Source organism: Mobula birostris, chromosome X (assembly GCF_030028105.1).
Source record: "Mobula birostris isolate sMobBir1 chromosome X, sMobBir1.hap1, whole genome shotgun sequence".
Classification (NCBI taxonomy): Eukaryota; Metazoa; Chordata; class Chondrichthyes; order Myliobatiformes; family Myliobatidae; genus Mobula; species Mobula birostris.
The window spans coordinates 59,276,883-59,383,647 of record NC_092402.1 but is presented as its reverse complement, the minus strand read 5'-3'; the positions used below and the strand labels follow the sequence as shown (position 1 = coordinate 59,383,647).

General features: G+C 40.2%; 1 protein-coding gene and 1 non-coding gene across 3 annotated transcripts; one reads left to right on the top strand and one right to left on the bottom strand.

The window, feature by feature from the left end:
• Positions 1-7,911: 7,911 nt before the first annotated feature.
• On the bottom strand, positions 7,912-101,410 carry col2a1a (collagen, type II, alpha 1a). Of its 2 annotated transcripts, none has more exons than XM_072248820.1 (54): positions 101,168-101,410; positions 97,940-98,152; positions 96,564-96,580; positions 94,139-94,171; positions 93,713-93,745; positions 93,556-93,609; positions 93,169-93,270; positions 90,854-90,931; positions 85,371-85,415; positions 85,171-85,224; positions 84,655-84,708; positions 84,501-84,554; positions 83,302-83,355; positions 83,050-83,103; positions 79,560-79,604; positions 79,281-79,334; positions 78,721-78,765; positions 77,782-77,835; positions 73,711-73,809; positions 72,852-72,896; positions 71,765-71,863; positions 70,269-70,322; positions 69,512-69,619; positions 65,326-65,379; positions 63,681-63,779; positions 62,370-62,423; positions 60,778-60,876; positions 60,550-60,603; positions 58,672-58,725; positions 57,684-57,737; positions 57,006-57,059; positions 53,076-53,120; positions 47,011-47,109; positions 46,810-46,917; positions 46,091-46,144; positions 44,078-44,131; positions 43,830-43,883; positions 40,470-40,523; positions 36,122-36,229; positions 35,984-36,037; positions 33,942-33,995; positions 32,894-33,055; positions 32,441-32,548; positions 24,911-25,018; positions 24,773-24,826; positions 21,506-21,613; positions 21,224-21,277; positions 20,508-20,615; positions 15,076-15,129; positions 11,814-11,921; positions 11,332-11,620; positions 10,806-10,993; positions 9,711-9,953; positions 7,912-9,284 (listed from the first exon to the last, which is right to left on the bottom strand). In XM_072248820.1, the coding sequence occupies exons 1-54, from the start codon at positions 101,259-101,261 to the stop codon at positions 9,138-9,140; spliced, it is 4,479 nt and encodes a 1,492-aa protein (XP_072104921.1). In that variant the 5' UTR covers positions 101,262-101,410; the 3' UTR covers positions 7,912-9,137. The 2 variants fall into 2 exon arrangements, with proteins under 2 accessions (XP_072104921.1, XP_072104922.1); XM_072248821.1 differs by having other exon boundaries at positions 97,940-98,149.
• trnas-cga (transfer RNA serine (anticodon CGA)) lies at positions 82,567-82,648 on the top strand. Its single transcript has one exon. It is a non-coding gene; the product is annotated as a tRNA-Ser (tRNA).
• Positions 101,411-106,765: the final 5,355 nt, after the last annotated feature.

The following is a 106,765-nucleotide window of genomic DNA, read 5'->3' as shown; positions in this document are numbered from 1 at the left end:
ATTATTAGATAACTCACTGGGACTGGATGAGATATACTGCAGACCACTGTGGGAAGCGAGGGAGGAGATTGCTGAGCCTCTTGCAATAATCTTTACATCATCAATAGGGACAGGAGAGGTTGTGGAGGATTGGAGCATTGCAAATGTTCCCTTATTCAAGAAAGGAAGTAGAGATAACCCAGGAAATGATAGACCTGCGAATCTGACTTCAGTGGTGGGCAAGTTGTTGAAGATCCTGTGAGGCAGGATTTATGAGCATTTGGAGGGACATAAACTGATTAGGGATAGTCAGCATGGCACCAGAGACAGAAGCTGGAGCTCTGCTCCAGATTGACAAATACAGTACTGTGCAAATGTGTCTCTCTGTCTCTCGCACAGTGCTATGTCAGTCAGGATGTGAAACTTTCACCCCAATAAATTTTCTGTTTTGTATTGAACATAGTTGTTCAAAAATTTGATGAAGCATGCTGACTACCTGGTCTCTGGTTAAGTTCAGGCATAGAGCTTGTTCACTTAATTGTAGTTCTACTCACATTAGTTCCTGAACCTTAAACTGCTTTGACTGATCTCTCATCTATTTTTGAACTCTGCATTTTTAATCCCATTGAATACAACAATAAAATTCTTTTTCAAAAGTGGGTACTTGTCTGCTGCAACTTTGTTAAATAATAGTTATGCACGTATGGCGCAAAATGCATTTTATTCTTCTAAGTAAGCACAAGGGGGCCTGCTGTTGTCCCCACATTTGACCAGTCTATCACTCATGCAGAATATTTTCATTTCTGAGCAAATTGGCAAATCAGCTATTAAATACCTGTTATGCTGCCAGTACCATAATGTAGCTGGCTGTTTCTGGTTTTGACACTAGGCACTGATTCTCGTGAATAATGCTGGATGTAATACAATGCAAGGAAAGTGTAGCTTGAATGTCTGTATACCCATGACTGTATTGCCACCCACAGCTCCAATCTGCTAATTTAATTTGCTGATGATACTACATTGATTGGCCTTAGCTCAATGAAGCAGCTGACATAAGAAGTCATCACCCTGACAGTGGTGTCAAGAAAACAGCCTCTCCCTCGGTGTCAAGAAAACAGCCTCTCCCTCAGTGTCACAAAGACAAAGGAGCTGGTTGTGGACTACAGGAGGAATGGAGATTGGCTAACCCCTATTGACAGCAATGGATCTGGGGTTGAGAGAGTGAACAGCTTTAAGTTCCTCAGCATCCACATCACTGAGGACCTCACGTGGTCTGTAAGCACCAGCTGTGTGGTGAAAAAGGAACAACATCACCTCTTTCACCTCACAGTTCAGGAAGTTTGGTATGGGCCCCCAAATCCTAAGAACTTTCTACAGGGGCACAATTGAGAGCATCCTGACTGGCTACATCACTGCCTGGTATGGGAACTGTACCTCCCTCAATCGCAGGACTCTGCAGAGAGTGGCGCAGACAACCCAGCGCATCTGTAGATGTGAACTTTCCACTCTTCAGGACATTTACAAAGACAGGTGTGTAAAAAGGGCCCGAAGGATCATTGGGAACCCAAGTCACCCCAACCACAAACTGCTTCATTTGCTACCATCCAGGAAACAGTACCGCCCTATAAAAGCCAGAACCAACAGGATCCGGGACAGCTTCTTCCACCAGGCCATCAGACTGATTAATTCATGCTGATACAACTGTATCTATATGTTATATTGACTGTCCTGTTGTACATACTATTTATCATAAATTACTATAAATTGCACATTGCAGATTTAGGTGGAGAATGTAACAAAGATTTTTACTCATGTATATGAAGGATGGAAGTAATAAAGTCAATTCAATAATGTGTAATACTTGGGGCCATTATTCATATAGGCTTAAGGTTCACCTTGCATCTCATTCACATCTGGAGAGCATAGTTGGCTGCTCATAAGGCAGTATTCTGCTTAAACTTTTCTTCCCCCTGATTACCAGAATTGACATTTTGTTCTTATCCCAGACTGTAATAGTCTAGATTTCTAATATTCAAACTTGACTATTGCAAACAGGTAGTTCTGTGCCTGTAAATGATCCCCCTGCCCCAGTCAAACCTCTTTCAGATAAGTGTGTTACACTTTAATATCACTCTTAATTTGAACTTGCACCTGTGTTGATCTTCAGCAAGGAGGAAATGGTATTGCTGATCTGCACTATAGTCTCCCACTGAGGAAGTCAAGGATCCAGTTGCAGTTTAGTCTTGATATGTTAATGCAAGTGAATCTATGGGATATGAGAGGATAGTCATGACGAGGCTGAACTAACTCACCAAGGATCTGAACCCATTGCAATTTGCCTGTCGCCACAATAGGTCAACGGCAGATGCAATCTCAATGGTTCTCCACATGGCTTTAGACCACCTGGACAACACAAACACCTACATCAGGATGCTGTTCATCGACTACAGCTCAGCATTTAATACCATCATTCCCACAATCCTGATTGAGAAGTTACAGAACCTGGGTCTCTGTACTTCCCTCTGCAATTGGATCCTTGACTTCCTAACCAGAAGACCACAATCTGTGCAGATTGGTGATAACATCTCCTCCTCACTAATGAGTGACACTGGTGTACCTCAGGGGTGTGTGCTTAGCCCACTGCCCTACTCTCTCTATACCCATGACTGTGTGGCTAGGCATAGCTCAGATGCCATCTATAAATTTGCTGATAATACAACTATTCTTGGTAGAATCTCAGATGGAGACGAGAGGGCATACAGGAGTGAGGTATGCCAACCAGTGGAGTGGTGTCGCAGCAACAACCTAGCACTCAGCATCAGTAAGAGGAAAGAGCTGACTGTGGACTTCAGGAAGGGGAAGATGAAGAAACACATACCAATCCTCATAGAGGAATCAGAAGTGGAGAGAGTGAGCAGTTTCAAGTTCCTGGGCGACAAGATCGCTGAGGATCTAACCCGGTCCCAACATATCGATGTAGTCATAAAGAAGCCAAGACAGTGGCTATACTTCATTAGGAGTTTGAAGAGATCTGGTATGTCAACAATTGCACTCAAAAACTTTTATAGATGTACTGTGGAGAGCATTCTGACAGGCTGCATTAATGTCTGGTATGGAGGGGGTGGGCTACTACACAGGACTGAATGAAGCTGCAGAGGGTTGTAAATTTAGTTGGCTCCATCTTGGGTACTAACCTACAAAGTACCCAGGATATCTTCAGGGAGCGGTGTCTCAGAAAGGCAGCGTCCATTATCAAGGACCCCCAGCACCCAGGGCATGCCCTTTTCTCATTGTTACCATCAGGTAGGAGGTACAGAAGCCTGAAGACACACACTCAGCAATTCAGGAACAGCTTCTTCCTCTCTGCCATCTGATTCCTATACGGTCATTGAACCTGTGAACACTACCTCTCTTTAAGTATACATGAGTTATGTTTTTTGCATGATTTTTAATCTACTCAATATACATATACTGTAATTGATTTACTTATTTATTATTAGAAACACAGAAAACCTGCAGCATAATACAGGCCCATCGGCTCATGATGCCATGCTGAACATGTACTTATTTTAGAAATTACTTGGGGTTACACATAGCCCTCTATTTTTCTAAGCTCCATTTACCTGTCCAGGAGTCTCTTAAAAGACCCTATTGTATCTTCCTCCACCACCGTCGCCGGCAGTCCATTCCACGCACTCACCACTCTCTGTGTATGTAAAAAAAAACTTACCCCTAACATCTCCTCTGTACCTACTTCCAAGCACCTTAAAACTGTACCCTCTCATGTTAGCCATTTCAGCCCTGGGAAAAAGCCTCTGACTATCCACATGATCAATGCCTCTCATCATCTTATACACCTCTATCAGGTCACCTCTCATCCTCCGCCGCTCCAGGGAGAAAAAGCCGAGTTCACTCAACCTATTCTCGTAGGGCATGCTCCCCAATCCAGGCAACATCCTATACTGGTGATAATAAATCTGATTATGGTTGAATAGTGATAAGCAACAAATATTCCAGTAAATTCTGGACTATTGATATAGAGAACGACTTTAAATCTCACCAAGGCAGCTGAGTCATGAATTGAAATCAAGATCTTTTTTTCAACTTTAAAAAGTTTGCTTTCAGTAAATGTAACCATGAGACTGGATTATTGTAAAAACCCATCTGGTTCTTCAGGAAACCTGCGATACTTAAGGAATCTGCCCTCTGTAATTCCAGACCACTGGCTCCCTAGATATGGCACAATTGGGAATAGCCAATGAATGTCAGGGTTTTCTGAGGTTCATTTTCCATGAACCAATAAGTAATACAATTTGTGCAAAGAGTTTGAGTTGAGTTAGAATGATCCAACTTGAAATTATGTAAAATTGAAACTAAATGTAATAAATACCATTACATAAATTTATTCTGTATTTTTAAAATCTCCGGACTTGATTGCAGAGAACAATAATATCATCAATTTCAAGCTTCCACAATATCCTTTTGTTACAGTTGTTTTTGCTCTCCGTGAGAGGCTGGGTTTTTGCCTATTTGAATGGCCTGGCTCCGAAGGCCAACAATGAATACCTTGTTTCTCTTTGCCCTTATAACTCTTGTTTATGAATAAATTCAGTATGCCATAATTTAAGCAATCATCTCTGCTGCAAATCTTTTGTTCAAGTTTCGAGTGATTTATTTCCTATCCATCTTCAGAGTGGTTGGCTTATATATGAGGTTGTTTAGGTGTAAGCTGCTTATGCTTGCATGAAGAATTTCTCTCCATGCCAAACTTACTTGAGTATTGTATGTAAATGTTATCCATAAATCTGTCCAGAGGTGGTACAATCACTGTCCTGCTCAGAGTGAAATGCACCAAAGATATAGTTGAAATTCTCAGTGTGGACCTTGGCCTCTTTATTCTGTATTGTCATCCAGCTTTTACCTGCTGATCACAGCAGAGTTCAGTGTCTATAAGGTGCTTTGCAAAGTAAATTAAGCACTGAATGTATATCAAAACCATGTACTGTATCTACGTGATCTTTCTGCAGCTATGGCACAATTAGAAGTTTATTTGCTTGAAATTTACATCAGGCATTTGGAGCCTTTAATTTTGGATTAATACTGCAATTCAGGACTAAAGTTATGTACTCTGAAGCCATTTTTAAGACATCAAAGATGTTGCCTTCTCAAAGATGGATATGCCACTTTTGAACAACAGGGTAATGTCAGAAACCTAATTTGGTCATTAACTGTAGCTGTCTGGGAGTGTGTGCATGGACTGTCTTCTGTTTTCCTAAGACTTGCTCCAAAGTTCTTAAATTGTGCAAATCTCATGTTCTTCAAAATGTCCAAATCTGGTCATACTCCAGTTATGCAGACAGCTTAATTTGTGGTTAAACTATATTTCAAGCTGCTTTCATGCAGTGATATAGAATAGGCTTTGCAAATTGAAGGATGAGCTCATTGTCACAACCATTTTAGGCTGTATGAAAACTGCACCTCTGTACATCAACTCTCCAAAAGGCAAGAAGTTCCCCAAAAGCTTTTACTCTGCATTGTTCCCCCTGGCTAATAGATTAAAAGTCCATTATGCTTGTTTTAAAAATGCTTGAAACAGTTGCCTGTGTGGAAGTTGCTAAGTATTGTTACCCTAACTTTCCTTGGGTCTCTCACTACTTTGAGAATCCAATTGTAAACATGGGTGTTTTAGAGAGCTTTTACCCTGTTCACTTATCTGCTAAGCATTCCAGTTTTTCTGGAGAGAGTATCTTGGCTGGTAAGGTTGCCTTCCTTTCCCCCATTACATGCATCATGTCTAGCCGATTAGGGCCTGAAAGTGGCAGAAAGTAAGGCACTGTGTTCCTCCTTTGAACTGCAAGTCATCTTAGTTTGTGATAAACAGTTGATCACACAGCCATATGTTGTTCTTGCTGAGGATAAATAACCTGATACTTAAAAAAAAACTGAACAGATGTGAATTTCTCAGATTGAATAGCAATTAATTCAGACAGAAGTATTTTTAATCCTACTCTGCCACTCTTTATTAATCCTACCCAATATCTTGGGTTCAACACTAAACATAGCAGTCTATGCTTTGTTAAAAAAAACTTAATCTAATTTTGTAGAATTCTTTCATGTCTTTAAGTATGACTTCTGTAAGTGGGGCATACATTTTGTAAACAATGATAGAGTCATGCTCACATATTTGTCAAATGACTGACCATTTAACTTCCACGAGTTCAGGAATTGCTAATCAATTGAGTACGTACTGATTAAAATCCATAAGTATTAAGAGATAAACAGGGGCAGCACCATAATTGGCGATAAGATGTGATCTTAGGCTACTTTGAGATGAGGGAGAATAAAATAGGCCAGAGATAAGTAAAGGTCATTCAGTACCTACCTCTTGTAAACTTATTCTTAAGCAAGGAGTCAGAGTAAGAAACTAAAAGCCAGAAAGCCAATTGCAGGATTGGCTACTATTATTATTAAGTAGTTTGCCTGGAAAATACATAACCTATTTTGGCTACTATTAACTACTATTTTGGCTACTATTAACTACTATTAACTAATAATAACTACTATTATTAAGTAGTTTGCCTGGAAAATACATAACCTATTTTGGCAAATAATTATACCAGATCATCTCTGGTACAATATTTGCAAATGTCATTATACCAGTCATACCATGTTGTTATTCAAATGATCATTTTGTATCCCTTGGTGTTCATTGTGCCCCAGGTGAAGAGGACGGTGAAATTACCTACCATATAACTGGTCAGCACCGGGTTCCTAACACTCTCCAGTTTGCCCATGCCCTTCCCTTCTATGGGAACAATGGCTCTACTCAAATAGGCCAGTCAAGATTGAAGCATTAAGAAAGTAAAATTTGAGCCATGGTGTTACAGTATAGTACAATGCAGGATCTGAAATCTTTTGACCATTACACTTTTATTATGAGATTCATTAAGAGTTGAAATGGTGGACTTTCACTATTTGCAACCAGAAGGTTACACCAATATTTTTCCTTTTCTGTATGTGATTTTCATCCTTCTGAAGAATTTGTGTGCAGGAGTTACTGTAATTCCCTAATATCCTTATTGGGTTTTAAGCGTATTCCCAAAATCCACTTTCAGTTCATGTGGGATTTATATGGTCACTCTATAACATAATGAAACTTTGAAGGGAGTTTTAATGGAATTCATTGACTGGGAATCCCTTGGAGTTGAGGAGAGTGTTGCCTCAGTGAAGAGTAAAAAATGAATAGGGTGTTAAATTAACATTGCACTTGATTTTGTCCAGCTGCTGGGCAGGCAGGTTAAATTGCAATTGAATCCTGTTTCTGTATCAAACTCCACCCTTGATGATTAAATCTTGTTGAATTTGGTGTGGAACTCCTCCAACACCAGGTGGTTGGTGATGGTCATACCCATCAAAGTTTCCTCCTGGTTTCTGCTAATGTGGCTGATATTTTCTTACAGGACACTTGGGGTACTGCAATTGTTTCAGTAGGATAATCAGTCAGTGTACAACAATTTGCTATTGCATCTCCAGTGAGGGAAAAGACAGCCAGTGGGTTGACAAATGGAGATCCTCCCTCAGGGAAGGAGAGGCTGCTGACACCCAATGAGCATTGGGTGGTGGAATTTAAAAAAGAAAAGTAGAGGGAAAATTTGGTTGGGATCTAAAAGGACCATGTCTCTTTTGGTCTGTCCTGGTAACAGCCCTGTTTGTAGGTCATGGTGAGTAACCTCTGATCAAAAAACAGCTGAAACCATGGTGGGTACTTTTTTAAATTAAGTTTTATTTGTGTTGTTTCGTTTTTCTGTCATGAAATATCCCAGAATAGATAAACATTTTCAACAAAGATACATCATAGGATGGACGTAATACAAATAAAAAAAATCAAAACAAATGTGTTTTTAATAGAAAAGCTTTCTATCTTTATTGCTGTTGAGGGGTAGTGGGTTGAGAAAAAAAAGTACAAAGTGACAGAAGCTTTTCACAAGAAACAAGATCATTAGTGTTGTGATGGGAATGTTCTAATCTACCATGCTTCAAACCAGTATTGCAAAATATTTAAAAACATTTGAACTATTTTACATATACAAAATAGTACATATCCTTGGTTTGTTTTGCCCCCCAAAAAGCCTACCTCTTTTTTTTCCCCCTCTAGTTACAAGAAAAATTGCACAGAAGCTAGAGATGCGTGGAGTTAGGGAGAAAATAAGTCATAGGAGGAAAAAAGGTTTAATTTTATCCACATGCCTAACTTTGGAAAACATAGGGGAAAAATTCTGTGGTTTTTTACAAGATTTGGTTAGAGATGAGATCACACATCATACATTTTAGAATTTTTTGCTGCAATACTGATTGTTACTTAGTAAAATGACTGGATGTTAAATAGGTGTTACAAATTTTAACAGCAAATGGCAGCTTCAGAATTATTTTATTCAGCACCATCAAATCTTGACTGGATCTCTAGTTCACTAAACTGTCCCAGGAGGAGGAACAAGAAGCTAAAAAAAAAGTACCCTTTTTCTGAATTAAACTGGATATGGGAGAGTAATTTGGATTTGTCTTTATCTCCGCACCAGCTTCTGTTCCTACTACTGTGTGTTTAGTCCCTTCAAGATCATTAGTGTGAGGTAGCTTAAACTGGGGAAGTTCTAGGTTGTGTTCCAAACTTCCTTCATCTTGATAGAAAAAGAGGGCAGGCAAAGTTAGATACTGGAGTACTTAGAATCTCTTAAAAGTCTGCAAAAAAAAAAAAAAAAAAAGAAATCCACAAAAAAACGCCCAGATCAACTTGTACTTTCCACATTTTTTATATCAATTGTTCTCCATGTTACAGACTGGTTTTACAACATAGCACCATTTTTATATTTTACACAGTCTCCTGCTAGTAACCTTTTTACAGACTGGTACGGCATGAATATTAGTAATACCTGTGCTGGTACAATCCAAGGGAGGGCCTTCAACAGATATCAGTAAACACTTTCGCCTGACCTGAAGATCTTACAGGAAAACAATAAATAAATTAACCGTTTTCACCGTCTGTCCAGCTAGGCCATGAAGTCCAAAATGTAAGCGTGTGGATGAATGGAGTGATGGATTGGATCAGCCATTCAGTGCAGAAGTCCTAGAAGTGATTGGAAAGTACTGAGGTCCTTATTATTTTACAAGAAGCAGACTGCGCCAATGTCAACACCAAATTCCTGATCTGAACCACCAATATCCAAAGGTGCGACATCCACAATAGGCAGACGGGTTGTTTTCTGTGATCTGTATTCAATGACTGTCTTGCCCCACTTCCCAGTATGTTTCTGAAAGAAAATACATATTTTTAGTTGTAATCTACTTTTCTTTTTCAAACATAACTTAACAATTATTCTCTCCTTCATGTTCACTCTGGTTTATCTTTGTCAGTGTTTCTCCATCTGCCAAAGTGGGAGGAGATTCAGAGTGTTGGTCATCATTGCTTTATAGTAGTTAATATCCATGAACTTTGCAAATTAGCAGAATACCTAACTAATTTCTCCCACATTATATCACTTTCAATTACTATTGTAATTATTTGCCATCATGAAACAATTCATCTTACAACCTGTCCGAAATGATGCGTGATTTCCCCAGTATGGTGAGTGATTACATAGACTACATTCAGATGTAGTTCCCCTTCCCTAGGGTGAAAGCAATTGATGTAATATCTAATATTCTTTCTTTAATTAGATAAAATTCCAAAAACGTACCGTGCAGCCATCCTCCAGGACAGTGTATGTGAACCTGCTGTTTCCTTCAGCTCTGATTTCAATGTCATTGGAGCCTTGCAATAAGAGGGCCTTTTTCAGGTTGCCTGTAGCTCTGTCCATGTAAGCAATGCTGTTCTTGCAGTGATAGGTGATATTCTGGGAAGCCTCGGTGGACAGCAGACGCAAGAAGGTCATCTGGATGGCAGCAGTATTGGCTGTTAGACTGCCATCACCATAGCTGAACTATAAGAGAAGGGAAAAGAAGGCTCAATACACTGGAAAAATTACAGAAATGTTCATAAGAATGCTATATTAGCTCAAAATACACAGATTGGGAAGGATCTAGATTAAGTTTACTGTCTTAGTTGCTGGCGGTCTCAGACAGAAGTATTGAAGGCACTACAGCCGATTCCAGTACCACCTGTATTCAAAAAGGGAGAAACTCCCTTTCTAGAAAGGGAGAAAAAGTGGATTTTCTCCCTGTGTATTTATTGTATTATAGAAACGTGTTTGAAAATCTGTAGCTGCTAAAAGAGGAATTGAGTATCCTGAGAAAGCTTAGACCAGAGCTTTGGACAAACCTCCAAGTAACTGAATGGAGTTCAGCAAAGAACGTTGGAGAGAAGAGCATCTGAACATCAGGCTATCAGGAGTTGAAGTTGTGAGACAGATCTGAATAAAATGAACTCCAGCCACTTTGTCCCACCCTGATCAAAGGATAATAGGATACCCCAGTGCTGAAACTAGTGCTCATACTGAAATCGGGTAAGTCAGCACAGACTTTGTTGGCTGTATCTGTGGCTTATTGGTTGACATTGCTAAACCACTCACCCAGTACATTAACTAAACCATTCAGTGACTTTAGCAGAGAATTAAGAATTAAGAAAGAGGTAGCGAGAGTTGAGGCAGCCAAAGTGGGACAATTGGCTTACTGTAGCTAAGTGGTTTAATGGTACCCTATTGTTGTACACATACTGAAATTGGTCAGCTGGTGTACAAGATCCTCTTTCAGTACAAGGGAAAGATGCAAAATCTTTTGGTGATCTATATTCTTAATCTCTCATGTTTTTAGTTATTGATTATGAAGGAACTTACATGGAAACCACCGTTCATTGTCTCACCGAACCATACATGCTTCTTGTCTTTGCCCTTGCTTGTCCACCAGTTCTTGCGTGGAATACTTGCAGGGTTGGGATAGACGCAGGTCTCACCAGTTTCCATGTTGCAGAAGACTTTGATGGCATCAAGTGTGCAGCCCTGGTTAGGATCAATCCAGTAATCACCTGTGATAAAAATCAGAGCAGACTTGCATGATCTACAGAACTCTGAAACATTGAAATTCCCACTTCTATTAAATAATGCTATTTTAGAAGGAGACATCAGAAAATAAAGCTAAACAAATGTTCCAAAGAAACTGATGAATCAAAAATATACATAGAATGACAATAGAAAAACACCAATGTAATGGTACACTCATTTGTTAAAATATAGTAAGTTGATGAATTCAGCAAAGATTGAGCTGAAACAGAATTTTGGGTCTGTCAGACAGGAATGAATCTTCTTTTACCATGATACCGTAGGCCGACATTCTAATGTCATCCTAATATTCATGTCTACCTACCACTCTTCCAGTCTGCATGACAAAGTTTCAGGTCTCGGCAAGTACGAGCTGGATTCTTCTTGCTTCCTTCCGGGCTACGAATGTTTTCAATTTGGTTGTTGAGGGATTTCAGAGTGGCATCAACCTCTGCATCATGTTGACGAAGGAATGGAGCAGCCTGGTCAGCCCGGAAGTACCGGAGTGGATCAGGAGCTTTCTCGGGTTGTGACAGGCCAGCGAATGCAGACATATCAATGCCAGGGCCTGGTGGGCCAGGAGGACCAGGTGGACCAGCATTACCAGGAGGACCCTGTTGAGGAACATCCAGTGCAGCATTAAATTGTGTTACAGGTACTTGGGGAGAGAATCTAGAGGACCTAGAGAAAGAATGTCTTGATTTTAACAGCAAGGAGAAGGATGAGTGTTGACTTGGTTAAATTTAGTACTAATTCCTTTGCTACCTTCTAATGTGGATAGTGGGTAGAAGATGGCATGATACTCACAGCTGGGCCGGTTTCACCAGTGCGACCACGTGGACCAGGTGGGCCAATGGGACCAGGTAGACCATTAGAACCATCCTTACCAGCTGGCCCAACGGGACCAGGGGGACCCTGAAATGGGAAGCAGCAAACACAGTTACAAACTAGCTCAAACTTTTATTTCTTTAAATCAAAACAAAATCATTAATAGATAAGCAACAAGTACTTGCAGTGAGAGAAGGATGTAGCAGGAGGGGGGAGAATCCATTTGTTGTGACCCAACATGGTGCCAATGGCAAAGGTAAATCTGCAAGTTTGAGGAGCTGGGATCAAAACTGAAACCCACAGGACCACGTTGGTGGTGATCTTTGGATTACTTCCTTTGCCAGCTATAAAACTGGTGAAGAGTCAAAGTGTTGACTGTGAGGCTTAAACAATGGTGTGGAAGACAAAGGTTCTTAGTCATTAGCATTGTACCAGCAGTAAAGCAGAGAGCTATTCCGTACAGAGCCACTCTCTTAAACTGGGATGGCAGTTGGCTCTTGGCCAAGCAGAAAGCTAGGTTTTAAATTTTAAAAAGTGTGTGTGTCGGGGGGTGCTCAGTGTTGGTGGGGTTGGTGTGATGTAATATTAGGTTCAGGGGGTCAGAAACTTATAAATTTAAATAGGTCAAGAATAGTGAACAAAATAGCAATCTGGGTCATAGTAAGGGGGAAGGTAGAGAATTTAAAAATCAATGTTTTGATAAATGAGGTTAAATCAAGGAAATGTGTATGGTGACTAAAATGTTAGAACTAACTTCCAAGATCCTTGACAATTAGAAAGGGCAAACAAAGTGGACAAGCAGGGAAGTTGCTAGCACTGAAGAATGACCTAACATAAGTAATAGAGAATGATCTTGCATTGGTAGTACAATCAATATGTGAAGAATTCGACACAAGAAGTGACAAGAAGCTGTTTAGAAACTGACTTCCAAGGTAGCCAATATCAACTGCACAGTTAGAGAGACTATTAATCAAGAAGTAACTGGCGTCTTCAATAAAAGGTAATACAATAGTGAATGTATCATTAATTTTCATAAAATGGACAAAAGTAATGTGGAAGAATAGTTTACAGAATCTATTCAGGAGCTTCTGGAGGCAAAATATCATGGAACCAGTTATGAAACAGGTCATTTTAGATCTTGTCTTGTGAAATTGTCTTGGATATTTCTTTGTGACTGCAAGACCCTGTTGGACATTGATAATGTAAAATACTGCCAGTCTGGTTCACTGGTTTCTTGCCAAGACCAATGGTGGGGGAGTGTGTGGCCTCAGTTGTAGCGAGGACTAGGCCTTATGGCATGGGCTTGCCTGCTGTAGCAGTCCAGGAGGGGAGATGCCAGAGGCAGTGTGGCATGGTGTCCATGCTGACTGCTAAGAACTGTTTGTTCTTAATGACAACGCCCATGCACTAATTTACAGGACAAATCGCTCAGGGTCTTGGGCTATATTTTTTTTCCTGTGACTGTATGTTTATTGCTATGTTGTACTATAAGTGCCTTGTTTGGCTGTGTTCATGGGTATTCATGTATGGTTGACTGATAATCAAACTTCAACTTGAAATGAGAGGGGTTAATCAGTAATCTCATAGTATGGGGATCTCTAGAGAAAGGGGAAACAAAATTATAATAGGGAATAAGAAAATGGTTGAGATTTTAAACTAATATTTCACCTTTGTCTTCACATTAGAAGGAATAAATAATATACTAGAACGCCTGGGTAACAAGGATCTAATGACAGCAAATAACTTAATGTTAGTGAAAGGGAAAGTATTGGAGAAATTAAAGGGACTAAAAACCAACTAATCTCCTGGACTAGATGGACTGCATGTTAGAGTTGAAAGAAAAATTGCTGTAGTGATAACAGATGCATTATTGGTAATCTTCCAAAATTCCCTGGAATCTGGAATAAAGTGAAACAACTATTGTGAAAGGAGGAAGTGAGAAAATTGAGAACTTAAGGACAGTCAATTCATCAGTTGTCAGGAAAATTCTAGAATTTGTCATTAAGAGATGGAAATAGGTCGTTAGTAAATTGATTATTATTGTGCAGCATTAACTTGGTTTTATGAAAGGGAAATCAACTTGTATTAATGGCTGAAATGAAAGGATTAAATCCTTTCAAGCTCTCTGGTGATACAAAACTATGTATGATAGTAAACTGTGAGGAGAATAGAAGGCCTAGGCTGGAGAGTCTAGTTCTATTGGTTAATGTCTAACGATATAATGATACTGTTTGGGACTCAGGTCAGGACAAGTTTCTTGGGGGCAAACTTTTGGAATTCTGAACATCAGGCAGCTGTGGATGGTGAATGGTTAAGTAAACTGAAGGCAAGGTTGGATCAATAGATCTTTGAGTACTAGGCAAATTATAGGGATATGGGAATTGGATGAGAATGTAAACCTGAGGTAGAAATGTCCCAAAAGACTTAATAGAAATATTATCCAGCCTAAAATTTAATAGAAGACCACAGATACCAAGACAAAGGGATGCCAAAAATGAACATTTAAATGGCTGAGATGGTAAGAAAGTAGTAAAGTTGAGTTTTAGAGAGAATTCTGGAGTTTAGAGAACACAAATACCAGACTCAAAGGAGCAAAAGAATTGAGAGGTTGAAGTCATATGTAACATATCATATCTAATTATAGTATATAGTACAATATAATGCAGATTGACCATCTTCAATATTTCTTTGGGGTGAAAACCTAAACAATGGATTATTGTTTTTAAGGTTTCGTTTGTATTGTTCTCATGTATGTGATACTGGTAAGACTGCCTTGCTCATCCCTAGTTGTCAATACTGATGACTTTTATAGTTGAGCCACTTCAAAGAACCTGAAGTGTACTGTGATACTAGAGTCACATATAGTTTCATCAGACCAAGTAGATGTGTTATAATCCCAGCCCCAAATGATCCAATTATGATGTTGCAACAATTAGGCAGCTGTCATGGTGAATTTTCTTGATACCTGGTCACAAATGACCAGATCTTAGTGCCTGTCTTTGTGTACTTCATCTTTTAACTTGGCACTCTCATATTGTTTTACCAGGACCATAATCGCTAAGCTACCATATCCACTGAACAGTACAAGTTTAAAATACTATCAATTTTTAATCTGAAATGAGCTGAATTTGGAGAGTATTATTCATGTGGTGGTATACTATCCATAATTTCTACTCTGGAGATTTTTTGCATTATGTTTTGCTTAATTAGAATTTAATACAAAATTGAGGTTAATACTCACCCTAGGACCAGAAGGACCAGCAGCACCGACAGCACCTTGATCACCAGCAGGGCCCTGGAAAAGAAAGAAAGAGCATAAATGTCACGTATTCACAATAAAGATATAAAAAATAGAATGAACTTCACAAATTGGTGAATACAGGTAAATAGCGAAACAGTTCTGAAATTCCTACATCTAAGAGGTTCAAATCTGCATAATCCAGCTGGGCAGTGGGATAGAGTTTGGATAGGATTCAATTCATTGTCTGCTGTTGAAATTGATATGTTTTGGAGGAAGGATGAGAATGTGGATAGGTGTTGTTGGTAGGGTTGATGTACTAAATAAGAGGTTGGTTTTATGATATTAAAATTGTTCCCTTTTTTAAGAGTTCTTTTAAAATGAGAGATGAAATCATAAAAAAATTCAAAATATCCTGGAAAAAAAACTTGCATCCAAGATTAGATATTTGTAGATTTACAATCCACAGTAAGAGGAAGGCACAATGTTTAGTTTGTCATCCATTCACATGGTATCACCGTGAAGACTAGGATTTAATGCAATCCCTCCCTAACTACCCTTGAACTAAGTGGCCAGCTAAGCTATTTTGGAGGACTGCTCAGAATCAATTACATTGCTGTGGGTGTTGGTCCACTGTGTAAGGACAGATCTTCCTCCCTAAAGGTCTTCAGTGAACCAGAATGTTTTTAAGACAATCTGGTACTTTCATAGTCAACATGACACTAGGTTTGAAATTGGGTCCACCAACTATACTGATGAGTTGGAGTAGAATGCCATCAATTCATTCCGCCAAGCAAACTAATCCTGTGTTCCTAATAACTTTGGAGAAGATGAGGATAGATACAGGTGATCACTGCCGTACATGGAGGCGGAGGCCATTTCAAGAGAATGGAATGCACCAGTAAGCTATGCTAAATGAAGCATTGAAAATTCCTTTACCTCCACAGATGCTGCTCGACCCGCTAGTTTCTTTCAGCAGTTTGTGTTTTGCTCTAGATTCCAGCAGCTGCAGTCTCTTGTGCCTCGACACTAAGCATATGCCCAACTTCAGGTATTATATATATTCTTAACAACAGTAATAATCAATGTCTTAATATTTTAATTTTCCTCTTCCACCCCTTTGTTACAATAGACAATAGGTGCAGGAGTAGGCCATTCAGCTCTTCGAGCCAGCACCGCCATTAACTGTGATCATGGCTGATCATTCACAATCAGTACCCCGTTCCTGCCTTCTCCCCATATCCCTTGACTCTGCTATCTTTAAGAGCTCTATCTAACTCTTTCTTGAAAGCATCCAGAGAATTGGCCTCCACTGCCTTCTGAGGCAGAGCATTCCACAGATCCACAACCCTCTGTGCGAAAAAGTTTTCCCTCAACTCCATTCTAAATGACACTTAAAGGATTGACGGTGGATATGCAATGGCAAGCATTTAAAGGTTGCATGGATGAACTACAACAATTGTTCATCCCAGTTTGGCAAAAGAATAAATCAAGGAAGGTAGTGCACCCGTGGCTGACAAGAGAAATTAGGGATAGTATCAATTCCAAAGAAGAAGCATACAAATTAGCCAGAGAAAGTGGATCACCTGAGGACTGGGAGAAATTCAGAGTTCAGCAGAGGAGGACAAAGGGCTTAATTAGGAAGGAAAAAAAGATTATGAGAGAAAACTGGCAGGAAACATAAAAATGGACTGTAAAAGCTTTCATAGATATGTGAAAAGGAAAAGACTGGTAAAGACAAATGTAGGTCCCCTGCAGACAGAAACAGGTGAATTGATTATGGGGAGCAAGGACATGGCAGACCAATTGAATAATTACTTTGGTTCTGTCTTCACTAAGGAGGACATAAATAATCTTCCAGAAATAGTAGGGGACAGAGGGTCCAGTGAGATGGAGGAACTGAGCGAAATACATGTTATTAGGGAAGTGGTGTTAGGTAAATTGAAGGGATTGAAGGCAGATAAATCCCCAGGGCCAGATGGTCTGCATCCCAGGGTACTTAAGGAAGTAGCCCAAGAAATAGTGGATGCATTAGTGATAATTTTTCAAAACTCGTTAGATTCTGGACTAGTTCCTGAGGATTGGAGGGTGGCTAATGTAACTCCACTTTTTAAAAAAGGAGGGAGAGAGAAACCGGGGAATTATAGACCGGTTAGCCTAACGTCGGTGGTGGGGGAAACTGCTGGAGTCAGTTATCAAGGATGTGATAACAGCACATTTGGAAAGCGGTGAAATGATCGGACAAAGTCAGCATGGATTTGTGAAAGGAAAATCATGTCTGACGAATCTCATAGAATTTTTTGAGAATGTAAATAGTAGAGTGGATAGGGGAGAACCAGTGGATGTGGTATATTTGGATTTTCAAAAGGCTTTTGACAAGGTCCCACACGGGAGATTAGTGTGCAAACTTAAAGCACACGGTATTGCGGGTAAGGTATTGGTGTGGGTGGAGAGTTGGTTAGCAGACAGGAAGCAAAGAGTGGGAATAAACGGGACCTTTTCAGAATGGCAGGCGGTGACTAGTGGGGTACCGCAAGGCTCAGTGCTGGGACCTCAGTTGTTTACAATATATATTAATGACTTGGATGAGGGAATTAAATGCAGCATCTCCAAGTTTGCGGATGACACGAAGCTGGGTGGCAGTGTTAGCTGTGAGGAGGATGCTAAGAGGATGCAGGGTGACTTGGATAGGTTGGGTGAGTGGGCAAATTCATGGCAGATGCAATTTAATGTGGATAAATGTGAAGTTATCCACTTTGGTGGCAAAAATAGGAAAGCAGATTATTATCTGAATGGTGGCCGATTAGGAAAAGGGGAGGTGCAACGAGACCTGGGTGTCATTATACACCAGTCATTGAAAGTGGGCATGCAGGTACAGCAGGCGGTGAAAAAGGCGAATGGTATGCTGGCATTTATAGCGAGAGGATTCGAGTACAGGAGCAGGGAGGTACTACTGCAGTTGTACAAGGCCTTGGTGAGACCACACCTGGAGTATTGTGTGCAGTTTTGGTCCCCTAGTCTGAGGTAAGACATCCTTGCCATAGAGGGAGTACAAAGAAGGTTCACCAGATTGATTCCTGGGATGGCAGGACTTTCATATGAAGAAAGACTGGATGAACTAGGCTTGTACTCATTGGAATTTAGAATATTGAGGGGGGATCTGATTGAAACGTATAAAATCCTAAAGGGATTGGACAGGCTAGATGCAGGAAGATTGTTCCCGATGTTGGGGAAGTCCAGAACGAGGGGCCACAGTTTGAGGATAGAGGGGAAGCCTTTTAGGACCGAGATTAGGAAAAACTTCTTCACACAGAGAGTGGTGAATCTGTGGAATTCTCTGCCACAGGAAACAGTTGAGGCCAGTTCATTAGCTATATTTAAGAGGGAGTTAGATATGGCCCTTGTGGCTACGGGGGTCAGGGGGTATGGAGGGAAGGCTGGGGCGGTGTTCTGAGTTGGATGATCAGCCATGATCATAATAAATGGCGGTGCAGGCTCGAAGGGCCGAATGGCCTACTCCTGCACCTATTTTCTATGATTCTATGTTTCTATGTATGTTTCTATGTAAATGGTCTACTCCTTATTCTTAAACTGTGGCCTCTGGTTCTGGACTCTCCCAACATCGGGAACATGGTTCCTGCCTCTAGCGTGCCCAATCACTTAATAATCTTATACGTTTCAATCAGATCCCTTCTCATCCTTCTAAATTCCAGTGTATACAGGCCCAGTCGCTCCAATCTTTCAACATATGACATTCCCGCTATATGATTACAATATGATTCTGTGGGTGAAGGATACCTCTGAACTTCTCAACCAGATACCCATCCTTGAAGCAGTAAAGTGAACATGGAGGGGTGAGGATGGGGTTAGGGGGACTCTCCATCAAACTCAATCCTGTCTATTACTCACATCCACACTTGAACTTGACTGTGTGGGATCACAGGATGACATACAGGAGCTGGAATTTTAAATAGTTCCCCCCCACCTAAGGGACTAGATCCAACTGTTGGGCCCCAGTTTCCACCACTGCCATTTCACTGAACTTCTATGCTGAAGGGTTATGAAACTGGGTCTTCTGGTTTGGTTCTGTTACACACTGCCTTTACTAACTGTCAGGTGGATTTCAACTCCTTTTATCAGTTGGGTATAAAAATGGTGTTCTCACAGCTAAGTTGGTGTTTCTGCCACATTAAAATCAAAGCCATGCACGCCTCTTCAGGATAGTACTAATCCTGTAGCACTATTGAAAGGTAATCGAGAATTCTCCTGGTGTTCTAACGAATACCTCCAAAAACAGGTTTTTTATGGCTATAATTTTCATCAAATGTTGGTGGGATTTTGCTGAGTGCATTTTGGTTGTCTAACTTAAGTCACTTACTTTGTTCACTACAGTTCAAAATAATTCACCGAATGCGAAGTGTTTTAAAGTGTTTCCAGTGTATGATGAGATGCAATATGGATGCAAATATGCATACAGATACAGTGATACATTAGATAATATAAAGGACCCTCCACAAAACGAAAGTGATTTGCTTCCAATAGGTTTACAGTATGAACTGTACAGCCTGAACTGGGTTAAAAATTTTTGAATTGGGGCGGAGGTCAGGAGGAAGATGGCACCTAACGGCAACTCCTTTGCTTGCATCTTCGGAAACAGCTCTAATTCTATCTTTGATATCTCTTTTTTTTCCCTTTTCAGGGTTCTTTTGAGGACCCTGACCTGGAGTTACACTCTGACTCCAGTTCTTTGTGGAAATGGGACCCACTCTCGGTGTCTCATGACCAGCCGCTTTTCGATTTGCTAAGTACGCAGCCTGGAAGACTAGCGCGCCTTCAGGTTGCCAGATTTTCGTGGCGCTGGAGACGGGCTGATTCAAGGCCGGTGCCGCCGCCTGGTGTGTCGTGGAAGTACACAGAAGGTCGTAAGCAGTGAGCTGGCTGCTGGCTGTGTGCCCAGAGACCCAAGATCTTTGGGCACAGAGCTCAGTAAAAGCGTCGCAATAGACTTTTAACACCATAAATCAGCGAGCTGTTTTGTTATGTCTCTCCTCTCGCTGTGAGACGGGACACCTCTTTTTCCCTTATTAGGGAGAGAGAGTGGGAGCCTGTGGTATGTTGAATACTGGGTGAACGAGTAGTCTTTGGGGTACTGCAAGTCTGTGTCTTTATTGATGCTTTGCTGCACGCTTGAGTGCTCATTGGGGGTGCACCGATGCCTTTTTGCTGGTGGGGGAAGGGGGGTCATCATTGCTTTCCTGCTGCTTATGCGTGGGAGGGGGGAGTTGGTGGGGGCTTTGGGATTCTAACATTTAACTGTCATTCATTCTTTGGGGCACTCCTCTGCTTTCATAGATATTTGTGGGGAAGAAAAAGAATTTCAGGATGTATATTGTATACACTTCTCTGACATTAAATGTACCTATTGAAATACTCACAGGAGGTCCAGGTAGACCTTGCAGACCAGTGAAGCCTCTGTGACCTTTCTGTCCTCTTTCGCCTGTTTCACCTGCTTCACCCTTATCACCACGAGGACCTTGAGGACCCTGAAGAGGAGATTACGTTCAGGAGGTTAAGACAGGCTTGTCATCAAGTGTCACTGCTGGAATTCTCATTTTTGAACTAAAACTATCAAAAATAAACAGTGTCATGTTGTCATTTCAGGAATATATGACAATGTGAGCTTCACATGTTTTTGTGAAACTGAATTGGGCATTATTTTAATCAAGGCATAAAAATAAGATATTATACTTGAATGTTACTCCAAGCACATATATATTTTTAACAGCTTTGTGCGCATATACTATCTAAACTTTGGTAAAGACTGTCTGGATATTAGGTAAAGGTAAGTAAAGTACCTACACCATTGGAGGACTGGTGCTTTCCTTTGGATGATGAAAAGATATATTCCATCTTCCCAAAATGTCTGTCTTTGAGACAACTCTGTGCTGCTACTAAATCAGGAATCTCTGAAATGCGACCTCATTTCTTCAGTAACTAGCATTACCTCAGCATGGTGCAACTCCTGATGCAATAAGTTCGCTCTCTCATTAACACTAAATCTGAATTTTTAACCTAAGCTTTTACCAAATTCAACCTAATTGAACAAACCCACCAGATTTGTACAAAACATTAAATTACAAAGATTACTCACAGGCATACCACGAGCGCCAGCAGGGCCAGCAGGACCCATTGGACCTTGAGCACCCTAAATCAAAGGAAAATAATGTTATTAGTTTATTAATAAAATAAAGCCAGGATAAATGGTCAATGTAAAGATTGCCAGTGATCAAAGTTACTTGCATAGCAAAAATATAGCAAAGTGTAAAAAAAAATCAGTATTTAATATCTGTGATCTGTGCAGCCATTTTTACATATTATTGAACAGCTGCTGTAAATTAAATAGTATAGATGTTCTGAAGCCACTGCTACTTACAGTTTCACCTCGGTTTCCTTGTTTGCCAGTTGGGCCAACAGGACCTGGAGCGCCAGGGGCACCAGGAGCACCAGGGGCACCAGCAGGACCAGTCTGACCTCGCTCACCCTGTTGGGAAGAAACACAAAGTCATCATGAACCAATCAATGGAGGAAAGCTTGAAACAAATCTTTTTTAGTATGAGCTTTCACTTCCTCATGTCTGTTGGAATATGAAATGCTTTACCCTAATGAATAGTTGAAGGGAGACTACTTTTAAAGGACAAGTGGATAAATATTTGAAGCAGAGAAGGATCCAGGGAAGATGGGAGAAAGAAGGGAAGCGGAATTATTTATAGATGGTTACAGCAGGCAAAGACACAATAGTCCACATGGCCTTTCAATGCTTTATCCTACATGGCTCTAACATTCGATGCCACACAAAGATCCAATAAACATGTTTAAAATCTTGAATATTATGGGTAAATACTGTAACTGTTAATGACCATTTGGCCCATCGAGCGTGTTCTGATTTTCCATCATGGCTGATTTATTATCCCTCTCAGCCCCATTCTCCTGTCTTCTCCCTGTAATCTTTGATGCTCTGATTAATGAAGAACCTATCAACCTCCATTGTAAATATACCACATGACTTGGCCTGCACAGCCATCTGTGGCAGTGAATGCCACAGATTCACCTCTCTCTGGCTAAAGAAATTCCTCTGCATCTCTGTTCTAAATGGATGTCCTTCTGTTCTGAGGCTGTGCCCTCTGGTCTTAGACTCAGCCACTACAGGACATATCCTCTCCCCATCCACTCTGTCTAGGCTTTTCAATATTCGATATGTTTCAATGAGATCCTTCCTCATTCTAAACTCCGAGTACAGGCCCGGAGCCATCAGACACTCCTTGTATGTTAAACTTTTCATTCCTGAAATCATTCTTGTGAACTTCCTCTGGGCCCTCTCCAATGCCAGCACATCCTTTATTAGATAAGAGGCCCAAAACTGCTCTCAGTAGTCCAAGAGTGGTCTGACCAATGTCTTATAAAGCGAATGCTAACATTGCATTTGCCTTCCTTACCACCAACTCAATCTGCAAGTTGACTTTTAGGGAATTCGGCACGAGGACTGCCAAGTCCCTATTGCACCTCTGATATTTGATTTTCTCCCCATTCTGAAAATAGTCTACACCTTTATACCTTCTTCCAAAGGGCATGACCATACACTTCCCTAGAGTGCATTCAATCTGCCACTTCTTTGCGGATTTCCCCAATCTGTTTAAGTCTTTCTGCAGACACCCTGTTTCCTCAACACTACCTGCTCCTTCACCTATCTTAGTATCATCCACAAACTTGACCACAAAGCCATCAATTCCATCACCTAAATCATTGACATATAATGTTAAAAGAAATGGTTCCAACACTGACCCCTGTGGAATAGCACTAGTCACTGGCAACCAACCAGAAAAGGCCCCCTTTATTCCCACTCTTTACCTCTTTAACTTGGGGTCTATGTCTAAGCCTCTGTGACTGTTAATAACTAGATACATTAACATTTGCCAAAAAGTGCTATAATAACATGGACTTGCGCCAATCCTCTGTGACTGGTAGTAAGTACTTGGTGCATGTCCATCCTCCAGTGCTAGGTAATAACAGGGTACATGCAATTCTCATTATAACTCATAACAAGTAGTTCATACCAAACTTCTTTTTTGAATGGTGACATCCGATACACACCCATCTCTTTCTGTGACTGGTAATAATTGGGAATATGCCCATTCTCACTATGACTAATAATAACTTAGTTTCCACAAATCTTAGTTTAATTAGAAATAACTGGTACATGAGTCATTGGTGATAACTATACATGCCCATCTTTTCCAGACTGGTAATAACTGAGTACACGCCCATTCCTTTCTGTCTTTGGTAATAACTGGGTAAACACCAATCCCTCTATGACTGATACTAATTGGGTAATCATAAGTCCTTTTTTTTTCACTGGTTAAAAACTGGCAATTATCCATCCCTTTGTAACTGATAATAACAGTATATAGGCCCACCCCTCTCTGTGACCGGCAGTAACTTGTAATAAGACCATCCCACTCAATGGTAATAACTGGTACATCCCCAACTCTCTTTGTGACTTGTAATAACTGGTAGACACACATGACCGGTAACAACTGTGTGTATGTCCATATCCATTTCCCTGTATCTCAGCACAAATATGCAGTCTGAGAACTATTTCTCTGCTTTGACATTAGCATTACCTATACATATTTATTAAAGTGAATTCAACAGATATCACACTTAAATTCAATAGAGTGAAGCAAAAGAATTTGAATATGTAAGAAATTCAGAAAATGTTAACAATGTTTATAGAAGATTTAATTTATTAATGAATAAACCACTTATTTATCTAGATCTTTTAATCTACTGTTTTATTATTTCACTTAATTGTTTATTGTAGGTTACCGGTTATTTTCTTAACTTCTCTTAATTTTTCTCTTATTTTATTGACTTTGTTAGCAGTGCCTAACTTCAAAGATTTTCATATTTTATTATATTTTCACACAGCATCAGGAGTTCTGTGGGTAATTGCAGTCCTTGGGTTGGAAAGGAACAAGGATGCAATATTGTTTGTGTACATTCAATATTTAGGTGTTTGAGCATTTGAATTGAGGACATGATTGGCACAATATGTTAGTTTTTTTCAAAATCTTCATTCTTGGAGATTCAGGTTTTCACCACAGTGAGGACATGAAAATGCTTCACCTTTTGTGGAACGTTAGGGACCTCTATAATATAATTTATAGATACACTCAGAATTATGTGGATTTATTTAGAAACAGCAGCATGAAAACAGGTTGCTTGGTCTAACCAATCCATCTTGGTCTTCAGCCTTCACGATTAGTAATTTTAATCTCATATGCCTTTACTTTCTCCACAATATCCTACCCTTCAATTACCTGGTGAGTTAAGTCTTAACTGTCGAGAGGCTCTCGCTATAATTACCAAGGGTGACACAGACCAATGAAATACTGTTCTATTTAGATTCTATGTGACATTTGGCCCTAACCTCACCCAGCTCCATAGGAAGCTGCATTTCTGAAATTAGAATCCAGAAAGATCTTACTTTCTGGAATTAGGATTTGGACAAAGGGAGCTCTATTTTGTAAACAATGTTATTCCTGATCTTCAGTGAAGTGTTATATTGAGCACTTACAGTTTTGAATTTATTTATCAGTAATTTACTAATCCTCGGTGTTAATGTACAAATTATTCACCATACCTTCACGCCAGTTGCACCATCTCGGCCAGGAGGACCATCAGCACCAGGGTTGCCCTGTTAAGAGAACACAAAGCAGTCAGGACTGCTAAAGAACACACAAAAATATAATTATCGGTGTAGTATGAAAGATTTACAAACCTCACGTCCAGGTTCACCAGAAGGACCAGTAAGACCAGGTGGACCAACTGGGCCAGGGGGTCCTCTGTCACCAGCAGAACCAGGAGCTCCTTGCTTCCCAGGCTCACCCTAGAAGGAAAAGAAAAATGGAGATTACAAATCAATGTCCTTGATGCACTATATTTTTCATTTACATAAGTCTGGAAATGACTGATGGTATCATTGTTACCATTCTACTCCTGGTGATAATTTCTGGACTGTGATGATACAACACACAGCCAGTCTTTGCAGGTGGGCTGAGATGGCTACTCAGTGTTACAGCTCTGAATGCATGAGTAAACCTGGTTAAACTCAACAAAGTTTTGTTTTACATACCACTTGTTGAGACAACCATTTCACATATAAGGTATCTTCCCACCACTATTTCATTTTACTAAGTTGCTACAGAACAGAGGTACAACTGCAGCTGTTTAGGTCAGCATGTATTGGAATCAGTGCAGTACCCAAACTTAATGAGCTGAGGAGACGCAGTCTGGGATGCAACATCGCCTACAGAAAGAAAATCATTCTGGGTTATCAACCATGGCAAAATATTACCCAGAAACAATTGAACAGTGGCAATGTTGTCTGAGGGCTAAGACACAGCCAGCAGCTTCTCCTCAATGAGGACTTCTGGAATCAGACAACTATCCATGTTATATTGTTAACTACCATAAAATTATCCAAGGCCATCAAACTTTACACATTTTGTTCTTTCTAGTCAAGGATTAGGTATATCTGAAGGGCAAGCATATTTGCTGATGTGGCTCTCGCACATCAACAAATACACACACATAATACTTAACAGAGTTGGCCACTTCATTACATTGGTTATGATTAACACCAGCGATGCAACAAACCATCAGAGTTCTTTATATCTGCTGGATTTCCAGGAACTCAGGAGGCAGTGATTGCACCTGTGTTTGGGCCCATGAAAACAAAGTTGTGTACTATGATAAATGGGAGGGTATTTTATTCTAATAAGAGGTCAGCTGGTGTGCAGCTCCAGCACCAAGTGATGCAGGTGAATTCTTGCTTCCTCAGCATCTTTCAAGACATCTTCACTTTAAGGCAATCTCTTGTGCCATCTTTATCTGAAGTGGATGAGGGAATAACAGGAAGACCAAGGCCCATGACATCCATGTACTAATATATACAACAGTTGAGTCACAGGCCTTGTTACAAGCCAGGAATCTTACAGAAAATACTATTTTAAGTTATCTTAAAATAGCGTTTCAAATGTCTTAACTGATCAAGTGATAGCTCATAATATTTTATGAATAACCAAAGAATACGACATGACTTTGCTCTGGCAGCTTGGCTCAGATGATAGCATTCTGTTTCCTGAATCAGAAAAGCATGTCTATAAACACTAAATGTTTATAGCCTAATTTGCTAGTGATTATTCTGGTGGATGCAAAGAATCCATTCAATGAAAAGCACGGAGATCCCCTGGTTTCTTAGCCAATATTAATTCCAAGCAACCAGAGCAATAGCAGATTAGGTGGTCATAATTCTCATTTGCCGCTTGTGCGATCGTGCTGTACGCAAAATTGCCTGCCGCATTTGGTTATAAAACAACAGCGAGTCCATCTTAGAAATAATTTATTAGCAGTGAAGCAATTGGGGATATGGAAGAGGACAGCATAAATGCAAGTTTCTTTTTCCTGCTCTGCAAGGAAGAACAGAATGTCAAAGCCATGGTAATATATCAATCTGAGATGCAGCCACAGAACTAGCTAGGCAGCAAGCAAGCCTGATGTATAAACATGAATTCAAGGTGCTGGCTGGTGTTGCTCCATATAATAAAATTGCCATCCACATAAATTAGTGAGGCATCGCTAAACCAACTGCAGTTGTACTCTCTCGTACTCAGATGTAATCTCTTCCCAACCAGAATCCTGGACCATGTTTAACTTTAACTACAGACAAATAAACACACAGCAGAATGTGCAAATTAATTCCATTGATTTTATTCCAATCATTGTATAAATAGTGAAAATTGTACTTTGTGTCTATTTGTTGGGGTAGAACACCTGGCCTACCTCATCTCCTCCTTGTTGATTCCCTCTCAAAAGGAGTAATTGTACAGTCTGGCGGTGAGTTCCATAGTTAGGCTTCTGGAATTGTAGTGGCATGAGACCATGTCTGTGGAATGGACTCCAGGAGCTTGGCCTCCATCTCAGTCATGTTCACCACTGCTTCTTATATACATTCTGGCATACCTACTGTTACTGACGTAGGGAATCTTCTGTTACTCATGTAGAGAATCTTGATAGTTTGGCTCAATATGACCCAGTCATCTCTTTAATGGCTACTTACCAATGCGCATTCTCTCAATGCCCACTAATGTGAGAGTAGAATTCAGGCATCTATAACATCTGTAAATCCTTTAAGGTTGTCTGTATCCAATTTCCACATTAACTGAGCCTTAGCTCTCTATAGTGGTAGTATGAACATTCATGAGAAATGTCCCAAGTGTGCCAATGATCTGCGCCCTGGGGCTACCACACACTCTATGTAGAACTCCAGCGCAACCACCCGTTCCTCCATAACAGCACAGATCCAGGTCGTGTACGCCTCCACAATCCTTTCACGATTTTGCAGAGAACATTTCACGTACATAAATGATCCCGGTGAACGGTTTGCTCAGACAGGTCGTTAAGCAGATCCTTTGGGTTCCATATCCTCGTGTTGCATTAGTGCCGGTAACCACACTGGGCTTTTGTTCAGTAATGGGCCCTCTTCCTTCTCCTCATCCGTGAACTGCGACTTACCCTGAAGTTCCTCCTAAACCTCACTATCTATGTTCTCTGAAGTGTGTAGCTGTACTTGGTGTTTGACATAGTGATTGTGATACAAAGTGTCGTGATTGTGGCCTTCCTTGCTGTTTTTTCATTTCTGTGAAAAGAGAAGATAATGTGTCATTCCATGGTATTACCTGCACGGTAACTTAGGTTAGCATGTGCCTGAATGACAGTTATTTAACAGATCAAAATGATACAACAAAAATATTATAATACTAGCCATGAACTTGTTGGAAGCTTCCAGCTTTGTCGTCCCCCACTCCCTCTATACTCTCCCTGTACATTATTTCCAAAGTGTCGTTCTCGAATAGGGTAGGGGGCTCGAATTGGCTGGGTCCAATGCAGCACTGTTCTCGCTGATTGAAGGCCATCTTGTCCTGCAAGCAGAAGAACAGTATTGATAATGTTGAATGCACCCAGAGCACGGACAGTTGTACATGCAGTTGCACAGTTCCTGTGGTGTACTAGATGTTTTCATTAAATGGGTATTACCCTGCTAGATTCACTTCATTGTTTACATCCCGCATCAGCAATTCATAGCTTATATATAAGTATCCCCATTCATGCTATCCATTCATTGCCCTTGTATGTCATGGCAGTGCTAGGCAAATGAACTTCCAAATGCCAGTTTTCAGAGAAAAGCAGGAAAAAATGAGAAGTTTGCCAGGTTGACTTTTTTTGCATGCCCATTTATGGCAGGTGCATATGAATATTATTGACTTACCTTAGCTGATTTCTTGAGATCTCTCATCTTCTTCCTAACATCTTGTCAGGTTCGGCGAGTTCTGGAAGCAGCATTTATATGCTCCACGATTTCTTTTCATACCCGCTGAACCAGGTTTCTCTGAGGAGGAGCAGCCCTCCATGCTGTGTATGCTCGCTCACTTCTTTTAATTAAAGCCTTTAGCGCCTTGTGGTCAAAATGGTACTTGCTGTATCTGGTACACACCATTATCCGAGGAAAATTGCTGTGGAAATAGCTGCACTGGGCTGACAATGCGCAAGATCAATGCCTTAAGCAGTTGCTTAGCGCTCAGCCTACACCATCAAAAACAGGTTATCATTTGCAGTTTGCAGACTTGCTGCCGCATTTTGCAACATAACAACAATCACATCAGTTCAGAAATAATCCGTTGCCTCTTTGCGCTTTTGAAATATTTCTGCATGACATGGTAAAGCACTATACAAACCTTTCTTTAAGCAATGTGCTGTCATCACGCTCAATGCTGCACTTTCATTGGATGCCGCATTTTGCGATCGTTGTAGCGCATTGTAAAAAAATTCAGCCAGATTGTGCACTACAACCCTAATAACTCTTATGCAATCATCCGCAATTTGCAATTAAACTTTATGTGTGCAAAAATAATTGCTTGCCTTTAAAATGCAACTCTGAATGACAAATAGGTACAGCCCTTGACCAGTTTCTGATACACATGGTACAGAGCTGCACCCTACTATTTGTACACATGACAGGATTCGTTCAAATTTTATGAAAAGTTACTTACACATTTTAGCAGAATATATATCACGTTTAACAGAACATCATAAATATCACAACAGTTTCCAAAATTTGTCCTGGATCAGTATCTTGAAAATGTTCAAAGCACCCCAGATTGTAATCCAGTAACTACTCTGACAAAACGCTCAATAATGTGATTCAGTGCCCAATGGGCTCCAATGACACAGTAAATGTGTGATCCAGTATACAATAATATAGTAGTACAATTCAGTCCAGTTCATAATATAGTTCAGAGCAAGGTAAGATTAGGTGCACAATGTGATCCAGTGCACAGTGCAATCAAATACACTATGTGAATCAGTACATCTCAGTTTTCTGAACTAGACATATTGTGACCTACGATGGCACTGTTCTGAATACTGTATACAGTATATTATAGGCTTGATCCCATCTTTCTTTTGGATACTTCAGGATTAGATTAGATTCTATACATGGTACAGAGCAGCCCCTCCTTTTTGTACACACTACAGAGATGGTCGTAAATATATAATTCTACATTGTATACAGCACTGGACTTCTTTTACTGAGTACACTGAAGGACTAGTCCCTATACTACATGTGTACATTTTGTTCCCTATACATTTTATTAAGTCATTTGCAATATATAGGTTCCACAGGAAATTCATCTATGTCCATTTTATAGGATAAATATACAGTCCATTCTATAGGACATGTGTACAGTGAAGATTTATGTAGATACTGTACATCCTACAGGGCTGATTCTCAAACAGTACATTCTGGAGGGCTCTTCTAAAATAATAAACATCCTAGAGTCTGGTACTATACAGGCTTGACTTCTTTATATACTGTGCATTATATGAGATTGCCGCCCATTCAGTCCATTCCATTTGGGTGCCCTCTACACTGTCCAATCTACAGGACTGGCCTCTATACAAGGGTGTACATAGGTTAAATAAGTGAGCAAAGATTTTGTAAATGGAGTATCACATGGGAAATGTGAGATTATCCGTTTTGACAGGTAAAATAAGAAAAACAACATAAATAAATAGGGAACAATTGCAGAGGGATCAGGTGTCCTACTGTATGATTCACAAAAGGCTAGTATGGAGGTAGAGCAAGTAATTCGGAAAGATTATTTATTGCAGGGGAACTGAATGCAAAATTAGGGAAGGTATACTTAATATGCATTATTGAGACCACATCTGATGGATTGCATATGGTGGATTCCTTATTTAAGGAATGACCTAATGTATTGGAAGATGTTCAGAGGAAGTTACAGGATGTGTTATATAGTGCAGCTTCAAAAGATAGGTCTACACTGTACATTTCACAGGTATGATGCCCCTCCTATAATACTGCATACTGCAGGACTGATTGCTTTATTATGTATAATAAGATCTGATCTCTGAACAATCAATCTTGACGATTGGTCTCTTAACTACACTTTGTGTGCTGGTCTCTGTATTGCACTTATTCAGTCCTGATCCTCCACGATATATTAAATCAGGCTGGTCCCTATACAGTACATAGTGTGGGACTAATCCCTCTGCTGGTCATTGTGCCTGGCTGGTCCCTTCACTGTACCTCATAAAGGTTTGAAGAAGTTAGTCCCTATACTGCAGTTACAATAATTCTATACTGCATCTTCTGTGGGGGTCACCTCTATAGGGTACTCACTACAAACCTGGTTCCTATGTTGTACATTCTACAAGGCTGGTTTCTATGCTACCTACTGCAAGACTTGCCCCTATGATACACATTTTACATGGCCAGTCCCTGGACTATACATTATAAAGATGCTGTCTAAGTACAATATATTCTTAGGCATTAGTCTCTATAATGAACAGACAAGCCTATTCACTATATTGTATATTTTACAGTGTAGGTTTCTGTACTGTGCTTACTATAGGACTGTTCTCCATCCAGAATATTTTATGGGACTCACTTCTGGTTCCTAGTTGGTACTTGTACAGAACATATTTCAGGATCAATCCCTATAATGTACTTATACAACATGGTTGGTCCCTCTAATGTACTTTCTGCACACTATATACTGTACTTACTCCAATTAAAGTTAAAGTCTGTCCCGAGCCTTGTGGCCCATTAGGCCAGGGGTTATGCCGGTTACTGAGAGTACGAGACTCCCCCGGCCCCCCCGGATAGGACGCCAGTCTATCGCGAGGTTAACTCCCAGCATTTGCCGGTACCCATTCTCAGCTGGGTGGACTGGAGCAGTGTGTGGTTAAGTGCCTTGCTCAAAGACACAACACGCTGACTTGGTCGAGGCTCGAACCCACGACCTTCAGATCGTGAGCCTAAAGCCCTAACCACTTGGCCACATGCCACACTTACTCCAGTAGTCGTCCCTATACTATACTTACTCCAGTACTGGTCCCTATACTAAACGTGTAATAGTGCTAATCCCTACACTGTACAACTTATAAGGCACTACTGTAAATTTTACAGGACTGGAGTCTGTACTATGCATCCTATAGGCCTGGTCTGTATACTTTAATTTTGACAGGCTTCATCATCATACTTCCTACAGTTCTGGTCTACAAACAGTTCGTTCAGCAGAAATGATCCATTTCTGTACATTCTACTAGGCTGCTTTTTATACTGTACATACAACATATGATTCTGTATGACGTATGCGTTACAATTCTACTTCCTTTACTGTACCTCTTATAGGTCTGCATATATATGTAAGAAACCCTATTGTACTGACATTGTCTCTATTCTGTACAAACTACAGGACTGATCTGTTGGAGTGGTCTTGATACCTTACATTCTACAGGAATAGTCTCTGTACTGAAAATGGTACAGGATAGGCTCCTATATACTCTACAGAACAGAGTCTTACAAGATGTACTACAGAACTGCTCCCTATGCTAGGTTTCCTATGGCCCTGTGTTCTCTATATCACGTGGATTGTCTCTCCTTTTTACTATTACTGAATGTCTTGGCATTTTGTAGTATATATTCGTTCATGCTCCATTTTCTTTTATTATTAATGCGTTTTTGCTAATATTACTGACTAGTGAATTGAGCCAAAGACCTTCTGGATCTTTCGAGTGTGAATATTGTTGAATTTGATTAGATTTGACTATTACTGAGAGCATAACATAACCCAACATTAAGTGAACCATTTTCCTCCATTAAGTTGGGACTAACTGTACAGAAGGTAAAGGGAGACAGTTTTATGTAATCTTGTGCTATACTTACAGCAGGACCAGGGAGACCTGGGAAACCTCTTTCTCCACGCTGACCAGGAAGACCTACAATACCACGCAGACCAGACAAACCCTGTGGACCTGAAGGACCATCAGGACCCTACCAGAGAATAAAAGAACAACAACATTTAATATACATGACTTACTCCATGTTTCCTTATGACAGAGAACTCCCCCAGATTCCAAAACCACGCTAGGGGCAATTTACAGCATCCAATTAACCAACCCACAGCAGCGCACCCAGAAGAAACCCACTCAGTCACGGGCAGAACATACAAATTCCATGAAGGCAGCAACAGAGGTTGAGATTGAACCTGGGTCTCTTTGAGCTGTGAGCCAGCAGCTCTGTTAGTTGCACCAATCAATAAAAAGCAAAACATTGACTATAAATACAAAATAAAGCAGGCAGTTGTCAGTGCTTTATTTGCTCTAACATTATACTTACAGGAGGACCATCTTCACCAGGTTCTCCTTTCTCACCAGGAGGACCAGCAGGGCCTTGAAGACCAGGGTCACCAGCACGGCCAGCTTGGCCAGGATCACCACGCAGACCTTTAGGGCCATCTTTACCAGGAGCACCAGGAGGACCCACTGGACCAGGGTTGCCCTACATTAACAAAAGAAATTTAAAATCAAGAATGATGAGAATAGAGTAAAAGATTCTCAGCTGAGACTTTAATTAATGTTGCAAAGTGACTGATTTCTTGAATTGCTGCGTAACATAATTGACTTAAAATGGGTTCTTTTATGTACTTAAATTCATAGCCATTTTTCTGAATTTATACTATGATGAGAATAGGAATTCTATATTTGTGTTCCAATTAAACTACCCCCAGCTAATGTTCTGGTTTATCTAAATACTTGCAAGACAAAACAATATGTGATACACTGGGTGGGCCTATCACCGATCTATTCTCATCTAGCCTCAAAGCCCAAACAGTGTTACAATTAATTTTTGATATCTAAATTGTACATGTATCCAATCTTCTGTCAAAGTCAGTACTACTTTATATAGCCAATCAAATATAGCAGATTTTCGATTGTTTGCCAAGTTCCATTATCTGCTAGGGATGGGATTGTTAGTTGTAACCTGCATTTTGCTGACAACTACATTCAATTGTATAGTAGAATAATCTTTTTCTGAATCAGAATATTGATTATTGTTCCATTGTACATATATAGAAGCTCCCCATCTTTATTTAGGATCATTGGCAGTTAGTCTGGGCTAGTAACCTTAGAAAGTATCACAGCCAAGCTTGATGCTGGTCTTATTTCGTATCCTTCCACCCACAAGGGTGAGCAGAGAAAATTCCTGACTAATTATCACCATCTTCCACAACAGCCCCAAGCAGTGAGCCCAATTGTTGTGCCCCTATTGCCATTGCAGTCTTCTTAAAAAAAAAATCAGTGCTTCTTTTGTTTTATCACTTACTTCCCAAGAATAATTTGTATCCATATATTCAAAAGAAAAGCCAATCTTGAGTTTTACTTACATTAGGACCAGGAGGACCAACTCTGCCAGCAGCACCAGGGAAACCAGTTGCACCCTAAGAAAGGAAAAAAAAATCTGAAAGTGATACATCATTTTAATTTACACTAATGCTGAGTTAGCATACACTTTATGCATTGTGGCTTTAGTACCTGACTTATCTCTCTCTATATAATGAATAATACTACCTTCACTGCTCCTATGTGCTTGTAATGCTTCACTAAGAGTAATAGACCACTCCAGCACAAAAACAGGTCCCTCAGCCTATCTAGTCCACGCCAAATGGTTGTACCATTGACCCGCACCCAAATCTATACCCCTCCATGCCCCTCCCATCCATGTACCTTTCCAAACTTCTCTCAAATGTTGCATCTGAACCCACATCTACCACTTCTGCTGGCATCTCATTTCACACTCATGCCATCCTGAGTGAAGAAGATCCCCCCTAGGCCATCCTTAAATATTTCACTTTTACCCTTAACCTATGACCTCTAGTTCTAGTCTCACCCGACCTCAGTGGAAACAGCCTGCTTGCATTTACCCTATCTATACCTTTATAATTTTGTATACAAAATTCCATTAGCACTTTCCTCCATAAGAGGTTACTGTACTTGAAATAGAACATCTGGCCTTGGAACATGCATGGTCATCACTAGAATGGGTGTAAACTAAGATGATTAAATAAACCAGAAGACACGATGCATCTCAGTTACAGGGGTCAGGAGAGGCTAAAACTTGGGCAGTCATTAAATGGGTGGAAATTGGGTAGCATGTGCGTAGACTGTGAAAAGGGATCAAATGGATGTCCACCGTCCACAATAGATTACAAAGTAAGTGTGGTGTAGATGAAGATTAAGTGGGCAGATTGACCTATAATATGGCAGACCATATGAATGTTGTGAAAGGAATTAAAATGGCAGATATGAAAGACAGTGCAATGGATGTTAAGAGAATTAAGGGCATTGATTTTCTGGTGGCGAGGGAGGTAGAGGGTGGGAGGAGTGCATCTGAAAAGATTCTGAAGAAGTTGTGGAATTAACTGAAAGGGGAAACCACCTGAGTCAGGATCCCAGCCCCAGCCTGGTATGTGTTGTGGAAGACTGCCTTAAATCATGCGGAAGCTGCATCCTCAGGCACATTGTAAGCATGCAGGCAATGGACAATGTGGGCATCTTAGATGTCACAGGTAATCCTGGAATGGTGTTGAACATGTGAACACCAAACTACACAATGAATGTCCTCATTTCCATTAACATTTGAAGAAATTGAATCAGGCACATGAAAATGGAATGCTGTGTGATTCAATTTCTCAACATGTATGGAGCAAATATCATGTTCCTGCTTCCACATTTCAACATATTTAAGTTACACAGCTATGCAGGATAACGTAGCCATGCCTGATCTGTTGGAACCTACAGTTTAGAATAATAATCCAATTCAAGAGGCCAAGCAAACGGTAAGTCTCAAAAGTTTTTATAAGTTTAAGTGCCAGTTGTTTGCTTCTGGCTCCTGGAAATTTCTAGTATCTTCCTGTCTGGAACTGGTCTTGTTACCTATTGGTTCCCAGTAGTGCCTTAGGTTCAGTCTCCAGCAGTTAGCTGCTGGCTCCCGGCAAATTTTAGCTGATTCCAAATTTTAGCTCTCATTTCTTGGGATCAGAGTCCCAAATCTTAACTGTCAGGTGCTCATGTTTGGCTGAATGCTTCTAGCTACTGGCCCTAAGAAGCATTCTCCCTATTCTAGGCTCCCATCTTCTGGCTTTAGCCTCCAAGGTGGGGGTTTCCAGATTATGGGTACCTTTAACCTCAGAATTACACCTCACATGAGCACCTAGTAACCTGTTCTTAATTTCTAACACATGGTTTCCTGGATTCCAGTTCCAGAAACCACCTGGAGCTTGTCTTCCACACAGGCAAATTGGGGTTCAACATGACTTCAACAGTTTCAGACTATTGATCTCATTGCAACATTGTACTAGTCTTTTATTGAGAGGAATTCTTATTTTCATTTTATTTTAAAGCTCAAATTGAATAAAACCATACTCACAGGAGGCCCTTGGGCACCACGAGCACCTTTAGGTCCAGTTACACCTGTTGGACCCTAAGATAAAGAAGAAAGTAATTTCAATGGGATCATCTGTGAAAGTTGAATCTCTGCTAATTTATAATATATTTCTTGTCTTACCTGTGGACCAGGAGCACCCGATGGACCCTGAGGACCGGGAGCGCCAGCATCACCTTTTTGTCCAGTTTCTCCAGGTTCACCCTTGGGACCAGCCTGACCATCTGAACCCTGTTGGCAAAGAAATGTGGGAGTGTAAAAAATAGCCTCGAATAATTTTGAAATTGTGATCTCAGCTAACTCAGGAAAGTCCTTAACAAGATCCCACTTTTCTCAGCTAAGGCAAGGGTATGCATTCGACCTGACTTCCACTGACCAGTAGGGGCATTAATACTCATTGCAGCTCCAATTAGGGCATACAGGACATAATGTTTGCAACAGATGCAATAACTGTTGAAGTGACATATGACCAAGTCAGTGGCTGTCCATGTGAATTAAATAACAATTGAATCATGTGAACTAACTAAATAAATAGCAAACAATAGGAACAATTCCATTCCTTCGTTAGCTCAGGCCAGATCTGCCAGCAGTTGGTCCAACTTTCATGAGCCAATAGGGATTGTTTACTAGAAATGGGATTCAAAATTGATTGGTAGATAACAAAATGCAATTACAATGTTTTATGTCACGTTTAACTCAGCACTGGAAATGCGGCTGCATTGTGCCAATCTTGATATTGGTTAACTTCAAATATATCATTTCATGGAGAATGACAGAATCATATGGCATAGAAATGGGCCTGCATTAGGCCCGTATCCTCCTCCACCTTACCAGCAAAGCTTCTGTCCAATGCTTTTTAAATATTGTTATTGTATCTGCATCCACTAACTCCTTTGGTAACTTGTTCAAGGTATTCACCACCCTTTGTGTGAAAAACTTGAAATTTCTCCCTTCTCATGTTAAACCAATGCCCTCTAGTTTTAGACTCCCTTACCTTAAGGGAAAAACACAACTGACTATGCCTCTAATTTTATAAGTCTTTGTAAGGTCACCCCTCGTCTCCTGTGCTCAGTGAGAAAAATCGGCGGGAGGAGAAGATGGCAGCGCGCTGCGCCTGCGCAGCTCTCCGGTGAAAAATGATGTCGTATCTGTTAAATAGGGGCCGTGGACAATTCTGATTTGATGGAGAATGGACGTGTAAGTATAGAGGAACATCTGGAGAAATTTCTGAAACGCCCGTCCGCTGCTGTTGTTACTGTGTGGTCGGGAATCTTTTGGAGGGTAGGCCTCAAAATTCCCGGCCTTGCCTGCTTTTGGCGATCGAGAAGGAGGTCGAATCGTTCGGCAGAGATGCCGCTCAGTACTCGGTGTCGGAGAGCTGATTCGCAGGCTCGAAGTTTTCGGATGACTCAGAGTCAGATTGTGGTCGGCATAGCAGGGAGAGTTTTTCTTCCTTCTCCCGTCTGCGTGAGATGTGGGACATTTGAGAAACTTTGAACTTTACTGTGCTCACGGACTTTCTTCATCAAGTTATGGTATAGTTACACTGTTTGTAACTATATGTATAATTATGTGGTTTTGTCAGTTTTATCAGTCTTGGTTTGTCCCGTGTTTTGTGATATCACACCGGAGGAAATCACAAGATCACAAGACAAAGGAGCAGAAGTAGGCCATTCGGCCCATCGGGTCTGCTCCGCAGCTCCCCCATGAGCTAAACTATTCACCCATCTAGTTCCAATTTCCAGCTTTTTCCCCATATCCCTTGATACCCTGACTAATTAGATACCTGTCAATCTCCACCTTAAACACCCTCAATGATTGGGCCTCCACAGCTGTATGTGGCAACGAATTCCACAAATCCATGACCCTCTGGCTAAAAAAATTTCTCCTCATCTCTGTTTTAACTGGGTACCCTCTAATTCTAAGACTATGGCCTCTTGTCCTGGACTCACCCACCAAGGGAAACAACCTTTCCACATCTACTCTGTCCAACCCTTTCAACATTCGAAACGTTTCTATGAGATCCCCTCTCATTCTTCTATACTCCGAATACAATCCAAGAGCCGACAAACACTCCTCATATGTTAGCCCCTGCATTCCAGGAATCATCCTCGTAAATCTTCTCTGAACTCTCTCCAACATCAGTATATCCTTTCTAAGATAGGGGGCCCAAAACTGCACACAGTATTCCAAATGAGGTAATGTATCATTTCTTAATGCATGCATTACTAAATGACAATAAAAGGGGACTACGTGTCTTCATAACCTATCTAAATCCCAGCCTATCAAATCTCTCCTTGTAACTCCAGTCCTCCATTCCAAGTTCCTGGTGTCATGGATTATTGATTACCTGACTGGCAGACCACAGTACGTGTGCTTGCAACACTGTGTGTCAGACAGAGTGGTCAGTAGCACTGGGGCTCCACAGGGGACTGTCTTGTCTCCCTTTCTCTTCACCATTTACACCTCAGACTTCAATTACTGCACAGAGTCTTGCCATCTTCAGAAGTTTTCTGATGACTCTGCCATAGTTCGATCCATCAGCAGGGGAGATGATGTTGAGTACAGGGCTACGGTAGGAAACTTTGTCACATGGTGTGAGCAGAATTATCTGTAGCTTAATGTGAAAAAGACTAATGAGCTGGTGGTAGACCTGAGGAGGGCTAAGGCACTGCTGACCCCTGTTTCCATCCAGGGGGTCAGTGTGGACATGGTGGAGGATTACAAATACCTGGGAATACGAATTGACAATAAACTGAACTGGTCAAAGAACACTGAGGCTGTCTACAAGAAGGGTCCAAGCCGTCTCTATTTCCTGAGGAGACTGAGGTCCTTTAACATCTGTCGGACGATGCTGAGGATGTTCCACGAGCCTGTGGTGGCCAGTGCTATCATGTTTGCTGTTGTGTGCTGGGGCAGCAGGCTGAGGGTAGCAGACACCAACAGAATCAACAAACTCATTCGTAAGGCCAGTGATGTTGTGGGGATGGAACTGGACTCTCTGACGGTGGTGTCTGAAAAGAGGATGCTGTCCAAGTTGCATGCCACCTTGGACAATGTCTCCCATCCACTACATAATGTACTGGGTGGGCACAGGAGTACATTCAGCCGGAGACTCATTCCACCGAGATGCAACACAGAGCGTCATAGGAAGTCATTCCTGCCTGTGGCCATCAAACTTTACAACTCCTCCCTTGGAGGGTCAGACACCCTGAGCCAATAGGCTGGCCCTGGACTTATTTCCATCTGGCATAATTTACATATTATTTAATTATTTATGGTTTTATATTGCTATATTTATACTCTGTTCTTGGTTGGTGCAACTGTAATGTAACCCAATTTCCCTCGGGATCAATAAAATATGCTTATTTATCTATCTATCTATCAAGTGAATATGCATTTTCAGCAGGAAATTCAATCCTGGGGCAAAGGTTAGTTGATGATAGGTGGCCATACTCTGAATAGCTGTATTTTATTCATATAATACTGGAAAGGACTCCCATACATGACCAGTACAGGCATCCAGGTATAACCTTGCATGGAACCACCCACCCAGCCATCAAGCCTTGCTTCAGTCCCCTGGGCCTTCAGTCAGCATTTAGCCCCCACCCCCACTTTTCCCAGTTGCTTTCATGGCTACTCAGCTTGATGGTTTTAGGCTGAGCACCTCTCACCCTCTGATAATTGTAGCAAGCAGCACATCTTCATTTCTGAAAATGAACAATGCCTGTTGGGTCACCATGAAGTTCCAAGACCTTCAGTATCATCCATATTATGAGGATGGATCTACAACCATCTAAATGATTGTAGCCCCACTGTATTACTCTGCATGCTGCTATAAAAGCATTCTCTAATACCTAGGTCACGCTTTCTTGCTCAGATCAGAAACTCTGAGAGTACTTTCAACCTCCACTATCTAGGAAGAGATATCATTCTTCATCGTCCATGATAGATTTTGGTCTCCATCAGATGAACACAATTGTACCTTCACCACCCCGAGATTCTGGAGGGAGGATCTTAGCGTAATCATCCAGAGTGAGTTGTACCTGATCACATGGGGCAAATGATTCTGCCCTTCAGCTGCTGGTTGAAATAGCAATAATACTACTGAATTAGGGGATATTGATGCCACTAGTCTTAATAGAGCCACTGATTTTGCAGAGGACATAATGGCTGTTGAGGACAGTTTACTAGCCTGTGCATCTGAAGCAATAAATGCTCATATTAAATTGCATGGAAAAAACATTAAACTGAATACTATAAAGTAACAATAGAAATATAATACATATAATTAAACAACACAAAGAAATAAATTGGAGCCAAATGGGTTTACATGTACCCACTCTATGTTCGCTATTTAATAGAAGATGCCTGCATGTTTTTATCCTATATGAAATTGATCACTGTGTAGTGTGCTAATATGCATCTATAACTTATTCAATTATTTGAATCTTTCTGTATCAATACTTACAGGGGGACCAGCAAAGCCAGCAGGACCAGGAGGACCTGTCTCACCACGTTCACCCTGAAATACAAAGATAGTAGGTTATGCATAAAGGTGACCTTAAGTTGTCCAGTGTTATGAAGGGCACTGACCAATGAAGAATGTCGTCCAAAGGATTGTTGTTTATATTCAGCTTATTCATGAATAACTTATTATTTCACATCAACAAAAATTGAAAGTTCACACTGAACATTAAGATAAATTTGGGCTGAAAGGACCGAGCTTTTAACATTATGTATCTAGAACTAAACAAAATATATAAAATAGTTGTTTCCCTTTCGCAGGTCCTCATCATCAGGCCCTGTTCTCATTTGAGGATGATTCAATTTGGTCCCCACTTTAAGCTTAAAAAACATGCAATTTCTTAAAGCTATTCTGTACTTAAAGGAGTTAATTCACACAATCTGTCATTATTTTGTATTTTCTTTGTACAAATCAATGCTGCAATTAGCTTGGATTTTGGAATTTTAGCATGGATATAATTCATAAGCTATTATAAAAGATACTGCTTTTGAATATTTTTGAATGACAAAATAATAAATAATATGGCAGTTATTACTAAGCATACATAATATCCAAAGGAGATGAAACTGGTTAAGTGATGTTGCAATAATAGTTGCAGCAGCATTGAATGCACAGCCCATATTAAAGGAACAAATTTTGATCCCAAAGGCCAAGAGGCGTAAGAAATAACCCTTTCAGGTCTCCCAACCCTAGAGCATTTCCTTCACATCCCAGTCTCACACTGACCAGCCCTTAAGTGATAAGGAACCATGCATCATATCTGGTGAGTGCAAATCAAAATTGATAACTTCAAATTGATCCATTCCAGGTTGACATTGACCTTGTACCTTTTTGCTCATGCACGTCTTTATTTTCTCTAAACTTGACTATTCCATACCACTCCTTGTTACCAAAAACCTACCTATGGTTATGCACTCTGCTCAGCTCTTTCTCTGAAACTTACAGGTTACGGCCTTTCAAATGCTTAGTTAGATGCCTTTCAAGTGCGGCAAACGTTCCTGCTGCACTATCTTTTCTGGATGCAGGTTCCTGACCCCACCACCCTTTAGGTGAAAAATCATTTCCTCCAATTCCCCTCTGATCTTTCTACCAATTACTTAATCTATATTCCGTAGTTATTAACTGCACTGCCACGGGAAAGACATCATTTCTGCTCACCTGGACCATACTTCTCAGAATTTAACACACTAAATCTCTGCTTATCTTCCTTTGTTCTAAGACTACTCAGTCGCTGTTCATAACTATAAATTTCTAAACCTGGTGATGCCCTTGTCAATCTCTACACCCCATTTAGTGGAAACCCGTCTCTCCAGCACTGTGCTGATCAGAACTGTACATATTACACTGGCTGTGGTCTAATCAGTCAAGTAAGCCTAATGCTTTTCCTGAACATATTAAATGTGGTACCCTCAGTGCCCTTCCTCAAGATCTTCAATCAGATTACTGACATTCCTTGATTAATCCTTGCCACTCTAAGTACTGATTTATGTTGCCCCTCATAATTACATCCAACGGTTTGCCCACTGTCAATGTGAGGCTGATCTCACAGTCCATTCCCTTCTCTTTTATTGGATAACAGTTCCTCATTAGTTGTTTTCCAACCCTGCTGCAGTATGCCTATAGCCAAAAGGAACTGGAATAGTCAGGGCCTGTACTATTTCTTCCTTGCTTCTTTTAAAAGCTTTGTATATATTTCATCCATGCTTGGCAATTGGTGCACTTTTAAAGATGCTATAACTCTTAATATATACACTCTTTGTTTAATTCCAATATTTTATTATACTTCCAGCCTCATGGTGTGTATGTACTATCCACCCCTTCAGTGAAATCAGATACAGGTTATTCATTTAGAACTATATGCGTTTTCTGCCTTCACACACACGGTTTTGGTATCTAATTGAACCTACACTTTCCTAATTACATCCTTTTCCTTCACATGAAAATGTTACTCCTTTTTTCATTGTCATTTTCAATAACTGTGTTAATTCTAACATATTATGATCACTGCCTCCAAAATGTTCTCCCCAGCCAGGTGAAATATCCACCCCTGCATCTAACCCACTAAGCCCTATATATTGTAAGTTTAGATCTCTCTTTTTTCTAAACTCTGGAGAATACAGGCTTGTCAACTCAATCCTTCCTTGAACGGCAAACCTGCCATCCCTTGACCCAGTCCAGTGAATCCTTATCTCTCTTTGGCAAGTAAATCTTTATTTAAGGTAAAGAGATCAACATTGTGCACAAAACTCCCAAATGTGATCTCACCTAAGTCCTAAATAAATAAATGCAGCAATACATCTTTGCTCCTGGCTTCAAACTTTCTTGCAATAAAGGCTAAAATATCATTTGCTTTTCTACTCATCTGCCTCACTTACATGCTGAGTTTCAGTAACATGTCCAAGTGCTTAAACATGAATTTGAAAATCTACAGTACATTCAATGACTTTGCAGACGAAAGGGAGATTGAAGAATGGATGGTATTTTGGAAAGACAAAGGAATGAAGGGCTTTGGGAAATGTGATGTAGCACATATGAAGGGGAAATAGTTAGTACCCGAGAGACAGAACCATTAAAAATATCAGTCAATAGGAAGCTAGGATTGATGCCAGTTTAATGGGATTAAGAGGTAGGTTTGATGGGCAAGATGAGTTTGGAGAGGGCATAGGTGAAGGTAAGAAAGAAACTACAGTAAGATATGACTGGAACTACAGCTAGAGACAACTTTATAAATTTTGAGCCATAAATCATGAGCATTAGTTACAGGTTGAAACTCTCTTGTCCAACAATCTGTGATCTGGCATGAATTGAATTGATAGTACAGATCTGTACTAATAAAGTCATTCTAATTAAGATCTAACAAAGATCCAAAATTAACTAAGGTCTGTACTAATCTGCATCTATTTAACCTATCAGTGCAACTTTAGCGATCTCAGTTGACACATTTCCCAATTTAGGGAAATATCAGGTTATGGACTGTCGTTAGAAACTTATGTAATGCAGGAAGCATCTATACTTAAAATGAAGAGTTCTCCTGCTCAGGGAAAGATGACTGGGGGCAATTTCTGTGGTCCAGATTTTCTGTGGTCTGGTCAAGTGCAACGAAAGAGTTTCAACCCGTATTAAGTCTGCAGGATGGAATTCTAGTATCTGCGTAATTAGGCACTGAACAAGGTATGTTATCTTAACTCCCAAATTGGGTTTTTAAATTCAGTATAAATCCCAGAGTTCATGTGGGATCTAAAAAAATCTCATCAGCTATGCTATATTATTTTTGAAGTAAAGAAGAACATCTTTCACACTTACAGGAGCACCACGAGTACCAGCAGCGCCTGTTGGACCACGAGGACCTGCCTCACCCTAAAGAAGACAGAAAAATAAGTGTTATTAAGAAGTAGGGGGCAGCCAAAGTAATAAAAAGGAAAACATTGAAGCATTTCAATATATATATTTTGTTTATTTAAGGTGAGAAGCAACATATAAGTAACCTCTGCAAATATGATTTAAGGTGGTTTGTTAGCATTTTGTACAAAAATAAAATTCAGTATTTTTACCTTCTCTCCGTTGGGACCAGACGGGCCAGGTGGACCAATGGGACCAGTTAAACCCTAGAATAAGAAAGAGAATTAACAATCACACTAGATTTCAAAGTGAAGTTATAACACATGGAGCTTGCCATTACATGAACTGTTGTTGATAACACATTCATTACAGTCAGTAATACTGTATACTTGAAAGCAGAAGGAATGAATTGAACTGACAGTGGAATTTCCAGGTGACAGTCACCTGCAAGTTGGATTGCATAGAGCCAAATTTTTAGGTGCTATATGATTCTGTTTCAAGAATAAAAAAACCATAAAGGAATATTGCATTCTCAGTGTGATCTTCATAGCCTGCATGCTTCAGTTGGGCCTATACACAGAGGAGCCCTGCCATGGGCAATGGCATCCAATGGTGACGGAAGTACACTTGGACGATTCTTCTGGGATTTTCGTGCCAAAATAGGCATTCACAGAGTTTGTGGAGTCTTGTGCTAAGAACTTGTCTAAGGAGCGAGCACCAATGCCTTTGAGTGGAAAGTCCCCCAAACCTCAGTGAATATATTTAAGACAAGGTTGGATAGATTTTTGCATAGTAGGGGAATGAAGGGTTATGGTGAAAAGGCAGGTAGGTGGAGATGAGTCCATGGTCAGATCAGCCATGATCTTATTGAATGGCGGAACAGGCCCGATGGGCCAGATGGCCTACTATTTCTTATGTTCTAAAAGGTGGTGGATTCAGCCCAGGACATCATGGGTAAAGCCTTCCCAACCATTGAGCACATCTACATAAGACATTGTCATAGAGAAGCACCATCCATCATCAAAGATCCTCACCACCCAGGCCTGCTCTTTTCTTGCTGCTGCCATCAGGTAGAAGGTACAGATGCCCCAGGCCTTACACCACCAGGCTCAAGAACAGTTACTACCCCTCAGCCATCAGACTCTTGAACAAAAGAGGATAACTACACTCATTATATTTCTGGCGTTTCCCCAACTGGTGGTCTCACTTTAAGGACTTTTTATCTTGGTATTTTATGCCCTTGTTATTTATTGCTATTTACTTATATTTGCATTTGTACACTTTGTTGTTCATTGATCCTGTTTACAGTTACTGTTCTATAGATTTGCTAAGTATGCCTGCAGGAAAAAAAAGTCTCAGGGTTGTATGTGGTGCCATGTATGTACACTGATAATAAATTTTATCTTGAACTTTTGAGCTTTGAACTTTAGGCAAAATACTTATATATGGCTCCCCTTTGGACATCCCATACACGTTCTTTCTGTTTGTTGTGACAACTTCCACCACCCATTCTTCCCTGCCACCAGCAAGCTCAGATCAACAGCTCAGTGATCCTGCCTCCTCAGTATCTCTTTGCCATCTCCCCACCCCCACAGACTACTGACCTACCAACTATTATTCCCCCCACTTGACCCAAGCTGCTGACCATTGCCTCATCAAAACACCCTCTGGCAGCTTATACCACTCTATCAATCTCCCACCGTAAGCTTCTCTCTACTCTCTCCTCTCTACTAACTTACTGATCCTGCATACTGATTCAGGAAACTGACTCTTGCACCAACCTCCCCAATGACCTTCTTATGATCTCCATCTCAACATCCTGTCTCAACTCACCTTTCAAACCATGTCCACCTATACCCACTTCCTATCTCAGACCCCTGGGCCTCTTTCCTTATTGACCCCACCCCAATCCATAGACCCAGACCTGGATTTACCCAATTTGCTTTGGACAGTCCATCATTATAAAGCTAAAGTGCTTCCCATTGTACAGACTATTCGACAGAGGGCAATATCTGTAGTAGGTCCTCGAATTTTGCAGTTGCCGAAGATTGCACGAGGTTGGGTAACCATATCAAGTATGGGGTGTCAATACAGGCCGAAATCTCCTATGTTCACAGTGTATGTGGCGCAATCCAGAATGCCCATCTTTTTTGAAGCAACACATTAATGAACACATATAAATTGAAAACAATGTTGAAAATGTGATTGTGGAGTGTTTAACTTACTCGTCCGCCATCTTTGCCAGGTGCGCCCTCAGGACCTTTCTCACCACTGTCACCCTGAGAAACAAATGAGGCGGAGAGGTAAATGAGTTCTGTGCTAGTATAACAATGAAATTTTACTTACTTTACTTCCTGATCCCATAAACATCGTTCCCCCCCCATCATCAAATTTTATGTAAAATAGAAGAATTTTTGTTCATTACAAATATGGCACTACTAGCGCTCAAAGAACTAAACCAGGTCTCAACAGCATGAACATTTGAGAATGTGAGAAACTTAAACACACTATTAGGCCCCAAAAGACTGCACTTTTTGATTGATCAACCCCAGTCTGCTTGCTGCCTTCTTAATTTTTTTTCTGGCTAGGTGAATATCCAGTGGCTCACTGACTCTGCTGATGTTGTCTGCTTCGATTGCCTTTCTGGTAACTTGTTCCACCCCATATTGTCCTTTGTGCAAATATTTTGTGTAACTCATAATCTCATCATTTTTGTGCCTGTTCCTAAGAAGTTCATATGATCAGCTTTGTCAATTCCTGTCTTCATCTTGAAACCCTCACCCAGCTTGTGAAAAAGTCTCTTTTCTAAGGAAAAGATTTAGGAACTCAGGCTAGAGTAAGAATAGCATAGCAATGCCAACAAACGAGAATGACTTGCAGAAAGTGTGATCTATTAGTGTCACACATTTAATTAGGGTAGGAAGGACTAAGATAGGAAACTTACTCTGTCGCCTTTTGGGCCAGGAATTCCAGCAGTACCCCTTTCACCTGGCATACCCTGGAGACCTGGAGGACCTTGAGCACCATTGGGACCAGAAGGACCAGCTGCACCCTGTGAAATGAAACAAGAGCCTAGTTAGAGAAAGGTCTTCATAAATGCTTAAATAAAATGGTAGTTTTCATACGAATAAAGGTAGAATCCTACCTTAGGACCATCAGAACCAGGAGTACCTGGAAGACCACGGGGACCCTGCAGACCCTGAGAACCTGGAGATCCACGTTCACCTGGGAAACCACGTTCGCCCTGAGGACAAGGACAGGCATGTCACTTGATAGGGATTTGACCAAAGGTAAAGCCAAAGCACAACTTGGATAAGCTTAGAAAGAACAAGAAAATGAATATAATAGGGTATGTTACATGATATGAAATTATACCATAAATAGAATACATAATGCAGGGTAGGGTGTATGCTAGACTCAGAGTGTTTAACCACAATGGGACGTGGTGATTAGTGCCAGGAATATACAAGTGTACTGGGTATGTAACAACATTTTAAAATACAATTTATTCAGTTGTTGGGATCTGAGCGTCACTGGCACTCAGTGATACCACTGAGCCTGCTGTCCTTGTCCTTCTCTGTAGCAGAGGCAATGGAGCATCCTGAGTGTGTAAGTGCAGTGTATATTGTAGATAGTACTCACTGCAGCCACTGTGCACTGATGGTGGAGGGAATGCATATTAGAGTGTTGGATGGTGTGTCAATCAGGTAGGCTGTGTTGTTTTGGATGGTATTGGGCTTCCTGAGAGCTATTGGAATTGGGTAAGTGGAGAGCATGCCATCACACTCCTGACGTGCCTTGTGGATGGTGGAAAGTGTATGGGGTGTCAGGAGGTGAACCAGCACCCCCAGCCTCCCCCCTGCACTTGTAGCCACAGCAATTCTGGGGCCGGTCCATTTAAGTTTCGAGTCAATGGTAACCCCCAGGACATTGATGCTTGAATCAGTAAAAGTATAGGGATATATTACATGAGAGGAACGTGAAGCAGGATAGGATCATATAGCAGGATATAGATATGTAACAAGATATGGATATAAAACCGTAGAGTATGTAATAGCAGAGAAGAATGTACAAAAACACAGTGATCTGTAAAGCTATAGGTGGCTGTAAAAGTACAGGCGTGCCCATGTTAGGGAGGAGTTGCATTGCAAAAAAATGTCCATACTGCGGTTTACTGCGACATCAACTGTGCATGTCAAGAAACACAAGCTGAACGAAAAAAAGAGTTTAATTCTAAACTTTTTTCATGAATTCCATGTTAGCGCATTTTATTCTGTATCTCAAATTTTCGGGTTGAGTTTTGTGAATTCTGAAAGGGCAAATTTCTGTAACCCGAACAGCTATAAATTCGAGCGCCATCTATATAGGAGGTCTGTGTCAGTGTGGAGTCTATAACATGATATATAGTAGATGTATAACTGTATAGAGATGTGTAATAGTGCAGGTGTCTGCACCATTAAGGGGATGTGTGTGGCACAATAGATTTTGGACAACATGGGTATTGTAGCACTGTGAGGATATAACTGCCTAAGGAAATCTAGCCTTTCACAGATCTGCAAAAGAATGTGCAAAGTGATCTGTAATACTACTTGGATATGTAAAATTAAAAGGTTGTGTAACAGTATGGTAGGTTCTGTATCAACATGTGTATTTGTAACACTGGATTTTGTATCAATATGGGATGGACTGGGATGTCATAAGGTTTAGCACCATAGGGGCCTGTAACAGTATGGGTGTAGTTCTGTAAAAGTACAGTGTTATTTAATGGCAAATGGCTATATTACACAACGGCAGCCAATATCAGTGTTATTGGGGGTATGAATCAACAATGCAGGAGGATAGTAATAGTACAGATACATGTAGCACTACATGTTTTTGTAGGAGCAGAGAAATCTGTAACAGGCCACGAAGTACTGTATATAACATTATATAGAGAGATTTGTAACAATATAGACATATGTAACTCTATAGGGATCTGCAATATCATGGGGGTCAATAACTTTTTAACATTATAGCTATGAGTAATACAATCAGATGTATGCAAAAGTAGAAGAACTTGTAACCCTATTCACCAGGGGAAGGGAAGAATTTGTAAAAGTATAATGGTTTGTAACACCAACAAAGTCGTAACAGAGTAGGAGCATCTGTAACAGTTTTGAGTGGGTAGGGAGCTAGTCTGTAACATATAGTAGCATTGTAAATGCAAAACACTTTTAAACCGCATAGGGAAAGTTATTGTATCGGGACATATAATATTAGAAGAGTCTGCAGGATGAAAAGAGGTCTACAACTATGCAAGAATACATAACACAACAGGGGACTAACAGTTTAGGGATATGAAACATTACAGAGATTAGCAAAGGTATGGGAGAACTGAAACAGTATGGGGAAGGATCTGTAACAGTAATGGAATCTAAGATAGTACAGGGCTTTGAATATAGCAGTAGAAAGTAGATAGATATGTAACACCATACATGCCTAAAACAGTACAGGGGTGTCTAACTGTATGGGGATTTCAGTAACTCATAGGGATATGGAGTACTATAGGAGCAGGAGTATAACTGGATAACGTGAAATCATGGGCATCAGTAACAGTAAATAAAATGTCTGTAACATTACTGGGATCTTTAACACTGCAAAAGTCTGTAACTGTATAGTGGTAAGAAACAGTATAATAGCCAGTAATGTTACTGGGATGTAAAGTACCATCTGTGCTTGTAACAAATCCAACTGTACATAAAGGGAATCTAACAAAACAGGTCTGTAACAGAAAAAGGCCATGTGACAACAGGGGACTGGGGTAGTGGTATACAAATATATAACAGTACAGGTATTCCTGAACTTCTGATTTATGAAGTTTTTTGCTATGACATCATTGACTCTTTGACATATGTCTTCAATTTATGAAGCCACTTTTTCCTATTAACAAATAGCGCCTACTACCTGTGAATAGAGTGCACTGAATAAAATTTCTCATAATGCAATTTCCATTCTGTTTTCAATTCATCAAATTTTGTTTAGTGAAATGTTTCCCAGGAATGCAACACTCACATAAATTGAGGAAAGGCTATACAGAGATCAATAACGGTATAGGGGGAGTGTCTGTAACATTATGTGGATAAATAACACGGTTGGTATATGTAACAGTGTAAGAGTCATAAACAACAATGGGGGCTTGTTACACAGTAGGGATGTGTAATATTATAGCAATCTTTGACACTATAGGGCAGAGTATTATCGGAATATATAACAATATAAGTGCCCGTAACTGTGTGTTTGTAACTATGGAGATGGAATGGGGCTGTAATGACAATGGCATAGTTTTCATAGAAGGCAACATAATATCATTGGCGTCTGAAATGTGTAAACCAGTGTACAGACATGTAATACTGCAGGAGCCTGTAGCACTTCAGGAATCTGTACTTTGACAGTGATGCGTATGTAAAGGGGCTAGGTTTGCAATGATATATGGATGTATAACATTGCAAGGGTCCGCAACATTATGAAAAACAAGAGGTGGCAGTCTGTGCAGTGAGAGCTTAGCCTGTATCTTTGTAGGTATATGTAAAACTTAGGGGTCTGCAACAGGGTCTGAAGAAGTCCAGGGAATGTAACAGTACAGAGTATCACCACCAGGGTGTGTAACAGTATTAGGGAAATAGAATGCCACAAAAGTGTGTAACAGTAAAGGGTTCTAAGAAAGTAGAGGGATCTGAAAAGTATGGGGATTTGCAACAGAAGTGGATGATACAGTATGAAGGTGGGCTATTACAGCATAGTGTAAAATTGCAGAGATCTGTATGCAACAGCATGCAGATGGGTCATTATAGCACAGTGGTATGCTGCAGTGGTCTGCATGTATAAGGGCCTGTAACAGAACGAGATCTGTAACTGTACACGAGTATCTGCAATAGCATAAGGTGGTTGGGGGGTGTGGGGGATGGAGTATTCACATAGGCATATGTAAAATTTAGAGAAAATTATAACATTGTGAGGTGAGGGAACTCTGTAAGATTACAGGGGTGTTCAGTAATTGATTGAGAATGCTAACTGCATGGGAATGCATGTGTAATAGTCCAGGGATAGATAAAACCACAGGGATCTATAGCAGCATATGGGGTCTGAGAAAGTAATGAAGTCTGTAACATTATATGGATGTTTAATACTATGGAGACTGTTAAAAAGATATGGGTGTCTAACAGTGCAGGGGAACTTTTTAAAAAGGAATACTCAACACTAAAGGGGTCTGTAACAACACTAATGTCTTAATTATACAGGTAACAACAGTTCAGGGCCTGAAACATTGCAGGAATTTGAAGCACTACAGGCATTTAGAACAGTATAGGGGAGGCCAGTGAGAGTCTATTAGATTATAAAAATATAGGCATCTGTAACAGTAAATATAACACTGCATGAATGTGTAACCCTGCAAAGTTAGAGAAGTCTACATATCAAAAGGGACGTATAGCAATATAGAGAACTGTAACATTATAGGGATTAGTACCTATAGTGGGTTTGTAACATGGTTGGGATGTGTAAGTGTATAGCAATTTCTAACAGTACAAGGGCTCTGAAATACTGTAGGAATATGCATCAATATTGGGCTATATAATACTTTAGTGAGCTATAGTGATATGTAATACCGCAGGAGACTAAAACTACATTCTGTGGTTAAGAAGGCATACGGTGCATTGGCCTTCATCAATCATGGGATTGAGTTTAGGAGCCGAGAGGTAATGTTGCAGCTATATAGGACCCTGGTCAGACCCCATTTGGAGTACTGTGCTCTGTTTTGGTTGCCTCACTGCAGGAAGGATGTGGAAACCATAGAAAGGGTGCAGAGGAGATTTACAAGGATGTTCCCTGGATTGGGGAGCAAGCCTTATGAGAATAGGCTGAGTGAACTTGGCCTTTTCTTCTTGGAGCAACGGAGGGTGAGTGGTGACCGGATAGAGGTGTATAAGATGATGAGAGGCATTGATCGTGTGGATAGCCAGAGGCTTTTTCCCAGGGCTGAGATGGCTAACACGATAGGGGAATAGTTTTAAGATGCTTGGAAGTAGGTACAGAGGAGACATCAGGGGTAAGTTTTTTACGCAGAGAGTGGTGAGTGCGTGGAATGGGCTGCCGGCTACAGTGGTGGAGGCAGATACGATAGGGTCTTTTATGAGACTCCTGGATAGGTACATGCAGCTTAGAAAAATAGAAGGCTATGGGTAACCCTAGGTAATTTCTAAGGTAAGGACATGTTCGGCACAGCTTTGTGGGCCGAAGGACCTGTATTGTGCTGTAGGTTTTCTATGTTTCTACACGGACCTTTACCTGTAGAGTGGTCTGTAACATTACAAGGAACTGTAACAGGACTGATATAGGGCAACACAGCTAGTAGAGCCATTGCCTCATAGTGCCAGAAATCCAGGTTCATTCTTGGCTGTGGGTTTGTGTGGAGTCTGCAAGTTCTCCCCGTGACTATGTGGGTTTCATCTGGGTGCTCCAGCTTCCTTCCACATCCCTAAGGTGTGCAGGTTGGTAGGTTAATCGGCTGCTGTAATTTGCTGCCGGTGTGTAGATGGGGGAAGGGTAGAATCGGTGGTGGGGGGGGGGAGTTGATGGGACTGTGAGGAGAATAATAAAAATTTGGATTGGTGTAGGATCAGTGTAAATGGATGATTGATGGTCGGCACAGACTCAGTCGGCTGAAAGGCCTCTTTCCATGTTGTATCTCTCTCTAACCCCAAGATATGTAATTGTGCAGAGGTCTCTGAGTATTTATAACACAGACAGGGGATCTGTAACAGTATGGGGAGAGAATCTAACAGCAATTCTACAGAGGCACCTGGCGATATAGGTATTTAGCAGCACTGCAAAGGGTCTGTAAAAGTAAAGGTGGATTGGTTACAGAGAGCTTGTAATGTTAAAGGGAGGTGGAACACTGTAAGTGTTTCTAACATTGAAAGGATATGTAACACATGATTTGTAAAATTGCAATGGCTCTGTAATATTGTGTGATATGAAGCAGCTTAAGAATCTGTAACACTGTAGGGATTTGTAATAGTTTAGGCAAATGCAACCTAGCAGATCATGGTAGCACTTTGTGATATTATAGAACTGTCTAAGAGTTGACAGTGAAGGTTGGCACACTAAGGTGGGTAACTTGGTGATTGATGTATCGAGTATATATTTATATTTAAGAAAGAATGTGATACTTACTCTTGTACCAGTCGGACCTGCTGCACCAGCCTCACCTGGGACACCCTGTTCAAGAAAGAGAAAGCACAGGTAAGTGATGACAGACAGTAACCATTGCACCCTTTGCCATTATACATAGGAGCATAACAGTTGAGTCATTTCAGTCACTCCATGGGGTCATGGGGGTCTGCATCTCACTGTCCGAGAGGGCGCCTTTCCACATTTAAATAGCTCTTCTATGTAAAGGGCACTGAACTGCAGTGCTGGAAAGTGGGGAGTGCTTTTACAAATAGGACAGACAAAATAGCCTGCAAGGCCTCATTCTGTGACATGAATTTTCTATCATTCGATGATTTCAAACCTGTATGAAAGCGGCCTGTTTGAAGCATGGCCAATACTAATTCTGCAACGTTTTATTTGGGTCTTCTTTACAAAATTAATTTACCAGCTGGACAGTTAGTCTCAATGTAGCAAAGATCAATACTATTACCACCTCAGAGAGGCCTGGTCACAATTAATTTCTCTCTCACTTCGGTTTCCAAATATCATTTGTTATTGGAAATTTTTCTGCCTCTATTTTATTCAGACTACTCAGCAATTGTGCTCAGAATATTTTCTCCTTGCTCCTCCTAAAATAAATTACCCTTCGTCCTCTTCTTCATTCCCAAATCCTGATTCCATTGTAATCAAGATAAATCCATATTATTTAGAATATTTTAATCAATCAATAAACAAGCAACAAAAATAAAACAATAGCTCATTTTAGATGTTGGTTGGTTTATTTTTTGATTCATTTTAATGAAACAAAACCAGAAGTGTAAACAACAAGAATTCTGCAGATGCTGGAAATTCAAGCAACACACATCAAAGTTGCTGGTGAACGCAGCAGGCCAGGCAGCATCTCTAGGAAGAGGTACAGTCGACGTTTCAGGCCGAGACCCTTCGTCAGGACTAACTGAAGGAAGAGTGAGTAAGGGATTTGAAAGTTGGAGGGGGAGGGGGAGATCCAAAATGATAGGAGAAGACAGGAGGGGGAGGGATGGAGCCAAGAGCTGGACAGGTGATAGGCAAAAGGGGATACAAGAGGATCATGGGACAGGAGGTCCGGGAAGAAAGACAAGGGGGGGGGGACCCAGAGGATGGCAAGAGGTATATTCAGAGGGACAGAGGGAGAAAAAGGAGAGTGAGAGAAAGAATGTGTGCATAAAAATAAGTAACAGATGGGGTACGAGGGGGAGGTGGGGCCTAGCGGAAGTTAGAGAAGTCGATGTTCATGCCATCAGGTTGGAGGCTACCCAGACGGAATATAAGGTGTTGTTCCTCCAACCTGAGTGTGGCTTCATCTTTACAGTAGAGGAGGCCGTGGATAGACATGTCAGAATGGGAATGGGATGTGGAATTAAAATGTGTGGCCACTGGGAGATCCTGCTTTCTCTGGCGGACAGAGCGTAGATGTTCAGCAAAGCGGTCTCCCAGTCTGCGTCGGGTCTCGCCAATATATAAAAGGCCACATCGGGAGCACCGGACGCAGTATATCACCCCCGTCGACTCACAGGTGAAGCGTTGCCTCACCTGGAAGGAATGTTTGGGGCCCTGAGTGGTGGTAAGGGAGGAAGTGTAAGGGCATGTGTAGCACTTGTTCCGCTTACACGGATAAGTGCCAGGAGGGACATCAGTGGGGAGGGATGGGGGGGACGAATGGACAAGGGAGTTGTGTAGGGAGCGATCCCTGCGGAATGCAGAGAGAGGGGGGGAGGGAAAGATGTGCTTAGTGGTGGGATCCCGTTGGAGGTGGCGGAAGTTACGGAGAATAATATGTTGGACCCGGAGGCTGGTGGGGTGGTAGGTGAGGACCAGGGGAACCCTATTCCTAGTGGGGTGGCGGGAGGATGGAGTGAGAGCAGATGTACGTGAAATGGGGGAGATGCGTTTAAGAGCAGAGTTGATAGTGGAGGAAGGGAAGCCCCTTTCTTTAAAAAATGAAGACATCCCCCTCGTCCTAGAATGAAAAGCCTCATCCTGAGAGCAGATGCGGCGGAGACGGAGGAATTGCGAGAAGGGGATGGCGTTTTTGCAAGAGACAGGGTGAGAAGAGGAATAGTCCAGATAGCTGTGAGAGTCAGTAGGCTTATAGTAGACATCAGTGAATAAGCTGTCTCCAGAGACAGAGACAGAAAGATCTAGAAAGGGGAGGGAGGTGTCAGAAATGGACCAGGTAAACTTGAGGGCAGGGTGAAAGTTGGAGGCAAAGTTAATAAAGTCAACGAGTTCTGCATGCGTGCAGGAAGCAGCGCCAATGCAGTCGTCGATGTAGCAAAGGAAAAGTGGGGGACAGATACCAGAATAGGCACGGAACATAGATTGTTCCACAAACCCAACAAAAAGGCAGGCATAGCTAGGACCCATACGGGTGCCCATAGCTACACCTTTAGTTTGGAGGAAGTGGGAGGAGCCAAAGGAGAAATTATTAAGAGTAAGGACTAATTCCGCTAGACGGAGCAGAGTGGTGGTAGAGGGGAACTGATTAGGTCTGGAATCCAAAAAGAAGCGTAGAGCTTTGAGACCTTCCTGATGGGGGATGGAAGTATATAGGGACTGGACATCCATGGTGAAAATAAAGCAGTGGGGGTCAGGAAACTTAAAATCATCGAAAAGTTTAAGAGCGTGAGAAGTGTCATGAACAGAGGTCGGAAGGGATTGAACAAGGGGGGATAAAACAGTGTCGAGGTATGCAGAAATGAGTTCAGTGGGGCAGGAGCAAGCTGAGACAATAGGTCGGCCAGGACAGGCAGGTTTGTGGATCTTGGGTAGGAGGTAGAAACGGGAAGTGCGGGGTGTGGGAACTATAAGGTTGGTAGCAGTGGATGGGAGATCCCCTGAGCGGATAAAGTCGGTGATGGTGTGGAAGACAATGGCCTGGTGCTCCTTAGTGGGGTCACGATCGAGGGGTAAATAAGAGGAGGTATCCGCAAGTTGTCGCTGTGCCTCGGCAAGGTAGAGGTCAGTACGCCAGACTACAACAGCACCCCCCTTATCGGCGGGTTTAATAATAAGGTTAGGATTAGTGCAGAGGGAGTGGAGAGCAGAGCGTTCCAAAGGAGTGAGGTTGGAATGGGGACAAGGTGCGGTGAAGTCGAGACGGTTGATGTCCCGTCGGCAATTAGCGATAAAGAGATCCAGAGCAGGCAGAAGACCAGAGCGGGGTGTCCATGAAGAAGAGGAGGGTTGAAGACGGGAGAAGGGGTCATCGGTGGGGGTGGAAGGGTCCTTGCCGAAGAAGTAGGCTCGGAGACGGAGACGGCGGAAGAAAAGTTCCGCATCGTGGCGAACACGGAAATTCGCTGAAGTGTAAAACCACCTTCTGATTTGCCCACCAGAATCTAAGTTAATTCCTTTATTTCTTGAGACCCGAGATAATGTCTATCCAGTGCTTCTTCACTAATATAATCTTACAAAGGCCAAATGTAGTGCCAGGTAACAGTAGCAGGTAGCACAGCTAGTTGAGTGGCTGCCTCACAGTTCTAGAGACACATGTTCAATCCCGACATCCTCCCTTTTTCCATGTGGGCTTCCTCCAGCTGCTCCAGTCTCCTTCCACGTCCCAAAGACGTGGGTTGGTGGATTAATTGGCCACTGTAAGTTATTCCCTCGTGTATAGGGGGAGTTGATGGAAAGAATAAAACTGGGATTATTGTGAATGGTTGCTTGAAGGGCTGGTTTCTGTGCTGCATGAGTCATAGGTTCACTGATCATTAATAACCTACTGTATGAAACACAATGATGTGTTTTGACAAGCTATACATTGCAACTGCTGATTTCTACCTATCTACCCCATCCTACTAGCACTGTCTTTAACATTGGCCTAATAAATAAATATGAAGGGCTAAAATCTGAACAGATGAACGTTAAACTATTAAAGGAAGCATTGCCTGTGATCAGTGGATTACATACCTGGTCACCTGGCTTGCCACCTTCACCAGGAGGACCTGGGGGACCTGGCAGACCCTGGAGTAAGAGTAAAACAGATTGATTAGTTTTAGATTTTCCTGTACTAAAGATTCGATATACTTAACAATAAACGGAAACAGAAGAAGTAGATTTACTGTTCCTGTTCAATAAATATAACATAGTCATATGTATAAAAATGTAACTTTAGACTGCAATAGATTTAGAATCTTAAATTATTTAGAATTCAAAACAGTGTGCTAATTCTATATCACAAATTTAAAGCAGCTCTGGTTTAACTGGCTTCTGTAAAACGTTGTCCCTTGTGTCACAAACAAGAGAAAACCTGCAGATGCTGGAAATCCAAGCAACACACACAAAATGCTGGCGGAACTCAAGCTCATTGTCCCTTGTGTGTTGGTGAGGAAGTAAAATCTGGTGGGAGGAGGAAATTGATGCTGAGATGGATGGAATAAAGTGGAACTAGGGTTAGTATAAACGTGCTTGATGGTTGGCGTAGACTCAGTGGGCTGAAGCGTCTGTGTCTGTGCTCGATAGCTAACTGTGAGTATGATTTAAATAAGAGTTTCAGATACAAGAGGCAGCAGATGCTTGATCTGCTGATTACCCTCAGCTCCTTAGCATGATGCTTAAATGATATTAAGCAGATTTTATCTTAAATACCTGGAAGCCAGGCGGACCGGGTGGACCTTGTTCACCTCTCTCACCAGCAGGACCCTGTAAAATGAAACAAGAGCAATGTCAGGAGTGAGCAAACACTTCAGCTTTTAACACAGTATTGAATTAAAATTATAGTGCACCCTTAATGATTTGTAAAAATGGATCAAGTGAGGTGGTACAATGACTGTTTTGGTCAAAATTCAGTTCCAACTGAACCTGAGGTCTTGGTTGTAAGAGTGTGGCACATCTCTATAATCAAATGTGCAGTGGTAATGACGGAGGAGCGGCCTAAATCTATACACAAGTAACTAACCTACTCTTTAAATGTGTGTGCTGCAGGAGTAAGGCTACGTTGTTCCAGGAGCGTCCCAGGACAGGAGCCTCTTGGATATTATTGGCTAAGTATTACAACAATGTTCCAGAAAAAGTGGGGAGAAGATCATTTTGTGCACCCTTGTATGGAAAATGTGGGCCACAGCGGGGTGGCCTGGTCAACTATTCTGAGTGATGCAAAATTATCTGGAAAAAATGTTATTATGCTTCATACGTGGAAAAATCAATTTCCAGTTGCATAACACTAAAAATATTTCCAGGCACACACTTTTCATGAAAGTATTAGTGGCCACATTGAAATATGTTGATTGAAATAGCATTTGTAAAGTATAAAATAATGAAAACAGCACTTGTAATACTGAAATGTTTGAGAGTCAGTCCTTATTTTACTTAAATGAAAGTTACTAATTTAATGATTTTTGTAGCTGAATTTTTATGTTAGATTAAAAGATGATGATATTTAAATGGGTGTTTGACGGTGCTGACTCAATGGGCCAAAGGGCCTGTTCCCATGAAATATGGAACCATGAGTCTCTGTGGCAGTCCATGGAGCCTGTATCAATATGGAGGACCGTGACAGGTGATGTAAAGACATTACACATTTTCAAATGAAATATGTTTGCTCATACAACAAATTATCCAAAGTATTTGAACTCACAGATGGACCAGAAGGACCTTGAGCGCCTGTCTCCCCATCTTTGCCAGGCAAACCCTATTAAGAATAAAGAATATCATTTAGTATGCAGTGAAGGAATTAGCAAATAGATTTTAAGAGTATTCTTTTAATCCTGCGAGTGCAGCACTTTAAAACTGTTACATGCTATTATACTATAACATACAGTATTATTCATACATTGTGGGCACGTGACCAAGTGGTTAAGGCATTGGACTAGCGACCTGAAGGTCGTGAGTTCGAGCCCCAGCCGAGGGAACGTGTTGTGTCCTTGAGCAAGACACTTAACCACACGTTGCTCTGCGACGACACTGGTGCTAAGCTGTATGGGTCCTAATGCCCTTCCCTTGGACAACACTGGTGTCGTGGAGAGGGGAGACTTGCAGAATGGGCAACTGCTGGTCTTCCATGCAACCTTGCCCAGGCCTGCGCCCTGGAGAATGAAGACTTTCCAAGCACAGATCCATGGTCTTGCAAGACTAACGGATGCCTTTATTCATACATTATATATTGTGATGTTCCCTATTGCCAATATAGTTCCCCACATATGTCATATTATATAATGCTGTGCATGATATAGCACTCCCAACTCACTCTTACACAATGTAATGTATAAATCTGTTGGATTTAATATAATTTGGTGTTCTTTTAATCTGAATATTGTGGATTGTTTGTAAAATAATATGATATATGGTAAATATACCTACTGTGTTATATCTGAAATCTGTAGCACTTCAGAGATGTATGTATATTGCACATATAGTATACTGTAATAGACGAAGACAACTGCGCTACTCCAAAGAGCGCAATATAAGGTCATTCTTGCCCTTGACCATTAGGCTCTATAATGAATCAATGTATAGCAGGGGAAGTGATGACTCCTTCCTGTTAGACTGTTTGTGCTAACTTATTTCTTATTGTTTCTTACTTCTCTTCTAACATTTGTATATCTGTGCACTTGTAATGCTACTATGACATTGAAATTTCCTTTGGGATCAATAAATTATCTATCTCTGTAATACAAAATACACACTACTCATAACAGGTATGACATATGTTATAGATTATATCTGGTGAGACCAATGAATTGGTTACTATTGCTGGTTTGTGTTATGAAGACTTGCAGAATGTATGAAGTGAGTTAGCTAAACCCACATTCCCATAATGAAGAATGCTCAAATAACTGGAAATGGCGATAAGAGTGCAGCAGCACAAGTGTCAATTTTCTCACTCAGCCCTGGTGATGGAAAATCACGGCTTTTATGCGTAATATTCTACACTTACTTGTATCTTGCTTTACGATACTGTATAAAAACAGTATTAAATCATAGCATTTTATTACGCTACTCTGTACTGAGGCAAATCATGCTATAATTTTGATGGTGAATCCATTAGTTAATATTTCAGTATACTATTGCAAGATCTCCCAGTGTAATAACAACTTCATTTTGATATCAGTGGCAATTGACTACATTTAGTGTATTTCCATAAATTTACATATAGTTAGGCCACTTGCTTCAGGTTATTAACATCTGTAAAGGAAGACTATATGGTAAGATAGGTTGGGTACTCAATGTGTCCACTCATCACAACAAGATACTCAGAAGACATCTTCCATTAAGGAATCCTTTCTAATGAACAATGTGTCTTGCTGTTTCCAATTATGTATCCTCTATTTGCAATGTTTCTATCAGTTGCCTCAGAAAATTATATTATGACCAATATATCATACATAGATATTGTATTTAGTCAAGACGTATGTTAACGGTGACCATGGTATGATCCTTTGAAGCGTGGTCAATCATGATTGATAGCCTTCACTTGTTGAATTACAATTGTTCTGAAAAATATAGGGTTACCTACCCTCAACCCAGGAGCACCAGGGATACCCTTCTCACCAGCCTTGCCAGGCTCACCCTAGTGAAAAGAAAGAAACAAAATAAGTTTACATTTAATCATGGCAGAACATTGGGTCAATCAAATTGTTTTGTTTTATCTATACAAGAAATCCATTGAAAGTACTAGGGAGTACAACACAAGATATACTGAAATCAGAATACAAGATAGAAGCAAGTTAAGTGTTTTTCTTACATTTCCACCCTTTGGTCCGGGGAAACCCATAACACCAGGTTGACCTCTAGTACCCTGTGGACCAGGTGGGCCAGGACGACCATCTTCACCAGAAACACCCTTCAGACAAGAGAGAAAGGTTAATCTGCTACCTGTTGTACAGCAGTTAATGTTGATTACATTTATTCTGCATTAACCTGAACACTAATAAATTGTAAAAAAGGAACCAACACAGTGAAGCTTAAATCATTCTTAGAAATTTCCTTGATGGTTGCATGTTATTCCTATCTTCCTGAAGACTGACTACTTAAGGAACAGCTTAGTCTATCATGCTCTCATTTCACTAGGAAATGGTGATCTGAATGTTTTGCATGCCCAAGAAAATGCTCAGCACCCATATTTTTTATTACTTAGCACAATGGAAGTCTGAAAGGTTTGGCAAGAATACCCTCAATTACCTTTGACAGATTGTCTGAATGCTTGAAACACGTACCCTCTTCCTAAGATAATGAAATGGGGTGAATGCTGTGGAACATGTACCCTCTTTTATAGATTTGAATGCAATGCTCCAAATGTTGGCACATTTACTCTTCAACATTAGGTCTTCCACCTAAGATATGATATGAAGACTCCAAGGCCTGCAGATTCTACGACCCAGGAGAATGTAATGAATTGATATTTTCCTCATCATATACAGGTATTTTTATCTCGGAAGGTTGTAGGACATTTCTAAAGGTTAGTTAGCAAAGTATGTGGGATTGTGGGCTTCTTAAATAGAGGCATTGGGTTCGAAAGCTGACAAGTTGTGCTGATCTTTGATAAAACTCTAATTAGGCCACAATCAATCGGTTGCATAGAGTTCCGATCAGAAGGAGGTCTTTGTCCTTGGGAGGTTGCAGAAGAGCTATGCCAGAGTGGCACTAGGGATGAGGCTTTTAGCTTCAAGGTTAGTTTGGAGGAATGAGACTTGTTTTTCTTGGAGCAAAGGAGACTGAGGGGAGGCATTGTAGAAATGCACAAGATAATAATAAATTAAAATAAGGGAGGAAAAGATGAGTTGTTTCCGTCTCATGCTACAAGGAGTGGGGGTGGGAAGCACAGAATTAAGGCTTTGAGCCGTAAAGGAAGAACATTTTTTTATGCAATGAGTGGTATTGACCTGGAATTTGCTACCCACAGACGTGATGGAAGCAGACATGATGACCGATCGTAAAAAGAAACTGGACAGGCACTTGAGGAAAATCAACTTGCAGGGCTATTGATATAGAATGGTGAAATGTGACCCAATGTAGACTCAATGGGTCAAATAACCTGACTCTGTGACCTCTGTGTATCCTCTGTTATTTTTTGCTCTTCAGCTGAAACAACAGCACAGTCCATGCAGGGACTGTCTCTACATCTCAGTCAAAGTTAGCTATTTTTATAGTATCATAGAGATAAAAGGTCAGCAACAGATCCTTTGGCCCAGCTCGTCCATGCTGACCAAAATGCCTTCCTGAGCTAGTCCCATTTGCCTGTACTTAGCTCAAATCCTCTAAACCTTTTGTTTGACATTAAATAGGGAAACCCTAGAAAGTGACAATAAAATTCAGGAAACCTTTATTTGAACTTACAGGAGCTCCAACTTTTCCTTGAGGACCAGCATCTCCAGGGCGACCTGTAAGACCCTAAACAAAACATAACCCAAATAAAAACTCAAAAATCAGTAAAAACCAAATATCCATACTCTTCATTCATTAGTAAGAGATTTTTGTTTTGTCAGTCACTGACAGTTAGTCCCATTAAGAACCTCGAATGTCACTTTTGGCAACTTATTCTTTTGGGAGAAACAGAAGAGCTGACATTAGGGTTTTAAAAAAATCATTAGTTATGCACATTTATCAACTGTTAAAATAACAGATTATTAGATATTCCATTATTGGGAATTTCTATTTTGTTTGGCAATACTGAAAGACATTTGTATGTGACTTCTCAATATAAAGGCTGAATGAACAAAACCAAAAACACCAAATCATTGGTGATAAGTTCTGATCTACCATTACTGTGTGTTAAAACATCTCTTTACCTCAAGCTTTCCTTTAGGTCAATGAATCTGTGAAATTAATGTGCCATGTGATCTGCAAGAGCACATAGATCATACAGTTGTGTTTAGAATACAGCCAGTCTGGTCAGGGGACCAATTGTTGGTCACTCTCCTCCCCCCTCACCTCTCCAGATCTCTATCACCTCTCTCCAACTTTTAAGTGAACAGAGTTTATGTTATTTGGGGGGTTCACTAATGACTGGGCTGGAATTCAGTACCCTCTTTTGCTGTCCAGTGACCAAAAAATAATACTTGGATCATAGTGTGAAAGCTGTCGGAGCAACACAAATTCGTCCTTCATATAGAATGGTGTATCCTTTTAATGTAAGCTTGGCACATGGGCAGCAAAAATTGGCTGGTATTGTAAATGTTTACCAAAACTAAGGATAATAGGGGGGAAAAAAAAGATTTGAATGCACAATGTATATGAAGGAGACTATCTCACTCAGGGCTCAAAATGCTCCACAGATTGAGCATAAATAGTTTATCAATTATTTACCAAGTTCAGGAACACTGAGTACTGATAGTGAATTCAAGGACCCAATCTCAGCACCACACCCTATTCCAAAAATGTACCTTAGTCCCAGAGGTGAGAGAAATTTAGTGTTCCACTCAGTTTCTGAAATAGTTATCTCATGATTGTGAAACTCATACTTTGAATGGTGAAGGAGTATGTTTGAAAAGAAGCTTTGAAGAAATTAACAAATATAGGAAATAAAATATTGTGTTGTGCATCTATATGGCAAATGTTCCCTCAAAATATTCTCTACTAAATGGTTATTATGAACATTTTGTGTCAATTTTAAGTATGAAAGTTTGGTTCTGTAAAATTCTTGCTTACTCTTGCACCCGGAAGGCCAGGTTCACCTGGGCGGCCAGGATCTCCATTAGCACCTTTAGGCCCAGAAACACCGGGAGCACCACGCTCACCAGGGGCACCCTGCAATAGGAAGCAAAATAAAGATTAGTTTATTTAAAAAAGAGCATTATCAAGCCTATTTAGAATGCAGCCATTTTTAATCACCTTACTTAGTCAAGGCACCTTGGTGCCTTGGTTAGTCCAAAGCCACTGCTTCCATATTTGGGAGATTCTTCTTCCTTTCCATGTTATAAACTTTATTCCCTTGCTCAATATTATTGCTCACCTAGCCAACACACTTTTCGTCCCTCTTCCCTCCAGGAGAAGGCTCAGGGGCTTGAAGACTCATATGGCCAGATCTGGGAGCAGCTTCTTTCCAACTGTGATAAGACTGCTGAACGGATCCTGACCCGGATCTGGGCCGTACCCTCCAAATATCCGGACCTGCCTATCAGTTTTTTTGCACTACCTTACTTTCCATTCTTCTATTTATGATTTATAATTTAATTTTTTAATATTTACTAATTTTTGCTATTTTTAGTATTTAATATTTGTAATCCAGGGAGCAGAAAGTGCAGAATCAAATATCGTATGATGATTGTACATTCTAGTATCAATTGTTTGGCAACAATAAAGTATAAAGTATAAAGTATTATTGTTGCTCTGAACAAAAGCCTTTGAGTCCTGATGCAGTGTCTCAACCCAAAAATGTCAATTATCTTTCTGCCCCTAGTTACTGCTTGACATGCTGAGTTCCTCAGAAGTTCGCTGTTTTATTCCAGATTCCAGTATCTCCTGTGTCTTCAAAAGACATTGATTATCTTTTATCCTCCTCAGCTCCAAATGCATTGTCCTACAAATTGTCCTTATATCCTGTTCCACAAATTACTGCACTCCAAAAGTACTTCAATGGCTGTGAAGCATTTCGGTCGTTGGTCCATAAGTTATGAAAATTGCTGCATAAATGCAAGTTTTTCTTTCGTATCCCTACTAACTTGAATTGCAATGTGCCTAAGACTCCTATTAAGCAGAGCTTCAACCTGCTTGCTCCCTATTTCAACTTCACCCCCTTCTGACCCTGACTCTCTGGAGCCTTCTGGGATATTGCATCACCCGACCATTACATCTCCATAAACAGTGATGCCTTTCCAATTCTTTCAGTCATGATAGTGCCCTCCCCTTTGGCACAGTCCTTCAAACTGATTTTACATTCAAAGAAAAACTAATATTTAACACCAGTTAGCAATTATCATTTGGAATTTACACAGGAATTTTTCAGTGAAGAATACTGCTCCTGCTCCTGTAACAATTCCATTCATCTCTTGAAAAAGGCAAGGTTCAAGGTAAGATCAATTTGCAGAGTATGGCATTGGCTATATAATATTCTCATTACATTACTGTAAAATGTAGTTTTAAAGGAACTGAAAATCAGTTCAAGTTAGAGATTGGATTTTGTGAGTGGTGGTGGATTTTGGTTGCCCAAGAACCTTCCACTTCAAAGAACCAACTTTGGGTCATGATGTACTGAATCTTACGTGCATAATAATTAAGTAATTAAATAATTATTTGTGTTCTTTTAACTTTACAGGCAAGTAGCTGACCTTAAACAATGGGACATTTTACCTACCTTTGGACCGGCCAGACCATCCTGACCTGGGAAACCACGGTTACCAGGAGCACCCTAGCAATGGAAACAAAAGAATTAAAGAGTATATTAAGGTCTCATCACAGTACCACTAAAATTAGTCTTTGCATTAATCTTATTTATCAGTGATCTCATTGAAATATGTAACATTCTCAGGAAGTTTGACGGTGTAGGTGCCTTAAGTATGTTTTCCCTAGCAGCCTAGTGTCAGTATTAGGGGGTCTTCCATTTAAGACAAAGATGAGAAGAAATCTCTTTCTCCTTGAGCATTGTGAATTTTTGAAAATCTCTGTCAAGAGAACTACAGATGCTGAGTTATTGGGCTGTATCATTTGGTATCTGCCCACCGTTACCAATTTAATGTGGATAAATGTGAAGTTATCCACTTTGGTGGCAAAAATAGGAAAACAGAATTTTATCTGAATGGTGGCCGATTAGGAAAAGGGGAGGTGCAACGAGACCTGGGTGTCATTATACACCAGTCATTGAAAGTGGGCATGCAGGTACAGCAGGCGGTGAAAAAGGCGAATGGTATGCTGGCATTTATAGCGAGAGGATTCGAGTACAGGAGCAGGGAGGTACTATTGCAGTTGTACAAGGCCTTGGTGAGACCACACCTGGAGTATTGTGTGCAGTTTTGGTCCCCTAATCTGAGGAAAGACATCCTTGCCATAGAGGGAGTACAAAGAAGGTTCACCAGATTGATTCCTGGGATGGCAGGACTTTCATATGAAGAAAGACTGGATGAACTGGGCTTGTACTCGTTGGAATTTAGAAGATTGAGGGGGGATCTGATTGAAACGTATAAAATCCTAAAGGGATTGGACAGGCTAGATGCAGGAAGATTGTTCCCGATGTTGGGGAACTCCAGAACAAGGGGTCACAGTTTGAGGATAAAGGGGAAGCCTTTTAGGACCGAGATTAGGAAAAACTTCTTCACACAGAGAGTGGTGAATCTGTGGAATTCTCTGCCACAGGAAACAGTTGAGGCCAGTTCATTGGCTATATTTAAGAGGGAGTTAGATATGGCCCTTGTGGCTACGGGGATCGGGGGTATGGAGGGAAGGCTGGGGCATGGTTCTGAGTTGGATGATCAGCCATGATCATAATAAATGGCGGTGCAGGCTCGAAGGGCCGAATGGCCTACTCCTGCACCTACTTTCTATGTTTCTATGTTTCTATGTTACTTTTACAGAGGTTGAGGGACGAAGGACCTGACTTTCTAAACCTGTGATGTGCCCTCTGAAGCAATAAAGGCTCCATGGGCGAAAAGGCCTTGGACAACACATCCATCCCTAGGACTTCCTCATGATCTTTAAAAGGTCACTGCTGTCAGCAGCTTTGCAACAGATTTGAAATATCTCTCGATAATGAGATTTAACTAATTAAAAAAGCGAAGTGCAATGAAATACTAAAATACAGTATTATATAGTAAATATTATATAGTATATATTATAAAATATAGTAAAATTTAGTATTTCATTGCTCTTGCTGCTCCTCCATCTTGTTGCTGCTGACATATAGGCAAAAGCTGAAACAAGAGGTGGCCATAGCTAAAACATTCCACTGTTGGTCTGACCAATCCGTCTCCATACTATAGGACTGCTCTGATTACGTCATCTGGAATATCTTCCATGACGAGGATGTCTGCAAGTTCACGGAAGGGGTCATGAGTTTCATCCAGAAGTGCATCGAGGATGTTGTGCCCCAGAAATCGATCAGGGTCTATCCAAACCAGAAACCCTGGATCAACAATTCCGTGCAAGCAGCATTTACCACGCGACACAGAACTTATGTTGCCGGTGAACAACAGGAACTCAAGAAATGTAGCTACGATCTGCATAAAGTCATCGAGGCAGTGAAACAACAATACATGGACAAGGTTCAGACTCAACTCTCCGCCAACAACACACACAGCTTATGGCAAGGTCTGCACACCATTGCAAACTTCAAAGCTAAACACAGTGGAGTTTCCTACATCGCTGCCTCTCTCCCAGATGAGCTAAATCTTTTTTATGCTCAATTCAATGTTACTAACACTGAGCCCCTGAGGAAAGCTGCCAAAGAGACCTGCACCTTGGCCATCTCTGAGGCTGAAATATGCAGGAGGCAAGGCCGCAGGACCAGGCGGCATCCCAGGGCGGGTACTCAGAGTGTGCACGGCACAACTGGCAGGTGTGTTTACAGGCATTTTTAATCTCTCCCTCTCCCAGCATAGAGTGCCCTCCTGCTTCAAAACATCCACCATTGTCCCTGACCAAAAAAGACCAAAGTAACATGTCTGAACGACTGGCGTCCTTTCGCACTCACCTCGATAATAAGCAAATGCTTGAGAGGCTGGTCAAGGACTACGTCTGCAGCTTGCTACCACCCACACTGGACCCCCTACAATTCGCCTACCAACACAACCGATTAACAGATGGTGCAATAGCCACTGCTCTACACACTGTCCTTACACATCTGGAGAAGAAGGATGCTTATGTCAGAAAGCTGTCCTTGGACTACAGTTCAGCATTCAACACTATAATACCCTTCAGGCTCAACAAGAAGCTCAGAGACCTCGGCCTTCACTCTGCCTTGTGTAGCTGAATCTTGGACTTCCTGTTAGATCACCGGCCGGTGGTAAGAGCGGGTTCCCTCACCTCTGCCCCTCTAACTCTCAATACAGGAGCCCCTCAGGGCTGTGTACTAAGTCCCTTCCCTTACTCCTTGTGTACCCATGACTGTATCGCTACCCACAGCTCCAATCTGCTAATTAAATTTGCTGACGACACTACACTGATTGGCCTAATCTCAAATAATAATGAGGCAGCCAATAGAGTAGAAGTCATCACCCTGACACAGTGGAGCCAAGAAAACAACCTCTCCCTCAATGTCACAAAAACAAAGGAGCTGGTTGTGGATTACAGGAGGAATGGAGATATGCTAACCCCTACTGACATCAATGAATCTAGGGTTGAGAGGGTGAACAGCTTTAAATTCCTTGGCATACACATCACCAAGGACCTCACGTGGTCTGTACACACCAGCTGTGTGGTGAAAAAAGCACAACAGCACCTCTTTCACCTCAGACGGGTGAGGAAGTTTGGTATGGGCCCCCAAATCCTAAGTACTTTCTACTAGGGCACAATTAAGAGCATCCTGACTGGCTGCATCACTGCCTGCTCTGGGAACTGTACTTCCCTCAATCGTGGGACTCTGCAGAGAGTGGTGCAGACAGCCCAGTGCATCTGTAGATGTGAACTTCCCATGATTCAGGACATTTACAAAGACAGGTGTGTAAAACGGGTCTGAAGGATCACCGCAACCACAAACTGTTCCAGCTGTTACCATCTGGTGAATGGTAGTACAGCATAAAAGCCAAGACCAACAGGCTTCCTCCACCAGGCCATCAGACTGATTAATTCATGCTGACACAATTGTATTTCTATGTTATATTGACTATCCTGTTGTACATACTATTTATTACAAATTACTATAAATTGCACATTGCACATTTAGACAGAGATGTAACGTAAAGACTTTTACTCCTCATGTATATGAAGGATGTAAGCAATAAAGTCAATTCAATTCCAACATTAAAATTAAATAAAGTAAAATAATTCAAACGTTTATATCTTTGAACAGGCTTAACACTATTCAAATGAATAGAGTTGCTGTTTTCATGCCTATCCTTCCCTGCATTATGCAGAGGATTCGATACAAATGGCATTCATATCCTCTATGCAGCTTGATGGTAGGTCCAGTAGCAGAACAGGTCAGGAAAACCACATTGCAAAATGCAGAAGTACGAGACACAATGGAGGTCAAATTTCTAACAGTCAGCAGTGCTGCAGGTAAGCATAATTTGATCCATTAGGCATACCCCAGGCTGAGATTCTTGAACTATAAAGTGAGGAGCAATATAGTCTACTCCTGCAACTATTTCTTAAACACTTCTGTTTCAATATAAATCTGTACAGTTTATATGATCAGAGTAAGGAACAAATCACTTAATAAAATGGGTTCTGCTTATTATAATTAGAGAAATACACAGCCTTGTGTAAGTATTGATACTTTTATCTTTGATTATAATGGGTAGAGTACAGCACTAATGGTTGAGATATCTATTGTGCTGCATATTGTCTGTGTAAGTTACGAACAAGCAGTTTAAATTTGGGAAACTCACTCTCTCGCCAGGGGGACCATTTGGACCAGCAGCACCAGGTTCACCACGAGGGCCTCTCTTGCCTTCTTCGCCAGCAGGTCCAGGAGCTCCTTGAGGACCAACGGGGCCCTACAGAGACAACAGAAAAGGAATATCAGATGCAATCACAGAGTGAGCATGCTCTATTTATGCAAATTCTAATTTCAATTGCACAACAACTGTTCAAAAGAGGAGACCTAATAGATAAGTTGAAACATTTTTTTAATGAGATATTACTGTGTGCTTCCTATCATGAGCTGCTGATTTGTTAAGGAACTGGACAAGGCCAGGACCATAAGACTATAAGAGATAGGAGCAGATTAGGCTATTTGGTCCATGGAGTCTGCTCTGCCATTTCATCACGGCTGATCCATTTTCCTCTCAGCTCCAATCTCCTGCCGTCACCCTGTATCACTTCATGCCCTGAGCAATCAAGAATCTATCAACCCCTGCCTTACTTACTCTTCCATACCATCTAATCTTCTCAATATATAATCTCCTTTTAAGAATATATTTTCTAATCATTTCAATCTAATTTAATGTCTATACTAATTTTTTCACTTGATTACTCACTGCATAAGGTCTTAACTTGTGCTCCAAAATTCCACCTAACTTCCCTCTAAATTACTTATCTTTGTGTCTTCTGACATTTTTGTTCGTATTTATTGTTCGAACTAATAAGGGGTACCTCTTCTTTTGAAAACGGAACTATAAAACAAAAATAATTTTAAATACTTACAATCTCTCCTTTTGGGCCTGTTTCTCCCTTGAATCCTGGAGCTCCGGGTTCACCCTATCAGACAAGACAATAGCAGGGTTAAAATGGAGAGTGGAAGCACTCATGTAGCAGCAAGATGTCAAACTGGTGTAGATTAGCTTAGTGGCGTTCACAAACTGTGGCCTTTGATAGACTTGCTAATCATATTGAATATTAATCATATTAATCAATTCAGTGCAATGCTAGCTGTGAGAAATTTCCACAGGATCCACTTAAATTGAAAAGCTCAGAAGAAATATCCTATTCAACTCTTCCAAACTTGTTAAACTTGAGGGCAACATTTTGAGGTTCATAGAACTTTGTTGGTAGTTAAAGGTCTGACTCTGGTGGAATAGTAATTTAACAAAAATAAAAAAATATATATAAATGTATTGTGCACCAGCACAATTATTTGGTTTATATGTGATCTTGTGACATTATATGCCAAAAGGACTGAATGATAACACTCTTTCTCATTCTACAGCAAAGGCAGGCAGGAAAATGCAAGATTATTCCAGCTTCTCTACAGCGATCAAAATGGCCCTTTAAAATAGAAATATTTACCAATTCTACCTTCTCTTCCTGCAGAGAAGTGCTTGGCCTCTATTTGAAATCTGACCATAGTTATGTGATAGAGACCAGGTGCTTCATGCTGTAAAGTACTACAAAAGCAAATCTCTTGCTTTTTTTTCCCCTCCATAACATCCTGTTAGTGACCCATGTGAAAGGTACAGGTTGACAACGTGAAGCTTAGTAAAGCATTGGGTAGTGAATGGAAATCCAAAAAAAAACTTGCAGATGCTGGAAATCTGAAATAAAAACAGAAAATGGAGGAAACACGGTTATAGGGCAGCATCTGTAGAAAGTGAAAGAGAGATCACATTTCTGGTCAAAGATACTACATCGGAATGATCATTGTGTAGTGAAGTTTGACAATAATAGGATACTTGGCCAAATTTTGATGTGGTACAGTTTAGCATTATGAAGTTCAGTGCAGTATAACAATGGGTAATTTCATGAAAGCTTAGCATGCTGAAGTTTGGTGTGTTATCAATCTATAGAGGAGATATAAAGTTTGGGGGAGTTTTCTAATAATGCAGTTTGTTATATTTTATATCATTTTTCAGTATGTAATTTCAACATGGGTTGGCAAAATGAAGTACGGTGTGGTTTAAAAATGTCTAATGTAGCACTTAAGTCATATCACATAGTTTAATTTGTAGTGGTGACATTTAACATATTGTGATGCAGTATGTTTAATTAATATTATACATCTTGGTTGCACGTAATGCTATCTGTTGATAATGATCAGAGTAGCACAGGAAAAACTCCACTGAAAGCAAAGAAAGCCCAGAAGGTTCCAGTTGGGAACATGCTCTAGATCTAACTCTACGTTAAATCATTTTGAAACTGCACATTTCATTCCATTTCATGACGATTCCAAAAGAAATCAAGGAAAATCAAATATATTTGCTTACTTGTTGACCTTTAGGACCAAGTGGGCCTGTAGCACCCTGTGGGCCTGGAGGCCCACGTGGACCAGGGAAACCAGGAGCGCCAGCAATGCCAGGAGCACCCTTTGGGAATAAAACAAGAGAAGTTAACATCAAATGGTTGATGGTGCATTAAGAAGATACAAGGCCTTGACAGCACCAACATTTAACAAATAGGTAACAAGTGTAGGCTTGAAATCTGTGATCATACTCATTTACTTTAAGATGATGAGCAAACAGATGTATAATGGTAGAATTTGGCTTTAATAAGGATATATAAAGGCATTAAAACTAAGAGCAGTGCTGAGTTCAGAGCAGAAAAGATATGATAGTTATATCACGATAAAATTTTTCACACAGAGAACGGTGGGTGCATGGAATGCACTGCCAGAGAAGGTGGTAGAGGTGGATCTTTTAAGAGACTCTTAGATAGATACATGGAGCTTTGAAAAATAGAGGGCGATGCGGTAGGGAAATTCTAGGCAGTTTCTAGAGTAGGTTACATGGTCGACACAACATTATGTGCCGAAGGGCCTGTAATGTGCTGTAGATTTCTATGTTTCTATGTTTTCTACATTAAAATTAAAATGATATGCACCAATTTTCATAAGATGTGTGCAAATTCCACTTTTCTAAATCAATTGATTGGATTCGGTTATTACTTAATCAGGGAAAATTTCCCATTAAGTAAATGCCAAAATGGCCAGATCTTGAAAATGTGCACGTAAAGTACTTTGCACAGGTATATACTGGTGCTCTGCAATGTTTACTCCTGTCATCATTTTATGCAACGGCATTATTCTCATGTTGCACCTAAGACTTAGAAGAATGCACTGGAAGGTAATGATCAAAAGATCAATATTTGGTTTGCAGAACACTTATATTGTGAATTAAAAGTGTTTTGCCTTACTAGGTGTATCACAAACCTAGAGTTATCCAGAGATTTTAAAATCAGTTTGGGTTAAATCATTGCTAGGTGAGCAAATTCATATCTACTTTGATTCTTGGGAATTGGGATTTATTTTATGTTTAAAAATAAGCAGAAGTGATAAAATATTTGGGCCATACTTACAGCTGAACCTTTTGCTCCAGGAATACCATCAGTACCAGGATTGCCCTATAAAACAAGAGATACAAGTCACTGTAACTCAGCAACATTAAACAGCAAGAGAAAAATGAGGGCATATTTCCATAACAATGTTGTATAATGGTTGCAGGAGGTTACTGTACTTTTTTGAAGACCAAACGGTTGCACATTAGTAGTTAGGGTTATGTAGAGTACAATATTAAGGATAAGGATTGAGAGGCATTGATCGTGTGGGTAGTCAGAGGCTTTTCCCCAGGGCCGAAATGGCTAGCACGAGAGGGCATAGTTTTAAGGTGCTTGGAAGCAGGTACAGAGGAGATGTCGGGGTAAGTTTTTTTTACGCAGAGAGTGGTGAGTGTGTGGAATGGGCTGCCAGTGGTGGCGGTGGACGCGGAAGCGATAGGGTCCTTTAAGAGACTCCTGGATGGATACATGGCGCTCAGAAAAATAGGTAAAGCCTCGATAGTTCTAAGGTAGGGACATGTTCGGCACAACTTTGTGGGCCGAAGGGCCTGTATTGTGCTGTAGGTTTTCTATGTTTCCAAGAACTCTACAGGTATATTTGGAAGTACAGATTTGCCCAGGAAAGTAAATTACTAGAACTGAACTCGGTCTCTCTGAGTTAGAGTGGAGAAAAATCTAGCTAACTACTGCGAAGATAGAATCAACTTAAATCTGATATTTTGCCACGGCTAAGTAGCCTGAAGGCTTTCAACAAATAGAGGCAGGCTGTTTGCTACTTCATTTATGATTGACAACTTCTACAAAGATTTGTGGTACTATATTCCTACATTTGGTAACAAAAATTACAAACTCTACCCTGGATAATCAGTTTGTAACTTACAGGAGCTCCAGCGGGACCTGGGGATCCGGGGCTTCCTGACTCTCCTCTTGAGCCCTGGGCACCCTCAGGGCCTCGAGCACCAGTTGGACCAGCTTCCCCCTGTAGGAATAACAAGAAATCAGGCTTAAGTTCAAAATGCAGGAACCTTAACGATATTATGACTTTCTCTGCTGTAATCCAAAATTATAACAAATACAATTAGTGTTAAAGTAATGCTGAATTTTGCTCCTCCATGTCAAATTTGCCATTGGAAAGAATAAATTACTATTTAATTATTTATGGTGCAACTGTAACGAAAACGAATTTCCCTCGGGATCGATGAAGTATGACTATGACTATGACTAAATACTTATCTCTATTGTGCTTATGAAGAAAGGTTTAGGAAATGGGGAAGTTGCAAACTGATGTACCTAGTTATGGAGACCTAGTTAAGGTCATAATGGTCCATATTTTGAGCGATGGTAATATTATATATCAAATCATAATAATTATCAATTACTAATGAACATTTGACTCACTCTTGCCAATCCCTAGACCTTGGTTAATGATAAGAAGCCACTCCCATGTTAAATTATTGGACATTGATAAGGCCAATCTCATAGTAAATTATGCCTTAGAACATGCCTTAGTGCCATAGGTAAAAACCACACCTAGTGATAGGGACAAAAGTCACGCCTGCATCACCATAAGTTGTAAGTCGTGGTTGAGGATAATAAACTATTTTATTTATTCATTCATAGAAAGGGGACTTTGTTAGCAGAGCTGCCATTATTGTCCATCATTACTTTCCTCTGAATCTGAGAAGGCAGTTAAGAGTCAACCAGATTCATAAGTCTGGAAACACAGAGAGGTTAGGTAGGGTAAGGATAGCAGATTTCCTCCTCTGAAAGGCACAGGTAAACCAGATTGATTTTTCCAACAATCTGGTAGTTTTGAGGTTAGTTATTTGCTTTTTCTATTAAATTGTAAATTTTAAAGAATTACTTGCATTGAAATTCAAGCACTCTTGGTGAGCTTTGAACTCATTTCTGAGTGTCCAGAATTCAAGTTGCTTTTCCAGTGGTGTTGGTGTGGGACATGTCCAAAAATGCAGATATAGTTGTCTCCTATGGTTTTGGATACTGCCAGTGACTTATGTATCATAATGTTCAGTTGTGCTTGTATGCAATGTGCCCAATATTTTGGGTTAAGCTGTTCCCAGTGGAATTGGCATACAGTACATTGAGTGATTTGGATGAGGCGGTGCCAGTAGATTGGGTTCTGGAACACTTCCAGTTCTGAGCATGGCTATGTGTTGTTCTATATGAAGTGTTCCAAGTATTTTGGTGTAGCTTTTCCGAGCAGTTTTGATATGGACCATGCACTCACTCATATTAAAATAGAAAAAATTCATCAATTTGGGTATGGCTGAGCTCAGTAGTATGACTATGAAGTATATCCAGTAATCTGAGAAAAGGTTCTGATGAAAATTAATAAAAGATCATGACCATTGGTAAACTCTCAATGCAAGCATTTTAAGGAAATACTAAAAATCTGCATTCTCAGAAATTTAAGAACATATAAGGCAGAGAAAGGATTTACAGAGCTTGCTAAATAAATACATAAAGGAGAACATATTAATGGGAAAATATTAAGAACAATTTTAAGGAGCAGGAAAGGACTATTAAATATTAGAGGGATGTATTTTTTTTCGTAATTCAGTTTCACCTATATGCCTTCCAATCCAGTCCCATGGTTCTTCCCTCTAAAAGGGTTGTTGATTTATTTTTGTAACTTTGAATCCTTTGATTAGATCATTTTAAAGTCTTCTCTTTCCTAAAGAAAATTATTCAAACTTGCCTAACCTTTCTTCATAATTTAAATGCCTGATACTGAAATAGTTTTTATTGATGGTAGTTAATGCCTCTTTGCAGTGTATTAAAGGCAATGTTGTTTGGTTACATCATCTAAACTACACACAGTGTAATTACAGAGTTCTCACTGGTAACTTTACAAAGCAACAATGCATCTGTCAAGCTTCAGTTGGAAGAAGTCATAAACACCCACATGAAGTGTGAACACAGCAGTCGTTCAAAGAACAATCAGCTGGGTGTTCAGGAACATTGAATCAAGTGGGTGGTTGGTTAATGCTGATATCAAATCTAACATTAGAGCAATACGAATGCTGAATTTAAGACACAATCACTGGGATGATGGGTGAACAGTACTTTGAACAAGTTAGGATTCAGGCAGCAGAGTGTTGGTTAACCTAATGTGTAAAGGATAGAACAAAGAAGTGTACCATGTGTGCATTAGTCCAAGAGCTCATAAGGCTTGGGGTGTGTTTCAGGAGAAGGTGTGCTGAGGTGGGACACACCAGATGACGTCTCAGGGTGGAAATAAGCATTTTTTAAGTGATTGTGCTGATGTAAGGTCCAAAGATCATCTTGAGGTCAAATTTGTCAGCAAGGTTGTGTCTAATTCAGTTTCAGACAGATAACAATGAGAATAGGGAGTCAGTATGGGTATGGAATAGTTTGTGATAGATATTCTAAAGCAGCAACACAACCCGCATCTGGTGGCTTTGTGGATACTAAATGCAAAACGCACTGCCATAGCTGACTCCTGAGCAATGTGCCTTTGCATGTTTTGAATTGTAGGAGAGTGATAGCTGAGTGCAAGGTCATTAACGCTATCTAGCTACCTCGTTTTGTCAGCAAAATTGGAACAACATAATGGAACTATTATTTGTAATTAACTTTGTGTTGAAACAATGGGACAAAGGTTATAAGTGCATATTATACAATGAGACGTTCTCTTCACTCTTCCTTATCCTGTCTTTTGTCTTGCTTTTAATAACATTCCCCGCTACATAAACTTGTTTCATCTCAGCAGTATGAAGTGAATGATGAGACATCTCACAATGTGTATTTTAATACAGTTTTCTTAACTTTGCTGTGTCAGGATGAGTGGAAGGAGGGGCATTTGGTGGAAGTGGAATGGCACAGGATTATATCCCTTTTGTCCATTTAAGTCTATTGTGCCATCTCTGACTTTTATTATTTGCTTCCATTCTCCCTCTCAATATGCCCAGGTATCTATAAAACTGGTTGAGCTTTCTGTGCTATAAATCAACTCACTTGCCTTTTGACAATGTATGCTCACTTGTGCCTCAAATGTCAAAAGCATCTTATTTTTGCTGGAGCTTTATTTTGAGCTTTACACAAGTTCCTTGCACACAGCACCAATAATTTTATCTAACTAGATAATTTTGTGAGGAATATTTCTAAGAGCATTTTAAATAGCAGCTACTTTAGCATGATACATTTTAAGACATGATGTTATCTATAGACAAGACAGAGAAAAAGGCAAGGCAGGGATTTTGTTCAAGTTAAACAAAATAGGACATTTCTGTACGTATATAACCTTGATCACTGGCCCAGGTTAAAAGATAATGGATAAGTTATCTGATGGAAAAATACCATCTTGTTTCAGGCTTGAGTGTTTGATCAGCCTTTCAGCGTAACAGCTTCTTGAAAGTCTTTCAAACAGCATGGGGGTTTAAAACCTTTAAGTCCAGGCCCAGTCAAGTATTCCAAATGCCTATCCTGCAGGTGGATGTAAGTAAATCTCACTTGTCAATGCAAATTTCCTACCTCATGCCTTACTGTCCCCTGAGTGTCATGAACTGGAGAAAGAATGTTGCCTGTGGCCTCAAATTCTTTCTGTGCAGCTCTTAGTGACTTCCCAGCTCAAAGGCTTGCTTTATTTAATCAGCTTGTGGCTCACAGAACCTGGAATTCCTGCCCTTTGGTTATCCTGCCAAACCTCCCCCCCTGCCCTCTCTCTCTCCCTTTCTCTCTCCCTGTCTCTTTTTCTGTGTGTGTGTCTCTCTCTCTCTCTCTCATTCCTTCTCTGTTCTGAACCAGAAAACAGAGGGCGGGTGCAGGGAAAGAAGGGAAAGAAGGGGCCCCGACAAATTTTTGTATTCAGACCAACTCTCACAGAGGAATGTCATTAGTGCTGCTGTCTATTCAGGGTGTCAGCAGTAATTAATAGGTTGAGCGATTACCTCCTGCTGCCTCCACTTACCTTAGATCCTGGAGCACCTGGGAAACCGGGAGACCCAGCAGGACCTACTGGACCCTGAAGGGAAAAGACATGGGAATCGGTTACAAAACAGAGACAAAAATACATTGTCTGAATAGAATTAGCAATAGTAAGAAACAACACAAAAATAATTGTTCCTTATCTTTAGCGATCCAAAGGTTACTGGACGCCATTGGATTTGAATGCTCCAGTTTAGAGAAACTGGAGTTGGGGGCAGGGTGATGGAGAGGGTAGAGCTAATATAAAATTCTTTATTTTTAACCTATTCATTTCTGGAGTGCTCTACTTTATTGTTTGAGCTGAGTAAAACTTCTATTACATATTGTATTGTCATGACTGAAACTTAACAATTAAACAAATAATTTGATACTAACAATAGAAAGTTTCACCTTTATGAAAGAAAGTTGGTAAAATTGCCTAGATAATAATTTTAGTAAACAGTACAAAACAGTATTTGTACTTGGTTAAATTGTTGACTGTAGTAGACGCTGGACATGTATCTATTGGAGTTCAGGAAAATAAAGCGGGCTGCCCCCTGAAGGATGTTGATAGGGTAGATAACAAAGAGGATGTTTCCTCTTATGTGAGAATCTAGAACTAGGGGTCACTGTTTACAAACAAATGACCACCAATTTAAACCAGAAATTAGGCATTTTTTTGTCTTTCAGAACGTCATGAATCTTTGAAACTCTCTTAAAGGGTGGTGGATGCAGAGCCTTTGATACTTTTTTTGAGGAGGGGTGGATAGATTTTTATTAAGTAAGTGAATGAAAGGTTGCCATGTTACAAAAGAATGCAGAGTCGAGGTTAAAGTCACATCAGTTCATGATCTTATTAGACAGTGGAAGAGGCTTGAGATATTGAATGGATTACTCCCACTTCTAATTATCATGTTCCTATATCCATATCTAAGATACTCACGGGAGGACCAGCTGGACCAGGCAGACCATCATTGCCACGTGCTCCCTGTGAAACAAAAAGGTAGGGTCAACATTAGAGATCGGTTTTGATGCAAGAGCACATTGGTGAATTATTTTAAAGTCCAAAATAGTTGCAAAATTTAAAAGATTTGATTAAGTATGAAATAAAAGTAGCTATCATTTCTATCAACTGTGAAAGAATGGAGATAATTCCTGTGTTTACTACGTTAAATTGTAACTACCAAATTTTACACAATTTAACCTAACATGCTTGAGCTGGCTTTTTCAAACAGCTCTCCTCTTATTCCCATTCAACTGGCCTTTCCTCATCTGACCTCCTTCCCTTACCCTGGTCTATATATGGACTTTCCCCTTAGTTCTGCTCCCTTGTTTCTTCTCCTTCTTGGGTCTACTATGGTTTCAAAACAGGGTAATATGTTTGGACAGATTTAAACCTATGAGTATGAAATTTGTGACATGTACTGATTGATGTAAACTGTATGCATACTGTGTGAATTGGACTTTATGGTCCAGTATTTATATTCATATAGTTGTACTTACAGCTGAACCAGGTGCCCCAGGACGACCTCTCTCACCAGGTAGACCACGTGGACCCTGTCAAGAAAAGAAAGCATCTTCTTTGAGCTCTACAGTTAACATTTCCTGCTAGTAAAGTAAGTGACGCTGTTTTAATGCTGATGCAATTTATGACATTTTTATACAATAAAAATTAGTATTTGGAGTTATCACAATAAATCTTGCAAGAAGTTTAAAATGAGTTGCCTTATGGTTTTATATAATAAAAATATTCCTGCGGTTAAAAGGAAAACAGGCACTTACCATGGGACCAGGAGATCCGTTCTCCCCTGGAGCACCAGCTTCACCCTGTATGGAGAAAGGTTATTAATTTCAGAATGGTTAATGGTAATAATGTGGCTAAAAACAGGATATTAAGCATCATTCAAAAATGTTGATCCCATTATTACAGGAGTGGATGCCTGACATTAAGCACAAAATTGGCACTACTTAATTTATGATTTCTACTTTCATCCCAATATGATTCTCATGATAGATAAATCCAACCCACCATACCTCACACTTGAACTAGTTCTTCAAAATGAAACTAGTTATGATCCACTCCTCTTCTTACTTGTTCTGGAGCACCATCCTTTTTGCCACTCAAGATGCACCAACTTCACTCACTATATGGCTCCAACAATCTTGGAAAGCCCATCTCAAGTGTTTTATAAGTTATGTTAGTTAATAAAGCCTAATTAGCTTCAGGGACAGAGATTTTTCAGACTAGTATAGTTAATTAATCTGAAAGCAATTACTTTTTCCAGTCTGCACAATACCTTTGGTTTTGTACTACAGATTAAATGGGTGACGTTTATGGTCACCCTTGATTTTTGTGTACTACCATTAATTCTTGACTCTGAAGCACTTAGGTCTGAGATCATTTAAATTGAAGTACATAATTTTCCTTTTATGTGTATAACAGTCATTTTATGAATGTTTTTGTGAATAGTTGTGCTAGAACTTATATCCACTGGGAATCTGGGCTGGGCACTTTAAGGTACAACTTCCTTTTGTGCTGCTGATCCTTGTATGACATCATTTGTGCATATGATGACATCATCAATGTGCACACCAATCTCTGTCTTACAAGCAGAAGTTGGAACAATAATGTGTAATGCGTGTCTCATTTTCTTGCTCCAGTAAAACAAGCAGCAAGTCAGAAAGGAGACATCAATTAATGAGTCCATTTAGGACCTTTATATATTGCTGTCTGCATCTGCCTACAGAGTTTTTAATTGTCTGTTGATTTCACATATCATTGTTGGGTCTCACAATACATATTGCAGCTCTCTTTAAGTGATGAACCCGGGGCACCATGGTTTGGGGCTACTTACAGCATAGAGCAGGATAATGCACTTTGTTAAAAGGAAAAATAGTGCAGACTATTATCTAAATGGGGTGAAGGTTCAAACATCAGAGGTGCAGATGGACTTAGGAGTCCTTGTGCAAGACTCCCAGAAGATTAAATTACAGGCTGAGTCTGTGGTAAAGAAGGCAAATTAAATGTTGGCATTTATTTCAAAGGGAATAGAATATAAAAGCAAGGAGATAATGCTGAGCCTTTATAAGACACTAGTCAGGCCACACTTGGAGTATTGCCAACAGTTTTGGGCCCCATATCTCAGAGAGGATGTATTGTCATTAGAGAGAGTCCAGAGGAGGTTCACGAGGATGATTCCAGGAATAAAGGGGTTAATATATGAGGAGCGTTTGACAGCTTTGGGCCTGTACTCACTGGAATTTAGAAAAATGTGTGAGGATCTCATTGAAATAGGGTTGCCAGGACTTTCCGTATATTGGGCTAAATTGGTTTGTCCCATATGGGACTGTCCTTGTCCGGTATTTCCCCCGCTAAGGTAGAGCGTTCCTACGAAACTGTTTATAAACGGAAATGGCATAAAGCGAAGAAGCTTTATATGGGAAAAATTTTTGAGCATTCCCAGACCCAAAAAATAACCTATCAAATCATACCAGATAACACATAAAACCTAAAATAACACTAACATATAGTAAAAGCAGGAATGATATGATAAATACACAGCCTATATAAAGTAGAAATAATGTATGTACAGTGTAGTTTCACTTAATAGAATCTGGAAGATTAAATCAAGACTGATTGTAGAAAAAAATCAGCATGTACACACATGCAGACGTCACGTATGTGCACATCACGCATGCGCACACAGATGCCCGCGCAAGGCTTCATGGTCATGGTAGTCTTTCTCAGGGTAAACACAAGTGTCCCGTATTTGACTGCTACCTTTGTCCCTTATTTGGGAGTGAGAAAGTTGGCAACTCTACATTGAAACCTACCGAATGTTGAAAGGTCGATATAAGGTGGGTATGGTGGGGGTATCCAGAACTAGAGGGCACAGCCCTCAAAATTGAGAGGCCACCCGTTAGAACAGAGGTAAGGAGGAATTTTTTTTAGCTATGGAGTAGTAAATTTGTGGAATACTCTGCCACAGACTGTGGTGGAGGCCAAGTCCGTGGGTATATTTAAAGCAGAAGTAGGTTATTTCCTGATTGGTCAGAGCATCAAAGAATATGGTGAGAAGGCAGGTGTATGGGGTTGAGTGGTATCTGGGATCTGCCATGATGGAATGGGCTGAACGGCCTAATTCTGCTCCTATGTCTTATGGTCTTATGGTCTAAGGCTTGATCTATGCTGACTATTGGGGTAGGGCATGGTGAAGCTCCTGGGTGGAGAGGGGAAGGAAGGGAGTGCTACATGCACTGAACTCAAATCTGACTTCTATGGAGTCTGTTAGTTTAGACTTTAGTGCACTGACTCATGTCTCAAGATTCTGAGTGGCAAATAATAAACAGCATCTATAAAATTCTCGGGCCGCTGGAATTAGGAACTGTTCAGATTGTACTTCGTTGCAGGAATCTGGTGGAAACTACCTCAACAATGTTTAAAAAGTAAATTTTCCTAATTTCAGAATTTTTGGAGTCCTCTGGGTGTTCAGGCTAAAGGCGTGACTGACTATTGAGTACACTAAATAAGGGTGACACTCAGTTTCTAAGCTGAATTCCTTTCAGGTGTCCACCTGAGAGAAATGTTGCAATGATGCATGCTTTACTTGCTGCGAGCAGTGAAAAACTATGCCCACTGCTAAAGTGACCAGAGGGCCGACACAGACTAGATCAGAACACACTGAAATAATTTAATACTGATATATCCCACAAAGGGATATTCAGTCACAAGCCTATCCTGGAATAAAACATTACATCATAGGCTTATTCCAGACTGGGAATAATACCAGTCACCATGGCCGAGTGGTTAAGGCGTTGGACTCGAAATCCAATGGGAACTCCTTGCACAGGTTTGAATCCTGTTTGTGACGAGGCATTGATTTAGTTTAAGCATAAACTGCCACAATTGACATTTGGCTCATGTTTCACTAAACTACCAGATATACATCTGCTGAACCATATATTTCATATTGTCCTATCTCAGGGTTTTTTTTAACACTTGTTACCCCATATACAAAACGGCCAGAATCAAACATATTTATATATAGTAAGATCCATCCCATATTTGACCTGCCCTATCCAAAAATGGCACATTTCTGTACCAGCCTTTCCCAAATTGCAATCAGCCCTGTCTCAAACAGGCTCATTCTGAGCAGGCCTATTGAGTGTGGAACATCTTAGCTCAGAGAAGAATTCGAGAAGATACAGGCTTCAGAATACCAAATCTGACAGTAGAGTTACACTTCAATGAAATACTGTGTATTTTCTGTACCTTTGCACCTACGGCACCGGTTTCACCCTTTGCACCATCAAGACCTGAGTAACCCTGTAGGGTACAATAATAAAATAACATATATAAGTCAAAATTATTTTAATTTAATGTAATAAAGGTAGTAATATATCTGGCTTTGAAACATAGGTTTTTACTTAATTGATTATTGATTTTGTAAAAAAAAGATATTAACGTATTACATCCTTAGCATTTTCGGATCTCCCAACTAGCAATGATGACTGAGGTACTGACCCTGTGACCTTTGACTCCTGGAAGACCTGGAGTTCCTGGGAAACCACGAGCGCCCTGGTAAAATAAACAAGAAAAGTAAACGGTCAGGTAGAAGTTCAGCAAATTAAAGCTATTCATTATGGAAATCAGTTTGTTTGGACACTTAATATTCCCTGTTGTAATGTTTTTTAATAAGAAGGAAACTAATTTTCAGAGCATAAAATAATTGATTCATTTTGGAACAAAATATTCTCAATACTAATTTTTATTTATGATTAATATATGAAACAGCTTGGCCTAATAATGCCCTTTGGTAACACTAAGACCTAAACAGAATGCTTCATGCTTAGTATACTGGTTTAGTAGCCAAAAGATTCTTGCCTATACTGAATGTTATGTGCTAAGTAAATACAACATGATATGCCTTCATGTAAACAGTGCACTGGAGGTATTGGATAACTACTCATGTGAATGCTTTTTATTTAGAGACACAGCATGGAGAAGGCCCTTCCAGCCCAATGAGCAGCCCAGCAACCCACCACATTTAATCCCAGTCTAATCACAGGACAATTTATAATGACGAATTAACCTACTAACCGGTATGTCTTTGGACTGTGGGAGGAAACCAGAGCATCCCGAAGAAACACACGCACTTATGGGAAGGGCATATGGGCTCCTTACAGATGACATCAGAATTGAACTCTGAACCCTGACACCCCGAGCTGTAATAGTGTCATGCTAACCACTATGCTACCATGGCACCTCAATACTGGCCTGTCTTAAGATATAGTATGAGTACTGTAATATTGCTTTGTAAATTATTAGCATACCTAGGCATGTAGTAACTAAGATGACTTTAATGAGATTTTGAAATATGAAATAAAGATATAACTGGGAATGAAAAATACACATTGGAGACAGTAAATGGGAAAGAAATGTTTGCCTAGATAATAGAGGAAGGAGAAAAATAGCTCAACCATTGGGGTCAGTACTTTCAGTGGAATTAGCACAATTTGAAGAGCTCTAGTTAGATACTATGGTTACTTTAGTTTTCCTAGATTCCAGAAATGGATCAGCCTTGACTCACTTGAATTTCTAGTTCTTGTGCATCATTTTATGATGTCTATCTGGATACTATCACACGGACAAGCACACCTGTGAGCTGGTTTAGTGCAGAGATATCTGCTCAGTTTGAAATTTAGATCACAATTCCACTGTACCTGTGGTCCTGGGGGTCCACGTTCACCTGATTTTCCGGGTTTGCCAGACTCACCCTGTGGGATAAATTGAATCACATTGTTAGTCCTCCTGCGCGAAACCATGAAGAGCTGTCCAAATCAAATGAAAAATCTGACAATTAAATCAAATGCTTACATCATCACCAGGTTTACCAGAAGGTCCGGGAGGACCACGGGGACCCATTGGACCCTGTAATAAAGAAACAGTCATTTACAAGAGGGAATCACATAAAGACATTAACCTAGGACCAAGACATGACAGCTCCCTGCCCCACCTCCCAAATGATAAAGATCACATGCAAACTCAATCAACAGCCAAAGATATATTTAACATATGTAAATTTACTATTCCACTCATTTCCCATTATTAACTACAGATCCCCAACAGATATTCCCATTACACTACCCATTTCCCATGGCATGGAATTTTACAGAGATCTTCCAAGCCTGTATTGCCTAGTTGCTCATGGGACAACATTTCAGAGTTCTCAGCAGACACAACAGATATTTTTTCCTTGGAGATAAGTTATTACACTTCAAATTTCAAAGTTATCCCATAGTAAGGAGGCAGTTACTTCCCCTTTTACTTAAGCACATTCCTTCTTAAATCTGAAAAAAAACTGATCCAATCAATGTTATCTGGGATACTTACAGCAGCACCAGATTCACCAGGTTCTCCAGGAGGTCCTTGGAAACCTTGAGGACCCTGTCAACATAATAAACCCATTAGTGACAAATATCATGAGAACTAAAATGCAATATATTTTAAATCTAATTCCTTCGAAGTAGTCCCATTCTTAATTTGGCAATTATACACTTACTACAAAATAGGGTCAGAACATCAATACTTACGGGAGCACCTGTGGGTCCTGGGGGTCCTCGGGGTCCCATGGGGCCCTGCAAGTGAAAGGCAGAATTAGTTAATAAAGACATAAGTCCATAATTTTGCATAATATACAGTGCCACACACTATATTATATGCTATTATAGTTGCACTACTCTGGAAAGAACAGAAGCGATGGTAAAACTCATCCTTGATTCGATGACCTTAATGCATGATGTATTAACATTTGTTCATTGATAGCTGCTTCTGAAATTTGTTTCATACAGGATGAATTCCCACCTGTGCGCTATAGTGTGTATTTGAGTGTCAAGCTCATATGGTATGAAAACCATTTTAACCATGTTTCAGAGATTACTGGTGTTCTTCTAACAGGATAACTTCAGTGAAATTGTAAGTTCCTAAACATCATTCGATTTCAAACACTAATGACAGATTATAAAGAGGATGCTATCATAACTGAAAATGGTACAAAGCCACAATGGCATCACTGGCATGAACGCTAAAGAAGGGCAAGAAAGGTCTGCAAATGTGATACAGACTGGCAATGCTGAGGAAGGTTACATACATGAAAAGAACACAAAGTACAAAAATTACTGAAAGCATTCCTGAGGCAGCTACAATTTAACAACAGTTGAGTACAACAGCTCCAGTCACAACAGAAACAAAATAAGAGCTCAGGAATGTCAGCAAAAACATGGCTTTGTTAAGGATTAACACCAATGTCTTAAAAAGGATCACACAAAGAGGAATGTTGTGGGACTAAGGCACAGACTGAGGAATTTAAAAAGGATACAGAAAGAAAAATCCTGGGGCAACTAGGAATAGTGCTTGAATCAAAATAGTTTAAAAGGCATAATTAGGTCAGGATGTAGTAAAGGTATATAAGGTGAATCAAAGAAGACACTCAAGGAGAGTCAGGTAAATATGCCTGTATAGTAACAGAAATATTTCATGATGCATAGAAAGTGCTACAAACAAAATTATTCAATTCTCTCAAGGGACAAATTTTATTTCTGGACTTTGGCAAGTCCCACCAATAAAATCAAGAATATGGTTACAAGACTTCAGGCTAATCTAGAAAGGATGAAAAAGAAACTAGGCACGTTGGTAGTAGAAGTAAAAGGAGGCATTGTATGACTATAATCCCATGACTCAGGTGAGAGATGATGATCCTCATCCAATGACCACCGTGGGATTTGCTTATCTCTCACTGAGGGTCACCACTCTAACTGTATCCATCAATCTCACTGGGACAGTATTAATCTTTGACTCATAAATCAAAGGGGCACTGTTGCAACTCTCTCCCATGATACCAGTGAAACTTTGCTAGTCTCTATCTTATGGTACTGGTGACTCTATCCCATGACCTTAAGGGATAATCATTGCTTACCGATATCCCATGATCTCATTGGCGCACAGATAATACCTTTCCTATGACATCAGTGGGACACTGCTGAACCTAATTCCATGATCTCTGTTCTATGATCCCAGAGGGATTCTTGATGATTCTTATCCCATGATCCCAGTGGGAGACATGATCATTGTCCCATGATGTCTGTGGGACACATTTAATCTCTATCCCATATTCACATGGGACACTGATAATCCTTGTCTAATGTTCTATCAGATTTAGTAAAACCTTATCCCACAATCCTGGAGGAACATGATTGAATCTTATCCCATGATTCCTTTGGGATATTGTTGAACTCAAACCGATATTTTGAGTGACTTAATGATTGCAGTGATGTACAGCTGATTCGAATGACATGTTCCTAGAGGAGGGTTGCAAATCCCTGCCCATAATCTCAGGAAGACACTGCTGGCCATTATGTAATTGTCGCAGTGAGACACTGGTGATTCCTATCACTCAGAGGACAGTGCCATAGCAGGTGCCTCCCAGCTCCAGAGATCTGCATTCAATCCTGACCTCCAGTACTGTCTGTGTGGAGTTTCATGTTCTCCCTGTGAATGGGTGGGTTTCCCCTGGATGCTTCAGTTTCCTCCCACATCCTAAAGGTGTGTGGGTTGGTAGGTCGGCCGCTGTAACTAACCTAGTGTAAGTGAATGACAGGAAAATCAGAGCATGTAAGAGAGACTAAGTTTTGGGTAAATAGCTGAGGGAATGGGATTGGTGGAATTCCCTGAGAGCCAGCAAGACTTTAATGGGTTGAATGGCCTCCTTCTATGACATATTAACCCTAATGAACCACAGCTGATCTCTATCCCTTGACTCCTGTGGGACATTGCTGATCATTGCTATATGACCTTGTGAGACACTGTTCTTCCTATTTTGATATCCTAGTGGGATACTGTTGATCCCAATTTCATGACTCCAGTGGGACATAAAGATCCCCATCCTGAGGTGCCAGAAATAAATTGTTAGGTATGATCCTAGTGCAACTTAGCTGATCTCTTTAGTGAAAATCTCCCTATTTCAATTTCTCAGTAGGATATTGCCCATCCCTGTCCCGTAATCCCACTAGTACTTTGCGGATCCCTATCCCATGATCCCAGTGGAGCATTCATTACCTCTATCTCATGATTGCTGTGGGACATAGATGACTCATGTGACCCTAGTAGAACCCTGCTGAATCCTCCCCATGATAATAAGGTAACAGTGATACACCATATCCACAATCCCAGTGGAATATTGCTCAGGCCTATTTCATCATTGCAATGGAACATTCTTGATCTCCATCCTATAACCCCAATAGTACAATGCTTATTTGTATCCTTTCAGACCAGTGGTACTTTTCGGATCTCTAACCCATGATTCCAGTGGAACAATGTTCATCCTTATTCTCTGACACTAGTAGGACACCATTCCAACCCAATCCCATGATCCTAGCAGCACACTGGTGAACCACGTCCATGATCTCGGAGGCATATCATTAATCTCTTTGCAAGGTCACAGTGCTCATTACTTGTCTCTTTCCCATCCATGCAGTGTGGCATTACTGATCCACACCCTATGATTCTAAGGGACATCAGTGAACATGGCTAAGTAATCTCAGTCAGACATTGCTTATCCTATTCATTGATCCCAGCAAAATAATACTGAATCCTATCCCAGGATGCCAATGGGTCATTGTTGCTTCCCACCCCACAATTCTAATGGGAGTTTAATGGAAAACTATTTTCCTATCCTATCAATCCCAATGGGACACCTTTGATTTGTATCCCAATTTGTATTACTAATACCTAGTCCAGAATTGGAGTGGGACAACCTTGATCTCTATCCCATGATCCTAGTGGAAAATCACTGATCCCAGTTGGACTTTGCTGATCCTTTTCCCATGGTACCAATGGAGAAGCACTGATCCCTATGATATTATCTGAGAGGGTCATTGTTGATGACTATTCTATGATTCCAGTGAGACATTACTGAATCCTAGTCCATGATCCCAGTCAGTTATTAGCAATCCCTACCTTGAGGTTGTAGTGAGACACCACCTAGCTCTATCTCATCATCTTGGTGGGAAATGTGTCCCTTTATTATGATTCCAGTGGACATTGATCTCTATTCCATGATCTCAATGGAATATTGTTAATTCCTATCGTCAAAATGGGATACCATGATCCCAGTACAACATTAATCCTGGTCTCTGAATGTATTAGAATAGCATTAAATCTGAGCCAGTGATTCCAGTAGGATATTGCTGTGAATCCTATCCCAAGATCACATGGGTCTTTGTGATCTCTATACCATAATCCCATCGGCACATTGCTCGTCCTTTTCCCCTGAGCCCTGTGGAAAGTACCTGTAATCCCATCCTCGATTATCATGGAGCATTGCTGTAACTCCATCTTGGATCCCCATTCCTCTGCTAAAGAAATTAGTTTACTGAAATTATCCTATTCTAAGAATATTTTTACAAGTTGGAATGATAAATAATGACAAGTAGCAGTTGCATAGCCAAACAATACAATCACTGGGAAAACTAAGGATCAGAATAAGCATATCTAGATATGCCAGCAATAACAAAATTTAGTTCAGATTGGATTAAGCAATGTAAGAGTCAATTGATAACCTGGATTTGATTGTGTTAAATATATCCTGAATGGTTTTTAATGGGCAGACTGGAGAAATTTGTTGGAATCAAATTCAGTGGAAAACCAAAATGTCTTTGAATCTTAAGCTGTACTGAAGGTCCCCCCCAAAAATTGAGAGTTTATTGAACTGTTTGAAAATAGATCTAGTAGACAGAATATATAGATATATAACAGTTTCATAACATAAGATAGGAGAAGTAATGGTAACATTCAGCAAAACGTACAAATTCCAAAAGAGGCATTTGAACTTTAGTGTAACTTTAAGATGAATAAATAGCCTATTATTTCTATTATTGTTAAGTATTTACACCTCTGCTTTCCACTCAAATTTATTTACATGTTGCTGAATGTAAAATCTGCCCGAAGTCAGCACAATGAGGAACTTTTTTAAAAACTGAGTAAGCTGATTTTGAATAGGTGAAAATTATTTTAAAGCCAATGCAGAACCATTTACCAGTACACATTGCCATACATTTATTAGCAACTTAATAAGTTAAGAAAAACTTCTAAAATGCACCCAAAATATGGATGAAATTTAAAACCCTCTTTGAAGGCCTGTAAATGTCACAATTAGCTGAAACTTGCAACAGTAATTAATATAATCTAGGATTAAGCTACTTTTGTGCTGGTGTTAGCATTTAGCATAATTTTTTTTTACATCTAGGTGAAAATTCTACTGAAACTCCACTTGCTCAAAGTATGTATCTCTCGTGTCATATGTACTTATGACACAGGAGGCCATTTGGCCCATTGAATCAATGCTGACCGTCAGAGCAATCCCATCAAGAATATCTCCCCACTTATTTTGAATTTAATTTTTCAATCCTTTGCTGATTTTGGGTGAGTTGTGCTGAAAGTAGTCAGCATAATCAAGCAGAAACTCCTGAACCTTATATGTGGCCAAAAGCACTGCAGCGGATATGAAAATTAAAGCTTCTGTGATGTAAGGTGACAGAATGCGTTTGAGCTTTGAATACAGATAGAAATCGGAAAATAGTTGCACAAGGAACCTGTGACTGGGTCCGTCAATTGGCACAGGAAGCTGCACGTCTTAGTATAATGAGTAACCACAGGGTAAGCTGTTTGATACTGCCCGGAAAAATAAAAGGCAATAAATTTGGGTAACAAAATAAACAGGGGTATAAAAGTGGATGCAAAATATGTGCATAAACCAGCAGAATGAGAAGGCAAAGAAATGGATCTATCTATCTCTATAAATAGGAATTGATGGATGCACACAAAATAGGTACTAGTTTAACATTGCATATACCATCTCATTATGTAGCTGGATTTGGATACCTAGCCTTATATGCGCGGAAATATTAATTGTTTTATTAAAACCTATTTATTTCATTACAATCAAAAGAGACCAGAGGTATCTGACAAATACAATTTTGACACTCCTTGAATATTGCTAGGAGGTAAATGCCTTTCTTACCATTGGTCCTTGCATAACACCCATTTGAGCGCCTCCTGCTTTCTCATCAAACCCTGCCGCTACCTGAGAAGCAAAGTTCTGTTGAAGTAAAACAAAATTCACATTAGTTAGATGGCTGTGCTTCATCACCTTAAAATGATTATCTTATGCAGAAACACCAGAGTGAAAAATCTTAAACTTTAGGTCCACATGCATAACATCACAGCAATGTTGCAAAATCTCAACTCATTGTTTGGGGGTATTTATCAGGGAAATAGTGAATCTAGTGAATTTGCATTTTATTCTTTAGCCACAGGGAATCTGGCTTCCAACCTGGACAGTTGAGACCAAGTCTCCCACTCTGTGTTGGGTCTGATATAATATACATTGTGTAGTTCCAATCATTTTTTAGTGCATGTGAGCCTAGTTTGCAAAATAATCCCTAAAATGGTGGAAATTGGCATTCATGCCACACAAAGTGGGGAGTGAGAAACTGAGGCTGAGGCACTTCGTCAGGCAGAACAGAGGAAGGTGTTCATTTTATTTACAAAAGAAGAGTTAACATACATTAAGTGGAAGTAGAGAGGATGTTTCCAGTGGTGGGGAGTCTAGGACCAGAGAATACACCTCAGAATAGAGGGACGTCCATTTAGAACGAAGATGGGAAAGAATTTCTGAGTGGAGAATGTGAGGAATTCATTGCCACAGGTGGCTGTAGAGGCCAAGTCATTGGGTATATTTAAGGCCGAGGTTGATAGATTCTGGATTAGTCAGGGCATGAAGGGATATGAGGAGAAGGCAGGAGATTGGGGCTGAGAGGGAAATTGGATCAGCCATGATGAAATGGCAAAACAGATTCGATGGGCCAAATGGCCTAATTCTGCTCCTATATCAGATGGTCTCAATTATATCACGTCAGTTACATAATGAGAAAACCATCTCTTCTGTTATTGTACCCTTACCCCAGCCACTCATCAATTTGTAGTTTATTTTATGAGTCAAGTACACCATCAACACTAGGGTGTCACTTTCGAAGTCTGTGTCATACAGAGAAAATTTGAAACATTTCTCTCACAATAACAATCTTGCCATTAGACAGATTTTTTTAAAAATCTTGTGTGTTTTCTTAACATTGGTAATTCATTGTATACTAAGTATTTTGAGACATTGCTAACAAGTCTGAGATAAATGGAAATTTGTCTTTTGGATTCTTTCTTTGACATTTAACATTTTTAAGCTGGCTGATTCAATTGTCAAGATAGCTCATTTTTCAGATAATTAATGGAAGAAAAGAATCTGTTCACATCTCCCATTTCTATCTCTGTTGTCTCTTTATAAAGCTGTTACAGGCTCAACTAATTCATATTTCTCTAATTTCATTACTCTTAACCTTATGAGTGGAAAGTCCCTATCGTATGTACTGTGTAGACTTCTAAAACTGAGCATTTGGAGCTGATACTCCAGTATCCCAGTATGAGAAATTGTTTAATCTTGTTAAGGAAAAACACCCGCAGCCAAAAAAAGTTAGGTCTACAGTTAAAAAAAGGCAACACTTATTAGGAAATACTCCTAATGTTTCCATTTTGACAACCTCAGTTTGAAATAAAATGACCTGTCATGATTGAAAGAGATTGGGAGGTTAAGAACCTGAAAAGAAGATGCATTCAACTGACAGATTCAGATCTATAGCTCAGAATTTTACATTAGGCTTGTGATGCACTTTTGGGTAAATGCATTTCATCAGCTGAAAATTAACGGCTCTGGTTCTATTCCTTGGCTGTGCTGAGTTAGTTCATCTTAGCTTGCAAATAAATTCCTAATGGTCTCATTGTCCTTGGGATACATAAGTGGAAACATTCAGTCGAATAATTATCTGTTGATTCCAGTTGGGGAGTCTGTATGTGGATGAGTGTGGAATGGCTTGAATTTTATTCCTCCAACAAGACAAATAAATTCCTAAAATAAAGTTGTGGTATGCAGGTACAAAGTGCAGGAGTTCTACCATTTAAAGGTGGAACCGATTTGATAGAAAACCTGGGCTTTGGCTCTCTTTTTTCCTTTACATGTTCATGGAGTGCTGAGGCAGCTTCACACCCACAAAAAACTGGATGTAACACTGGACAATAGACAATCACAAAGCCCCAAATTGGACTCAATGGATGTGTCCATTTTATCTTAAGTTGTTTTCTAATTAAAATACAAATTTTAAATATTAAAGAGAGAAGACATATAGAATGCTTAAATGCATCTGTGATATAAATTGGACCAGAGCAGCAGAGGGACTGTGCTGCACATTGAAGAACAGGTTAACTTCTTATTGGTTGAGGAGTACTTACTCCGCCAAAGTCAGACATGCCAGATGTTCCAGGTGGGCCAGGTGGTCCAGGGTTGCCAGGTGTTCCAGGGTCTCCATCTCTACCACGGGGACCAGGTGCACCCTAAAATCAGGTAAAAATACCTCCAGATTAGAAAAGAAAATGAAAATGATGCATAGGACTACAGAAGATATATCAGAATGTGCTATTATTTAGAGAAGTGCTTTCTTTATTTTTTTATTTTGAGATAATGTTAGAGATTATTTAGCCTTAACGTCCACTTGGTGGTGCTGATAATCTTAGAGACTTCCTTTTGCTGAATCGTGCTTCACTTCAAATAGCATTAGATACTGAATTTATCAAAGTTATTATATTACATAAAACTAATTAAAAAGAAAATTCACTCACTGTTTCACCCTTTGCTCCACGTAATCCCCTTATTCCCTGTTCTCCAGCTGGTCCCTAAGGAAGAAACAAAGAAGAATAATTAAGAGATTCAAAATGCCTCTTAAAACTCCAATAGTTGACATTAAATTTTGAAGGAGTCTTTAAATATGACACTCACTTGTGGGCCTGGAGGTCCTCTTGGTCCTACAACCTGGAAAATAGAAAGGAAAAAAAATCAAGATTTGCAATCATCAATCTTACTCGATTAATAATTCAGAAAGGTTGCAAATCTTGTTAAGTAAATATTAAAAATTAACATTTGAGTTGTTCAAAATAGTTAAGTGTTATCATTAATTATTATTTAGATCAATCTGATGGTTATTCAGAGATATTGGGTGAAGTCTTCAATGCTTTCATGTAAATCTTTTTAGTTCATGTCTTGATCTTATAAATTCTGCAGCAAATAATTAAAAAAAACATATACAACCATTTCCTTCAGATTGAGTTAATGCAACAACTAGTGTGGTAAAAGAGTGTGATCCAGAGTAAATCAGAGAAATTAATAGAATTTTCAATAATACTTAAAAACATGCATTTAACTTACATCCTTGATGTCCCCTGGTTCACCTTTCTGCCCCTAAAAATAATTTAGGAAAATAGAAAAGATCTGAAATAATAGCATAAAATGCCGGAAATACTCCATAAAAGGGGTGAATGTTTCAACCTGAAATGTTATTTCTTTTTTTCTCTCTTCCTGGATCTGCTGAATATTTTATTATTTTGTTTCTAATAAAGCTCATTTCATTGAGTTAATGTGTATTTTAGTGCAGAATTTACATGTTCATGCATTGTACAATTTTCCATTTTAATCTATTTCCAAGAACACATAATTTTTTGCATTAATTACACAATAGCTGGAACACATTACTGGTACTATGGCAGCTATTTTAAGAACAGGTGGCAGAAAAGGGTAGGGTTATTGAAGCTTTCTTCAGGGGTTTTCGGAATGGGTATGCCTCTTCCTTTTGAGAAATACATTGAGAGCAGTGCCAATAGTTGTATGTAAGACAAAAACCGCGTATGTAAAACAGCAGCAATTGGACTCAAGGGAATTCTACGCAAGGTACTATCTTGTGACTAAACTAAGTTCAGGGCTATTATGTGCTCAGAATAGGGGAACTGACATTACTGAGGACTGTGTTAGAGAGTGTAATAAGGACAGGATCAATGACTGCACCTGAGCAAGGTCAAAAATGGTACTAGGAGCAATGTTATTGAAAGAGTTGAGACATTCTCATTCACAATACAGGACCATGACCAATGGAAAGGGAAAATACACTTCAACAGGACAAGGTCAATGACAATGGGCAGTAAAGGTGATTCATTTAACTCTCAACACAAATCAGTGTCTAAGGTTATTATAAGAAAATTGAGACTCCTCAGGGCAGAGTAAATGGTGCAATGCATGAAAAGCACAGGAACACTACTTAGGGCAGTGTCAACAGCCATATTCAGATCAATATTAGTAAAAGCAGTCAAGATAGGGTAAGACTTTGAGGCAGGTTGAGATCATTGACAGTCATCAAGGCAAAGTTGGTAACCATGGTCAGAGCAAGAATATAATGAATACTTTGGGTAGGTCAGTGCATGTAGAAAGGACAGTGGCAGTGAGTGTAGAGAGAGCAGGGTCAGTATTGAGAGAGTAGGGGCAGTGAGTGTAGAGAGAACAGGGACAGTGAATGTGGTCAGGGCAGGTGGACAAGTGTCATGAGGGCAAGGTCCATGGATGTGGTCAGGGCAGGGTCAGTGGGTGTTTTCGAGCCAGGATCAGTGAACATATTCAGGGCAGGATCATGAATGTAGTCAGCGCAGTATTGCTATTATCAAGAAATGGCACAGAACAGCACAGTGACACTGCTAGTAGAGCTCCTGTCTCATAGCTCCAGCCTGACCTCTGATTCTGTGTGTGGACTTTGCTGTGACAACTTGGGCCTACCTCAGGTTCTCCGGTTTCCTCTCGTATCTCAAAGATTGGTAGGTTAGTTGACCATTGTGAATTTGTCCTAGAGTTTAGGTGAGTGGTAGAGTTTATGGTGGGGATGTTAATGGGAACGTGGGACTATAAGTTACAGGAAAAAATTGATTGGCAGAATTATTTATGACAGTATCATTAATTTTACTTCTTGCAAGGTCAATCATTTAATAATTGCAAGATCAATAGAAGTAGGAAGTTATGCTAAAGACTGCATTCTGAGAAAAGTTTGTGGCCTTCCTTGGGTTAGGACTGATAGCCGTAGTGTGCAAAAGATTGGTGACACTCCTCAGGTTAGGTTCAATCAAAGTTAGTTAATGACTTTACTCAGGTGTGGATCAATATTGTCTCAGTATTTCTACCCAGGCTTGTGCTAGGGACTTTTTTTGGCCCATTGTCAAGGACTGTTCTCAGGTAAGTGTAGGATGTTCTGCTGGAATTGTATTACACATGAATGTTCACTTGTTCAAAAAGTTGTTTGAAAAGCAATGAAATGAGTTAATGAGCATCATTACTGTATACTGTACTGACTCCTGCGGCTGCTTTCTGATTTTGCTTCAAGACAATATCATAGTCTGTCCTTTGCATTCCACTTCACCAGAGGCAAATATCAGTCAGTTAACATTTCACCCATGCTCTTTCCAGTTTTGTGTAATAAACTTACTGCTCACCCTTCATACTAAGTAGCAATCACTATAAATTTGTCAATCAACAATGATTAAAGTTCTTCTGCACCGAACCAGAAAGGATTTCATGTAGGATCCAAAGTGCAAATATATTCACTTCTATAGGTTCAGGTTGTGATATCAGTACTAAGGACTTTGTTCATTAAATCATTCGCTCTCGATCATATTCCTATATGCCTGGCCTGGGTAACAAAGCTGTGTTTTAGGGTGATGCAACAGGATGTTACTTTGATTCTACAGTTAAAATTCACTCTTGTACATTTGATGCTTAAGTCAATCTAAACATGAGGTTATTAATAGTGAGATCTTACCTTCAAACCTCTTGTATCTGTGTATGATGGGGAAAGAAAAAGAAATTAAATAGTATCTTCAATCAGAGCTCTTTTGATATTTACATAATGTGCCATTCACAGGCTGACAGGTACTACCCTAGCTAAGTGGGAGGTATTTATAAAAACCCAGCCTTGTTTTCCGTTAAAGGTGAGAGGCAATGCCATGCACAGAGGGTGTGTCCTTGCATTTGAGGTATGACTGCAATATCTGCCTATCCAGATAAGAAATATTTATCTCTGCAAACATCAGACCAACATCTATTTAGTATGCATAATTCAATGCAATAAAACAGCAAACATAAATCAGAATGTCAAAATATCTGCTAGCAAAATGATCTGTTAAATGCAAATTATCAAGTAATGATTAATCCTTGAGCAGAGTTTATTTATTTAATAGGGAAAAAGCTTCTAAAAGTCAGCATTTTTAGCAGAACAAGATTGCTTTGTTGTCATTAAGGCTTGACTAGATGATAAGCATAATTAAGAATCTATCTTTAAACATTTGCAGCAAATAGTTCTTTACAAAAAAAAAGGTATAATCTGATTCAAAAGAATCCTATACTTCACTTTTGCTTCTTTTATTCACAGGTGCAAACAGTAAGGAATGTTCAGAGTTGTGCCTGAATTTGTCTTATTTGGTACAGGTGACCAACAGTATGCAACTCATCTGGGGGAAAGTGGAAGAACACTTGCACATTTGGCATTTATACATAGAGATTTGTGATTTCCACATATATATATAGAAGCAAAATCCCTCATTTTAAGCTTGTGGCCAATTGAAGTTATGGTGTATTTTACAGCTACACCGATTGAATCATGGGAATTGTTGATGTTAATCTCGGGTGCAGCTATTTGCATATTCACATGCTACAATAATTGAGATCTGCATATTTATTCTGCTGAGTTCAGGTATTCTATATTTGGTGCTTTGGTAGTCACATTTCAGATTTAGCTGCAATTTGCTGGAATTGGCTTTTGAAAAAGTAAAGCGTGACTGTTGGATCTGGCTTCCTTTGAAACATGGCTTTTATTTGAGGACTGCGTTCTGTGGGCATACATGGGGCATTGATAGACAGCAATTGGAGAAATTGGGTTAATTGCAAAATTATCTTTTTCTAAATGCCCTATATTGATCAGGGATATCTTTCAAAACTCAGACTTTCTTGAACTTACTGCAGCAGTGAATAAAAACACAACAAAATAGAAAGTACAAGAAAAATACAGATTTCACCTTTTTGCCTAAAAACATAGCAGCCACTAATGGACAAATCTTTCCAGGGGGACCCTGGCAGTTGTGTCCATAAATGGGAAATTTACGGTAATTTATTTATGTAGGAATAAAATAAATAAATTACGATCGATGGGAGGAGCTCGGTCGTTCTGACAGACAGGGCAGCATTCTCCAAAAGGAATCTCAGGATTAACACAATCCTTAAGGTCTTCGCAGATTATCTCGTCGCAGAGGATAACCCCATTGTCACAGACACAGATACTACAAGGCTCGGGTTTCCACACATCTTTGTCAAAATATGTATGCCCCTCTTGAGTGCACTTCACTTGCAGGTCTTCTGTAAGTGAATGACGGACGGAGAGGAGAAAAGATAAATAGAACACATAGTAAAACATTTACCAGTTTCTGCACACCTCTGCTGGATTTAAATATCTATTTGTAAAACAACTTCTCGTTGAATGCTAATTATTTTGGAACCGAACAATATTTAAGACATAGCTAAAATGTCAACATAGTTAAAATGTTTGAAAATACATAACAAATATCGTATATAAATGTCTGTATTTGATAATAAATTATCTTAATTAGAAGTTTAAAAAACTGAATTTATTGTCTAAATGTACACACAATTTAAATTCTTTCAATATGATGAAAATAGCTTCAAGAAAGTGCGCACAATTACCACCAGATGGCCCCATTGAATTACTCTCCCCTGTCCCCACAACACCTAACACTAACAATCAAATCGCGGTGTAAAACGGGTTTTACAATTACGCTGTTGAAACCACTACATTTATTTCGATATTCTCGTTACAAAGCTCGACTGCTAATTGACGTGCGATTGAGCAGTGTGTTTTTTATATATTGTGAATGAAACTAAGAACGGGATCTTAGGCATATAAGAATATTAAACGTGGATATATGAATATGCAAAACGGTTTAAAATTAGTAACAATGCCTTTCAAACCGTAATGCATCAATATTCGAAACATGTCAATGTAAGGTAGTAATTGCCGTCCAGGCATGACAGAGGTTCTCCTCTTAGTGTATCTCAATTAATCGTTTTGAATTCGGTTCACTCCCATGTGTGAGCCCGCTAGACCCTCAGACTGAATGAATAGATTTCATTCTCAATTGACACAGAGTTGCCGAATCACAGTTTACTGTCGGGACCAGTTTAAATAAATAATAAGGAGACTGCAATCAATCCAACACACACACACACACAACTCCCAGTCTCTCCTAGGCAAACAACAGCCACAAAAGCATCATTCATAACCTGCTCACATCCAGATTTTGTTTGCATTCCAATGCATATCTTAAATGCAGTCCAACTGCCAGAAACAAATAACCGAATTTATAGTACCTTACGTTGAAATTATTTCCAAATATTTGCACTTAATATGAATATATATGAAAAATAATGAGCAACTTTAATGTACTGTCCACCTCCAAAACAGTGGAAAGTTTTCTTGCACAAATTACAAGCTCACTTTCAGAAGGTTTGGTTCAGGGGCCCCGAAGTGTACCGAGGTGTGGTTAGTTTGCAATCTTTCACACGGCAAGACTTTCTATATTACTGTTTACCAGCTCCGCTTTTCTGAAGTGTTCCTTGTATTCCTGGGCTGAAGAGACAGAAGTTTGGTAACTAATTGGTGTTTTCTCGCCACGCTATAATATAAAGAGCTTTTAAAAGAGGGGATAGTCTTTTATGTATTTCCAAATCCATCTGAACTGCAATTCTAATTCATTTTGAGAATCAAATTTACAAAGATTTGTTTTCTTTCCCTGCTTTCAAATTAGCTTCACTTCTGCTTACAAATTGAAGTCTCTAATCTTACAACCAAGGATCAGACGCATTGCATCCGGCTCATCCTGGCCAGGTGTTTAAAACTTTCAGAAGTATCAGAGATAGATGTTTGGAGCCCTCGGGGCGCTGGTTGGTTGTAAAACGACACTGACTGCCTTCGCCCGAAGTGCGAACCGACGGGGCGGAAAGACAGACCGTATCAAGTAACATAGAAACCCGTCCTTTCTTGTTAATTTTTTTATTACAAAATACTGGACTTTTTACTGCCGTTGCCGAGTTTAGACAAATGCATTTAGCTTCAAAATACATGTGGGATTCGTCTAAATTCTGCGATAGATACAGAATCAGGTTAAAGGAAGTAGCAAATGGAATAAAACATAAATTTATGACTTTAGCTACTATTCGTGGCTAAAATATTGGTGAATTGAGTTGAATTAAACAACTCCAATGTGGAATGTGAATATTTTCCTCGATTATGCTCAAGCGGGTCCAAGTGATCTGATTTCCTCTTTCTCCGGAGGCTAATGTTACCGTGAATAGCAGTCTGTCAGAGTCTTGGGTAAGTTTGTTTGATCCCGAGGCTGGGCCTCTCTGGAGGAGCCCCTCTCCCCGCCCCTTCACCCTCTCACCAGCCCTCTCCAGCCTAGCCAACTATCAATCTGCCTTACAGTTTCTATCCATCCTAACGCCATCCCACCGTAAAAGTTTTTTTTAACTTTCCCCTCGTTCGCCTCCACTGCCTGTGTTATGAGTTGTCTGCCAAAACTTGACACAGGAGCCATTCCTTTCCCCTTCTCTCAGTCGAGTATTTTTTTCATTTTCTTGATCTCAGCATCAGCACCCTCGCTGGGGAATTCAAACAATTCCTCCCAAGATGAAATACTCGTCCAGATACTCGCACACTCAATGCTCAAAATAGTTTAAGAACGTTTTAACGTATTTTCTTTTCCAAGTGTTTAATTTATTTTATCCATCTAATACATCCTGCTGAATTTATATTCCGACCCACTGCTTGCTCTTGGATCCTAACCGAAAGTGCCAGAAGTTGCAAGTTGAAGATTAAAAGCAACATTTTTGAATGTCGATGAACGTGTGTGTATGTATGTGTGTGTGTGTGGGGGGGGGGGGGTGTCCCGATCGTCAGTTCTATCTGGTATTACTGATTCAAACCATTCCGCTCGAGATTGATTCACACTTTGACACTGCTCCTGAATCTCAGAATCCACTCTCATCCCAGCCTCATTCACTTCAGCGAGAGTAAAAAAAACATTCAACCCTTTCTTTTAACTTTACAAAGTGTCAAGATTTCACATCGGTACCACATCTCAAGGAAATTAATAATTCTCACAGATGACTTCCCCTTTGTATTTAAAGCTCCGCAAACGTTTTAAATATAAAGCTAAATTATCTCAACAGTTATCTTCTCACTCTGAATTTCTAATTGAAAAAGTTTTTTTCCCCAAAACTAACCATGCTTTTACTTTATATGAATTCTCCGATACATGCAAAACTGTCGTTTTTTTAGAATAAAAAAATACTTACTGCGTATTCTGGGTTCACATTTGACAACAGATAATAGAATGGCTTGCGTTGCTGCAAGCAGCACTAATGTTCGGGAGTCCACAAACCTGAACATATCTAAATATTAGACATGCAGAGTTGTTATGTGGATGGAGAGGAGAGGAGTCCCACGATTACCGAGCCGTCATAAAGTCAATCTTGAACGGGTGAAAAAGGGTATCCAGTACCGGGCCCCAGCAGAAACTCAGCGCTCTCTGCTCTGGGCCGGGTACCGCAGTTTTAAGTGCACTCACTCTTCAATGACTGCGTATATCCCCACTGTTTGTGAATTCGATCCACCCCTTGCCCCCCAGCCGTGCTGTAACCCGAGACTCTCCAATCCTTTGCTTGCTCTCCCCATTCACCGAGGCCCCTCCTTCCAGCCGAACTAGCAGCCCCCTAAATAGTTTGTTTTACTAACTTACTAAAAAACCTTGGGTGAACTTTAGCATTTTGCTAAAAAGTATTTACGGTTAAGTCAATTATAACACATGCCTCTTTAAACAAAATGTTCATTTTGAATCAGTCTAGGAGAAACAGTCGTTTTGTTGTATATCTCGTGCAGTTTTATGAAGGCTTTTCGAGAGTGGATTGCAAGAACTTGTGTTTCGAAGCTTAAGAGTTCCTTAGTCTCTCCGATTTCTACCTATTCCGGGGTGAGATAAGGCTAAAGTATAGTCACAAACTCAAGGCTTCTTAAGAAATAGAGACGATTTACAATCGCAAACTTTGACCGATTCTGATCAAAGATTTGCGTCAGTAAGAAAGTTTCTCGTATGCATTCTCTTTTCCCGTTTCAGTCCTCGGGGTTTCAGGAAGCTTCACCTTCAGAACTTCTTTTTTTGCAACATTGCAGCGCAAGCTCAGACTAGAACAGGCATCTATTGCTGTGAAAAACGTTACTTTGTGTTTGTAAATTCCGTTCGAATCTGAAGTTACGGTACTTTAGAAGACCGGCCGGGATCTAAAGATAACGTTTCTTTATGTTTTTTTTCTAGATGGGGGACATGTAGATAATATAGCGCCTTTCTAGCTAACATCGGTTACTTTGAATCTAGTCTTTTTAAAGCGTCGCATACCTGTTTAATAATCGACTCTTCACTAATCCACTATTTTGAATAGGAGAAATGTGAGTAATTGTAGAGCACAGTTCATTCTTGCAGTTTATTACTTGGAAAGAATCACGACGTATTTGATACTTTATTCACCTGTCGCAACTTTGGATTTCAAATACAGGGGGATGAATGTATGAAGTGCATTCAATGATAGGATTCTGGCACACGCGGAGACCCCGATTTTAAAATGATCCCATCGCTTTTAGTTGCTCCTGTGCGGTCTGAAGTGCTGCCGGTTGGACGTTGGAGCCCCGATACAAGGTACAGAGCTGGGCAAATTAATTGGCCAATGTTAACGAACACATATTAAGTCAGATGTCGTTGATGCTGGGAGCACAGTAAACGTTAAATTTCCTACAGTGACGGAAATATTGGGGCAGCGGTGTGCATGAATTTACGCTGGGGTTTAGTTGCGGATGTCTTCAATCCAGACATCAATGTCCGCTTTTCTTTGTTTCGTGTCCGCGTCACATTCTAAGTGTTGTTCCCAAGATCCTACCCCTCCCCCCCCCACAATTTGCGCCTGTTCTCCAATCTCAGCCGAATAGACCTTCTCCAACTAACTTTAGCTTTTGTCTGTCGCCACACTTGACAATTTTATAATGAAGCTGTTTGTTTTTAACGCATTTTTAGATGAAAATCAACGGACTGTAACATTTGGAAACGATTTTTTTTGCTGCCGGAACCCTCCCCCAGTCAACTTCTTCCTGTGGATTTTCTTGGCGGGGGGGCTGTTGGATGGCTGCTTCCATGAAGAACAGCTACTTGATGAATGAACGTTACAGCAAGTCTGACCAATGGGAATAAAAAGAACGAAACCATACCTTAAGATGATTGGTCCAGGTGTTAAAGAGGGCGGGGAGCCGTTGTCACGTGGTGCAGCTCCACAATGGACAAGCCAGCCAGCGGAAAGGAAAAAGAGAAAGCTAGCTACCCATTCTGCGGAGGGTGGCATGTCTGTAGGATATAGCAGGCTGGATAAACGGGCAAGTCAAATTTTCAGAACAGAAGACTGAAGATAAATTTGAAACACAAGGGCATATGGGGTATATTTTTTTCCAGACAAGCCAAGAAATTTGCTGTCTAAAAGGGGACACGAGAGTGCAGATGCTGGAATCTGGAGCAAACACAAACTACAGGAGAAACTCAGTGGGCTCGGCAGCATCTGTGGAGGCAAAGGGATGGTGTTACCTGATACACTGAGTTCCTCCAGCAGTTTGAAACTTACTGTCTGTTCTTCTTTTTAGACAGAGCCACAGGATCAGGGATGATTTGCTTCCCCTCCGGCTCTGTGGGTTCTGAGGTGGATAAGGAGGCCCATGTGGTAACCACAGATCCTTCCACAGACGGAGCAGGAGGTGGATAAAGGACAGGGTAGGTTTGCATGGACTTGACGTTCTCAATCTAACCAAATCTGCCTCCACATTGAATGGGCTTGGGGTTCCCAGGAGTCAGTGAAGATGTTGCATTTCTTTTTCTATGTCCCCCTGATAATTTCCTCCCATGACAGAGTTTAGAATAGAGTGTCTGTTTCAGCAACAAGCAAACTGTCGGAAGAACCTGGCAGGTCAAGCATCAACTGTGGAGGGAAATGGACAGTCAACATTTTTGGTTGAAATCCTTCATCCGGACAGATGTCAATTGTCCATTTCCCCTCACACATGCTGCCTGGTCTGCTGAGTTTCTTCAGCAATTTGCTGCTTCCGGGTCCAGCATCTGTGGGTGCTTGTGTCAGTTTCAGGAGTCTGATGGCATGCAGGAGAAGAATGTGACCAACTCAATGTAGTGGGCTGATGGTAATTAGGACCACAGTCTGGGGATGTTGGCCTACGAGAGGGCACTGAGGCTGATTTGCTTATCCTTCCAGTGTATTCAAAGGGTTTTGTGGAGACTGTGTTGTTGGTAGTTTTCCAGGGCTTTGAGATGCCTGCTTTAGGTAATCCTGGTCTCAGAAAAGCAGGGATCACTGTGAGTTCTGTTTCAGGTCTTGATCTTGAAATACCCTTTTATTCAAAGATTGTGCTGACACATTAGACGAAAGTGTGTATTTCCATAAAGTTATGGGTTCAATGCTGTGATTTCCTGAGTTGAACTCTGCTGACCACTGAGAATTCTGGGAGGCAGAATTATTTTTAGTATGGCAAGCCAACTGATTCTGGCCTTGCACAGATCCCATTGAGTGATGTACTCGGATTTGGACAGAGTCTGGCCTTTTAGGAGTGAAGTTAAGACAGATTTCTGCCAGGCAAGGGTTGAAGAAGTTTGAAATTCTCTTCCACAGATTGATCCAAAGTAAATTATTAACCTTAAGCCTGAAATTGATAGATTTTCATTAACCAGAAGTATTAAGAGATATGGGATAAAAAGCAGGCACATAGGAAGAAGTTCCAGATTTGCTATAATCACAGTCAATGGTTAATTAACTTTGAGGAGCTACTTATGTTCATATTACAGAATAGAGTTTTAAAAGTCAATATGGGAGTAAATGGGAGGAAGTAAAAGGCAAGCAAATTCAAGTAAACTCTGAAACAACTTGTAAATAAGTATACATTTGAGATAGAAAAGTTTATTAAAAGCCCAAAAAGGAAGCTTCATGCAGAGATAGGGGATGATGGGTAATGGTTAAAATATTAAATAAGTACATCTTTTTGCACAAAAGAATAACTTGAATTTTACACTGAATGAGAAGGAATTTATTGACAGGATAGGGAAAAATAGATTATTTAGAAAAAGGGTTTGCATTGCTGATAGTTGATGGTCAACTGGTCCAGATGGATTGCATGCCATGTTGGTGATAGGTACAAGATAGAAATAGCAGAGGCATTGAGTATTGAAATGTTGTGACCACTGTATATTGGACTGAAGTCAGAAAACTGGAACATTGCTAATATTGCGGCATTACTCAGGATAGAGAAGAGGATAAACTAGTAATGTGCTGGCGTGAAGGCCCAGGACTGGTGATGGAGAAGTTAGAAATTATATGAAACTCATTAGGGTCAAATAAAGCAAACATGAATTTGTTAAAGGCAGATATTTCTTGACTAACTTTACTAACCCAACAGAAAACACTACAAGATAGTACAGTATACTATATATGTGGACTTTTAGAAGGCATGGGCTAGTTGTCACACAGGAAGCTAATTTAGACACTGGAAGCTCAGAATTAAGTGGTGTTATGGTATAGTGACAAGAAGTAAAGCGGTAGGTTGATAGTTTTCACACTGGCAGGTGATCTGTTTCCCAGAGCCAGTTTTGGATCCATTGTAAACACAAAATAATCTGCAGATGCTGGGATCAAAGCAACACTCACAACACGCTGGAGGAACCCAGCAGGTCGGGCAGCATCAGTGGAGTCCTGACGAAGGGTTCCGGCCCAAAACGTCAACTCATCGTTTCCACTGATGCTGCCCGACCTGCTGAGTTCCTCCAGCGTGTTGTGAGTGTTGCTTTGGGTCCACTGCAGTTCTCAATTTTGAAAATGAAGTTTCATAGAGTATGGATATGCACTATAAAGTTTACATGTGACACAAAACTTGATATAGGACTGCATTGTGATGTGAGTGATTCTTGGCTCCTCAAATGTAAAGAAGCATGGCAGATGAAGTTCAATGCAAAGAAAAGTATAGTGAGGCAATTTTGGAGGATTAATATGGAAACATTGAATAGTATTAATAAAAAAGAAATTGAAAAAGACAAATGTAGATAAGCAGCACATTAAACGCATACCAACTTTTGTGCAACTAACTGCACTGAAATATTATGTTGGACTTTTTCTTCATCTTCTATCAAATCTGGCTTCACTTCATGTAATGGGGGATCTTATTTTAGAATTTTGCTCTCCTTAAGAGGTTTCAATAAAAGAAAAGGCTATTAGGAAAGATTTTATCATATAGCCATCTTTGCTGGACAAGAGATTAGTTGTAGTCTCATTACATATATTATAATTGTTCAACAATTTTAAATCTATACTATATTCTGTCTTCTGCTTTTTTTTTACCTACCCCAATGTAATAATGAATAGCATAATCTGTCTGGATGGCTCAGAAAACGAGCTTTTCACCATGGCTCTAGATGTATGACAATAAAAAATAAAATGTTAATAGGCAAATGGGCTATTATTGTTCAAAATATTCATTAATGATTTGTTTTTGCTGTTCAAAACATCATTGATGATTTGTTGAGGGTATTAATGAAATATTTTAAAAGTTTGAAGATACTGTGAATATCCACATTGAGTTGGAGAAGGAGACCAAAAATGCTAGGTTGATTACTGCAGATAGATTCAGATAATGTGACAGATATTTTTTAACATGCATAAGTCCCACCTTGTACACTGATGTTAGGTAGCTTCTGGTGTATTTAATATAAAAACAGAAAATATTTGAAACACTGCATCAGGCAGCATCTGCAGAAAGGTCCGTCAATATGAAACATGAACTTTCTTTCCACAGATACTGCCCTACCT

Coding starts and splice junctions, on each gene's coding strand:
- col2a1a (XM_072248820.1), bottom strand. CDS start 101,261: ATGTTCAGGTTTGTGGACTCCCGAACATTAGTGCTGCTTGCAGCAACG. Junction 84,709..85,170: donor CTGGTGAATCTGGTGCTGCT/GTAAGTATCCCA, acceptor TCTTTATTACAG/GGTCCAATGGGTCCCCGTGG. Junction 79,335..79,559: donor ACGGATCTCCTGGTCCCATG/GTAAGTGCCTGT, acceptor TTTTCTTGACAG/GGTCCACGTGGTCTACCTGG.